This window comes from Canis lupus, chromosome 8 (assembly GCF_003254725.2).
Source record: "Canis lupus dingo isolate Sandy chromosome 8, ASM325472v2, whole genome shotgun sequence".
Taxonomy (NCBI): Eukaryota; Metazoa; Chordata; class Mammalia; order Carnivora; family Canidae; genus Canis; species Canis lupus.
The window spans coordinates 39,056,513-39,200,691 of NC_064250.1; the positions used below are offsets into that span (position 1 = coordinate 39,056,513).

A 144,179-nucleotide genomic window follows, 5' to 3' on the forward strand; every position below is an offset into this window, starting at 1 on the left:
ACATACAGGGGCACCTGGCTGGTTCAGTCAGTAGAGAACCAGGGGACTCTTGATCTCAAGAGTTCAAGAGTCTTGAACTCCTGAGTTCAAGCCCCAGGTTTAGAGTAGAGTTTACTTAAAAAAAAAAAAAAGCTATAAAACATCAATTTACTAGGTAAAAAAAGCAGAAAAAAACCATATAACTAATGAAAATGCAGATAAAACTGCTATTGTGATTTCAGGAAGCAGTGTTAAAGATGAATGTAGTGGTCAGACTGCAAAATTTAGTTGTAATAAGTATGCATTTAGTACATAGTGACCATACATACCTCTTCCTTCTGAAGTTGTAATTTTAGTGTTGTTAAGAACTAACATGTTTGCTTTTTTGCAATCTTGCTTTGCTTGAAGTAAATGTGTGAGGGCGGTCTGAATACAGGAGATCTGGAAAGTTTCTCCCTGTTTTTCTACTTTCACAGTTGTACTGAGACCTGTCTCTAAATCACACTGTATCATCAGTTCTACAAAGAATTTGTATTGCTCTCCAGCCTGCTAATTCCGGATTCCCCTTTCAACAACATAAAAAGTAAAAATTTCCAAGAATAAATCAAAAGATCTGTACTCACAAGTTAAGACAACTTTAGTAGAAACTTTTCGGTTTTATTTTTGTTTCCCTAAAATTTTCTTTTAAAACGTTTCCTAGGGGGATCCCTGGGTGGCGCAGCGGTTTGGCGCCTGCTTTTGGCCCAGGGCACAATCCTGGAGTCCCGCATTGGGCTCCCGGCATGGAGCCTGCTTTTCCCTCTGCCAGTGTGTCTCTGCCTCCGCCTCTGTCTCTCTCTCTCTGTGTCTATCATAAATAAATAAATCTTAAAAAAAAAAAAAAAAAAAAAAGGTTTCCTAGTCCAACATTTTTTTCTTTAACTTCTCTCATAGAAAAAGAGATGGAAATTGTGGTTAAAACCAACACTATCTAACCAATGAGATTAACAAATTAATAGCAAATGTGTTTTTAAAAATGACATACAATGTCTTTTTTATGTGTTTTTAAAAATGACATGGAAATGACATACACAACTAGATAAAAGAAATCTCATTGATTTGATTGTACAGGATTCTGTCAACATTACTTTTTTGGTCACAGATAGCTTTGTGCGTTTCTTACACAAAAACTTTTCTCCAGCTGGCTCACACCAAGTCTGATAATGGGCCATAGGTTACTGGCTTCCTTCAAAAGATGGTCTCCCCCTCACATAGCCTCGGGAAAAGAATCATGACACCTAGAGCTCACCTGTAGAGACTATTTTTTGCTTGTGTCCTTCTCCTTGTGGTGACACCAAACTTCTGCACAGAACTCGCATGTGCCTCACTACACACTGCCCTCATCCACAGACAGAATGTCTTTCCTCCCCTCTTGGCTGGCACACGTGGGCCATCAGTTCCAGGAAGCTTTCACCCACAGGCCCTCCCCTGACTGGATGGTCCCCGGCTTTGTGTTCCCACAGCACTTCTCTCAAATTACGTTTTATCTTTTTACTAGAGTCTTAACCTCATAAAACCTGACCGTCTCATGTGTCTTTTTACGCTCAACATAATAGGTACCTAGTAAAGCTCCTTGAATGAATGCCTCCAGCTTTCCCCCACAACGTGAAGCATCATCGCTGTGTCTGTCACAGCAGTTTTGTTGTGGTTTTCCCTCAGGAGTCCGGACACAGGGGTCTGCTTCTACCCTCCATCAGCCGGTGCCAGACAGTACTCCCGGATCCACTCTCCTCTTCCCCTGAAACATAATAATGGAATGAGTTATATGCTCTTTTTTCATCTGCCTACTCTGAGGGGTTGTGTCTTTCCCTTAGCTCCATTCAGCACAGCTGAGGAGAACCACGTCATTCGGCTGAGCTCGGCCAGGAAACACTACTGGGGTCCTACGCACCCGCGCGCGAGCTCAGGGTGGGGCAGGGTCGTGCGGGGCGGTGAGCCTGGGGGGTTCTCACGGGGCTTCGACCGGCGCGTTTTAATGAACTTCTAGATTTTTCCAGCGGCGAATAAAGTGCTCGAAACGGAAAATAAAAGCAGTGGAGCGAGCAGGGAGACGGAGCCGGGAAGCTTCGAGTGGCAGGCCGGGCGGGGAAATGGAGAGCGGGGTGCAGGAAGCTGAAACCCCGGGAGGGCGACGCGCAGCCGCTCCCGGGTCTCCCGTGTTGCAGGCCGCCCGCGCGGCGCAGGAAAACCGCGCTCCCCGGGGCTCAGCTTTCATCCAGCGCTCACAGCCACAGAGACGCCGCGAAGCACGCCAAGTAAACTCCCAGGAGGCCGACCTCCTGGCCCAGGAACTTCAAAGCCCCCGCCGGGAGGGAGCGGCCCTCACGCGCAGACCACGCCGACTCCCGGTCGCTGCCGTTGGAAGGGCGCGGGAGGAAGAAGAAAAAAAAAAAAAAAAAAAAAAAGCTGGCTCCAGCCCTATTTCCTCGGAGCAGCCAACTCTGCAAGGACTGCCCCGCCCCCGCGTGCTACATTAGCTGGGACACTCGGCTTTGCACCGCCTTTCAGGGTTTAACAGCTCCGCCAGCCGCTCAGGTGGCTCCCCTTCCGCGTCTCCTCCGCGTACCACGCCCAGCCGCCCCTTCCCCGCCCACTTGGGAGGTCCGCGCTGCTCATTGGTTGCGCGCTCTGCCAATCGAGGAGACGTAGACGAATCCCGCCTCAGGAAAGGCAAAGAGCGAGCAAAAGCGCTTACACCTGGCGGAGGGGGCGCGAGCCTAACGCCCGGAAGCTGCCCCGCGGCGCGCGGGGCTGGGCGGTCGGAGGCTCCCCGGGAGACGCGCGGGGGCCCTCATTAGCATAACGGCCGCCCCGCGCCTCGGTGCACCGGCCGGGGTCCCGCCCCTCACCCCACTAGAAGTCTGTTGGGCTGCGGGCGGGTCAGTCCGACCCAGGCAAGCCTGCGGCGGGCGGTCCTGGGAGCGGATTGGCTCCGGGAGTTTCCAGAAGGCGGCAGCGCGGCGGCTTATAAGAGCCGGGAGCCGAGCGGGCCGAGCGGGACTCGGTGTCTGCGCTCGCGGTGTCTGGCGTGAGGCGACCGTTAGTTGACGCCGCAGGTTTTCCGGCCCCAGGGTTGTCGCCTAACGTCGCCTGCCCAGCTCTCAGGATGTCTGCCCGCGGCCCGGCTATCGGCATCGACCTGGGCACCACGTACTCGTGCGTCGGGGTCTTCCAACACGGCAAAGTAGAGATCATCGCCAACGACCAGGGCAACCGCACCACCCCCAGCTACGTGGCCTTCACCGACACGGAGCGCCTCATCGGCGACGCCGCCAAGAACCAGGTGGCCATGAACCCCACCAACACCATCTTCGACGCCAAGAGGCTGATCGGGCGGAAGTTCGAGGACGCCACGGTGCAATCGGACATGAAACACTGGCCGTTCCGGGTGGTGAGCGAGGGAGGGAAACCCAAGGTGCAGGTGGAGTACAAGGGAGAGATGAAGACCTTCTTCCCGGAGGAGATCTCCTCCATGGTCCTCACGAAGATGAAGGAGATCGCCGAAGCCTATCTGGGGGGCAAGGTGCAGAGCGCGGTCATCACGGTCCCGGCTTACTTCAATGACTCGCAGCGCCAGGCCACCAAGGATGCGGGCACCATCACCGGCCTCAACGTGCTGCGCATCATCAACGAGCCGACCGCCGCGGCCATTGCCTACGGCCTGGACAAGAAGGGGTGCGCCGGCGGCGAGAAGAACGTGCTCATCTTTGACCTGGGCGGCGGCACCTTCGACGTGTCCATCCTGACCATCGAGGACGGCATCTTCGAGGTGAAGTCCACAGCCGGCGACACCCACCTGGGCGGCGAGGACTTCGACAACCGCATGGTGAGCCACCTGGCGGAGGAGTTCAAGCGCAAGCACAAGAAGGACATTGGGCCCAACAAGCGCGCAGTGCGGCGACTGCGCACCGCCTGCGAGCGCGCCAAGCGCACCTTGAGCTCGTCGACGCAGGCGAGCATCGAGATCGACTCGCTGTACGAGGGCGTGGACTTCTACACGTCCATCACCCGCGCCCGCTTCGAAGAGCTCAACGCGGACCTCTTCCGCGGAACCCTGGAGCCGGTGGAGAAGGCGCTGCGTGACGCCAAGCTGGACAAGGGCCAGATCCAGGAGATCGTGCTGGTGGGCGGCTCCACCCGCATCCCCAAGATCCAGAAGCTGTTACAGGATTTCTTCAACGGCAAGGAGCTGAACAAGAGCATCAACCCCGACGAGGCGGTGGCCTACGGAGCCGCGGTGCAGGCGGCCATCCTCATCGGGGACAAGTCGGAGAACGTGCAGGACCTGCTGCTGCTCGACGTGACCCCCTTGTCGTTGGGCATTGAGACGGCTGGCGGCGTCATGACCCCACTCATCAAGAGGAACACCACGATCCCGACCAAGCAAACGCAGACCTTCACCACCTACTCAGACAACCAGAGCAGCGTGCTGGTGCAGGTGTACGAGGGCGAGCGGGCCATGACCAAGGACAATAACCTGCTGGGCAAGTTCGACCTGACCGGGATTCCCCCGGCTCCCCGCGGGGTCCCCCAGATCGAGGTCACCTTCGACATCGACGCCAACGGCATCCTCAACGTCACCGCCGCCGACAAGAGCACCGGTAAAGAAAACAAAATTACCATTACCAACGACAAGGGTCGTCTAAGCAAGGACGACATTGACCGGATGGTGCAGGAGGCCGAGCGGTACAAGTCGGAAGATGAAGCCAATCGCGACCGGGTCGCCGCCAAAAACGCGGTGGAGTCCTATACCTACAACATCAAGCAGACGGTGGAAGACGAGAAACTCAGGGGCAAGATTAGCGAGCAGGACAAAAACAAGATCCTCGACAAGTGTCAGGAGGTGATCAACTGGCTCGACCGAAACCAGATGGCAGAGAAAGACGAGTATGAACACAAGCAGAAAGAGCTTGAAAGAGTGTGCAACCCCATCATCAGCAAACTTTACCAAGGCGGCCCTGGCGGCGGCGGCGGCGGTTCTGGAGCCTCCGGGGGACCGACCATCGAGGAAGTGGACTAAGCTTGCACTCGAGTCAGCGTAAACCTCTTTTCCTTTCTCTCTTTTCTTTTGTGTGTGTGTGTTTTTTTTTTTTTTTCTTTTTTTGAAATGCCTTGGTGCCAAGTATGAGATCTGTTGTTGGAAGTCTTTAGCTAGGTGTATGCATATGAAAGGAAGGGTGCAACAACTTAGTTTAATTATAAAAGGTTAGTTCTAAAGTTTGAGTTTAAAACCATTATTTGAGGTTTCTCTTTAATGCATTTTGGGTGTTTGCTGACTTGAGCATTTTTGCGTAGCTTAGTTTGTGCATGGAGGTTTGTTTGAGATGGAAAACCTGAAGTTTGCACGAAAGTTCTGTGGAAGCTTGGTTACAATAAAATATAGAGAAGCTTGAATTGTTTATTTTTATGTACCTCTTTAAAATGAACATTGCAGTGATGTTAAGGACAGGTATACTTTTTGCAAACAAATGCATAAATACAAATTTAAAGTAAAGCTGAAATTTATCTCAAAATTAGTCTTCGAGTTTTCAGTTTTTCCTTCTCACTGTTTTACCCCTCTTGGTCTTTACTAAGATGAAATGTAACTCAGTCTTGTCTAATTCTCAGATGGGATTCCTGCTTTGAATTACTGACAACTTTTAAAGGGACAAGATGAAGGTGGTTCAGCAGTTTAGTGCCTGCCCTTGGCCCAGGGCGTGATCCTGGAGTATCTGGATTGAGTCCCACATCAGGCTCTCTGCATGGAGCCTGCTTCTCCCTCTGCCTGTGTCTCTGCCTCTCTCATGAATAAAATAATAAATAAATAAATAAATAAACAAACAAATCTTTAAAGGGACAAGATCTGGGTCAACTTTCCCCCTCCTTTTAATAAAGAAACCAGACATCTGCCAGTGTACCTAAGGCTTGGTTTAAGTTTTCAAGTGAAAATACACCTGAATATTCCAGTAAAATACAAGCTATATTCTGGGGTTAAGTATAGATTGATTCTTTTCTGTAAACTAACAAAGGTGGGGTAAGAATTGTCTTCTGATAATAGCCTGACATCGTATGAAACAAATTGCTTTTTTTGTGGCATGCGGGTGCCTGAAACAAAAGCTAGCAGGGCAAACTTTAAAGCTACTTAATATTAAGAGTCCAATTTAGTCAAACTTGTTTTAACTTTATTTTTCATGACTTAATTTCTGAGCTTATCCAAATTCCATAAGGACAGGTTTTCAACAGTTGCAATTACTTGGGGGATAGAGGGAGATAATTTTTTTCTTATTTGAGAATCATAATGCTTTTGCAATACTTGCCTTAAATCACTAGAATAGATTTTTTTTTAATTTTCATTTTTTAAATATTTGTTTTAAAGATTGATTAAAAAAGATTTATTTATTTTGGGGGGAGGGGTAGAGGGAGAGAGAAACCCAAGAAGACTGTGTTGAGCACAGAGCCCAATGTGTGGTGTGGGGCTCCCTCTCATCACCCTGAGATATCAGACCTGAGCCGAAAACCAAGGATCAGCTGCTTAACCGACTATGCCACCCAGGCATCCCAGATTTTCTTTTCTAAAAGACAAAACTGAAAGATGGTCCTGTATTTTGTAATATACCACTTGTTCATTTTCCTATAAATCTGATTTAAGATTGTTAAGATAAGAATGTTGCAACTCTGGGATCCACTGTCCTGAGCTTAAGCTTTAAAGTCTGCATCCTTAGGAGAAGGGGGTTCATATTTATAGTGGAATGACACTTCTGTTTTGTTCTGATTTATTCTCTTTAAAGGAAACTTGGGAGAAATTCAGAAAAGCTGATTGGGAAATGCATAATGTAATGTTTTCACCACATACAGACTTTGGAATCTCTTTTAAGTGATGTAGATTTGCTTCATGTTGTTCATAAGATAACAGTGCACTATAGGAGCTATATTTTTAGTAGTGGACCCTTCTGTACCATACCAGGAAGACTAATTTTTTAATAATATAAAAACTAAAGAACAAATTAGCCTAAAAATATTGAGCTTTGTAATGACTCTGGTCATGAGCTGTTTTTTATTTTATTTTTATTTTTTAAGGAGAGTCATTTGGGTGGGTGGGAGTAAGATAAAAAGGCAATTTTGAAATTATTTCAAAATAAACTTAAAAAAAATTTAAGGTCATTTCTCTTTACACTCTGAAAAGCTGAAGATAACTCAGGTTTTTCCATGCTGGTGCCACATTGGTGGAAAGTTTTCAGCAAAGAGGCATTAAGGGGGTTTAACTACACATAGCATTACATAAATACTTGGCAAACTACCTTAGTATTAACAGAATCAGGTGAATACTAGCTTTAGAGTGATGTTTAACATGAATTTTTACTAAGATAATGCTCATTCTAAGTAAACTTTTACTAGTCTTTTATTTGTTGAAAGCATTTATCCCTTGCTCTGACTTCAAAATGCAATGGAATTTTTCTGTAAGTGCAATTTGGTATTAGTATGATTCATTTTAGACCTTTGTTTAGAAGAGATTAGTTTCAAAAGTATCAGAAAAATGACCATCGTATGGCCTGGCCTCTGGTAAGTAACTTGCTGTAACAATATCAATCTATGTAGATACTCCATTTAATATTATTCTGAAAAGTAATTTGTAAGATTCCTCACCCTCTTGAGTGTTTTTAATTTAATTTTGTCTTCTCAAATTTATCTAGATCTGAATATTACGAAGGTAAAGCCACCAAAGTAGCCACTCAATGTTTCCAAGGATCAGTTGAAACTGGTAATCGGATAACTCCTGGGAACTCCTTAGCAGATGTTAGATCAGACATAGTCAAATGACAATGGAAAAAGTACTTGATACTAGGATGAGACTAAATTACAGCCTAAGGAATAATCAGCATCACTTGAACGTGAAAGTAGTGCTATATTAGGGACTAGTGGTCTGGACTAAAGCTAATGTAACATATATAGAATGCTAAGGGATTAAAAAAGAACAATTCTCAGAATGGGCAATTCTTACCTTGAATGTCAATATAGTTGTCCCTGTTTTGAGACAATAAATCTAAACACCTGTCAAAATAAGACCTAACAGATTGTTTCATAGTATTTGAGATGCATGAAATTTCAAAACAAGCTTACTCTAAAATTTTTATGGTATTAGTTTGATGTATATAGTGATAATTCAATAACATTTGTTCATGAGGAGCTATTAATGCAGTTCACATCTTTAAATTTAGCATGCATAATAGGATAGTGTATCACCTGTCAAGGAGACTTCATGAGAATTTCTTTATCCTACAAATTGAATGTAGTTTATAAAAGTTGTGCTGTGAGGCATGTTCCCCTTGCTTTTGAACACTGGAATTGAAGTTTTCAAGAATCTCAAATCCATACATCACAAGTCAACTGCTAAGACAATATATATGTTTAGGTTGAGAAACAACAGGAATATTCAGTTGCTTCTGTGTATGTCTAAATAGGAATGAGAAAACTGCCTTGAAGGGTTATCTGTAAGCATTACAATTAGATATAGAAAAATTAATACATTCCTTAAAGAGAAATTATAGGTTCTTAGAGGTAGCTCTTAGAATACTTTAGGGTATATGCATTCCTGAAATTTAATAGGATGATAATGTTAAAATGTCTTTCCCTTAGAACATATCAAGAAGCCCATTGGCTCTTTACTTTTTCAGTATAGATTGGGTTGTTTGTGAATTGAAGGTTGGGGAAATAAGCAAACAGAAATGAAGTTGATAATTCAAATACTGGCATTGCCATTTTCTTACAAATTCTAAAAGGTAGAATTATAATACTTTGAAAATCTGTTATGACTTTTTCATAGTATAAGCATACATTATATTCAGTTAATGTTTTGGACCTAAACTCTGAGACCAGCAACCTAGTTTTATATTATATGCTCGTAGTTATATGACCCTGAGAAGTTTCTCTTAATTAGAAAAAAAAAAAAATCATGTCTCATAGGACACTTGAAACTGTTAATAGGGCAGCCTGTGTCTCTGCCTCTCTGTGTGTCTCTCATGAATAAATAAAATCTTTTAGAAAAATTGTTAATAATTAGTAGCTTTATCCCTACTTTTTTTTAAGAGAGAGAGAGGCAGAGACACAGGCAGAGGGAGAAGCAGGCTCCACGCAGGGAGTCTGACGTGGGACTCAATCCTGGGTCTCCAGGATCACACCCTGGTCTGTGGAGGCAGACGCCAAACCTCTGAGCCACCCGGGCTGCCCCATCCCTACTTTATAACATCATGAATTTTTTTTAAAGAGAAAATTATATTTATATTTTTGGTTATGAGATTCTGATATTAAAAAAATCTAGTAAAAAATCTTTAATGAATAGGTCACTTTTAAAATAAATAATGAATATTTTACTCCCTTTTTGTTAGGGTCCGATAATACAGAAGCGTAAGATTGCCCCTAGAGAGGTTTCGAAGTTTACCTATAAATATTGTCCCTCTAGCACAGGTGAAATAGCTTGTAACTTTTACATTAGATCATTGTTTTTGGTTCTCAACTCTTTTACCGTAGTTTTGTTCATTAGACAGCCTGAAGTTAAACTATGGTGCAGTATAAAAGATCTTTGGTTTTCTATTAACATTTCTTCACTCACTGGGATAAACTGAGGAAGTTGAAGTGTGGTCTTCCTGACAATGGTGGTAAGATGAATGGATTCTATCCAGAGTTCTTGGTCTTTCTAGGCCTTTGTGGCGTGTCAGGTCATAATTTCTCCCTGTCTTCTCTCCACCCCAAGTTATGTACCTTGTTAGGTGAAAAATTCTTGGTGACTGGGATATTCTTAACTCCTATTCTAAATCAGTCATCTCAAATGTAGTAAGCCAGTCCTGAGGCCACAGGCTCAAAGCCACTGCCAGTGTGTACAGGTGGGTTTCCATATATCTGAACAGCAGTGGGAATATAGTTACTATTTAGGGAGCATCTCTTAACCTAATTAAGCTGTGGAGATAAAGGCAGAATATTTAGGCATTTTCAATCATGTGTTATCTAGCATTGCTGACATCAGTGTTGGAAGGAAAAATATCAGCCAGTCAGTTGCAAGAAGGAATTAGAAGACACAGACAGGATTTGAAAAGTGAAAAGCATGAATGTAAAAATATAATTAATACTGATTGACGCAAAGCAAGTGTCTGCTTTGAGCAACGCTAATTTTGAGTACTTAAGGATGGTGTTTTAGACACATTACTCCTTTAAAAATCTCGTAACCCCTGATTTCGGTATCTTCAAGACGATCAGAGTTGTCTTGCCCTGGGTAACACACCTGGTTATGCAGCAGAACCAAGTTATGAAAACTTCACTTACACATCCTCCCCTACACCTCCACCGGCCGCCTCCCACCCCCATCGACCTAATCTCAACTTGGATTTGAAATTCAGTGCCATTAAAATTTAGGACTAAGGGATCTTCCCTATGAAACTGAGTCTTGTTATTTCAATTAAGAACAAGAAACAGTTCAGTGGTTTACTTCACGGTTGGAAGGACCTAAAAGAATTGACTCCAAGAGAACCCCTGGGCAGCTTTACTATACCTAAGCCCAGAAGCCACCAGAGCACAGGTAGTCGGAAAGCAGAGCCCCGAGCCCGGGGCAAGGGAGCCGGGCGGAGGCGTCTCCCGCACCGGGTGGGCCGCCCCGCTGCCCTCTGGCCGCCCGCGCCGCCCGCCCCGGAAGACGCCCCGCCCCCCGGGCGCCCTCGGGCCGCGGTTGCCCAGCACCGCCAGGCGGTTGCTTGGGCACCGGATTAGGCCGGTCGGTAGCGACCATGCCTCAGGTGCCGGAGTTGTATTCCCGTCGGAAGCGGTGGGACGGGCAGACCGCTTCCCTGCCGGAGGTGCGTGCAGCCTTGGCTGACCCCGACCCCGAGGCCCGGGCTGACCCGCCCCGCCGCCGCCTCCCGGCCCGCCGCTCCCGGGGCGCCCCCCCGCCCGCAGCCCCGCCCGCAGCCCCGGGCGAGCGGCACTCGGGGAGAAGAGGAAAACCCAGGCGAGGGAGGTGTACTCGGCCAAGGTCAGAATTGAATTCCGGTTCCCTACCCAGATATTTGGAAGTTCTGGAAATTCCACCTCAGCACCTCTAATTGATTGGTTGCAAAATAAATAGCCCTCCTGCGCAGGCAGCTGTCCTGCCCCAGGCGCGACCCCGGAAAGGAAGGGCTGGTGGGTTGTTACCGTCGTTGACAAGGTAAGCTTGTTCCTCGCCTACTTCCCCTGGAAGGGAGGCGGTGGCCGGGCGGGCTCCCTGGTTTTGAATGTCTTCACTCCTTTTCTCCGCGGAGGCTGCCCTGAGCCTCAGTTTATTGTGGTCTGAGTCCCAATTCATGAGTAAATTGTTCTGATGAGTCTTGATATAGTGGTGCCGGCTAAGTGAAGTTTCCTTCCTTCCCTTCCTTTTCTTCCTTCCTCCCTCCCTCCCTCTTTTCCCTCTTTTCTACTGAAACTGCACTTGAATACAAAAGGGATAAAATCCTGGCTACGATTAAAACAAAAAACCTCCACAACACTTGAAGATTCTACATCTTTATTGAATAAAGAGCAACAAGTGGGAATTGTTAAAAGTTCATTGTGACATGTGTATTGTAAATTGAATTTTTAATATTGCTGCAATCATTTCATTTACAGCAATTCAATTTGGATTACAATTGGGGATGTGGTACTGGAAAGATGAAACCAGAACTCTTGAATTCAGAAGGTATATTTTATTAAAACTTTATTATAGCTTTTATAAAAATTTCATGTGCTTAGGGTAAAACACACACACACACACACACACACACACACACAAGAGTATAACAAGCAAAATAAATATCTGCTGAAATTCCACGATCTAGAGAAAATCATTTTGGTCAGCAGACTTCCAGACATCACTTTTAATAACATCTATCAGCTGCTTCCTATGTACCAGACACTGTGCTAATCAGTTTGTCAATCCTTTGAAAAAGTTGCGTGCTCATCCAGTTTTACAGATAAAACTGAACTCAAAGGGTGAAGCAATTTAAAGAAAACTAAGACTTTGCCAAATGGCACAGCTCACAGGTGACAAAGATGATTGAAATCTAGATCTGTTTGTCTCAGAGTCCATGTTCTTAACTACTTTATAAAATTGCCTCTTTGAGTTACAAAAATAAAGTTCTACGTTAATGAGACCGTATTATACTTGCTGCACAATAGTCAATTCTCCAAAGTGAAATTATTAAATTAGAAAAATTGATTTTAATCTCCTTTGAGAAAATACTCTATGAAAAAGTGCATAACTCAACAGACAATACTAGCCACTATCTGCTGTGTACCTATTATGTGCCAGACATTTGCATGTTTTTAGATTCTTTTTTTTTTTAAGATTTTATTTATTTATTCATAAGAGACAGAGAGAGAGAGGCAGAGACACAGCCAGAGGGAGAAGCAGAGGCTCTATGCAGGGGGCTCGACGTGGGACTGGATCCCAGATCTCCAGGATCATGCTGCGGGCTGAAGGCGGCGCTAAACCTCTGAGCCACCCCGGCTACCCTGTTTTTAGATTCTTAAACAGCCATGAAAAGTGAGCATTAATACTTTCATTTTATAGATGAAGAAACAAGGCTCAAGAAGGTTAAACAACTGAACCAAAGTCATACAGCCAGTAAGTAGCAAAACTGACATTTTGAACCAGGGTTAGTCTGATGCCAAAACCTTTCCCCACCATATATACATACTGTTTCCCTCCTTTAGACAGTAGGCCCCTCCGTGGCAGGAACTGTCTTACTCATCTTTGTGTCCCTAGGAGTTGTCTACAGAACTTCACAGAGTACACCCTCCCCAAATATTTATTGAGTATTTCAATAAACCAAATCAAAGTACAAGTTAAATACATATTAAAACACCAGAAGGGGGATCCCTTGGGTGGCTCAGCAGTTAAGCATCTGCCTCCTGCTCAGGGCGTGATCCTGGAGTCCCGGGATCGAGTCCCACGTCGGGCTCCCCGCATGGAGCCTGCTTCTCCCTCTGCCTGTCTCTGCGTCTCCCTCTCTCTGTCTCTCCTGAATAAATAAAATCTTTAAAAAAAAAAAAAAAAAAAAAACACCAGAAGGGATCCCTGGGTGGCTCAGCGGTTTAGCACCTGCCTTCCGCCCAGGGCGTGATCCTGGAGTCCCGGGATGGAGTCCCACATCGGGCTCCCTGCATGGAGCCTCTTCTCTCTGCCTGTGTCTCTCATGAATAAATAAATAAAACCTTTTTAAAAATAAATATAAATTAAAAAAAACAAAATGTGGGTATAAATTTCAAGTGTCAACATTTTCTTTTTTCAGTTTATTTATTTATTAAGTGACATTTGGGGTGGGTTACCATTAGATTAATCTAATTCATTGGTATCAATTTCTCACCGACTTTCTTACTCATAAAATATTTATAAACCAGTTTCTTTTGGTTTATTAACAAATTATTCTTTAAAAATGGCATGATTGGGGTGCCTGGGTGTCTCAGTCAGTTAAATGTCTGCCTTTGGCTCTGGTCGTGATCCCAGGGTCCTGGGATCGAGCCACATTGGGTCTCTGCTCAGTAAGGAGTCTGCTTCTCCCTCTCCCTCTGCCTGCCACAATGCTTACTTGTGCTCTCTCACTCCATCAAATAAATAAAATATTTAAAAAAAAAATAGGATAATTGATTTCCACTAATTTTGGAGAATATATGTGTGATGGCATGATTTAAAAGGTAGATTATATGGCATCATTTTGAAAGGCCAGATACAAAAATTAAATCTATAATTCCGTTTATATTTAAGTTTAAAATAACAGGCCAAAAAAAGAACTGTGATGATAGAGGTCAGACTAGTGGTTACTTTGGGACATTAGCAACTGGCAGGGGATGGGGGAAGGTGTCAGAGAACCTTCTGAGGTGCTGGAAATGGTCTAAATATTGATCTGGGTGGTGGTTACATGGGTATGTACATAGTAAAAAATTCATCAAGCTGTCCACTTAAGATTTATGTACTTTGCTACATGTTAAATCATACCAATTTTAAAAAGCAAAAAACCAAACCAAAACAACACACTAACTCCAGACGGTGGAGTACACAAAATAGGAGCAGTTAGGAGACAGAAAATAATACTATGAAGAATAGATGGGTGATGGCATGATAAATCTCAGAGTATCAGGATGACCTTGGGAGTCCAGCTGCTGAGGACAGTACCAAGGAAGAGGAAAGTAGACCTTTGTATGTTTAGGCCAGAGCTAGTGTTTGGAGTTGATGGAAATGCAGGTACTGATTTCTTTTTAGAATTAAGCATATGCCATCACAAAATAAAATGTGAGAAGACTCATGAGCAGCAACAAGCTCTTTTTTTTTTTTCCAGAAATGATTTCAGAGACTTTTGTCACCCCCGTTGCTGGTAATGGTGCAGGGCCAAGGCAGTGGTAGGGGTGGGAGCACCAGAGGCAGAGGGAAGGCCTGTTCAGTCACTGCACTTGCACCTGGTTTTGTTTAGTACACTCTATAAATCTTTGCCAAGCAAACATAATGGGATTGCATCTGTGCTCTAGAAAGCCCCTGCCACAGTAGCATGGAGAGGCAAGATGAGAACAAGGGAGACAAGGGCGCCTGGCTGGCTCAGTTGGCTAAGCGTCTGCCTTGAGGTCAGGTTATGATCTCAGAGCCCTGGGATCAAACCTACACAGGGCTCCCTGCTCATTGGGGACCTTGCTTCTCCCTCTCTCGCTCCCCCTGCTTATGCAGTCTCTCTCTTCAAAAATAAAAAAAATAGAGTACTCTTATCGGTGAGTTTACCTGTGATGGAAAAAAAAAAAAAGACCTAGTAGCCTTTTGGGGATCCAGTCGTAAAGGAAGGTAATTTTTGTTGGTGTGTTTTTTTAAATTTTTTTATTCATGAGAGACAGAGAGAGACAGAGACACAGGCAGAGGGAGAAGCAGGCTCCATGCAGGAAGTCTGATGTGGGACTTGATCCGGGGACTCCAGGATCACGCCCTGGGCCAAAGGCAGGCGCTAAACCGCTGAGCCACCCAGGGATCCCGGTTTTGTTTTTAAGGTAGGAAAATCTTGTTTGTTTTGAGGAAAAAAAGAGATGAAACAGAAGAAAAGGAGTGGGGAGTGGGGTCAAGAGCACAGAAGAGCTTGGAAAAGATAAGAGCACCTTCCCACTGAGTATGGTGGAAGGGAGGTGACAGACAGGAGCACCGGGGAGTTCAAGGGGGTATGGGCAAGGTAGTATCTATGCTGCCCCTTCTTACTGAAAATAAACCAGAACCTTCAGGCTCCTGTTGGAGGGAAGATCTGTTAGTAGCAGTGCTATGACCCTGTTTCCCTGAGATGGCTGTTCTTAGGGCCCATTCATTAGTAACTGTTACCACTGCCACCACGGGGCTGGGCCCAGACTGGAAAACCACATTCAGCCAAGCACTCTGACCCAGTTCCCAAATGGAGCCATTTTCTGAAGCCCAGGGAATGGGGTGGGGGATGGGCAGGGAAGGCTTCCCAGGAGAGGTGATATCCAAGCCAAGACCTGAAGAGGAGTAGGTATTGGCAGGGCAAAGGGAGATGTGGTTGGGGAGGAGGAGAGTGCATTCTAGGTAGAAGGCCCAGCATGTGCAAAGGCCCAGTCCTGAGAGGGCCTGGGACATATTTGAGACTTCAGGTAGTTCAGGAGCCTGGATAAAGGGTTCCAGGCAGGTGTGAGTAGAATTTTCAAACCAGGGTAAGATCATGAAAGGTCTTGCATGCTATACTGAGGAATCTTTTTTTTTTTTTTAAGATTTTATTTATTCATGAGAGACACAGAGAGAGGCAGAGACACAGGCAGAGGCTCTATGCAGGAAGTCTGATGTGGGACTTGATCTGAGGACTCCAGGATCATGCACTGAGCCCAAGGCAGACGCTTAACCGCTGAGCCACCCAGGTGTCTCTATGCTGAGGAATCTGAACTTGAATCAGAGGGCATGGGGGAGCCAATGAAAGGATTTTTAATTTTTTTTTAGTTAAAAAAATTTTTTAAAAGATTTATCTATTTGAGGGATCCCTGGGTGGCGCAGCGGTTTGGCGCCTGCCTTTGGCCCAGGGCGCGATCCTGGAGACCCGGGATCGAGTCCCACATCGGGCTCCCGGTGCATGGAGCCTGCTTCTCCCTCTGCCTGTGTCTCTGCCTCTCTCTCTCTCACTGTGTGCCTATCATAAATAAATTTAAAAAAAATTAAAAAAAAAAAAAAGATTTATCTATTTGAGAGAGTGTTTGTATGAGCAAGGGGGAGGGGCAGAGGCAGACAATCTCAAGCAGACTCCCTGCTGAGCTTGGAGGCTGACTCGGGGCTTGATCCTGGGACTCTGAGATCATGATCTGAACAGAAATCAAGAGTCAGACTCTTAACCAACTGAGCCACCCTGATGCCCCTTCACTGAAAGGTTTTATTTATTTATTTGAAAGATTTTATTTATTCATGAGAGAGACAGAGAAGCAGAGACACAAGCAGAGGGAGAAGCAGCCCTCCATATAGGAGCCCGATGTGTGACTCGGTATTCCGGGATCACGCCTTGAGCTGAAGGCATATGCCCAACCGCTGAGCCACCCAGGCATTCCTGAAAGGTTTTAAGTAGAAGTAAATTAGGATTGGAAGCGTGTCTTAGAAAAATGAGTCTGGCTGCAGGGTGGAAATTAATTTGGAGGAAAACAAGGCTGGAGGTAGGATATCAGTTAAGAAGCAGTTGCAGAAATTCTGTTGGCAGATGATGATGGCTTAAATTAAGAAGGTGCCAATGGGAAGAGAGGAAAGTAGATGAATTCGAGATGTATTTAAGGATTAAATGATTAGTGGGGTGTGAGGGCCACAGGTGATAGAGAAATCAAGGATGACACCATTTTCTGCCTTGGCCACCTGGTGGATGGTGGTGCCCATTTGCTGAGATGGAAGTAGTAGGGAGTACAAGTTAAAGGGGAATGAATTCAGTGTTGGACATACTGAGTTTGAAGTGTCTGTAGGATGCCCAAGCGAAGGTGTTTAGTAGGCATGTGTATCATTTTATGTCTGCGGAAAGAGCTGAACCTTCACTATACAGTTGTCAGTTATCAATGCTCGTGGAGTAGTTGAAATTACTCAGAGGAAGTGAGAAGAGGAACCAGATGGAACCCAGGGAAAGGCTCTCATTTAGGGAACATGTCCAGGGAAAGGAGGTTGAGAAGGAAACTAAAGAAAGAAGAGCCAGCAGTGGGGAAGAAAGTTTGAAGTATTATGAATCCAGGTAATAGTTTTGCAAAGTAACAGTATGATCTCAGAGGCATTCAGTTTTTAACCCATCAGTTTCCAACCCTGGGAATCCCTTCTGGTGTTTTAGTCTTCTTTCACATGGAGTAGGCCACCTTTTACACCCACTAGCAAACAGCTGTTCATAGACTTCTAGGTGTTCTCCAGTTAGAGAATATGATCCCTTTGCTCTTCCCAACCTTGTAGGTCCTGGCATCTTTCCTGAATGAGTGACTTTGGAAATCCCACCCTTCAGAGAAGACCTAGCTCCCTATGTCACAGGCAGATCCTGCCTTACTTTTGCAGATTATACCCTGGGAAGGATAACTGTATCAGAAGATACCCATAACCTCCACACAAGAAATGGATGCACACTAATGGACAGGGACAGGATACTCATTCTTTTTTTTTAATATTTTACTTATTTATTCAAGAGAGGCACACAGAGAGAGGCAGAGACATAGGCAGAGGGAGAAGCAGTTTCCCCAAATGGAGCCTGATGCGGGACTTGATCCCAGACACCGAGATCACTCCCTGAGCCAAAGGCAGACATTCAACCGCTGAGCCACTCAGGCATCCTGGATAGTCATTATTTCTTAATAAATTGTTTGTTTGTTTTTTAAAGATTTTATTTATTTATTCATGAGAGACACACACACAGAAGCAGAGACACTGGCAGAGGAAGAAGCAGGCTCCATGCAGGGAGCTCAATGTGGGACTCGATCCCAAGACCCCAGGATCAGGCCCTGGGCTGAAGGCAACGCTAAACCATTAAGCCACCAGGCTGCCCTCTTAATAGGTTGTTAAGGAAGAGACCTTGATGAGTGTTTTAGAGGAAGACCTGAATTCAAATCCTAGCTCTCCCTCTAACTAGGTGGTTATCATTTGTCAAGTTACTTAGCCTTGCTGATGATCAGTTCCCTCATCCATAAAATGGATTAATAATGCTTTGTGAGGAGTAAATGAGGGTGTTGTGTAATTCATTAGCACACGTGCCCATTTCTTATTTGTTAAAGAGGGAATACCTTTCTTCACAGGCCACCCTGGTTTGGCCTGTGAGGCGGATTTCCCTCTGACACAGTGGTAGCTCTCCTATCCTTTCTTGTTTCAGAAGCCCCTCCTCACAACTGGGAGAGAACCAGCAGCCCACCTGAGTCTTTGCCAAGGTCATTGACTCTCCTACAGACATACAGCTGAGGAAACTATCCCTCCAGAAACCCTGAACTACTCTTGTCTTTCCTCACGGCTTGAGAGAACTCTAATAACCACCAAGGAGCTCTAACTTATGTGGAAGCCAAGAGTGATCCAGCCCTCTGCATTTTAGTGATGGATTCTAGTGGAAACTATGATTCTTTTTGTCATTTATTTCAGGGCAAAGGGAAACGGTATAATTATGTTGTAATACTGTGAATGAACAAAATGTGGTCTGTGAAAGGCCCAGATACTAAATGGGTTGCCAGATGGAGGGGAAGATGGTAGAGACTGCAGGAGGGCACAGAACTAGCTCAGACTGTGGTTTGGGAGCTAGTCAGAATTATGATTCAAAGGACAGCTTCCAGTTATTACTAGTGACACTTTCTAGTGATTTCAAATGCACTGTGAGTGTAGTCTGTCTATAGGGCTAAGCAGGGCACTCACAGGGAGAAAGACTTCTCACCAGTCAAGGTAAAGAATAACTTGACTCATGTGAACCACCACTCAGACAAGTGTGAAGTAGGGAAGGTATGTCTGAAAGAAAATAATGTCTAGAGGCTCAGCAGTAAATGTCAGCCTACTGGCTAAGGACAAGCACTTCGTGTCTCTCATCTTAAATTAGGGCAAGACACTTTGAATTATAGGGATAGGACTGAGAAAAGGATAGGAGACAGTAATTTCATTTGACAGTAACTGAGATTGGGTATATCTATCTACTCTTGTCTTCCAGAGAAGAGAAATCCCGGGAGAACTGGTGACCTGTCATTTCCCTAGCCTGGGGTAGGAAAGTTAACTGCCAATGGCTTTTAAGTGGCCAAAACAATGTGATGATCCAAGGAGAAACATGCAAACAACTTTGTGTTCTTATTTAGGGTGGTTATGTGAAGGAATCTGCACAAGCACCTTGCAAGAAATGGCTTCAGAGAGCCATTAGAAAATGTCTGGGGGGCACCTGAGTGGCTCAGTCGGTTAAGCATCTAACTCAATCTCAGTTCAGGTCTTGGTCTTAGGGTTGTTTGATCCCAGCATTGAGCTACTTAAAATATAAAAAGGTTTTTACTTATTTGAGAGAGAGCATAAGCAGAGGGAATGGCAGAAGGAGAAGGAAAATGGCTGTGCAGGGAGCCTCACATGGGGCTCAATCCCAGGTCCCCAAGATCATGACCTGAGCCAGAGGTAGATGCTTAGATGCTTAACCAACTAAGCCACCCGGGCTTTTTCTTTTTTTTTTTTTTAGGTAGGCTTTTTAAAAGTAGCTTTTCCTTTTCTCTCTGCCATTCCCCCTGCTCGTGCTCTCTCAAATGAATAAATAAATAAAATCTTTTTAAAAAATAAATTTTGGGGGGACGCCTGGGTGGCTCAGTGGTTGAGCATCTGCCTTTGGCTCAGAGCATGATCCCAGAGTCCCAGGATCGAGTCCCATGTCAGGCTCCCTGCATGGAGACTGCTTCTCCCTCTGCCTATGTCTCTGCCTCTCTCTCTCTCGCTCTCTCTCTCTCTCTCTTCTGCCTCATGAATAAATAAATAAAATCTTTAAAAAAGTTTTTAAAAAATAAAATAAATTTTCTTAAGTCTGGATTTGTTTGGGAGATTTGATTATTTTATTAAAGGCTATTTAAATGGTCTGTCAATATAACATATCTACCATATAGTGTTTGTATGGGCCTCTATCAACTTTTTTGTAGGAATGCAAGAAATAATATAGTCTTGTTATTAAAAAAAAAAAAAAACTCAAATAAAATGGAAGTATACAGATTGGAAGCTAGATGTCTTCAACACCATTTCACCTCTCTGCCTCACCTGATCCTCTTTGGTGGTAGCCACCATCAACATTTGGTATTCTGGGATGCCTGGATGGCTCAATGATTGAACATCTGCTTTTGGCTCAGGTCATGATCCCAGAGTCCTAGGATGGAGTCCTGTATTGGGCTCCCCAGAGGGAGCCCGCTTCTCCCTCTGCATCTTCCTCTCTGCCTCTCATGAATAAGTAAATAAAATCTTAAAAAAAAAAATTGGTATTCTTCCATTTTTTTTTCACCCATCCCCTTAGTACTTCAGCATACCCTCCCCACTAAATATCCAGTCCTTGGATATTAGTGATAAGAGTAGCATCAAAAAGGATGAAAAGCTTAGAAATCATCCACTGACCAAGTTGGTGCCAATGGTCTTTAGAAAAAAGAAAAGTAGAAAAATGCAAAGGATCATTCCCTTGCGGTGACATGATATACATGCTTTTAGGAGCTAACCCGTTTTACAACCTGAAAACTGCTGGGAGGTTGGCAAAAACTCTTGGAGGAAGAAAGAACCAAATTGATTAACTTTATTATTCCCATGGGAAAGTATTTCTCTAAAATGATTACTTTGTGAGTAATATCAGTCCCAGAAAATTTTCAAAGAAAGTTGTTTCAAAACTATTGTATCAAAACACACACACACACACACAAAACCCCCACACCTATTAAAATATAAAAAACTGTTGTGTTGACAAGGAGATGAAGAGAGTATACATGATTGACATCCATCTTTAGAGAATGAGTAAAGTCTGGGGAAATGTGCTTCTATTACTATACCCGCACTTAAGCTTAGCAGAGGGGCATGAAGCTGTGGGCAGAGATTAGGCTTCTGGGTTGTGTTATCACTGTGGCATTGGTTCAGACAGAAGAATGAAAATTCTAATCCACAGTGGGTTTCCAAACCAATGTATTTGGTAGACACCCCCCCCCCCCCCCCCCGCCAATTCCCCTAGAAAACGTACTCTCTGAAAAGCAGGAACCACATTCTGCTGGTGTTCAAAATGTTTTTCTTGGTTTTTCTATTAAGCATTTGCTGAAATTCCCAAGAGGCTGTGGATTGACTATAATGGGGACCGTTTTATTTTCACATCAGAGCAATGGATGGCACAGAGTATGGCCTCAGCATGTGTGTGTGTTGCTCAGTCGTTGTCCCTTCTTACTCAGCACTGTTACCACTTAGTAAATGTTTGTATGACCTTAGAACTTAACCTTGAGTTCATTAAAGGGTCCTGAAACCTTCTGAGAGACAGTCAAGGCACTTAGAAGCGTCCACAGCAGTGACAACTGAGATGACAGCTCAGGAGACAGGATTGCTTGGTGGGTACATGCATGGCTCTGTGGTGAGAGATCCTGGACCCCGGTCTTGGCTCTGACACATGCTTAGTGATCTTGGTCATGTTACTTAATCTCTTTCTAAGCTTCAGTTTTCTTGTATGTAAAAAAATGGCCATACTAGTAATATCTTCCCCCTAGAGTTATTGTGATTGAATAAGACTATGCCTAAAAGCACTTGGTGCGTCAGAGATGCTCAATAAATAAAAACATTTTTCCAGGCTTATCATGAACTTTCTGTTTCTTGTGAAGTTACCGAAACATTTTCAGATGGAAATGTTTTGTGTATGGTGATGTTCTGGAGACTGCTGATACATAGAGGCAGAGCATAAAGTCTGAAATGTTCATCTTTTTCTAAATGGTTGTTCCATATGTAAAATATGTGAATTGAGTACCACGGTGCCTTGGAGCCTTCCCAGACTCCACTCATAACATCTTCAAGTCTTAAGATCCCATGAGCCACTGTCCTGCTAGGATCAGCCTTCCCCTGGGGAAAGGTCAAGTTCCTAATTTTTTCATTTGTATTCCAGTTTTACACCTGCAGTAGAACTCAAGGAAAAAGGGAAGAAAGGCAAAGCAATACACTTTGCTGAAACTGATGGTCCAGCTGCAGACAGGTATCTTTTCCAAACTATGGCAGTGCTGCTGACAGCTCCTCTCAGCAGAATGGCTCAACTTTTCACAAACTCTAAGAAAATATCATACCATTATCTGAGGTTGATGTGCAGATACCCATTAAGGAGAGAACATGCACTATTTCTCAATCATGGGAGGCAGTAACGGTAGTCCCTGCAAATGTATCCCTGTGATAATCTGGCTCATAGCAAATGTTCAACATTTTATATGTTTTTTAAAATCTGAAAATGGTAGCTACACCATAGAGTACCTAAGTAGATGATTAGTAGATTATTTAAATGCTCTGTTTTATTTTATTTTATTTTATTTTATTTTATTTTATTTTATTTTATTTTATTTTATTTTTAAATGCTCTGTTTTAGATGGAATTGGTATTTACATTTTATGTCAGGCAGTGTACATTTCTCCTACCCCTAGCATGGTAAATATAATGTTTAATACAAGGCATTCCAAAATTCTCCTACATTAAACAAAACCCATTTTTGGGTTTTGACACTCAGGCTCTCTTTATCGTAAAAGCTTCATGTACCTCAGGATCAATTAAATGCAACTGAAACCTTTCAAAGCTCTACCAGAGACCATTCTATTCCAAAACAGGTTGACAGATAAAAAATTTGCTTCAAGAGATGATAAGTCACCTAAAGCCTTAGGAAAACGAGGTCAGCAGGGCAATGTGACACTACATGATGCTAAATGTGAGTAACTGTTTCGTTATCACATATGCTATCTAGGGTGAGCCTCTGAGGGAGCCCTTTGTCCCTCTCTTCAATTGGCCATCTTCTCTCCTTTCAGTTGTTGCTTTGTTTTTGCTACAAGATACTGAGATGCAGCGGATCTGTTCTTTTACAATATTTATGAGGTATGTAATGCTCCTGAGACATTTTAGATGTTTTATCCTTAATTTGAATTGCAACTGATGAATGATGATAAATATGTTTTTTGGAGATAGGACATGGGGCAGGCTTTATGCAAGCCATCCCCTCAGGACTCAGTCTCAAAGACTGGGATCAAAGACAGGAAGCCAGAAGTCACAGGAGCCCAAAATGAAGTCCTAGGGCAAGGAGTATGGAGAGCACATTGTCAAAGTCCCAGAAAGACCACATTATCTTTGTAAACAGTTAGAGGGTATTGATGAAGTTTTGGAATATAAGTGAGGTTTGGACCTGACGATCAAGAAAGAATTCTTGAAACATTTTGGAATATAGGTGAGGTCTGGAGCTGACAACCAAGAAGTAATTCTTGAGATGTCTTTGGTGCAAAATGGTGGTTTTATTAAAATACAGGGACAGGACCCATAGGCAGGAAGAACTGCTGCCCTGGGCCTGTGAGGGGTGACTGATTATATACCTTGGAGTTGGGAGGGCTTTGAGGATAGTGTACTCTCTAAGGAATTTTGGAAGCAAGGTTCCAGGACCTTGAGGGGGCTAGCTGTTGTTGGGAAAAGATCACTTATTACCATCTAATAAAACCTGAGTCATGAGACCCTTCAGATCTATATCGTAAGATGTATATTGGTGGGTCATGTGCTTGGAGGATGATTGCCAACACCTATCTTGGGGGTTTAGCGATAAAGGGACATTTTTAAAGGAATTTTTATGTTAAAGCAGACTTATAGGCTCCTGGGGGTTGGGCTAAGATTGCCTTCTGCCCTTAGCAAAGTACGAACATCAAGGCAGTTGAGTCCTTAGAGGAATGCCCCTTTGCCTGTTTCAAGGACTTGTCAATGTGCTGCCCCAAGCTCATGCCTTGTCCTTAGCTAGCTCTCTGTTCACCCATCAAGTATATTCATTTACTGAAGATCAGTTTTCTCCATGTTGGAGCCCCAGCAAGTACTAGGTGTATGACTCTACCAGGGCAACTTCTTGCCCTTTCTAAGCTTATTTCCTCGGATAGAAAATTAGAAGTAATCGTGACTCCATACACAGGTGGGTGGAAGGTGCTCCTCATGTTGCCACACTTGTGAGTACTCAGTGAGAACTGGGTACGCAACTATTGGCAGCCCTCCCAAATTCTCTCAGTGTTCAGCAAAGGCTGCTTGTGGCAAACACCTGAAGCTTTATTCCACAGCAGGAGCACACTCAGCCTGACTACAAGGCAAGCTGGAAGCACCAGTGAGTCAGTGTCCCAGAAGCAGCCTTCCATCTGGATTGTGCTAGACAGAGAGTTGGTACAAAAATATCCCAATTTTCACCTGTCGAGATAACTCTGAGAAGCTTTCTGAACTGTCTCCCAGAGTACCCCCCCACCTCAGGACTGAACTATGTTTGTCCACAGGGATAATGAATGAACTTGTTAACGCCCACTTTGTGGGCTTCCTTCTCTTCCCTGTCTAACTTCCCCACCCTGCTACTGATGTTTCCTGTGAACACTTCCCAAGTAAACTACTTATTCTCACATCTTTGTCTCAGAGTCCGTCTCTGGGAGAACCCAACCCAGGACAGGTAGTTATGAACATTATGGGGGGGAAAAACCTACAATGCTTATCTTCATCCAGTTGTCAAGGGATGGTTGAAGAAAGAATGCCAGTTAAGAATTTGCATTTGCTAGATAGGAAGCAGCAAAAATCTTGTGAGGATAGTTAGAAAGCAAAGGCTTCTAGTTTTATTTATTTATTTTTAAAAGGTTTTATTTATTTATTCATGAGAGACACAGAAAGAGAGTGGCAGAGACACAGGCAGAGGGAGAAGTAGGCTCCATGCAAGGAGCCTGATACCGAGCTTGATCCCGGGGCTTTAGGATCACGCCCTGAGCCAAAGGCACATGCTTAACCACTGAGCCATCCAGGTGTCCCAAAGCTTCTAGTTTTAAAACAAATGAGATGGAATTGTGAATCAGTGCAACCTTTTCCTAGAGCAAAGCTATGAAACTCTAATATGCTCTCCGCCATGCCCTACCAACCTCACTCCTAGGAAGTTACTCAGAGATGTGGCCATAAGGATAATTACTGCAGCCATGTCAATAACATTTTTAAGAGACCTACATACTCATCAATAGAGAACTAGTTAAATAAATTATGATATAGAATACCCAGCTTTTAAAAGAATGAGAAAAATCGATATACAGTTTCATATATCGATACATAGTACCATGCTAAGCAGGTAAGTGACAAAACCAAGTTGCAGGGAGGCTGGGTTGGCTCAGTGGTTGAGCATCTGCTCAGGGCGTGATCCTGGGGTCCCGGAATCGAGTCCCACATTGGGCTCCCTACATAGAGCCTGCTACTCCCTCTGCCTGTGTCTCTGCCTCTCCGTGTGTGTGTCTCTCATGAATAAATAAATAAAATCTTAAAAAAAAAAAAGCAATTTGCAAAGACTTGTGTATAGCATTATCTTCCTTGTTACCAAAGAAAATTTTAAGCCATATATTCATGTACATGTCTGTGTGTTGGTGAGGGAGGACCTTCTGGGTAATTGTCTGTACTTTGGAAAGTTTAGAAAAGATTCATTATACTCTTAGCAGTGGCTACCACTTGGAAGTAGAATGGTAGCAAAGGAGTGAGAGGACTTTTTACCTTACATATTTTAAACAATGTAAAATATTATTTGTTTAATGAAAACAAAAATTTAAACTAATTGATAGGCAAAACTATAATTTAGTGTGTGACATCCCAAGAAGTTTGGTCATAAAAATCAGATTTCTTACATCTTCAATAGTACAGTAGATAGAATTTTGAATGGTAAATTAGTTGTGTGATAGACATGATATAATGTGTATTCCTACTTATTCTCGTGTTTGAAATATGAAGTTTTATGTTTGAAATATGTTTATACTGTATGTTTAATGTTGGAAATGTATTTATACTATGTTTTATGTTTGAAATATATACTATATATTAACTAATTAGAATTTAAATAAATATTTGAAAAAAACATGTTAGCATTCCTTTCTTTCTTCTTCTTTTTTTTTTTAAACTCTCCCCACAGGAATAAGAATCTTGACAATTTCCTCATGGCATTATTGTACTATTTATCTCATTACTTGGAAAAAAACTCACTGGAAAAACAACCCAAAAGCTATATGGTGTAAGTAGGATTTTGTAGTGCACTTTAAAATTTTATCATTGACAATATTAAAACTAAGGTAAAGAGATGATGGAAATTTTTTAATTTTTGGAGTATACTAAAACGTTTTACATGGGAGGAGTTCTTCAGTTTTTAAAACTCACTGAATAATTCAAATGATTATTCTAGCAACAAAATATTCCAGATAATGTAGACCAGCACTGCCCAGTAGAAATATGAGAGCCACATATGTAACTTAAAATTTAATATAAAAGTGAAATTAAATTTTTAAGATTTTATTTATTTATTCATGAGAGACAGAGAGAGAGAGACGCAGAGACACAGGCAGAGGGAGAAGCAGGCTCCATGCAGGGAGCCCGATGTGGGACTCGATCTCGAGTCTCCAGGATCAGGCCCTGGGCTGGAGGCGGTGCTAAACTGCTGAACCACCCAGGCTGCCCCTGAAATTAATTTTAATAACATATTTAATGTAATGACTCAAAAATGTCATTGCAACATGTAGTCAAATATTAGAAGATTAGTGATGACATACTTTACTTTTTGTAGTAAGTGTTTGAAATCCGATATCAATATTATACTTACAATATACACCAATTTAGACTAACCACAGTTAGGGCTCAGTAGCCACAGGTGGCTCATGGCTACCATATCTGACAGTGCAGATAGAGATATTGGTTCTGTGCTTTTTATGCTTATGAAATTCTTGCTAGGGCTTTTGTAAGCATCTAATGAAAAAAACTAAGAATGAAAAAATTAATAGATATGACCAAAATGTTATTCCATAACACAGAAGAAAACAAGATTTCTTAGCCTACATAGGAAGAATTTAACTGCTTTAGGCAGAGGTGACTCAGAGCTTTAAAGAGCAAGAATCTGGGAACTTGGGAGGCCAGAGCAGAACAATGCCTCTCAGCCTTGGTGACCTTTTGCAAGCCATGGAACTTTCCAAGTGCCTAGGCTGCCCTCCCTAGTATGTGTGGAGCCAACCCAATGATTTAACTGTTAGGAATGCTGTTCGAGTCATCAATTTGTTGCTATGGGATGTTTTTAAAATGCAAAATCCTTGTGTACAACCAAGCAGTTTGAAAAGCATTTTATGGATAGATTAATGTATCTGGGCAGCAGTTCTGTAAAGAACTAGATAAATAATTCAAACACTGCTGCTCCAGTGAAGCCATCATAATATATCGTATCTGTACTATTTCTGGGCACAGCAGAGCAGCCGGAGATTGTGAAGTGTTGTTTCTATGGTGGCAAGCAAAAGGGCTCAGCCAGCTGGAGGCTCACGAGGTTTAAGGAGTCTTCATCCCCCAAAAGAACTTAGACTTTTGGCAGCACATGAGTTTATATTTTATGTGGCATTTTCTAATTCTGGGGGTTAGTGCTAATTTAGCAGACATTTGTTTCATTTCATAATTTATTGGAATATGTTACAGAGAAAAAAGGTTTCTTAGTTGTTTTTGAAACCCACTAAAGCTTATTAGAGCTCAATGGTATAAGGTGGACTTTCTTAGAAGGAATCAGTTACAGAATAAGAGAATAATCCAAGCCTTAAAATGATTGGTGATTCTAAGATATTTAAAATAATTTTTCACTTTGGGCTTCCAGTAGTCCGCTTACTTATTATAATAGAAATAAATATGGATTATATTGAGATATCTGAACTTAAATAACTTTGAGGAAAAAAATCTATTTTAATCAAACAATTGAGGTGTAACAGGGATAATAGTATCTACTTTACAGTGTTCCCATCCAGATTAGATGAGATAGGGCATATTTATCTTAACCCAGAGGTTGCCACTTGAAAGGAAAGCCTACAACCTGTGAGAGAGAGCTGAGAGGGGTACAGAGGTACCCCTGCTGTGATTTTAGATGATTAAAAGCCCCAATGCCAGATGGAGCCTTACCCCCATTTTACAAATGAAGAAGCTAAGGCTCAGAGAGGTTAAGGAGCTGGCTGGAGGTGACTTGCTTGGTTGGTGGGGGAGCTGAGATGGGAGCCCAGATCTATCTAACTCCCATGCCTACGCCTAAGCCACTGTGCAGCGTGTCCACCCTTACCAATCAGCAAAACTCTATTATACAGAATTTCTCCATTTGTATTTAGGATCTGTACGAAGGTAAAATTATGCAGTTTTAAAACATTATATCAGGAGCGCCTGGGTGGCTCAGTCAGTTAAGTGTCTGCCTTTGGCTCAGGTCATGATCCCAGGGTTCTGGGATCAAGCCCTGAGACTCATTGAGCTCCCTGCTCAGTGGGGAGTCTGCTTCTTCCTCTGTCCCCCCCTCCTACCTCACCCCTCCACTCATTCTCTCTCTCTTGCTATCTCAAATAAATGAATAAAATCTTTTTAAAAATGTCATAGCATAAGTATTTTTCAAGGTATTACAATCTTCATAGATTATAATTTTTAGTGGGGGCATGATTTCCATCAAGCTAATGTGTGTTATTGACTGATTGACTCATCTATTAAGAGGCAGTATAGTACATATGGTGGTTAAGGGTACGGACTTTGGTGCTGGAATAAATCCTATGGAGATTCTTATGTTAATAAATGTTGAGTCCTTAAACAGTACCTGGCTGTATTACCACAGCTGGCATTACTACTTTTCCACCTCCATTTTATATAGTTTTGGGAGTTGCCAGTTTTCCTGATAGACAGATAGGTAATAATTGAATATTATTGAATATTTCATGCATTAGATTTCCCCCTTAATTTTGGATATTTTTTTTAAGAAGGATACATTTCGGGGATCCCTGGGTGGCTCAGCAGTTTAGCGCCTGCCTTCGGCCCAGGGCGTGATCCTGGAGCCCCGGGATCAAGTCCCGCATTGGGCTCCCTCCATGGAGCCTGTGTCTCTCATGAATAAATAAATAAAATATTTTAAAAAATAAAGTACCTACAATAAAAAAATATTTAAAAAAAGGAAGGATACATTTCCAGGAGAGATTATTGGGCTCAAATTTATGGTCAATTTACGGCACTTGAAATTATTATCAGTTTTTTTTTTACCAAAGGATTATGCTTGTTTTATTTATTTATTTTTTAAGATTTTATTTATTTATTCATGAAAGACACAGAGAGAGGTAGAGACACAGGCAGAGGAGAAGAAGGCTCCATGCAGGGAGCCCGACATTGGCCTTGATCCCAGGACTCCAGGATCACACCCTGGGCCAAAGGCAGGCGCCAAACCGCTGAGCCACACCGGGATCCCCTCCCAGGTGATTCTTAAGTATATCTGAGCTTAGGAACTATTGGCTTACAATAGCCAAACTGTGGAAGGAGCCTCGGTGTCCATCGAAAGATGAATGGATAAAGAAGATGTGGTCTATGTATACAATGGAATATTACTCAGCCATTAGAAACAACAAATACCCACCATTTGCTTCAACGTGGATGGAACTGGAGGGTATTATGCTGAGTGAAGTAAGTCAATCCGAGAAGGACATTATATGTTCTCATTCATATGGGGAATATAAATAATAGTGAAAGGGAATATAAGGGAAGGGAGAAGAAATGTGTGGGAAATATCAGAAAGGGAGACAGAACATAAAGACTCCTAACTCTGGGAAATGAACTAGGGGTGGTGGAAGGGGAGGAGGGTGGGGGGGTGGGGGTGAATGGGTGACGGGCACTGACGGGGGCACTTGACGGGATGAGCACTGAGTGTTATTCTGTATATTGGTAAATTGAACACCAATAAAAAATAAATTTATTTTTTTAAAAAAAGGAACTATTGGCCTAAAAATTTCAAGGCATTTTTTTATTATTTTGTTTTCAATAGCAAAAGAGACATATTAGCTATTGGCAGCTCTGGTAAAGTAGGAGTGAAGGGTAAGAGAGGGTGGCAGCTGCTGAAGGAAACAGGGAGGTAGGCATAGTGATGGCCATTGGGGTGCAGGTAGGTGTAGGTGTTTGGATTATATGAAATATGGGCATTTAAAGTTGGAACTCACCTTATTCCAGAAACTCATCTTATTTCAGTGACTCACAAGCCTTCTCACCACATGTGATAACAATTTGTGCTTTGAAATATCTCTATTATCCTTAAACCCCTTCCTCCACAACATATCCTCATGTGGTCTGTCTAGTGGTTAACATCAAAAAGGGCAGTAATTTGTCCCTGTTGTTTAAGAGTGCATTTCATTGGGTTTAAATCTTTTTGAAAATTAAAAGGCAGATAAAAAGCCAGTGACACTTCACTTTTCAATAGCAATCACTGAAATGTATTGTTAACAATATTGTTTCCTACTATATTGTACTGCAAAAACTCTAAAATTAGGCTCCAGATACACTGTAACCTATGAAAAGGCTGTCTTTTGGAAAGTTTATTTGCAATTCAATTGGAACTTGGGCAGTGTTTGCACAGGGAAGCAAGGTTATTATAATTGATGCCAGACACGCCGCCGGGTGGCTCCAGGTGGCTCCATCGGTTTAAGCATAGACTTTGGCTCAGGTTGTGATCCCAGGTTCCTGGGATTGAGACTTGCATCAGGCTCCATGCTTAGCAAAGAGACGGCTTCTCCCTCTCCCTCTGCCTGCTGCTCCCCCTGCTTGTGCGCTCTCTGTGTGTCAAATAAATATCTTAAAAAAAAAAAAGATATCAAAGTTACGAGAGTCGTGGCCCACACATGCTTGTCAGCAAACACAGAACTGAGAATAAAGAAGCATTGAGTAGTTCAAACATTGAGCCTTCAAACTTAGTAGTAATATCAGAAATTTAGGGGAAGCTGAAGGGGAAGTCTCCATAGCTCTTTTAACAGAACAGCAGGAAAATGGGCTGCTAGGTACCTCAGAAACCAGTATAGGTAATTTGTTAGTTGAGTTGTTCTATATAAATTAGGGCTGCCTATATGTAAAATGAAGGATACATACTCTAAAGAATATTAAAAAGTGGAAATTCACCATAAACTTGAGATGCTGATTACAATAACTATCAAAGGGCTTGGAGACCCTCCCTCTGCCATAGCTCAAATCAAATAAACAGAAGGATAAGTGAGATGTGTTGACTCACTTGCATTTTTTTCAAAATAGTTTACATTTCTGACTTTTTGCTAATAAATACTGACATTTGCCCAAATTAATCCAAATGATCACTTTCTTTTCAGGGGCCTTGTAGAGAAAAAAGAGATGGAATTGGTTATAAATAAGTTAGAAGCAGCACAGAAATACTTAGCACAGAAGTACTGCATCCTTGTCCTGGGCTTGGCTATGCCTGATAAGCATCATATGTGCTGTGGAAAGTAAGTGCACACTTATTATTTCATGAGATCTTCACTTGTTTATTTTTCATATCCTTAAGATCCTTAAATTTGAATTTTGGTGCCCTTGTGAAAGTTTTCTTTTTTGTTGTACAGAATCAATGGACTCACGTGAGACTCTGCCTCAAACACATGTGTCTTGTTTGAGAAAGCCAAGTTTGGGAAGAATCCCAGAATCCACATTGCTTAGGTTTAAAAGACTCTTCTCTAAGGGTATATTGGCTCAGTGGAATCTTGCTCTCAACCTGGAAGTCTTCCTGCTGTGGACCAGGGTGCCGTGGCTACTGCAGACAGGAGGCCTGGTGATGAGCAGTGGTGAAGGGGACATTGGGTGTGTCCCCTGCCCTTCTGCCTCTCATTTTGCAGCAACAATAGCTGTGGGTACATGCTAGTAAGGTGGGGGTTATATGATGACATTGTTTATGGGGAGATAATCTTTCCCTTAGAATCACAGTTTAGGGGCAGCCCCGGTGGTGCAGCGGTTTAGTGCCGCCTGCAGCCCGGGCTCTGATCCTGGAGGCCGGTAATCGAGTCCCGCATCCGGCTCACCGCATGGAGCCTGCTTTTCCCTCTGCCTGTGTCTCTGCCTCTCTTTCGCTCTCTCTGAATAAATAAATAAATAAATCTTAAAAAAAAAAAAAAAAAAAAGAATCACAGTTTAGGGCAGCCCCAGTGGCTCAGCCGTTCAGCGACGCCTTCAGCCCAGGGCCTGATCCTGGAGACCCTGAATCGAGTCCGCATCTGGCTCCCCGCATGGAGCCTGCTTTTCCCTCTGCCTGTGTCTCTGCCTCTCCCTCTCTGTGTGTCTCTCATGAATAAGTAAATAAAATCTTAAAAAAAATAAAGAATGACAGTTTATATATTACTATAATTTAAATGTAAGTGTCTCATAGGGCATCTGGCTGGCTCAGTAGAGCACCCACCTCTTGATCTCTGGGTTGTGAGTCTGAGTTCCACATTTGGTGTAGAGATTACTTAAAATCTTTTTTTTTAATTGTCTTATCACAGGACAATTTTTTAAAATTGTTTTATCACAGTAGGCTCAGGAGCCACACCATGGCCAGAACTCTTATTTTTAACTTTATAGGAAAAAAACAGAATTCACGGTTTCTATCCACATTCCCCACATTTTCAAAATACAGGTATTTCTGTATTCTTTATGTTCTATATTTTCTTTGTACTTTATTCTGTTATTCTGTTTTCATAATTTAACCTACCACTTTGAATAGCAACTATAGTTATTCTATTGTGTAATATACTAGTTTGCTTCACCATCCCTTCTGTGCATGCTTATGTGGTTTCAGTTTTTCTGCTTCATTATATTTCTGCATTGGATATCTTTATATAAATTACTCTATTTGGGCTGCTTACTTATGGCTTATTACCCAAATATATTTACTTAGAAGGCATCAGTAGTTTTCTAGCTCTTGTTACATATTGCCAGATTATTCTCCAAAAAGGTTAAAACATTTTGTATCACATCAGCAGTAAGCATACCTAGCTCTATTAGTTTAATATTTTTGATAGCTTAAAACCTAAAAAAAAAAAGCTTAAAGCTATTTTATTTGATTTTGAATATTTTTCATGTCTGTGGGGTCTGTGCTCTTTTTCTGTATAAAATAATTTATTGCTTGTTTTTTATATTAATATTATGAATTATTAAAGTTAATTACTGCCTCTTCTGGTTTTAACCATTATCAGAAAGTGAGTATTTATATAATTTATGTTTCATATAGCAAGACTTGGCCATTTTTTTTCTAGTTTTTTGCTTTTGTTTTGATGCTTATGTTTTTGCATATTATGAAAATGTTAAAAATCTATATTTGAACATTTCTACTTTGTTTCTGATGCTATTCAATAGTCATACAAGTTCATCATCAGCTTTACAGTTTCCTCTTCAATGACTGGTAAAATAGCTTTTTCTCAGGGGCACCTAGGTGACTTAATTGGTTAAGTGTACTAATCTTGATTTCAGCTCATGTCATGATCTCAGGATTATGAGATCAAGTTCTGTGTTGGGCTCCTAGCTGGGTGTGGAGCCTGCTTGGGATTCTCTCTCCCCTGCTCTGCTCTTCCCCGCCCTTAAAAAAATTACTTTTTCTCAATATTACTCTAATTTATTCTGGCTTCAAAGTGTCACTTCAAATTGAGAAAACTAGAATTTGAGGTTTGTATGAGCTCTGGCTGCCATAACAAATTACCAGAGACTGAATGGCTTAAACAGCAGAAATTTGTTTTCTCATAGTTCTGAAGCCTGGAAGTGAGAGATCAGGAGGCCAGCATTGTTGAGTTCTGGTGAGGGCTCTCTTCCTGGCTTGCAGACAGCTGCCTTCTCCCTGGGTCCCTCCATGATGGAAAGAGAAAGCCTTAGTCTTTCTTTCTGTTTTGTTTTTGTTTTTAAGATTTTATTTATTTATTTGAGGGAGAACCAAAGCAAGAGAGATCAGAGAGGAGAGGGAGAAACACATTTGCTGGTGAGTGGAGAGCCCCATGTGGGGCTCAATCCCAGGACTTTGAGATCATGACCTGAGCCAAAGGCAGAGGCTTAACCAAATCATCCAGGTGCCCCTCTCTGTTCCTAAAAGGACACTAATCCCATCATGGTGGCTCCACCCTCATGACCTCATCTGAACCTAATTACCTCCTAAAGGCCCCACCTTAAAATGTTACAACCATGATAGTTGTTAAGGCCTCAACATATGAATTTGGGATGGCTGGGGGGAGGGCCACAAACCTTCTATCCACAACAAGGTCAAAAAACCCTACTCTAAAACAAACAAAACCCGAAAAACACCTACTCTAATAATCATTTTGAATAATCAATATGAATAATCATATTGGCAATATCTAATGTTTAATCTTTTTTTTAAAAGATTTTATTTATTCATGAGAGACACAGGGAGAGAGAGAGAGACCGGCACAGAGACAGGCAGAGGGAGAAGCAGGCTCCATTCCATACAGGGAGCCTGACTCGATCCCAGGTTGCCAGGACCACATCCTGGGCTGAAGGCCGCACTAAACCGCTGAGCCACCCGGGCTACCCTAATGTTTAATCTTTAAAGATTTTTATTTTTAGGTAATCTCTGCACCCAATATGAGGCTTGAATTCACGACCCTGAGATTAAGAGTTGTATGTTTTATGAACTGAGCCAGCCAGGTGCCCCTTAATGTTTAAAAGCACATGTGCAGAGGTGCCTCATGATCTCAGGGTCTGTGGGATCCAGCTACCTTGGGCTCAGCAGGGAGTCTGCTGGAGATTCTTTCCCTTTCTACCTCTTGCTCGTGCACACTCTGTTACTCTCTCTCTCTCTCTCTCTCTCAAATAAATAAATCTTTTAAAAATTAAAAAAATTGGAGGATCCCTGGGTGGCTCAGCGGTTTGGTGTCTGCCTTTGGCCCAGGGCATCATCCTGGAGTCCCGGGATCGAGTCCCATATCAGGCTCCCAGCACGGAGCCTGCTTCTCCCTCTGCCTGTGTCTCTGCCTCTCTCTCTCTCTCTCTCTCATAAATAAATAAAATCTTTTAAAAAATTAAAATTAAAAAATTAAAATTAAAAAAAATAAAAGCACATGTGCAGTGCAGACTAATTTTGAGATTAAAAATACCCAAACTAGGGATGCCTGAGTGGCTCAGTGGTTGAGCATCTGCGTTTGGCTCAGGGTATGATCCCGGAGTCCTGGGATAGAGTCCCATATGAGTCTCCCTGCATAGAGCCTGCTTCTCGCTCTGCCTATGTCTCTGCCTCTCTCTCTCTCTGTGTCTTTCATGAATAAATAAAATCTTTTTAAAAAATACCCAAACTATAAATAATTGTCTCATAACTAAAAATTTTTATTGTGGGATCCCTGGGCGGCGCAGCGGTTTAGCGCCTGCCTTTGGCCCAGGGCGCGATTCTGGAGACTCGGGATCGAATCCCACGTCGGGCTCCCGGTGCATGGAGCCTGCTTCTCCCTCTGCCTGTGTCTCTGCCTCTCTCTCTCTCTCTCTCTCTCTGTGTGACTATCATAAATAAATAAAAAAATTAAAAAAAATTTTTTATTGTATCTTTTAGTTCTCTGGATATAGACCCTCACATTATTATACTTTTATTTTTTATTTTTTTTAAAGATTTTATTTATTTATTCATGAGAGACACACAGAGAGAGAGAGAGAGGCAGAGACACAGGCAGAGGGAGCAGGCTCCATGCAAGGAGCCCAACGTGGGACTCGATTCCGGGTCCCCAGGATCGCACCCTGGGCTGCAGGCAGCGCTAAACCGCTGCACCACCGGGGCTGCCCACATTATTATACTTTTAATGGAAAATTTTTATTACAATGTAATTTTTATACAAATTTTTAAAGAACTCTGTTTGAAAGATACTGACTGCTTCAGTTTAGCACTGGCTCATCTCCAAGAGGTGCTGGTCTTTTTTGCTGTTGTATGCAACATCACAAGCTTTTCTCCTGCCTATTGGAAAATAGTTTGGAAAAGAATGGGTTTAGAGCTCACCACCCACCATTCACATAACAAATTCCATTCAGGTCAAAAAAGCCAAACAAAGGATATCAAGGAAAACAGATTACAGCATGTTTTGCCAATAAAAGTTGTTAATTGGCCATGGGTGTTGATTATGTTCTTGAATGGAGTTTATATTGTTCTTTTGGCTATTTTTATCTAGAAGATGAGGACAGTTTTGCCAGTTATGTGATTACCTGATTCTAACATATCATTATTTTACTTAATGTGAGTAAGCTAATGTCCTTATGAGAACATTCTTGTGTATTTTCTGACTTTTCTTTCTAATATATGTATGCTTAATATTGGACTAGGACACCTTATGTTATTTGTCTCTAGATTTAAATTAGAGATTTCAGAAGACCCAGCAATTTGGGGGCTGTTAATTTAGTGCTTTCATGTTTCTTGAGAAGTAGGAGGACATGCCTTTCTATTCTAAATACATCTGTAAAATCCTAATATTGTAAAGCTTTGGCACAATTTTGATGAACGCGTTCAAGTTAAAGATCTCTGTGTTTTCCAAAATAGATAAGAAACCCCCTTGATGGCACTCGCCATTGAATTAGATCTATTTTTTGGTTACAGCCAATTCAGGCTCCACCCCCACCTCTACTCTAGGATTTCTACCCTCTTCTTTGCTCTCAATGCTAGCTGTCACCTGATGGGGACCAGAAAAGCTGGCATGGGGATGACCATACAGAGAAAAGGATCTCTTTGAAGCTCAGATTTATAAATCATCCTTAAACCCCATTTCCCACTCCCACCCTCCCAGTCCCAATCAATGATACCTCTTTCCCTGCCCCCAAACACTTTCCTTTGATAGTCTCTTCCTTTGTGCAGAGTAGGCCTTGACCTTCATTTAAACCTGATTTAAGGGCAGCCCGGGTGGCTCAGCAGTTTAGCGCTGCCTTCAGCCCAGGGCCTGACCCTGGAGACCAGGGATTGAGTCCCATGTGCTGCTCCCTGCATGGAGCCTGCTTCTCCCTCTGCCTGTGTCTCTGCCTCTCTCTCTCTCTCTCTCTCTCTCTCTCTCTGTGTCTCTCATGAATAAATAAAATAAAATCTTAAAAACAAAAAACTGATTTACGGAACACTACCTTTTTTCCCTCAGGAGCAGGACCCTATGGGCCTGGCCCTAGGCATTTTCTCCCCCCAGGAATGACTAAAATATGATACACTTTCTTTGTATTGATTTAGAGCTAAGATCTAATGTAGCAAGAAGGAATAAGAAAGCATTGCAACAGGCCACCAAAAATCTCTGGGTTTACCACCAGACTGGCTTTCCCCCCTTTTCTTTAGAGTTTGCCCTCACAAGTGAAATGTACAGCATTTTTGCTGACTAGCATGGTAGCCACTTGCCACATGTGGCTATTGAGCACTTGGAATGTAGCTGGCTCATATTTAAATGTGCTATAAATGTAAAATATAGACTATACAAACAAGCTTACAAATGAATAAAATATGTCACTAATCATTCTAAAATATTGATTACATATTAAAATGATAATATTTCAGGGTTTGGATGCAATAAATATTAAAATTAATTTTGCCAGTTTCTTTTTACTGTGGCTATCAGAAATTTTTAAATTACGTTTGCATTAAATTTCTATTGGATTTTGCTATTATAAAGCCTGTTTCAATTTGTGGAGGATATGGAGTGTTTAAATTTGTTATTTATGCTCTGTAAAATTTTAAATTTATAATCAGTTAATAATTATGATGTACTTAACTTAAAAATTATACAATAAATTTAAAAAGAAGACAAATGACCCAGAATTCACCAAGAGATGAATTTAAACTAGGAGTTAAACTAGGAGTTTCCCAAATGTGCTCATTCTCTGCCTCCATTTCCTGGACTTATTTCAGGTTCACATGTGCAGCTAAGTCAGAATGGTAAGAAGAAATCCACTACATTTTGTACTTGATTTCTGTGGGATAGGATCCATCAATTTGCTTTGGACTTTTAGGGGAGAAAGAAGTCCCAGTTTTATAGCAACTTGAGGGGGAGGGGAAGAGGTTCATGGTAGCTTCTCTTCTAATGTTTAAAAAGAGAAGAAGAGGGGCACCTAACTGGCTCAGTCAGAAGAGCATGCAACTCTTGATCTCAAGGTCATGAGTTGAAGCCCCATGTTAGGTGTAGAGATTACTTAGGAGAGAGAGAGGAGTGCCCCGGTGGCTTAGTCGGTTAAGCATCTGACTCTTGATTTCGGCTCAGATCATAATGTCAGGATCGTGAGATCAAGCCCCACATGGGGCTTTGCACTGGGCATGGAGCTTGCTTAAGATTCTTTCTCCCCTTCTCCCTCTGCTCACCCATACCCCTGTGCATTTGCTCACTCCCTGTCTCTAAAAAAAGAGAGAGAGGGCAGCCCCTGTGGCACAGCGGTTTAGCGCCTCCTGCAGCCTGGGGTGTGATCCTGGAGACCCAGGATCGAGTCCCACGTTGGGCTTCCTGTATGGAGCCTGCTTCTCCCTCTGCCTGTGTCTCTGCCCCTCTCTCTCTGTCTCTTTGAATAAATAAAATCTTAAAAGATAAATAAATAAATAAAAATAAAGAGAAAGAAAAGAAGAAGAGGAGAAAGTGTGTGTTTCGTGCACACTTTGTCATTTCAAAACCTCACTAAGATGGTGGTAGTTTGGGTTGTACAAACATATGTGCCGCTCTAAATCTCCCAGAAGGCAGACTGACTTGATATTCCAAAAACTGAGGTTTTTTTTTTTTTTTTTTTTTAAGATTTTATTTATTTATTCATGAGAGACACAGAGAGAGAGAGAGGCAGAGGGAGAAGCAGGCTCCATGCAGGGAGCCCAATGTGGGACTCGATCTGGGTCTCCAGGATCATGCCCTGGGCTGAAGGCAGTGCTAAACCACTGAGCCACCTGGGCTGCCCAAAAACTTAGCTTAGTTGGTTTTTGCTTCAGTTTGGTGGGTCTGCCTGGTGTCTGGTGTCAGCTGGCAGATGCCGTGGAAGGGTGGAAATGCCATATAAGTACTCCCATCAGGTGGATCCTTCAGGTGGCACAGAAGGATGCTGAGGCTTGTCTTGAAAGCCTCTGCTGGGCTCCGTAGTTTAATGTTTCCAAGTCTGCAAAATAATCTAAAGGAAAATCTGATTTCCTTAGCATTCAGGTGTCAGGGACAAATGTGGAGATCTGACAGGCCCGAGTTTTAGTACAGACTCTGTTCCTAATTAAAGGTGTCTTTGGACTTCAGTCTCAGCTGTAAAGTTGACTACATCATAGAGATCTTATGAGGACTAAAATGATAATGTAAAGGGCTTAGCATAGAACTTGGCATTATAGTCTGTACTTAGTAAATGTGCACTGTAATTATTGCCTGCCTTCTTTATTGAAGACTTGCACATGAGAAAACCAGTGTATGAATAAAGAGGCTGCAAGAGGGGAGGAATCTGCCCCGGTAAAAGTTTAACTAATGCTTCAGTGTTTCCTCCAAATAGAGGGCTAGTTTGGGCCCACATGGATCATGAAGTCCCTTTGAGTAGGCTGGAGGTCCTGAGGGGTTTGGGTCATCTTCCCCAGACCACTGCAGTTCAGGATTGTTCATGAAAGCCTGATATAGCAAGGCCAATCCTGGGAGACTGCTACTCGGAGGAAGTCCCAGGCAAAACCAGAAGCAAATTCAGAATCAGTCTCGGAGTGCCTGGGTCTAGCTTTGGCCCCCTTGAGTGATCAAGTGATTGCAGGTGCACAGCCCTCTCCATCAGTTCTCAAGTCCTCCACAGGCCATGCTTGCTCTCTTTGGGCTGGGAATCAGAATTAGAATGGCTTGTGTTGGGGAGGGAGGCCAAGTTTAGTAAGCATGCCCGTGCTGATACAGTAACCTTAACACTGAATTCATGTTGCAAGGACTCCTGAGCAGATGCCTGCCTTTAAGTGACAAGGCTCAGTATATATACCGCATCTAAAAGGAAGAGCACACTACTGTCTCCAGTCAACTGAAGATTTTATTTAAAGATGTTTTTGATCTTTTTAAGATGTGTATTCTTTGTCTTTCTCTCCATTTTAGACTTCTTAGCTCTCTGTTTTCCTACCCCGTGTTACTTCTTTACCACCTTTCCATTCCCCTTCTTCCCCAATACTCACATCACCAAAAACATTCATAAGAATACATTTCCTGCTAACTTGTGTATCCTGAATTTATTAACTTTTGACCAAACACTCTAGGAGTTTTGATCTGGATAACCTAAGAAGCTGAAGAAAAAGATATTGGGACTCATCACTGTCTTTTGATAGCATTTATGTGGCCAAATAGCCGTGGAGCCACAGGCAATGATCCTGCCAAAAGGCCTTTTAAAGATAGAGGGTTGTGTAGATCACTGAAAGGTTGAAGTTGCCTTCAACCTATAGCTGTGAATTTATTATATTGCAGGGAGAAAATCTCAGATACACAAAAAGACTGGAAATTCTTTGAGGTAAGTCACTTACATTTTGGGGCTTTTTCTCTTTCATATGAAACATGAAGTAGGGGGCACCTGGGTGGTCAGTGATTGAGTATCTGCCTTTGGCTCAGGTCATGATCCCAGGGTCCTGGAATCAAGTTCTGCATCAGGCTCTCCACAAGGAGCCTGCTTCTCCCTCTGCCTATGTCTCTGCCTCTCTCTGTGTCTCTCATGAATAAATAAATAAGATCTTTAAAAAAAATGAAGTATAGGGATCCCTGGGTGGCGCAGCGGTTTGGCACCTGCCTTTGGCCCAGGGCGCGATCCTGGAGACCCGGGATCGAGTCCCACATCGGGCTCCCCGTGCATGGAGCCTGCTTCTCCCTCTGCCTGTGTCTCTGCCTCTCTCTCTCGCTCTCTGATGACTATCATAAATAAATAAATTAAAAAAAAAATGAAGTATACCAATAACCAATATCCATTTGTCAGGCACTTATTTTTATTGAATATCTTTTCTTAAAAAGGATGCTAACAAGCTATATGCCATATAGTAAACTTCTGGTCTTACCTTCCTCCTGCAAAGGTGACTACATGTGTAATTTCCCACAGCTTTTCAGGAATGTGGAGAAATGGGGTCATCTGGGTTTGGGTCTGCTTAGCGGTGTTACAGAGATAGGTGGGAGCTTTTACTCCCATAGCTGGGTCGTGACTGTTGTCTGTTTTCTGTTGTAGTCCTTTTATACTTTCTGTACGTATGTAGCTTGGATTGTCTTCCGACGTCAACACTTCACAGAGATTGAGGAAGAAATAGGGAGGCTCTTTCGTACCAATTTGTTCAACATTCCTCGGAGGAAGCGTGAGGATGAAGAATCAGGAGGGGAAAAGAAACGCATGACTCTTGTACAATTCAGGTATGACCTTTTGACTTTCCAAAGCTCAAGGACATTTTTGAAAACAGGATGATGTAACCTAAATAACCTCTCCCCACCCCAGGAGAATGATGGCAAAACGCCCAGCGATTAAAAAAGCCATTCACATGCGCTCTCCAGTCATGTCTACTCTGCTGCCATCTCTCAGAGAAAAAGCTCAGGATATCTTTGAGAAAAAGAATCATCAAGTAGGCATCAAATTCCCAGCCCAGATGCAAGAGCACATGGAAAGTCTGGACTCTGTGCCTATGCCAACGTAAGTGGCCCAAGGAGAGAGAAAGGAGAACCTCAAGTCATGTCCTAGGTTGGGCCAGGTGGGCCAGGGGCTCAGACACCGTGCTCTGTCCAAAAAGTTGAACAAAGATGAAAGCTTTCTTCTTACCCACCCCCTCTCCTCCCCACTGTTTCCTTTCCCAAGCAGTTCTTGGTATACCCATCTAGACTAGAAAACATTGCTAGACAAATATGCTAGACTTCAAATAGTTCTAATTTGGAGGAGGGAGTTGCCGACTTTATAAGGCTGAGGTTTCTTCATTAGAAGAACCATCTCTGGGAAATGTGGGAAGGGCTAGTACAAAATCTTACTGTGGGCTGAGTTTCTGGACCAAAGCTACACACACACATAAGTACAACTATACACCTTTTTCTTTGGCCTCACTGCTTCAGCTCTACCAATAATTCTTTTCACAGAGTTGGCATCCTGGGGGAGCCTCGATGTCTGTTCAACCCCCATACCCTTCTTCCTCTTGATCTGGAAGAAAACATGAAATCAGATGGGAGACATTCTTCCCTGATCGAAAAAAATAACATGAAAATCCAAGATACACTGAACTTACACTGAACACTATCCTCTCAAACAACATTCTCTAAATAATCGGGTACCTTCCATTTCTGTAATTAAGTTCCTATATTTGAAGTAAACTACTTTGACTTAATCACTTTATATAGGACTAATATTTATTATTGTTAAACTTTTTAAGTTGTTCAAATTATTTTGTTAAAAGTGGAATAGTAGACAAGGAATCCCAGAAAGCTCTTGAAAAGCTCATTTTCCTGTATTGACTAGTTTGTTTTGTTATTATATATTTACTTCCTTGGCTTCTATGTGACTGTTTAGAGTAATGTATTAGAATATTTAGCCAATATTCTAGTGGACTAGTGAAGAAACATCCTGTGTATTTGTTTCTAAGCTCATTTTTACTATATGAGAGAGTATCTTTGGTACATTTGAAAACTAAATTTTATAAAAAGGGAAACTAAAATGTTTTAAAAATGAAACTTCCTGGGGTGAGCCCTGGGTGGCTCAGCGGTTTGGCGCCTGCCTTTGGCCTAGGGTGCGATCCTGGAGTCCCGGGATCAAGTCCTGCGTCGGGCTCCCTGCATGGAGCCTGCTTCTCCCTCTGCCTGTATCTCTCTCTCTCTCTCTCTGTCTATCATGAATAAATAAATAAAATCTTGAGAAACATAAGAGATTGAGATAAATAAAATACGCACCTGCTTACAAGACAATATTGAATGTGTTGGAGGCCATAAAAGGGGTAAAAACCAAGTGCCTTAAGAGGACAGAGCAAAAGAGCAATCACTTCTAGGGGGACCAGGGGCACTTTAACTTGAATTTTGCTTTGCTGGGATTGGTTGGCACTAAAGGGGGACTTCCAGTCAGAGGGAGAACATGTGCAAAGGCCCAGAGATGAAAAAATGTGCCCTATGACTGAGTAAAGGCAGGAGCATGGTGCCTGCAAAGGGAACGGTGGAGGAGCAGGCTGGAAAGGACAGCTCAATGTCCAGCTAGGGAGGGAGTTGGATGTTATTTGGCAGGTGGTGATGATTAAGAATCATTGAGGAAGGGTGCCTGGGTGGTTCAGTTGGTTAAGTGTCTGCCTTTCAGCTCAGGTCATGATCTCAGGGTCCTGGGATTGAGTCTCACATTGGGCACCCTGCTCAGTGGAGACTCTGCTTCTCCCTCTCCCTCTGCCCCTCAGCTCACTTGTGCACACGCTCTCTCAAATAAAATCTTAAAAAAAAAAAAAAAAGAATCACTAAGGAAACCACTCCACTACGTGGAATACAGAGCTGCTGATTATATATTGTCATTATTTTTTTTTTATTTTTATTTTTTTATTTATGATAGTCACAGAGAGAGAGAGAGAGGCAGAGACACAGGCAGAGGGAGAAGCAGGCTCCATGCACCGGGAGCCCGACGGATTCGATCCCGGGTCTCCAGGATCGCGCCCTGGGCCAAAGACAGGCGCTAAACCGCTGCGCCACCCAGGGATCCCATATTGTCATTATTTTAAAAGAGTTTAACCAGCTAAAGCAACTGGACTGAATTAACTTTTCTGTGGTCACAGATTTATCCTCAGGTTTCAAAATCCTCGTTTTAGCCTTTAGCTAAAAACTCATTCATTTCAGAGAGAAAACTGGACACTCCCCAGATTTAACAACAGAAGTAGAGGAATACCAGCTCCAGCCTATTGATAATGTGGGGCAGCCTCTGTTAAACATACTCTCCATCTTCACGCTGTCATCCTTTACCATCCAAGTCAATTCCTATAACAACCTCCATTAAAACTGCAAAGTTATGGGGCGCCTGGTTGGCTCAGTTGGTTAAGCATTTGACTCTTGATTTCGGTTCAGGTCATGATCTCAGGATTGTGGGGTCCAGCCCCACATCAGGCTCTTCACTCAGCAGGGAGTCTACTGGAGATTCTCTCTCTCCCTCTGCTCCTCCCCCTGCACATGCTGTCTCCTTCTCCCTCTCTCTAAAATAAATAAATCTTAAAAAACAAAAAACAAAAAACAAAACCCTGCAAAGTTCTTATCAAAATCATGGACCATGAGCTAACCTTTGTTGGACTTTTAACTTATTAGAGAATTTGGTTATAATGCATCTGTCACAAAAATTTCTATCTAGAATATGTTGACATGGTTTTAGCTTTTATTTTTTGATATTTTAAAATAAAGGTTGAGAATTACAAGACTTTTGTAACTACTAAGGCACTGGGCTTTTCTCTACCTCCTTTGTGAACAGTGAGGCTTTGGTTTACTTCATTTACTAATTCCTTCATTTGTTTATTCACTTTTTCATTCCATAATTAGTATATCCGCACTGTGTGCTGGGCACTGTGTTTGGTGCTAGGAATTCAGTGTAGAAAAAACACAACCAGCTCTGATTTGGAAGTGACAAGTCTTAGGGAGAGACAGACAGGAAACAAATACCTAGATAATGAGCTAATTGCAGTGGTGACGAATGCTGCATAAGAAGAGAATGCCAAGAGAGTGCAACTAGAGACTTGCTGGGATGTACAGGATAGGCAGGTAAAGAAGAGTTTATCCCTAAGGAAGTGACATTTAAATCTGAGACTTGAGGGGTGCCTGACTGGCTTAGTATTTAGAGCCTGTGACTCTTGATCTCATGGTTGTGACTTCGAGCCCCACATTGGTTGTAATGATTACTTTAAAAAATAAAATCCTAGGGACGCCTGGGTGGCTCAGTGGTTGAGCATCTGCCTTTGGCTCAGGTTGTGATCCTGGGGTCCTGGGATCAAGTCCCGCATCAGGCTCCCTGCGGGGAGCCTGCTTCTCCCTCTGCCTATGTATGTCTCTGCCTCTCTCTCTCTGTGTCTTTCATGAATAAATAAACAAAAATCTTTTTAAAAATTTAAAAAAGGGATGCCTTGGTGGCTCAGTGGTTGAGCGTCTGCCTTTGGCTCAGGGCGGGGTCCAGGGATTGAGTCCCACATTGGGCTCCCAGTATGGAGCCTGCTTCTCCCTCTGCCTGTGTCTCCACCTCTCTCTCTCTATGTGTGTGTCTCTCATGAATAAATAAATAAAATCTTAAATCTTAAAAGAAATTTTAAAAATAGTGGTGCCTAGGTGGCTACGTCAATTAAGCATCTGACTCTTGATCTCTGCTCAGGTCTTGATCTCAGGGTTTTGAGTTCCAAGCTTCACATTGGGTTCCATGCCAGGCATGGAGCTACTTAAAAATGAATGAATGAATAAGTAAATCTGAGACTTGACACATGGGATTAAAGTGGCAGGAAGTGATAAGGGGAATGCTCCTAACTATTAGTTATCTATTTCTGTGAAACACCTTATCTCCAAACAGTGACTTAAAACAGTAACATTTATTATCTCACAGTTTCTGTGGGTCAGGCATGTGGGTGCAGCTTAGCTTGAATCTTCCAACTCCTGGTCTCTCAAAAAGTTTCAACCAGTGTGTCAACCAGGGCTGAAGTCATCTGAAGGCTCAACTGGAGTTTGATCTGCTTCCAGTATGACTCATAAGCCTGTGCTATATGAGCCTGTGCCTCAGTAGCTGATAATATATCAGTAGGCTTCATCAGAGTGAACAAGTAAGAAAGGAAGAGAAAGTGTGCAAGACAGAAGTTAGTCATTTACCTAGTATTGGAACTTCCATTCCATCAGTCTGCTGTATTCTGTCCTTTAGAAGCAAGTCACAAGGTTCAATGGGAGGAGACTATACAGGGTCATGAATATGAAGTGAGGATCACTGGGGGCCATCTTAAAAGTCAGCCTGCCACACTGGCTATGAAAGTCTTGAGGCTGGAAGCAAAGCCTTTTCAAGTTGCTGAGATAAAGCTTTTGTGGGTATAGAGAGAAAAGATAGAAGAATGAGAAGTGGCAAGAGAATAGGCACAAGCTTATCGTGGAAGGTTCTGTAAGTGTACTAAGGATACACTTAAGAACAATGAGGGTTGTTGCAATGTATTATGTGGTTTATGGCTTGCACAAAGGCATCAGTCAAAGGGATGGATGGGGGCTGAAATCCAAATACACATCCTTACTTGCCACTAGCTCTTTCCAGAGAGAGTCTCTTCTAGTAATTTACAAAGCAACAGACTTAAATGATACCCTTTGATGTTTTTTAAGCAGGTGCATTGTTAAAGCTTATCAAAGATTTTTTGTTTTTGTTTTTGGGTTGGTGTGTGTGTGTGTGTGTGTGTGTGTGTGTGTGTTTAATATTTGGCAATTAAGTGAATGAAAAGACAAGCTACCAATTAGGAGAAAATATTTGCAAAACTATCTGACAGAGGATTTGAATGCAAAATATACAAAAAACTCTTAAAAATCAACAATAAGAAAACAATCCAATTTAAAAATGGGCAAAAACTTTTCATAAGAAGATATCTTACCAAAGAAAATATACACACAAAAAAGCATATGAAGAGATGTTCACAATCATTAGGGAAGACAAATTTAAAAAGTTATGAGATGTCACTACAATGCCTATTAGCCATGGCTAAAGTCCAAAAACCTGAATACCAAATGCTGGTGAGGTTGTAGAGCAATGGAACTCTTTTTTTTTTTTTTTTTTTTTTAATTTATTTTTTATTGGTGTTCAATTTACTAACATACAGAATAACACCCAGTGCCCGTCACCCATTCACTCCCACCCCCCGCCCTCCTCCCCTTCTACCACCCCTAGTTCGTTTCCCAGAGTTAGCAGTCTTTACGTTCTGTCTCCCTTTCTGATATTTCCCACACATTTCTTCTCCCTTCCCTTATATTCCCTTTCACTATTATTTATATTCCCCAAATGAATGAGAACATATAATGTTTGTCCTTCTCCGACTGACTTACTTCACTCAGCATAATACCCTCCAGTTCCATCCACGTTGAAGCAAATGGTGGGTATTTGTCATTTCTAATAGCTGAGTAATATTCCATTGTATACATAAACCACATCTTCTTTATCCATTCATCTTTCGTTGGACACCGAGGCTCCTTCCACAGTTTGGCTATCGTGGCCATTGCTGCTATAAACATCGGGGTGCAGGTGTCCCGGCGTTTCATTGCATTTGTATCTTTGGGGTAAATCCCCAACAGTGCAATTGCTGGGTCGTAGGGAGGAACTCTTATTCACTGCTGGGGTAATAAAAATGATGCAGCCACCCTTAAAAGATGATTCAGAAATTTCTTTCTCTATGCTTCTTTTAAGTTTCTTAAAATTCATATGAAAGTGTAAGAGATCCAGATAAGCAAAACAATTTTGCAAAAGAACAAAGTTGGAAGACTAACACATTCTGATTTCAAAATTTAACTCAAAGGGATAATAGACCTAAATGTAGGGACACCTGGGTGGCTCAGTGGTTGAACGTCCACCTTTGGCCCAGAGCATGATCCTGGGATCCGGGATCGTGTCCCACATGGGGCTCCTTGCTCCTGCTCCTCTCTCTGCCTGTGTCTCTGCCTCTCTCTCTGTGTCTCTCATAAATAAATAAATGAATAAAATCTTTAAAAAAATAGACCTAAATGTAAGAGCTAAAACTAGAAAAGTTTTAGAAGAAAATGTTGGAGTAAATTTTGATGATCTTGGGTTAGACATTGGTTTCTTAAGTATGAATGACACCGAAAACATAAGCAACCAAAATAATTGATAAATTGGATTTCATCAAAATTAATAACTTTTGTACTTCAAAGGACATTATCAAGAAAATAAGGATGATGGTTGTTTAACTCTGAATATACTAAAGACAATTACATTTTACACTTTAATGATGAACTGTATGGCATAGTTATATCTCAGTAAAGCTGTTATAAGTGAAAACAATCCACAGAATGGGAAAAAATATTTGCAAATTGTGTATGTGATAAAGGTCTGGTATTCAGAATATATAATGAATTCTTACAACTCCACAATAAAAAATAAATACTCTAATTTTATTTTATTTTTTATTAAGTTTTTATTTTAATCACCTGGTGGTGCTTATCATGAGACATGCACTCCTTAATCTCTGTCACTATTTCACCCATCTTGCCACCTGCCTCCTCTCTGGTAACCATCAGTTTGTTCTCTAGAGTTGAGTCTGTTTCTTGATTTTTCTCTTTTTATTCCCCCTTTACTCGTTTGTTTCTTAAATTCCACACATGAATGAAATCATGTGATACTTGTCTTTCTCTGACCGACCATTCAGTTAGCATTATACTCTCTAGATCTATCCATGTCATTGTAAATAGCAAGATTCCATTCCTTTTTTATGACTGAATAATATTCCAATGTGTGTGTGTGTATACATCTTCTTTATCCATTCATCAATTAATGGACACTTGAGCTGGTTCCATATCTTGGCTACTATAACTAATGCTGCTATAAGTATGGAGGCTCATATGTCCCTTTGAATTTGTGTTTTTGTATTTATACCCAGTAGTGTAATTGCTAATAGTTCTATTTTTAATTTTTTGAGGAATTCCATACTTCTTCAGCCACCCACAGGGTTTGCACCACTTTGCATTCCCAACAACAGTGTAATAGGGTTCCTTTTTCTCCACATCCTAGCCAACACCTATTGTTTCTTGTGTCATTGATTTTAGCCACTTTGACAAATGTGAGATGGATCTCATTGTAATTTTGAATAGCATTTCCCTGATGGTAAGTGATGTTGAGCATCCTTTCATGTGTCTTGTGGCCATCTGTATGTCTTCTTAAGAGAAATGTCTGTTCATGTCTCCTGCCTATTTTTGAATTGGATTAATTGTTTTTTGGGTAATAAATTGTACAAGTTCTTTATATATTTTGGATACTGATGCTTTATTGTATATGTCATTTGCAAATATCTTTTCCCATTCTGTAAGTTGCCTTTTAATTCTATTGATTATTTCCTTTACTGTGTAGATTTTTATTTTTATTTTTTAAGACTCTATTTATTTATTTGATAGAGAAAGAGAGTGTGTGTGTGAGCCGAGGTGGTGGTGGGAGGGAGCTGGTGCAGAGGGAGAAGCAGACTCCCTGCTGAGCAAGGAGCTTGTTGGCTCATGACCTGAGCCAAGGGCAGATGCTTAACTGACTGAGCCACCCAGGTGCCCCAAAGATTTTTATTTTGATGTAGTCCCAATAGTTTATTTTTGCTTTTTTTCCCTCGTCTCAGAAAATATATCTAGAAAAAAGTTGCTATGGCTGATGTCAGAAAAAATCTCCCTATGTTCTCTTCTAAAACTTTTATGGTCTCAGTTCTCATATTTAGATCTTTAATCTATTTTGAGTTTACTTTTGTGTATGGTGTAAGAAAGTGGTCCAGTTTCATATTTTTTGCATGTTGCTGTCTAGTTTTCCCAATACCATTTGTTGAAGAGACGGTCTTTTTGCCATTGGATATTTCATTCCTCCTTTGTCAAAGATTAATTGGCCATATAATTGCAGGCTTATTTCTGGGTTTTCTGTTCTATTGATCTATATGTCTATTTTTGTGCCAGTACCATAATACTGTTTTGATCACTACAGCTTTGTAATATAACTGGAAGTCCAGAATTGTGGTGCCCCAGCTTTGCTTTTCTTTTTCGAGATTGCTTTGGCTCTTTGATGTTTTTTGTGGTTCCATACAAATTTTAAGATTGTTTATTCTAACTCTGTGAAAAATGTTGCTGGTATTTTCATAGGCATTGCATTAAGTCTGTAGGTTGCTCTGGGTAGTATAGACATTTTCACAATATTTGTTCCTCTGATCCATGAGCATGGAATGTCTTTCTGTTTCTTTGTCTCTTCTGCAGTTTCTTTCATGAATGTTTTATAGTCTTCCAAGTATAGGTCTTTCACCTCTTTGGTTAGGTTTATTCCTAGGTATTTTATTATTTTTGGCATTGTTTTCTGAATTTCTCTTTCTGCTGCTCCATTATTGGTATATAGAAATGCAACAGATTTCTGTAGATTAATTTTATATCCTGAAACTTTACTAAATTCATTTATCAATTCTAGCAGTTTTTTGGTGGAGTCTTCCGGGTTTTCTATATATAGTATCATGTCATCTGCAAACAGTGAAAGTTTTATTTCTCCTTGCTGATTTTGATGCCATTTACTTCATTTTGTTGTCTGACTACTGTAGCTAGGGCCATCCAGTACTATGTTAAATGAAAGTGATGAGAGTGGACATCCTTTTCTTCTTCCTGACCTTAGGGAAAAAGTTCTCAGTTTTTCCCCATTGAGGATGATGTTAGTTGTGGATTTTCATATATGGCCTTCATTATGTTGAAGTATGTTCCCTCTAAACCTACTTTGTTGAGGATTTTTATCATGAATGGATATTGTACTTTGTCAAATGCTTTTTCTGCATCTATTGAAATGATCATACGGTTTTTATTCTTTAGTATTCATGTGATATATCATAGGATTGATTTATGAATATTAAGCCACCTTTGCAACCCAGGAATAACTATGACTTGATCATGGTGAATGACTTTTTAAATGTATTGTTGGATTTGGTTTGCTAGTATTTTGTTGAGGATTTATGCATCTATGTTCATCAGGAGGGATATTGGCCTGCAGTTCTTTCTTTCTTTCTTTCTTTCTTTCTTTCTTTCTTTCTTTCTTTCTTTCTTTCTTTCTTTCTTTCTTTCTTTCTATTTTTGTGGTGTCTTTATCTGGTTTTGATGTCAGGGTAATGCTAGCCTCATAGAATTTGGAAGTTATTCTTCTTTTTCTATTTTTTTTGGAATAGTTTGAGAAAAATAGGTATTACACTCTAAATGTCTGGTAGAATTTGCCTGTGGAGTCATCTGGTCCTGGACTTTTGTTTGTTGGGAGTTTGTTGATTACTATTTCAATTTCTTTGCTGGTAATCAGTCTGTTCTTCCTGTTTCAGTTTTGATACGTTATATATTTCTTTTTTTTTTTTTTTTAGATTTTATTTATTTATTCATGAGAGACAGAGAGAGAGAGGCAGAGGGAGAAGCAGGCTCCATGCAGGGAGCCCAATGTTCTGGGTCTCCAGGATCACGCCCTGGGCCAAAGGCAGCACTAAGTCACTGAACCACCCGGGCTGCCCATGTTATATATTTCTAAGGATTTATCCATTTCTTCTAGATTGTCCAATTTGTTGGCATATAGTTTTTCGTAATATTCTCTTATAATTATTTGTATGTCTATGGTGTTTCTTGTTTTTTCTCTTAGTCATGATTTTATTTATTTGAGTTTTTTTTTCTTCATAAGTCTGGCTAGAGGTTTATCAATTTTATTGATTTTTTTTCAAAGAACCAGCTCCTGGTTTCATTGATCTGTTTTATTGTTTTTCTAGTTTCTGTATCATTTATTTCTGCCCTAATCTTTATTACTTCCTTCATTCTGATGGTTTTAAGTTTTCTTTGTTGTTCTTTTTCTAGCTCCTTTAGGCGTAAGGTTAGGGTTTGCTTTTTTTAAAAATTAAGATTTTATTTATTTACTTGACAGAGAGCACACAAGCAGGGAGAGCAGCAGAGGGAGAGAGAGAAGCCAACTCCCTCCTGATCAGGGAGCCCCATGTAGGACTCAATCCCAGGACCCTGGGACATGACCTGAACTGAAGGCAGATGCTTAACAAACTGAGCCATCCAGGCACCCCAGTTCAGTTGTTTATTTAAGGGTTTTTTTGCTTCTTGCAGTAGGTATGTATGGCGTAAATATCACTCTTAGAATTGCTTTTGCTCTATCCCATAGGTTTTGAACCATTGTGTTTTCATTTTCATTTGTTTCCGTGTAGTTTTTAATTTCTTCTTTTATTTCCTATTTTGCTCATTCATTATTTAGTAGCATGTTATTTAACCTCTATGTATTTGTGGTCTTTCCAGATTTTTTCTTGTCGTTGACTCCTAGGTTCATAGTGTCATAGTCAGAAAAGATGCATGGTATGACCACAATCTTTTTGAATTTGTTAAGGCTTATTTCGTGGCCTAAAATGTGATCTGTTCTGGAGAATGTTTCATGTGCACTTGAAAGAATATGTATTCTGCTGTTTTAGGATGGAATGTTCTGAATATGTCTGTTAAATCCATCTGGTCCCCCTTGTCACTCAAAGCTATTGTTTCCTTGTTGATTTTCTGTTTAGATAATCCGTCCATTGATATAAGTGGGGTGTTAAAGTCTCCTACTAATATAGTATTACTATCATTTTAGGTCCTTTATGTTCATTTTTATTTCTTTTTAAGATTATTTATTTATTTATTTGAGAGAGAGTGTGAGATAGAGAGCGTGAAGTAGGGGGAGGGGCAGAGAGAGAGAGAGAAGCAGACTTCCCACGGAGCATGGAGGCTGATGCAGAGCTTGATCCCAGGACCCTGAGATCATGACCTGATTCAAAGGCAGACACTTAACCAACAGAGCCACCCAGGCATCCCTGTTTTCAACTGTTTCATGTATTTGGGTGCTCCCATGTTAGGTGAATAAATATTTATAATTGTTTTATCTTCCTGTTGGAATGTCCCCTTTATTATTTTTTTTAAATTTTTATTTATTTATGATAGTCACACACACAGAGAGAGAGAGGCAGAGACATAGGCAGAGGGAGAAGCAGGCTCCATGCACCGGGAGCCCGACATGGGATTCGATCCCGGGTCTCCAGGATCGTGCCCTGGTCCAAAGGCAGGCACCAAACCACTGTGCCACCCAGGGATCCCCTGTCCCCTTTATTATTATATAGTATCCTTCTTTGTCTCTTCTTACAGTGTTTGTTTTAAAATCTGTTTTGGGGACACCTGGGTGACTCATTGAGTTAAGCATCTGACTATTGATTTTGGCTCAGATCATGATCTCAGGGTTCTGAGACTGAGCCCTGCCTTGGGCTCCATCCTGGGAAGTCTGCTTGGATTCTCTCTCTCTCCCTCTCAAGTATATAAATCAATCTTTAAAAAAATAGTCTATTTTGTCTTGTATAAATATTGGTACTTTAGCTTTCTTTTGACATACTTGCATGATAAATGTTTCTTTATCCCCTCATTTTCAATCTGCAGGTATCTTTAGGAGTAAAATGAGTCTCTCATAGACAATAAATAGATGGGTCTTGTTTTCTTTTCTTTTTTTTTTAATCTGTTCTGTTACCCTGTGTCTTTTGATTGGAGCATTTAGTCCATTTAATTCAAAGTAATTATTGATAGATATGTATTTATTGCCATTTTATTACTTCTTATGTTTTCTGATCCTTTCTCTTTTTTTTTTTTTAAGATTTTATTTGTTTATTCATGAGAGACACAGAGAGAGAGAAAGGCAGAGACACAGGCAGAGGGAGAAGCAGGCTCCATGCAGGGAGCCTGACAGGGGACTCGATCCTGGGTCTCCAGGATCACACCCTGGGCTGAAGGCAGCACTAAACTGCTGAGCCACCAGGGCTGCCCTCTCTGATCCTTTCTTGCCTTTCTCTCTTTCATGGTTTGCTGATTTTCTTTAGTGATCTATTTGGATTTCTTTCTCTTTATTCTTTGCATATTTATTCTTGGTTTTTGATTTGTGGTTACCATTAGGTTTGTGTTTGACATCTTCTGCATATAGCAACCTATATTAAGTTGATGGTCACTTAAGTTTGAACCCATTCTTTACTCCTCTTCCCATATTTTAGGTAATGATCTCATATTTCACATCTTTTAGTTTGTGAGTTCCTTGACTGATTTTTTTTACAGAAATATTCATTTTTACTGCTTTTGTGTTTCTTACCTTTGTATTGTCATTTTGGGTCTTTCCTTTCCACTCAGAGCCCCCTTTAATATTTCTGGCAGGTCTGGTTTAGTAGTCATGAATTCCTTTGGCTTTTGTTTGTCTGAGAAACTATTTATCTCTTCTATTCTAAATGATAGCCTTGTTGGATAGAGTATTGGCTGCTGGTTTTTCCCATTCATCACTTTTAATATATCATGCCTCCTTTCTGGCTTAGCGAGTTTCTGCTGAAAACTCTGCTCATAGCCTAATGAGGTTTCTTTTGTATAAAGCTATCTTCTTGGGTGGCTCAGTGGCAGGGCGTGATCCTGGGTCCAGGGATTGAGTCCCATATCAGACAGGAGAAGCCTGATTCTCCTTCTGTCTATGCCACTGACTCTCTCTCTGTGTCTTTCATGAATAAATAAATAAAATCTTTAAAAAAATAAAACTATCTTCTTTTGTCTTGCTGCTTTTAACATTTTTTCTTCATCAGTATATTTTGTCATTTTAATTACAGTATGTCTTAGTGTAAATCTTCCTTTGTTGGTTCCTTGGAAGTTGTGCTTTCTGGATCCAGCTATCTGTTTCCTTCCCCAAATTTGGGAAGTTTTCAATTGTTATTTCTTCAAATAAATTCTCTGCCCTGGGATCCCTAGGTGGCGCAGCGGTTTGGCGCCTGCCTTTGGCTCAGGGCGCGGTCCTGGAGACCCGGGATCGAATCCCACATTGGGCTCCCGGTGCATGGAGCCTGCTTCTCCCTCTGCCTGTGTCTCTGCCTCTCTCTCTCTCTCACTGTGTGCCTATCATAAATAAATAAAAGTTTTAAAAAAATTTAAAAAAAAATAAATTCTCTGCCCTCATTTCTTTCTTTTCTTCTTCTGGGACTTCTGTAATATGAATGTTATTACATATGATAGAGTCACTGGGTCTCCTGAGTCTATTCTCTTGTTTTGCATAATTCTTTTCTTGGTCTTTTGTTCAGCTTGATTACTTTCCATTACTCTGTCTTCTGGGTCATTGACTCATTCTTCTGCTTCATCCAGCCTGCTGTTCATTCCATCAAGCATGTTTCTCAAATAATCAAAGTTTTATTTCTTTTTAAGATTTTATTTACTATCTTAAAATCACACCATGAGCCAAAGGCAGATGTTCAACCACTTAGCCACCCAGGCATCCCTCAAATAATCAAACTTTTAAATGGGCAAAGAATTTGAACAGATATTATTCCAAGGAAGATATAAAATTGGCCATAAGCACATGAAAAAATGCTCAACATCATTAGTTATCACAGAAATGGAAATCAAAACCACTATAAAATACTATTTCATTCCCACTAGGATAGCTATGAACAAAGGACAGACAAGAATAAGTGTTGATGAGGATGCAGAGTAATCAATCTTCACAACATTGCTGCTGGGAATGTAAAATGATGTAGCCATTTTGGAAAAAAGTTTGTCAGTTCCTCAAAAAGTTAAGTATAAAATTATCCTAGAACCTAGCAATTACACTTTTAGACATATACCCAAGAGAACTGAAAACATATGTTTACACAAACACTTGTACACAAATGTTCATGGAAACATTAGTAATAGATAAAAAATGGAACAATTCAAATGTCCAGCAATTGAATAGATAAACAAAATTGGTATATCCATACAATGGAATATTATGTAGCAATAAAAAGAATGAAGTACTAATTCATGCTACAATGTGAATAAAGCCTAGAAATATTATGCTAAATGAAAGAGAAGCCAGACACAAAAGGCCTCATATCCTATAATTAACAATAGTATGAAATGTCCAGAATAGGGAAATCCATAAAGATGACGTAGATCTTTAGTGATCTATTTGGTGGTTACCAGAAGCTGAGAGGAAGAGGGAGTGGGGTGTGACTGCTAACAGGTACAGAACTTGCTTTTGGGGTGATAAAAATGTGCATTAGATAGTGCTAATGGTTACACATTGTGAATATACTATCACTGAATTGTAGCCAAGTTATGGAAGAGCCCAGATGTCCATCAACAGATGAATAGATAAAGAAGATGCAAAAAAAAAAAAAAAGAAGATGCAGTGTGTGTGTATATACATATATATACATACATACATATATACACACACATTATATATACACATACATATATATATACACACACACACACACGCATGCACACAATGGAATACTACTCAGCCATCAAAAATGAAATCTTGCCATTTGCAATGACATGGATGGAACTAGAGGGTATTATGCTAAGAGAAATAAGTCAACCAGGGAAAGACAATTATTATATGATCTCACTGGTATGTGGAATTTAAGAAACCAAACAGATGAACATAGGGGACTAGAGGAAAAATAAGACAAAATCAGAGAGACAGACAAACCATAAGAGACTCTAAGCTAGGAAACAAACTGAGGGTTGCTGGAGGGGAGGAGAATGGGGGACAGGGTAACTGGGTGATGGACATTAAAGAGGGCATGTGATGTAATGAGCACTGAGTGTTATATAAGACTGATGAATCACTGACCTCTACATCTGAGACTAATAATACATTGTATGTTAATTAATTGCATTTAAATTTTAAAATTTTAAAACCAGAATTCTAAAAAAAAAAAAAAAAAAAAAGGAAATTTTTGAGAAACTGCCACACGACAATGTAGTATCCTGGAAAAGATCCTGAAATAGAAAAAGGACATTAGGAAAAGATTAAGGAAATCTTAATAAAGTATGGATTATAGCTAATAGTAATGTTTCAGTATTGGCTTATTAATTGTGGCAAATGTACCATACAAATATAAAATGTTGATAATAGGGGAAACTGGGTGTAAGGTATATGGGAATTCTCTATATTATCCTTACAGTTTTTATGTAAATTTAAAATTGTCCTAAAATAAAAAGTTGATTAAAAAAAATGTTCAGCAGATACTTCTGTAGTATTCTGATATGTGGACATAGAGATGGACAACACGCAGTCCTTTATGCAAGTTGCTCTCTGGACATAAGGGAAGAATAAGAATGAACACAGGTTTAAAAAGGAGACTAGATGTCAGAAATCAAGAAAAACAATGCAGGGGTGCCTTAGGTGTCTGCCTTCAGCTCAGGCCATGATCTAGGGTCCTGGGATCAAGCCCCTAGTCAGGCTCCCTGCTCAGCAGGGAGTCTGCTTCTCCCTCTGCTTCTCCTCCTGCTTGTGCTCTCCCACACACACACTCTCTCTCTCAAATAAATAAATAAATAAATAAATAAATAAATAAATAAATCTTAAAAAAATAAAATGCAATGGGGCTTAAGAGAGAGAGCCTATCAGCTTGAGGGAGTGAGAGGTGGGCACAGAGATGGCTCTTGAACATGGAAGGAGTCTGAATAGGCAGAGATGGGGTGAAGCATACCAGGGCATGCTTCTAGGGATTCTCACAGGATTCAGACCAGGAAACTGGGGCCATGAGGCCTTGTGCAGTTGAGCTGGACCATGGTGTTGGTTTGCCAAGAAATAGTAATGACTTTTGTAGACAGTAAAGAAGGGTTTATTTAAAAAAAAAAAAAAAAAGATTATATTTGATTTATTTGAGAGAGAGTGAGAGCGAGAGAAAGCACAGAGGGAAAAGCAGACTCACCACTGAGCGGGGAGCCCAATGCAGGCCTCCAGGACCCCAGGATCATGACCTGAGCCAAAAGCAGCCGCTTAACCGATTGAGCTGCGCAGGTGCCCCTAGAAGGGGTCTTATTGCTTACCCTTCTGCTGGTGACTGGAGAACTCTTCTGTTTGGTCTTTGTTTTAAGGCTGTCTGCTCCAGGGTCCTAGAGCATTGGAGCCATCACTGTTGTAGGATTCAGCTTGCCCAACCCCATCATCCTATTTCAGACTTGGTAGATGGCATTCTGAGTCCCAGCTAATTTTTATACCAAGAAAGAAAAATAAATTTGACTCCTCCCACCTCTGAACACGTTTCAGGTTGCAGAAAGCAGGCGGTGTCAGGGACCTGAGAACACAGGGTGAACTGGCCCCTGTTGTATTTGCAGATCATCTCCAGAGCAGTCTGTGTCTGGCAGGGGGCTCCTAAAATTGTTCTCTGTCTCTGGTTTTGGGCACTCTCTAGGGGGTGATGCCTGAGGCAGTCTAGGTGAGCCATGCCAAGAGACTTGGTGTCCAAGGCCAATCCCTCTGCATCTTGGCCTCCCTCCTCCTCATATGGAACGATTTGTTCTCATTTCCTTTACCTCTGCCTTTAGCTTAGCTGCCCAAGCAGAGCAAAAGGAGACTGCCCTTGGCCTCTACCCTGCAAAGTCCCACCCCACTGAAACCTGGCACAGGAGTGGCCACCCAAGCCTAGGACCTTGCCAGGGGTCACCTCTCCTACCCTCACTGGCCAGTGTCAGAATGTTGGAGCTATTTAGAATCAAAGTTTTTTTTTTTTTTTTTTTTTTTTTTTTTAGAATCAAAGTTTTAAGTCTCTTCGTGGATGCCCCATATCAACCTATACTTCTTAGAAATACTTTTTAATGACATCATCCCTCTTCCCCCTAATTTATATAAGAAAACCTTATTTGGTGTAAAAAACAACCCTTAAAAAACACAAAGAGGGGCACCTGGGTGGCACACTGGTTAACCACCTGCTTTCAACTCAGGTCATGATCCCGGGGTCCTGGGATTGAGTCCCGCATCGGGCTACCTGTATAGCAGGAAGTCTGCTTCTCCTTCTCCCACTGCCCCTGCTCCTGCTTTACCTCTATCTATCTCTCAAAAAATAAAATAAAATGAAATCTTAAAATTCTGCCTGAGAAGTAGGAATTTGATTTTTCTTTAAACATCTTAGCTTACATGTACTTTCTATTTTTTTAACAATAGATTAAAAATATAGTGTTCCCAATTTCTTTTTTTTTTAATAAAGATTTTATTTATTTATTCATGATAGTCACAGAGAGAGAGAGAGAGGCAGAGACACAGGCAGAGGGAGAAGCGGGCTCCATGCACCGGGAGCCCGACGTGGGATTCGATCCCGAGTCTCCAGGATCGCGCCCTGGGCCAAAGGCAGGCGCCAAACCGCTGCGCCACCCAGGGATCCCTGTTCCCAATTTCTTGCATAGTGCTGACATCTAGCACCACACCATCTGGCAGCACACAGGGACCTCAATGTTTATAAGCAAAAGATGTGAGTAGGTAATTAGCCACAAAAGGAGAAACACAGATGGCCAGCATGGTACTTATTCTCATTACTAACTGGAAGTACGGATCAGAACATACAATTCCAGGGATGCCTGGGTGGCTCAGTCAGTTAAGTGGCTGCCTTCATCAGGTCACAATCTCAGGGTCCTGAGCTCGAGCCCTACGTTGGGCTCACTGTTCAGCAGGGAGTGTGCTTCTCCCTCTGCCCCTTCCTCCTCCTTGTGTGCACTCACTTTCTCTCTCTCAAATAAATAAATAAAATCTTTAAAAAAACCCACACATACGATTCTATGTTCAACTATTAAATTGGCAAAATTCTAAGAAGTGACAATGTCTAGTGTTGGTAAGTGGATGGAGAAGTAGGCATTCTCATACACTGAGAGGGAAATATACTAGGATGTGAGCCTTTTGGAAGTCAACTTGGCAGTAATGTATTACTTTTTGAACATGTTTATGTTTTCGTGTATTCATTTAGAGCTGATTCAAATATCTGGCTCCTTCACATCAGCCTGTGATGGTGTAGTCCATTATGGACTTAAAACTTACTGAGGGCTGTAACTGTATCATTTTATCCAACTCTTTGACCAGATAGAGACTTCAGAAGTGCTTTGGAGGGTGATTATGGAAATGATAAAACAATTTATCATCCTGCATTTATAAGCAGTCACCAGTCATTGACTGAGAGCCCACCCAGTGGTCAGTGCCTTGCTAGGTCCATGAGGGACTCAAGAAGAAAAAGGTGGGGTCCCTGTTCTCAGAGTTGAGCTAGAGTCAGGACAAAGCTCCATTACAGAATAGGGAAGTGTGCAGCTAAGCTCAATGGTGAAATGGAAGCTTAAGGGCTCAGCAATCAGCCTGCTCATAATCATCCGTGCAGAAGTAGCGAGGACTCCGGAGAGGAGGAGCCCACGTCTCATTTCCACTGCTTGCTCTATCCTCCTCCTGCACCCATGCTTTAATGAACACTTATCACTTAGTACAGCTGGTGCATCTGAGCATGCCTTGTCTCCCTGTCAGGTAGTGAACTCTTTGAATGTGCACCCTAGGGCAGCCCAGATAGTTGATGAGGGAAAATTTCCCCATGTAGAAATAGCCCGGATGATCAATGCAGAAGGAATGAGAGTTAGAATCTTGCCATCTTTCCAAACCTTAATAGAATAATGGGTGTAGGCATTGATTGCTGGTGGCAGCTAACATCATAAAGGACATCTAGTTATTAGATGCCCCCAATGGGAATATGAAGTACCACCTATGAAATGTTTCAGCCAAAAAACCCAGACCAAAATAGAAACCAAAACCCAAATCAGATTGTGCCTCTAAATCTAACATTTGGGGGCATCTGCCTGGGTGGCTCAGTGGTTGAACTTTAGCTCAGATCATGATCCCGGGGTCCTGGGATCAAGTCCCACATCAGTCTCCCCATGGGGAGCCTGCTTCTCCTTCTGCCTGTCTCTACCTCTCTATGTCTCTCATGAATAAATAAATCTTTAAAAAAATAAATTTGACATTTGATTTCTGGAGGAAATCACGTTAAATAATACTGCAAGAATTCAATCAGAAACATTCAAAATGGGGGGAGCTCTTCAGAAAAACTTACCTTATTCTTCAACAAGTTACAAAGGAGAGATGGGAGGGAAGAGGAACCTCTAGGTGAAAAAAGAGACTTAAAAGGCATATCAGCCAAACATAATATGGCGACCCTGCTTGGATTCTGATTTAAACAAACCAATTATTTTTATATGTGTGATATAATCAGGGAAATTTACTAGTAAGGGAGATACTTGGCATTATTGGTAAATCTGTCAGGTGTAATAATGTTATTGTGATTTTGTAAGCCCTCCATCAAGTCACCACCCCACTTTTTAGAGGCATAAACTTCAATATTTACGGAAGGAAAGAAAAACAAACAAAAAAGGCTGGTGGTAGAAAGGGAGATGAAAAAAATGAGTAGGTATGAATTCTCCCAAACCAGCAGATGTGATTGCAGGTTGACTGAGGAGTGTTCCATCCTCTTTCCCAGCCTTTCCCTTTGCAACAAGCTCAGACTAAAGCAGGCTGTGAGAATGTTAAACAAACAAAATATACCCTCAAGGAAAAGAAAATGGTAACAAGATGCAGTAAATCCATTAAGTGCAGATAACCGGAATCCACTTCAGACTGAGCCAGTGGCACAGTCAGGCCTCCTGTGGATGTGCCCTGGGCTCAGAGCACATTTCCTGCTTCAGGGATTGTGTTCTTTTGTGTGGCTTCTCTGAGCCTACTGACTGGATAAATATGTTGGTTCCTACCCAAACTCTGTTACTTAACTGGGGAATAATTACCTCCTTCTCCACATGCACGCTATTCCCTTCACACACATCCCTTATCATGCCATTATAATCACACACTGATGCAGATGTAAAAGGCACAAATGGAGCATTTGCTTGAGGACTCAAGAGTCTTGTGTCATTGCACACAAAGAATAAAGTGAGGAGGAGCCTGAACTGTCATCATAGAACTCACACTGGAACATGTACCCATTAAAGAACAATTGGGTGGATTTTTACAGCTAGAATTTTTTCCCCATTAGTTCTCAAAGCAAACCAGGAAGAATGGTAGTTACAGTTGCTGGGTTTTCAAGCCAGAACCCTAAGATACAGAGCTGTTGTTACCAGTCTAGAATTGTAAGTTTGTCTTATGAAATCATTAGTTTATTAATTCACAAACAAATACTTACTGTGTACCTGCTGTGTTAGCTTCTGAGAATACTCTCATTACAAGGCAGACATGGTTTGTGCCCTCCACATGGCTGGAGCTTCTCCTGGCAGAGGGCAGAATAAAAGGGAGTTAGCAGGGACCAGATGGTTTGTGCTTTGTAGGATGTAGCATGAAGTTTGTATTTTATCTAATTGGATGGGAATCTGATGGAGGGTTTTAGGCAAAGGAGTGACATGATCCAATTTATATTTGAAAAGATTGTACTGGGTGGTGTGTGGAAGATGGACTGGCTTGGGGGGTCGGGGAGTGGAGGCTGGAGGCTGGAGGTCAATTAGAGGTTAAGAGCCCAGGACAGGAAAGGTGGTGAGTTGGAGTAGGAATGGATTCTGGATAAGGTAGAGTTGTCAGGATTTGCCAACAGATGGGCTGTTGGGGATGAGAAAAAAGAAAGCAAGGAAACCTCTAAACTTTTTGGCCTGAGCATTTGGATGTTTGGTATTTCCATAAGGGAGAGTGGATGAAGAACAGGTTGAGGGAGAAATTTCCAATTCTATTTTGGATGGTTAAGTTTGAGATGTCAATCTGTCATTCCTGTGGAAATGAGGTGGCCTTTGGTTAGAGAGATCTGGAATTCTGGGGAGAGATCTGAGGCAGAAATACAGATTTGGGGGTAAAGATAGAGAAGACAAAGAGCCGGCCATAGGGCACTCTACATGGAAGAGGGGACAAGAGGAGCAAACAAATGTGGCAAATACCTTACATGCTCCAACTTGACTTCAGAATGTGCCACTAGCCAGTGAGGTAAGAAGAAAAACATGAGAGGATGAGGTCATGGCAGACAAGAGAAAAAGTCTGCCATGATGTAGAAAGTGGGCAGTGGGGTAAAAAATGCTGCAGAGAGAACCAGTAAGACAGAAACAGAGAGGTGTCTGTTGGATTTGGGAACATAGAGGTCAACTGTGCAGGATCCAAGTGTGGAGCCCCCATGATGTGGTCTGAGTAGAGAAAGTCTGGTGAGAAAGTGGAGACCAAGACTCTGGCCAATGCACAATGGTTTGCTGTGAAGGGGGAGAAAGAAATGGTGCAATAGCTAGAGGAAGACATCAGGTCAAGGCAGGAGGTGGAGTTTTAGTATTGAGTTGTTTGGGTTTTGGAATTTTAGAAATAAGAAATAATAGAACCATTCTGTATGCTCCGTTTGTATGATCATCTACTCCGTTTAGGTACAAGACCAGCCATGAAAGTTGTATCATTTTTTTTTCCCATAGGATTCCTTAACCATGTTATGAGTCCTCAAGGATTGAAAGTAACAGCATCTGAGCCCTGAGCCAGCCTTTCCTCTGTAGATTTTATTTTGTGCCCCGGCTTGTATTTTTAAGATTAAGTTTGGGGTGCTTGAGTGGCACAGTCTGTTAAGTGTCCAACTCTTGGTTTCAGCTCAGGCTGTGATCTCAGGGTCATGAGAAGGGGCCCCCTGTGGGCTCCACACTAAGTGTGGATTCTCTTCCCTCTCCCTCTGCCCCTTATACCCTGTGCTCTCTCTCTCTCTCTCTCTCTCAAATTAATAAATAAATCTTTTTTTTAAAGTACTAAGTTCATTGCTCTTTTAGAATTGACTCCCAAGGGAAAGACTGCCTCTCTTAAAAATTTACTATGATTATTTTCATGAGAAAACAAGAATATTTGACCCATCATGGTTTCCTCTTCTTCTTTTGCTACAAGAAATCAAAGAAATAAATGTCATGCTTAATCATGAGAATTCAGAGTTTTGGTTTTGCAGATTTACATTTTCTATTTTTACATATTTGTGTTGATTATACCTTTCCTTTTCTTTTTTAATTAATTTTTTTAAATCTGGAAGTAATGGCAAATTCATATGTAGTTGTAAGAAATTATACAGAGAGATCCTGTTAATTTTTTTTAAAGATTTTATTTATTTATTCATGAGAGACACACAGAGAGAGAGGCAGAGACACAGGCAGAGGTAGAAGCATGCAGGTATCCTGACATGGGACTCGATCTCTGGTCTCCAGGATCAGGCCCTGGACTGAAGGTGGCGCTAAACCGCTGAGCCACCCGGGCTGCCCCAATCAATAATTTATTCCTTTTTATTGATGAGTAGTATTCTGAGATGTAGATGTAACATAGTTTATTTTTTAAAAAAAGATTTTATTTATTTTAGAGAGAGAAAGAGAACAGAGGGTAGAAGCAAAGGGAGAGAGACAAACAGACTCTGCTGAGCACAAAGCCTGACACAGGGCTCCGTCTCACAACCCTAAGATCATGACCTGAGACAAAATCCAGTCAGATGATTAACCAACTGAGCCACCCAGGTGCCCCACACTTTGTTTAATTCATCCTTTGAAGGATATCTGGGTCATTTCCAGTTTGGAGGCCATTACCAATAACGCTGCTATAAACATTCATGTACAGATTTTTGTGTGAACATCTGTTTGCATTTCTCTGAGCTTATATCTTTTATAGTGAATTGTAGTAGGTCTTTTCTGTGGATGAATGGTACATAATCATCAAAAAACAAAGATGATCTACTTTCTTCTTTGTCTTGTGATTGTTATTAGCATGCTATTACCCCTCATCTTCACAGCTTCCCAGTCTCTGAATACTCTTGTGGCCTGGAAAAAAGCAGATGAAATTTAGAAGAGTTACATAGTTTGTTTGCAGGTCAAGTGGAACCTGAATTCTGGTATATGTTCTCAACTCTTGGCTTTTACACAAAAACCACTACAATTTTTAAGATGTAGTTTATTATTATTATTATTTTTTTTTTTGCTCTTCTCTCCCAGATCCTGGACTATAGTAACCATGTTTTTTTCAAGTTGCTTGCTTAGGAAAGGCTCAGAGATGTGGTTGGGCATTCTCTCAAGTGGGTAGGCAATCAAAACAAAAGTTCTAACAGAAATGGAAGTACAGTTGACCCCAAGACCTACTTCAATCTTGACATAACACTTGAAAATAGGGATCCCTGGGTGGCGCAGCGGTTTGGCGCCTGCCTTTGGCCCAGGGCGCGATCCTGGAGACCCGGGATCGAATCCCACGTCGGGCTCCCGGTGCATGGAGCCTGCTTCTCCCTCTGCCTGTGTCTCTGCCTCTCTCTCTCTCTCTCTCTCTATCTCTCTCTGTGACTATCATAAATAAATTTAAAAAAAAAAACACTTGAAAATAAGATAATCACTTCATGAAACCATGGTAAACGAACCTCTGCTAGAAAGAACGCTCAATTCAGAGAAGGAGACAGAATGACTCCACCATGAAACCCAAGCCATACATCTCTGTGGAAGCCACATTTTCCATCAATGGAGGAATAAAGGATGGGAAAGTGTGTGTACCTGTTCATTTTCAAGGATCTAAAGTGACACATATAACCACAACACTTTGAAACTTGAAGTCAACCACAAGAAAAAATCGGGAAAGACCACAAATACATGCTAGTTAAAGAATATCCTTGAAGAATGAATGGGTTAACCAGGAAATTAAAGAAGAAATTTTAAAAAATACATGGAAGCAAATAAAAATGAAAACAAGCAGTCTAAAACCTTTGGGATGCAGCAAAGGTGGTCCTAAGAGGAAAGGATATTGCAATACAGGCCTACCTCAAGAAGCAAGAAAAGTCTCAAATACATAGCTTAACCTACGCCTAAACAAGCTAGAAAAGGAACAGCAAATAAAGCCTAAAGCCAGCAGAAGAAGGGAAATAATAAACATTAGAGCAGAAGTAAATGATACAGAAACAAACAAATACAAAAACCCCAGTGGAACAAATAAATAAAACTAGGAGCTGGTTCTTTGAAAGAATTAATAAAATTGATAAACTCCTAGCAGACTTATCAAAAAGAAAAGAGAGAGGACTCAAATAAATAAAATCATGAATGAAAGAGAAAAGATCATATCCAACACCACAGAAATACAAACAATTATAAGAGAGAATTATGGAAAATTGTATGCCAACTAACTGGGCAATCTGGAAGAAATGGACAGATTCCTAGAAACATACATTACCAAACTGAAACAGGAAGAAATAGAAAATTTGGACAGACCCGAAACCAGCAAGGAAATTGAATCAGTAATTAAAATCTCCCAACAAACGAAAGTCCAGGGCCAGAAGGCTTCCCAGCTGAATTCTACCGGACATTTAAAGAAGAGTTAATATCTACTCTTCTCAAACTGTTCCAAAAAGTAGAAATAGAAGGAAAACTTTCAAACTCATTCTACGAGGCCAGGATTACCTTGATTTCAAAACCAGACCCCACTAAAAAGGAGAAATAACAGGTCGATATCCCTGATGAATATAGATGCAAAAATTCTCAAGAAGATACTAGCAAATCTAATCCAACAGTACATTAAAAGAATTATTCTCTGGACGCCAGGGTGGCTCAGTGGTTGAGTGTCTGCCTTTGGCTCAGGTCGTGATCCCAGGGTCCTGGGATCAAGTCCCACATCAGGCTCCTTGCAAGAAGCCTGCCTCTCCCTCTGCCTATGTCTCTGCTTCTCTCTCCGTGTCTCTCATGAATAAACAAATAAAATCTTTAAAAAAAATAAAAGATAAAATAATTATTCTCCATAATAAAATGGTACTTATTCCTGAGCTGCAGAGGTGTTTCAATATTGGCAAATCAATCAATGTGATACACAGTATTGATAAAAGAAAAGATGAGAACAATATATTCTTCTTAATAGATGCAGAGAAAGCATTTGACAAAATAAAGCACCTATTCTTGATGAAAACCCTCAACAAAGTATGTATAGATGGAACATACCTCAACATCATAAAGGCCATATATGAAACACCCACAGCTAATATCATCTTCAATGGGGAACAACCGAGAGCTTCTCCTTTATGGCCAAGAAAAAGACAGAGGTGTCCACTCTCACCATTACTATTTAACATAGTATCGGAAGTCAGCCTCAGCAATCAGACAACAACAACAAAAAAATAAAAGGCATCCAAATCAGCAAGGAAGAAGTCAAACTTTCACAACTTATAGACAACATGATACTCTATGTAGAATACCCAAAAGACTCCACAAAAAAAAAAAATATGCTAGAACTAATACATGAATTCAGCAAAGTTACAAGATATAAAATTAATGTACAGAAATCTGTTGCATTTCTACATACCAACAATGAAGCAGCAAAAAAATAAATCAAGGAATTGATCCCATTTACAATTGCTTCAAAAAATATACGATACCTAGTAATAAACCTAACCAAAGAGGTAAAAGATCTGTATTCTGAAAACTATAGAACATTTATGAAAAAAATTGAAGAGAACACAAAGAATTGAAGAGGACACAAAAACATTCCATGCTCATGGTTTGGAAGAATAAACATTGTAAAAACGTCTACACTACCCAAAGCAATCTACACATTTAATGTAATCCCTATCAAAATGCCACCAGCATTTTTCACGGAGCTAGGACAAGTAATTCTAAAATTTCTATTGAACCACAAAAGACCCTGAATAGCCAAAGCAATGCTGAAAAAGAAAAATCAAATCTAGAAACATCACAATCCCAGACTTCAAACTGTATTACAATGCTGTGATCATCAAGACAGTATGGTACTGGCACAAAAACTGACACACAGATCAATGGAACAGAATAGAGAACCCAGAAGTGGACCTACAACTCTCTGGTCAACTAATCTTTGACAAAGCAGGAAAGAATATTTGGTGGAAAAAGACAGTCTCTTCAACAAATGATGTTGGAAAAACTGGACAGCAACATGCAGAAGAATGAAACTGGACCACTTTTTTACACCATACACAAAAGTAAATTCAAAATGGGTGAAACACCTCAATGTGAGACAGGAATCTATCAAAATCCCAGAGGACAACACATGTAGAAACCTCTTTGACCTCAGCTGTAGCAATTTCTTATTAGACGTGTTGCCAGAGGCAAGGGAAACAGAAGCCAAAATGATCTATTAGGACTTCATCAAGATAGAAATCTGCACAGCAAAGGAAACAATCAACAAAACTAAAATGCCATCTGTGGAATGGGAGAAGATATTTGCAAATAACATATCTGATAAAAGGCTAGTATCCAAAATCTATAAAGAATTTATCAAACTCTACACCCAAAAAACAAATAATCCAGTTGAGAAATGGGCAGAAGATATGAATAGATGTTCAACATCACTTATCACCAGTGAAATACACATCAAAACTACAATGAGATATCATCTCACGCCTGTCAGAATGGCTAAAATTAACAACACGGGAAACAAGTATTGGTGAGGATATGGAGAATTGTTGTTGGGAATGCAAACTGGTGCAGCTACTCTGGAAAAAGTATGGAGGTTCCTCAAAAAGTTAAAAATAGAATTACCCCATGATCCAGCAATTGTATTGCTAAGTATTTACCCAACGGATATAAAAATACAGATTTGAAAAAAAATATTTGCACCCCAATATTTATACCAGCATTAGCAACAGTAGCTGTGTACCCTTTCGAATCTAAATAATCATGAGATGATGTACCAAGTGCTCTTCCAAAGTTTGCAAGCGGCAGGGATGACAGCAACAGCCTCCAGTGAAGAGGGGTGGCAGCGGCAGGGGGCATGTTGGACTGGTTCAGCAGTGTGGCCTTGCCTGTGGTTGTGGCTAGTCTACTTCGCCTTTATTCTTGTCTGTTTTCCAAGCTTTCCTGATAATTCTACCCAATAAGCTCCCAGTAAATTATCTGTCTGTGTAAGTCAACCAGTGTTGATGGATAGGCCACTAGTCTCAGATTCTCAGGAAAACTTCCAGAATTGTTTTAAGTATGTAAATGCAGGACTAAGCCTCATCTGGTGTAGACATGTTGAAATACTTCCATGAGAGTCGGTAGACACTGCCTCTACCCCCATGGGATCCCAGACTCCCTGATTTCCTCCTCTCATACCCTGTCCCCTATAATCATCTCAAGGGGTTACACTAGGCCCAGGTGCTCTGTGGCATTCTTTCTGATTGACAGGTGCCTCTGGTGAAGCGCCTAATTGTATATAGTATACACATATAAGTGGATGTCTGTATGCATGTGTACATATATATTCATGATAAGTTCATCTCATTGGGAACTTACTATGCATTCTGTGTGCCTAATGTGAGATTTTTCCATATCACATGTAGTTTTTTAGCATATGTAGTCCTCCCTTTTCAAATGGCTATTTGGTGTTCCATTGCATGGATTTAACCATAAATAATTTAATTAATTTGGGGAGGTTTCAAAAGATAGAGATGCCCTACCTCCATTTCTTAACACCCAACTCCAGATGAAGATTCAGGAAGTCTAGGGAGGGGCTGACCATATGAAAGTTCCCAACTTTCCAGGTGGTTCTGATTATCAGCCGGGTCTGGGATTCTTTAGCATAGGCAATGCATCAGTTCACCCTACAAATATGAGAGAACACGAGAAGCCATGAAACTTCCTTTTATAAAAAAAAAAAAAAAAAATTGTCTGTCTTTTCCTTTCTAGGACACAAGATATAAAATAAACAATATAAAAATTTGTGTTTAAAGACTTCCAATTCTTTAGTTCATAGTTGCCCTGGCTTGCTACCAGATTGTAAATTTGCTCTGCTTAGCAATAACTAAAAGGAATGCCAGTCTAGAAGCAAGATGAGGGGCAGAGCCCTCTCAGTAAGTTCCAGATATCCAGGCCAAGCTTTTGCTTCCAAAGAACATTGCTGTCCCTCCTGTATTTAGAATAAATTCAACTTGGATTGTCCTCCAGGAACTGAGTAGTGGCCAAACACCAGTATTTCTTCAGATTTGGTAATGAGCTTTGATTGTTTCTTCATAAGTCAGCATAACGCTGAGATAATCATTGCAGTTCTTGGAAAAGATTAAATGTGAACTCAGTTCAACACTCCCAGACTATCTGGAAACCAAAAAAGTATATTTATGGGAAAAGAGGCTTATATAAATACTTTCTTCAGTGACCCACATGATAGAGTTGAGAATAAGTATCTTGCTTTTGGTGGATGATACCAAATTAGGTGGAGTTGCCAACATCCCAACAGTGAGAACTCAACTCAATATGACCCTTTTAGACTGGCCTTGACAAATTTTTAAAAAATGATCCACATCACAAATACAAGACGAAAAATGGCTCACAGCCCTATAGTAAAAAAAATAAAATGTTACAAAGTTTTCAAAGTTAGCAACTGTGTCACAACTACAAACACAGTTAACTACTGTGTCACAACTATAGTTTGCAAGAAGGAAACTATTGGGAAAACAAAAGAACATGATGCTGGAATGTTAATGAGGAAACGATAAGCAAAACTCCTGAATACTTTCCCACATATGGCCTTGGTTAGGCCTTAGCTAGACAATGCTCCTATCCAGTTAGGATCTTCATAATTTGGGAAGAATTATCTAAAAGAAATCAAGTGTGCCCTAAAAAACATGGGTGACTAACATGGCAGAGGGTGGGGGTGAGGGGGAAATCTCTGGGAGAAATTTTAAACTAAATGGAATTATTTAAACAAATCAGAAATAAAACTCAGACACAGCCTAAAAATTCTCTTCTGATATTCATGGTGTGATTATAAAGAGACTGTTGAATATATTTTTCTCTCTCCTACAGAGGATACAACTGGAGGTCAAGAGGTAAATATGTAATAATTCAGATTAAGCTAGATCTCTTGATGGGTCTGCTCAAAGCCGATTAGTGTGCTGGTGTGTAATACCTGGAATGTACAGAGCATGGACTTGAGCCACACTGCCCAGGGTTCAGACCTCAGCTCCACCACTTACTCCCTGTGAGGCTTTGGGTAGGTTACTTCCTTTCATGCTGCTTCAGTTTTCCATATGAGAAATGGGGAGGTCTATAGTGTCTGCCTCATAACGTTGTAGGGAGGATAGTATGAAGTGTTGTATGCAAAGCCCTGAAAAGAATGTGAGTATTGGCTATTGATGGTAAAACTTCCAGAACAGGCTCCAGGAGGTGATTCTTGAGTCTATTCCTAAGCATTTAGAAGACTATATCGGGACACCTGGGTGGCTCAGTTGGTTGGGCATCTGCCTGGCTCAGGTCATGATCTCTGGGTCCTGGGATTGAGCCCTCCTGTGTCAGGCTCCCTGCTCAGCAGGAAGTCTGCTTCTCCCCTCTCCCTTTGCCCCTCCCTCCACTCATTTTCTCTCTTTCTCTTTTTTAGAGATTTTGTTTATTTATTCGTGAGAGACACAAAGAGAGAGAGAGAGACAGAGAGAGAGAGAGGCAGAGACACAGGCAGAGGGAGAAGCAGGCCCCATGCAGAGAGCCCAATGTGGGACTCAATCCTGGGATTCCAGGATCATGCTCTGAACCAAAGGCAGACGCTAAACCGCTGAGCCACCCAGGGATCCCTTCTCTCTCTCTCTTTCAAATAAGTAAATAAAAGTCTTTAAAATAAATAAAATACTATCTCAAACTAATGATTAAATCTGTAGTGCTAATTCAACTCTGTGAAGAGCACATGGTGTCTACACTAAACATGTCATACAATATTTTAGTCATAATTTCAAAATTGCCTCATTCTATCACATTCTTTTCTTAAAGATTTAATTAATTTATTTGAGAGAGAGAGATTGAGACAGTGGGAGTGAGGGGAGGGGCAGAGGGAGAAAGAATCCCAAACTGACTCCATGCTGAGTGCAGAGCCTGATGTAGGACTCAAGATTCCATGACTCTGAGATCATGACCTGAGCCGAAATCAAGAGTCAGACATCAGTCACTTAGGCACCCCTCTGTCACATTCTTATAACACAAAATTATAAATCTTGTGTACTCAGCTGAGTCTGCCTTATGCACAATATACATATTCAATCACATATTCAATCAGAATTGCAAGCCTGGACATACTTATGAGAATATTTGCTCCTTAGCCTTTGATATTGCAGAGAAATAATCAAATAATCTTCATAACAAATCATGAAATATATTCCTCCCTGAATTTTGTGTCAGTGAGCTGGTTCAATTCAATTAAAATAAATTCCATTTAGTTAAATAGGCATTATTAGGGACCTGTGCTAGGTCCTTAGAAAGACTAATAACACTTGTCCCCTTAGCCTTTAGAGACTGCATGGTCTACCAAGAAAAGGAAGAAACAAAAATAGTACATTTTATTTTATTTTTAAAGGATTTATTTATTTATTTGAGAGAGAGAGAGAGATAGCAAGAGAGAGCACAAGCAGGGAGGAGAGGGAGAAGCAGGCTCCCCACTGCATTGGGAGCCCAACTTGGGGCTCTGTCTTGCATCCCTGGGATCATGACTCAAGCTGAAGACAGACACTTAACCGACTGAGCCACCCAGGTGCCCCCTAAATAGTTCATTTTCATGGTACATTTCAGGTGCCAGCTGCCAGCTGCCATGGAAGCATAGAGCCTGACTGATGATTATAGCCTGGGAATCACCAAGGGTCACAGAAGCCCAGACACTGAAGTGAACTTTGAAGAAAGTGGAGGTGAGAGCATTTCTTGAGGTGAAGCTGAAAGGAGATCTAGGAGTGACGGCTCCTGTCAGGCCCAGGGACTGGCACTCAGTATGTAGAGTGAGGAGCACAGTGGTGTGGAGAAGAGGAGGCATGCTGAGAGGAGAGAAACTGTTGACTCCAGGGATTGACAGCATTGAGTGATGCTTCCTGCCTCTGCTAGAGCCCTAGCCTGCCCTGGAGTCTATCAGTGACCAATGGTGGGAATGGATGAGGTGGCCTCTCCCAGTTCCTCTCCTGCCCTCTGTGTTGGGGAGAAATTCATGTAACTTGTAGGGACTCCATCTTCCAAGTAGAGAAAAAAAATCCACATTTCATCAATGTGGTTTTAGGAAAGAATGCACCTCTTTATATATCAGGAAGAGTTGAACAAGCACTAGATTTAGAGTTATGTTTTAGGCCTGGGTTCAAATCCCAGCTCTGAGGGCACCTGACTGGCTTAGTCAGTAGAGCATGTGACTATTGATCTCAGGGTTGTGAGTTTGAGCCACATGTCTTTTTTTTTTTTAAAAAAGGAAGCATTCATTCAGCTTATTTCTATACTCCAAATTGGTACAAGTATGGTGGGAATATTCAAGAAGCCCCCTGCCCATGTCATTACGAAGTTTTCCATGACAGGACCGATAGGGAGAAATAGTAAGAAGAGAGGATGGGGTGTCCCTGCAGATCCAGGCCAAGAGTAGGTTAGGGGGCCTCTTTCAGATAGCAGGGTTGTTTTTTCACTGATGTTTTCCTAAATAATAAGAAGCCAGCACTGTTATAAATCAGTCCCTCCTAGGGTTACAAGGAGGGTGGCCTGGGTGCCACTACCAGGCCAGTCCCCACCCAGCAAGCTCAGATCTTGAGGAGACAAGGCTGCATATATGTTCCTAAGCACCAGCTCGTCTCTGGACATGGCCAATGTGGCCCAGCACCACTAACAGGAAGTCTTTATTTTCAAGGCCGGGCAGGGAAGAGGCAGCTGGACAAGAAGTGTTCAGTGCTTTGCTATGGTACGAGGTCAAGTCTTTTTTCAAAGCAAATGACAGATCATCCTTTGTCTATCCATAGCTAAGTGACACCCGAGGTCCCAGAAGGAATAGTTGGTGCCCATCATGAGATGCCAGGCCCTCATCACATGCTTGTGTCAGGCTCTAAAATGAGAGGCGATGAGCTGGCCCTGCGGTCCTGCCCCTGACCCCTGGCCAACGACTCTACTTTCACCCTGTACTCTGCTTTGGTGTCTGGTTTCACAGATGCCAAATAAAAACCTCATTGATTCAGCATTTGGGATCACTGGAGCTGAACAAATAGAAGTTTTCCTTTGCAATACCTTTAGTGAAGGGTTTGATTAAATGAACAAGGTAAAAAGTTGTTAGAGAAAAGGGGGATTTAACCCAATTACAATAATAAATGTATTAAAAAGACTTTCAGTAGGGTTGTATTAGCCCTTGTTGGCAGATGGGTTTCATAGTTTGATCCATCTCCATTTGGTTGGCATGATGCTATATTTGAGTTTATTTAAAACAGTGCTATGCTTGGGGCACCTTGGTGGTACAGTCAGTTAAGCATCCGACTCTTGGTTTCAGCTCAGGTCATGATCCCAGGGTCATGATCTCAGGGTCGTGAGATCAAGCCCCACATTGGGCTCCATGCTCAGCATGGAGTCTGCTTAAGATTCTCACTCCCTCTTCCTCTGCCCCTCCCCCCCCACTGCACCCATACTTTTCCTCTCTCTTTGATGTAAATAAAAAATAAATCTTAAAAACAAAACAGAGCTGTGGTTGACTAGCAATATCTGCTCTGGGCTCATGAAAGATGATCAGAGGTGGTAGTAAATAGGCCAGGTATTTGATTCCTTGATAGTGTTCAAACTTCCTTTAGAAACAGAGCTATGAAAAAAAAAAAAAAAAGAAAAAGAAAAAAGAAACAGAGCTATGTGAAGAAAACAAATAAAATGAAGGAAAGTAACACTAATTATTTGTTATGTTCTAGACCTATGCTAGATACTGTAATTAATTTTTTCATTTGATTCTCATTGTGCTCTGAAAAGTAGTAATGATTATTTAGATTTTACAAGTTGATAGATGCCTGGCTGGCCAGTCAGAACATTGTGACTCTTTTTTTTTTTTTTAAGATTTTATTTATTTATTCATGATAGACACACAGAGAGAGGCAGAGACACAGGCAGAGGGAGAAGCAGGCTCTTCGAGGGGAGCCTGATGCGCAAAACAATCCCTGGACCCTGGGGTCACGCCCTGAGCCAAAGGCAGACATTCAACCACTGAACCACCCAGGTGTCCCAAACATTGTGATTCTTGATCTCAGGGTCATGAGTTTGAGCCCCATGTTGGGTGTAGAGATTACTTAAATAAGTAAAACTGAAAAAAAATAAAGCAAAAACAAAAAAACCCAAACCAACAAATGGGGAAGTTGAATCTTATAGATATTGAGTTGACAAAGGTCATATGGGCCTGAGAAACTAGGTTACAAATGAAGGTTTGGTTAACTCCAAAGTCCACACTCTTTTAGTTAAATAAAAAGGACCTCTAGTTAACAATACATTAAAAAAAAAAAACCAATACATTGAAAGGTTTCAGTATGTATGAAAACACTTTCATGTATTTTTAAAAAGATTTTTAAATGTATTTATTTTAGAGAGAGAGAATAGGAAGAGGGTCAGAGGGAGAGGGAGAGAGAGAATCTAAAGCAGACTTCTTGCTGAGTGTGGAGTCCATTCGGGTCTCCATTCCCATGGCTGGGAGATCATGACCTGAGCTGAAATCAAGAGTCACCTCCTTAACCAAATGAGTTGCCCAGGTACCCCTGTCTGGAAACACTTTCAATTTAAAATATTTAAGTGGAGGGGTCACCTGGCTGGCTCAGTTGGTAGCATGTGACTTTTGATCTTGGGGTAGTGAGTTTGAGCCCCACATTGGGGGTAGAATTTACTTAAAAATAAATAAATATAAAATTTAAGTGGAAGTAAAATGGAATAATAAAAAAATACCAAATAAATTCAAAAGAAGACAGGAAAAGAGAAAAAAAGAAACAAAGGAAAGATGTGACAAATGGAAAACAGCTAGCAATGAGATATTTAAATCCAACATATGGATAACTACATTAAATGTAAATAGTCTAAACCACCTCTAATAAAAGGGAGAGATTATCGAATTGAACAAAAAGGCTAGACCCAGCTGTATGCTACCCATAAGAAACACACTTGAAATATAAAGACACAAATAAATTGAAAGTAGAAAGATAGAGAAGGATATGTCATGCTAACAGTAAATCAAAAGAAAGCTCAAATGGACTTGGAAAACAAGGCATATCACCATCAATAAAGAGGTTAATTATATAATGATAAGAGAACAATTTTATCAAGAAGATATAATCATTTTGGATGCCTGAGTAGCTCAGTGGTTGAGTGTCTGCCTTTGGCTCTGGGTGTGATCCTGGAGACCCGGGATTGAGTCCCACATTGGGCTCCCTCCATGGAGCCTGCCTCTCCCTCTGCCTGTGTCTCTGCCTCTCTCTCTCTCTCTCTGTGTGTCTCTCATGAATAAATAAATAAAATCTTAAAAAAATATATAATAATTCTAAATATATATGTACCAAATAACAAAGCTTCAAAATATCTGAGTAAAAACTGATAGAGCTGGAAGAATAAATGGAGAAGTTCATAATTGTAGTTAGAGATTTCAACACTCTTCTCTCAGTAACAAGATGGAGCAAGTAGATAAAGCAGATGGTAGAAGACTAAGGAGAGAGAAGACCTGAACAGCACTATTAACCAACGTGACCTAATTAACATTTATAGGACATTCCACCTGACAGTAGATACCCAGTCTTCTCAAGTACACACAAATTGTGCCCCACTATACCCTGGACCATAAAACAAACCTTAGCAAATTTAAAAGAATTGAAATCAAAGTATGTTTTCTAACCACAATGGAATTAAATTAAAAGTCAATAAAAGAAAGATATCTGGAAAATCCTTTAATATCTAGAACCAACACACTTTTACATATTCCATGGGTCAAAGAAGAAATCACAAGGGAAATTAGAAAATATTTTGAATTGAATGAAATAGTCTAAAGTGCTGACATTTCACAAAGTCCACCTTGTCTGAATTAGTATGATTTGCCTGCAGGTTTTAAGGCAATGTGCCATTGGGACAATTTTATTAAAATACAGGAGCGAGGACACCATGATCTCATCAGTCTTTAAAATGAGAAGCAGATGGGTAATGTCTATAGAATGCCTTCCCCTCTTTTTGTATTCCTGGCTCTGCCCTGATTTCAGATCACAAATGAACACATTCCCCAATGGAATTTGACTCCAGACACCAGACTAGTGTTGTTTCTTTCTGAGGGAGCATCTTGCTCATGATACAATCATTGTGCAGTGACCAAGAGGCCAAACGCCCTCTCCCCAAAAAGCAAGAGTCAGCAGTCTTACTGGCACTGAGTTTAAACACCTTTAAATGACAGCACCAAGCATGTGTCCTGCCCTGTTGCAACCTTCTGAAGAGAACCAGAGGCCTGTGTGAAGTTCACTCCTTCATCAGAGGAGCTGATGAACAGGGTTTAGACAAGAAGAAAAACCAACTGAGATATGGGGATAATATGTAGATTACATGTCACTAATAGTAATCATAACATGCCCAAACTGCTTACTCTGTCTCAGGCATTATCTCTTTAAACCTTACAGCAACCCCATGAGGTAGGTCCGTTCTGCAGCAGAGAGACTGAGGCACAGCGTGTTAATAAATTCTTAAGGTCCCACAACCAGCAAGTGACAGAGCTGGGATTCTGTCCAGCCTGTTGGCTTGAGTAGCTGAGTGGCTCCAGAGGCCTCATACTGAAGTACACAGTCTTAGTCTCCATGGGGAGCCCTGAGGGAGGCCTGAGAAGCAAATGGGAAAAAGGATGCTGGAGGCGTGTCAGTGCTCATACAGAGGAACCAACAGAGACCCAGAGAGGTCAGATACTTACCCATGGTTGTTAGGCTATTGATGGCAGATCTCACACTAGGACTCAACCCTGCTAATCCCCAGGCCAGTACACTTTGCTCTACACAATGCTGTCTCCTCGCCAAGGTGTCCCAGGAGAATCACTCCTCTTTCTTACCTCCTGGCATATATACTTTCCAAAGTACCAGTGTGACCAACTGTAGATGCAGGTGTGACTATAATGAACAGAGCAGTGGTAGTATTACCAGGCACCGTTCTGAGAGCTGCTTGGTGTCAGGGAGAGGGAGAAGACTGGGAATGACTGGACTATGTGGGCCCATGTAATATGGGTCTGGTCAGAGAGCCTCAGGTCACACATGTGAGCTGTGTGGTCTCAAGCAAGTTACTTCACCTCTCTGAGCCTCTATTTCCTTGTCCACAAAATTGGGGTAATAATACTCATTGGGTTAACCTCATGGGTTCACTGTGAGTATTAACTATTAGGGCTAATGCACATAAAGCACCCAATCCAGTGTCTGGCACATAAGTGCCAAGGCAACTTTGGCACACAATTGCTAAGTGTTGCTTCTTGAATTGTCTGCTTAGGAGTTGCCTGAGCATATGGTCCTTTAACTATGACCTATAGATGAAAAAAAAAAAAAAAGTTGTTTTTCTCTTCCTTTCTTTACCATCTTGAGAGTGGTGATTTCTACCTGTGTGTTTTCCTCAGGTGCTCACCAGCCTGGGGCTTTGAGACATTGGCCTGTCAAGACCTGTTCTCACAGTCCAACTCAGAGCTTCTCTTTGCTTTTAACACATACCACCCAGCTTTTAGAAAGTTCCTTCCTGGATCCAGAGAGGGTGTGTCTAGCAGTGCATTCTTTCCAAAGCCCAGAAATGGGAGGATTCTATGAGAATGCTTTGTAGAATACATATATTTGGCAGAAGGGCATGAGGGTGGCTGAAAGAAAGAGCCTGTTGTTTTGCTTCCTAGTTTTGTATATTCAGTCTTTTCTGTAGAGGATTAGGGCTCCATTTGAAATTTTTATTTTTTATTTTCTTTTAAATTATTATTTATTTTAGGGAGAAAGTGAGAGTATGAGTGAGACGGGCAGAAGGATAGGGAGAGAGAATCTCAAGCAGAGTCTGGACTGAGTGCAGAGTCCTATGCAGAGCTCAATCCCATGATCTTCAGATCATGACCTGAGCTGAAATAAAAAATCAGATGCTCAACCGACTGACTTACACAGACACCCCTCCATTTGAGATTTTTAGAGATAGCATCTCTAGAGTCTACCCTGAGATCTGTAGGGGGTTATTTTCAAGGTTTGGACCCCTTCCATTGGAAGCACCCAAAGCTGCCCATTGGACAGACTAAAATAGTAGAATTTCTTCTCCTTGCCAAAACGTCAGAAATGAGCTCTTGCTAATAGGTAACAAGAGTCTTTAAAAAAGGTTTTTTTCTCCACTATGATTCTTTTTAATTTCTTGGAATGAAGATAACTTTTTTAAAAGTTGACCTTATTTTGAGATGTGGTTTAGCCATCTCAAAGTAGTAAAATTATAGACAGCTTTGTTCCTTTTGCTTATTTGTACTTTTCTAATTTTTCTACCATAAGAAAGAATTACTTAGGTAATTTATTCTGAGGAAATCACCCCTTACTCTGACAAAGATGTCAGCATTATTTACGGAGAACACTACAACCTAACAGTTCATCAATAGGGAATCACTTATCTGAAGTATGATTCACCCATACAGTGATATACAATACAACCACAGGGTGACATTTACAAAGAATATTTAATATTATGGGTAATGCTCACAATAGAATGTTAAATTTAAAAAATAGTATATGTAATGACACAATCGAATGGCTAAAATAAAAAAGACTGACTATACAAAGTGTTCATGAGTGTGTGGAAGAACCAGAACAATCATACACTACTGTGGAACTATAAGACAGTACCAATACTTTGAAAAAGTTACTTTTTAAAATATAAATTTAATATATAAATTTAAAATACATAAATTTGGTAGTGCCTGGGTGGCTCAGTCAGTTAAGCTTCTGCCTTGGGCTCATTATCCCGATGTCCTGAGATCCAGCCCTGCGTTGGGCTCCCTGCTCGATGGTAAGTCTGCTTTTTTCCCTCTGTGCTTTCTCTCACTCCCAAACAAATAAATAAAATCTTTTAGGGGCACCTAAGTGGCTCAGGTCATGATCCTGGGGTCCTAGGATCGAGTCCCACATCAGGCTCTCTGCAGGGAGCCTGCTTCTTCCTCTGCCTATGTCTCTGCCTCTCTCTGTGTCTCTCATGAATAAATAAATAAAATCTTTTTAAATAAATAAATAAAATCTTTAAAAAATTAATTTTAAAAATAAAATAAATACATTTAAACATATACCTACTTTCTGATCTAATAACTTTATTCCTAGATATTTATTCAAGAGAAATGAAGACATATGTCCACAGGAAGACATGTACATAGCAGCTCTATTCACAGTAGCCCCAAATTGGAAACAATCCAAATGTCTACCAGCAGGTGAATGGGTAAACTGTGGTGTTTATGTTCCACTCCATACAATGGAATACTACTCTGTAATCAAGAGGAATGAACTGCTTATACCTGCAACAATGTGGGCGAAACTCGAAAACACTAGGCTGAATGAAAGAAGTCAACATAAAAGAATACATAGGTATGATTTAATTTATATGAACACTAGAAGAACAAATCTAATCTATGGTGACAGATAGTTGATTGGGAGTCTCCTAGAGCTGTGGACTGAGATCACTAATGGAAAAATGACCCAGAGAACTTTTTGGGGTAATGGAAATATTCTGTATCTTGATTGTTAGTAGTGGCTCTAGGAATGTGTGAAGAAATATTCATTGTTGGTATTTGCAATATGACTAAATAAAAGATATTATGTATCTGTGTGTGTGTGTGTGTGTGTGTGTGTGTATGCCAGATATAACACCATAGGATCTCAATTTTAAAAAGAAAAAGGGGGGCAGATAAAGAATACCGGAAGCATATTTCTAGAAACGTAGTGGTGGTTAACTCTAATTTGTGCAATTACAAGAGATTAAAAGATTATTTTAATAATTTTCTGGGTTTCACCTAGATTTTGTCCTATGAACAAATATTCATATAAATGTTAGCAAATACAATCTAAAAATAATTGTTGAGACTATTATTTAAATTATTTTTTTTACATCCTTAAAGATATTCAATCAATTATATCTCAGTACAGCTAGTAAAAAATTCAAAGACTTTTTGGTGACACATGTCTGTAGAGAACTAAAAAAGAGACAGCAGGCATGTGTTCTTCAGCTCACGAGCTATCTTTACCAAGTCGTGAACTGCATACCAGCCATACCATGTGAGAAAGTAGCTCCTATAATGCTGAGCAACACATCTCAGTATGGGTGTCTCCTAAAAACTTAGAGGATTTATGTGAGGTAAGCAGATTTTGCACAAAGTTCCCACTGAGATCATTGAGTTCTCACTATGGCTCTATTCCACCATCCTCGGGGAGGTGGAATTAATGAAACTTCTGGATTGGTCCTTTGGAGACTTTGACTTGAAAGGGGCTCTGTGGGTGATCCTCACCCCAAGGCCTGTGCCACCCAGTCAAGTGGGCATAAAGGGGCAGAGACCCTGGAGTGTTTCTCCATGGGGTGCAAACCCTGGAACCGACTCCTTTGAGGAGGGATACTCCCAGAGCTGTCATCCCCAATGGCCATTTCCCTCCTTTGAGCCTCTCTCCCCTCCAAAATTGTGAGAACCACAGCTTCTTCCTCCTGGGTACACCCCACTCCCATAGCTCCTGTATGTGAACGTACTACTTTTTCTAGATTAGGTCATTTTTATTTAGTTGATTTGGTGGCGTGAAGGGAAAGTAGCCATCTCCCCTAAGGGAGGGTGCTAATGTCAGGGCTAAGGGAGAGAGTGGACACCATGACTCTAAACTTCTCACAGGGTCAGAAATCCCTGGATGCTTCTGTGCAGTTCTTGGGAAAGATTATGAAGTTGGTCAAACTGTTGGCTGGCCCAGGTCAGAGAAGGTGCTTCCTGCCTCTCTTCTTACCTTTGGTGCCTCTTCACCCAGGAGATCCATTTTCTCCCAGGCTGGTTCCACCACCAGAATATGTTCCATGGCTTAGCTTCTGTTCATAAAGAACTAGCTGTTCTGGCTGAAATCTGGCCCGTCTGCTCAAACGATCTTCACAGTGGCTCTCTCTGGTTTCTAGACCATGCTCTTTGGCCTTATTCTAACTTTGCCACACTGAGGAAAGAGCTGAGAAAACTTGGCATCACTGTGCCTTGTAGACTTGCCACCCACCACAGGAAGTGGATGTAGCACTGGGAAACCAGGCTGGCCCTGCCCACAACACGTAATTACTGGGTTTGATATTTGGATGGTCCAAGCCAGTGCCAGGTCTCTTGTACTTGTAGGAATCAGGACATAATCCCCCATCCTTTCTTCCAAAACAAACCCAAGGAGACTTTATTCTCTGCACTGATTTCCTTTGATGAGGTTTTGCAGGGCCTGATGGATGACTCTTTTCCCTCACCTTGGCCTCTAATTACCGCCCACACTTGCTTCCATCTGTTGTGGTTTCTGAGCTAGGAATGGAAGTGTACTTGGATGTTTTATCATCACTTTGGAACACAGGCCTAGAAAAGCACAGGGTTCCCTGTAATTTCCACTCCTTTGGATTTCTATTCAGCCTTGGTTTTTGCTGAAACAGCACACGAGGCAAAGGATAGACGAGGTATGGGCACCTTCCCAAAGTGCCAGCTACCTCCCTGTCTTATCAAAAGTGAAATCAAATGATACAGCAAGTTTCCATCTTTAATCCGCCATCAATCAGCAGGGAGGTATGCACCTACACACCCTGGCAGGAAGCCAGAGGGCAAAGGAGGTTCCCAGAGGTAGCGGCATGCCCTCTGCCCTCAGGGAGTTCACCATGGAGACTATGCACTCGAGCATGCTCCCCACGCAGACCCAGGTGGCCAAAAATGAGCAGGTCCAGTTCTCGAGCCAGGAGAGGACACAGGGGCAAGCTGTGATTGAATGTGTTGCATATATAGCAACAGCTCTACATGCTCAGAGCAACTGAAGGTCACTGTGGACTAGACAGTTCTGGGAAGGTGACTTAGAAGAGAATATTTAAACTGAATCATAGGGGCACCTGGGTGGTTCAGTGGTTAAGCGTCTGCCTTTGGCTCAGGTCATGATCCCAGGGTCCTGGGATCCCTGCAGGGTGCCTGCTTCTCCCTCTGCCTGTGTCTCTCTGCCTTTCTCTCTGTGTCATTAATAAATAAATAAAATCTTAAAAAAAATTTTTTTTAAATAAACTGAATCTTAAAAATCAAGGAAGAATTATTTCAGTGGAAAGGGAGGGAAGAAAATAAAGGTGCTGCATGCTGCATAAGGGGGTGAACCAGCACTTCCAGGCACCTGTGCTGTGACAACCCCCCCTTTACTTAGACTTCCTTCCAGACTTCCTTCAAATGGTTTAACAGAATAAGAGAATCCTCTTAGGCTGCAGGCCTACCCCTAAATCAAGAGATGATCTGACCCTTGAAGATGAAGAAGCCTCTAAATTCCAGCATCCCCATGTCCACCCAAGTAACCCAGCATGTGCCTATACAGTCACCGAAGTAAAAACAGCTAGTTGCAGAGGCTTCAGGGGTGTGTGGGAGAGGGTGTTAGACCTGGGGACACACCACTAAGGGCTGGGGCGGGGAGGGAGGAGTGTGGGAGAGCTATTAGGGCTGTTGCAGAACCCTGAAGGTCAGATGGCCAAACAGCTCTGTTTGTCTCTGAGGGTGGCCAGAGGGGCAGCTGGAAGGAAAGAATCCGGAGTTGATCTGACCCACCCTCCAGAGGCATTGAGCCTTCCTAATCTAACAAGATTTCCCTTGAGGTCAGAGACTATATACCTGGCCTCCCTCTCACAGCTTCAAGGGATCTTAAAGTCAAAAACCTGCTCATGAAAGGAAAATATCAGGAAGGACTTGTGTGGTGAGCTCTGCAACCTTGAGTCCCTGGTCGGTAGGAGAGCCTCTGAAGCGTGTCCCTGCCAGTGACCTCTGGTGTCGCAGTGGCTGCCAACCCGGAGCCAGCTCTTGCCTCAGCACCTGGCTGAGCCTGCACTCCTGGCAGCACTTTGTCTTCTTGATCCCGGTGCTCACAGCAGCCCAGGCAAGACCTTGGTGTCCTGGACCTGCCCAGGCCCTTCCCCTGTCACTACAAGGGGTGTTGGGGGGTGAACCCTGAGGAGGAGGACAGGAGGGCTGCTGTACCGGAGGTGGGGGCCCTGGGGCTGTTAGCCAGCCTGGGAGCTGGGAGTATGTTGGTTTGAGTGAGGGAGTAATTTTTTTTTGATACCCATGTGTTTATTCGTCAGGGTTGGAACTAACTCTAAGAGGGCACGTCTGTACTGTTCACCACAATGTTCCTAGCAAGAGGCATCAGGACGGTACTGCCAGGAGGGGGTCCCCACAAAGCATCTGTGAGGCCGGGGGGCGGGGATATAAGCACCCCCGGGGCAGGAGGTTCTGTTTTGTTTACTGCTGTATCCCCCTCCCCGGCCCCGCCCCGCTTGCTGTATAGTAGACACTAAACATATACTTGTTTGTTGAATTAACTAAGTGTCTAAAAATCACCAGATCAAGGCTGGAAGCCCTTTTTGAAGATTGTCATCTGGGGACAGCTGGGGTGGAAATTTTGCAGAGCCCCAATTTGAGATCCATCCATCTGTTTATTGAATACCTACTATATGCACCACACAGTGATTGATGTTTGAGGTACAGGCATGAATTGGGTATGATCTCTGTCTCCAGAAGGTTCACAGGAGATTTGAAACAAATTAATGGAAAAAAAAAATTGTGCTGCTGGAACTAGGTGGAATGAGGAAGTCAGCAGAGGTGGATGGTTGAAGGTCCCGGCCTCCCAGAGATGGTTTTACAAGTTTCTCCCGGCCTAAATTGTTTGACCCCTAAGGGGGGGATGATAACCACTTCTGTTTGCAATAGGGGTTGTTACGGGAATTCGGGAGCCAGAGCGTGAAGCTCCGCAGTGCACCCCGCCCGCGAGGAGGACGCGCCCACAAACGGCTTCTCACAGGAGGGACCCACAAGGGGACTTTCGGGATGAGGGCATGTTGGCCAGGTGGGCTCAGAAGAGGGTGGGTCCGGTGGGCTGATGGCCCGGACGGTACACAGCCCCTCCAGCCCAGCGGATGAGAGGCCCCAGCAGGCCGTGGAGGGGGTGCTTCATAGAGAAATTGCCCTGACCTCTGCCCCCCTCCCCTCAGCACACAACCCACATCAACAGGAATGTGCATTTCACATTACAATTTCAAATTTCCGAGGAATTTCTGTGGTGTCATCTATGCATTTAGGGCCTTCTAAGGCAGGATCACCAGGATGTGCTTCAGCTCTAACCCCAAGCACACAGAAGATAACCCACACAGTTCAGTTGGGGTGACCACTTGTGACTTGCCAGTCGGCAGGAAGGAGGTACCCTCCTAACGCTGCCTTGGTGCAAGGGTCTGTTCAAAGCACTCTACCTCTATTAGCTTGTTTAACCTTCACAACAAGCCAGTGAGAAAGGTGCTATTATTTGCCCCATTTTTCGTTAAATTGAGAAAACAGAGGCACAGAGAGATTATGTAATTTGCCTGGAGCCACACAGCTGAAAAATTGTGGAGGCAGGCTTCAAACCCAGGCAGTCTGGTCCAGAGTTGGAGCTCTTGCCACTACTCTGCGTTACAAACATAAGAAGGAGAACGCCTGGGTGGCTCAGTGGTTGAGCATCTGCCTTTGGATCTGGTTGTGATCCCAGGGTCCTGGGATCGAGTTCCACACTACTTTCTCACTGTGCCTATTTCTCCACCTTTCTCTGTGTGTCTCTCATGAATAAATAAATTAAAAAAAACAAACATAGGAAGGGGAAGAGAATCACAATCTTTACTATTTAGAGGTGAAAAAAAAACACTTTAGCCTCCATACAGCTAAACCTTTTCAGTTCTAGGGTTTTAGAGGCTGAAAATCTGAAAGTGTCTGGACGCTCTACCCAGAAAAACACATGGTTGCAAATGTGATTGGGGGGGGGTTCCGGGGGGGTCTCCTAAAACCTATCCAAACACCCCTTATAGGCCTGTGTACTTGGGGTTAGTGAGTTCAAGATTTCCTATTTGGCCTGGAGCTGGGGGTAGTGTGGGGTGCGGGTAGGGGGACGGTGCTGCAGAGACCAAGCAGAAGGCTGACTCAGGCCTCCACCACTGCTTGTCACCCAGCTTAGTACTCGGGAGATGAAAACATTCATTGCAAACTCTGAATCATCTGGTGCTATTTCTTTACATATTTCTGCAAGAAAACAAGGCTTTATTTGGAATGATTTGCCAACATATTATAAATCAAGAGACATACAACACAGGCTTAAAGGAGCTACAGAAACTTACAAAGCCTAGGAACTGTAAAAATAAACTATTTCCAATGTTCCCATAGCAAAGCATGTAAACTCAACTCCAGGGAAAAGAACAAATGAAATCAACCTACTTTTCAAGAGGTTACAAATCTAGCTAATATAATGCACAGTTTTTCTTCTTTAAAAACTGAATCAAGGTCGGGGTATCTGGATGGCTCAGTTGGTCAAGTGTCTGCCTTCAGCTCAGGTCATGATCTCGGGATCCTGGGACTGAGCCCCACATCTGGTTCCCTGATCAGTGAGGAGCCTGCTTCTCCCTCTGCCCCTACTTTTCCCCCTGCTTGTGCTGTCAAGTAGATAAATAAAAAATTAAAAAACCAAAACCAAAACTGAATCAAGGTGATGCATCACCAGGATTAAGAAGTAAAAAAAAAAAAAAAAAAAAAAATTGGAAAATCCAGCAATGAAAAGCAGCAGCTTTTCTCTCACCACCTTGAATCCCAGACCCTAACGGTAACTAATTTACACGTTCTGTTTTTACTGCTTCTCAGAGCTACCTCTTCTCTCTACAAAACATGCTCGACTTCTATTGTTTCTGCTGTCATAGCAAGGATTTAGATGACATCACCACTTCCAGGATACCCACCTCCAATTTATTTATTTTTTTAAAAATTTTATTTATTTGAAAAAAAATTATTTATTTCAGAGAGCGAGCTAGGGAGAGAGAAAAGGAGCAGAGGGAAAAGCAGAGGGAGAGGGAGAAGCAGGCTCCCTGTGAGCAGGGAGCCTCTCCCTATGTCTCTGTGTCTCTCTGTCCCACAACATGGGACATTGGTTAGCATTGTAACTTTGAAAAATATATACTTAAATCTCTTTCTCTTGCTCTATCAACTTTCGACAATCTCTTTTCCTGCTTTACAGATGAGGAGATGGGAGGCTTAGAAAGATCATTGCTTGCCCAAGGCCACACTGTCATCGGTGGTAAGTAGGAGATTTGGTTACAAGCCCAGTTCAGCCCCACCAGGCCCAGCTATCACGGCTGTGGTCCCAGAAACACTGCTTGGCACCTATCACTGAAGTGGAGTCACCTGCTATTTTTATACCTGTTACTCTGTAAAGAGAGCTGCCTTCCCAAAGACTCAGCTCTGCTAGTAGTAAAAATACCATGTGGGCCAGTGGAAGGGGAGTGTTTACAGAGTGGATTGCAGAGTGCTGTGGTTCAGTCCTAGAGGTCAGGGCCCATCTGCGTTCCCTCATTCTCTTGCGGGGAAGCAGGACTAGATGCAGGGTATTTTATAGCTATAGGGATGGGTGGGTAGAAGCCCGCTGAGAGGTTCCCTGTTCAGCTTTGTGAATATTCACAAGCCACCCAGTGGAAAAGAGAGCAAAAGGACTGAGGTGAGTAGCTACTTTGTTAGTGTCCACCCCAAATCTGGGAATCAATGGGTATCTATCTCCCTCTGTGGAACTGTGGAAGACTGGATTCATTTTCATTGCTCCTTGATGGTTTAAATCCCAATCAGATCAAAGCACACCTGAAAATAGTTGTTTCTCAAGCTTTTTTCAGTTTATCTACTACTTTCTGAGAACAAAGAGGCCCATGTGAGCATCTCTGCAATAGCATGCTGGTAAAAACCTAACAACTGGCTCTCTTGGAAGGGGCTGGTGGTGCTGATAATGTAGCACTTGCCAGTTTGCATGATGTAAATACTCCCATCATAGTTGATATCAAGCTATCAGCATGATTTCACTGAACATGGACCTGGCAAGAGATGCACAGCAGCAATTCATTATAAAGTATTTCCACCACACAAAGGAAATATATATAAATAACCTCAAAAGCACAGATAACAGTAAACCAGAGTGAAATAATTAGGAAATGATGATTTCTGAGCACAGGTATACCTTGGAGATACTGCAGGTTTGGTTTCAGACCACGGAAATAAAAGGAGTATTGCGAGACAGTGAGTCAAATGATTTTTTTGGTTTTCAGAGCATGTAAGAGTTACACTATGCTATAGTCTAGTAAGTATGTAACAGCATTGTGTGTGGAAAAAAAAACAAGGTACATACATACCTTAATTTATTTTTAAGATTTATTTATTCACTCATTCATTCATGAGAGACACAGAGACATAGGCAGAGGGAGAAGCAGGCTCCCTGTGGGGAGCCAGATACAGGACTTGACCCCAGGACCCCGAGATCACGACTTGAGCCAAAGGCAGATGCTCAACCACTGAGCCACCCAGGTGCCCCATACATACCTTAATTTAAAAAGGCTTTATTGGGCAGCCCCGGTGGCGCAGTGGTTTAGCGCCGCCTGCAGCCCGGGGTGTGATCCTGGAGACCCGGAATCGAGTCCCACATCGGGCTCTCTGCATGGAGCCTGCTTCTCCCTCTGCCTGTGTCTCTGCCTCTCTCTCGCTCTCTCTGAATGAATAAATAAATAAATCTTTAAAAAAAAAAATAAAAAGGCTTTATTGCTGGGGCACCTGGGTGGCTCAGTTAATTGTCTGCCTTCAGTTCAGGTCAGGATCCTGGGGTCCTGGGATTGAGCCCCACATCAGACTTCCTACTCAAGGGGGAACCTGCTTCTCCCTCCCCCACTCCCCTTCCTTGTGCTTGCTCTCTCTTTCTCTGTCACATAAATAAAATATTAAAAATACTAAAAAGACTTTATTGCTAAAAAGTGCTCATCCTCATCTGAGCTTCCAGTGAATTCTACTGATTACAAGTCACCATAACAAATATAGTAATAATGAAAAAGTTTGAAATATTGCAAGAATTACTAAAATGTGACACAGAGGCATGAAGTGAACAAATGCTGCTGGGAAAAATGGTGCTGACAGACTTGTTCAATGCAGGGTTGCCACAAACCTGCAACTGGTAAAAGATGTAGCATATCTGAAGCTCAATCAAATGAGGTATGCCTGTATTTACTCCCTTTTGAAAAATATACAATTTATTTCACTGTAAGTTTTTGTCACTTGGTTTTTAATAATGACTATATTTAACAACTGGCTCCTAAAATTCCTGAAAATATGACAGCCATTTTGCACAAACAGCTCCAGCCTGCCATTGTTCCCAAACAACTTGGGAAGCTGCTAGCTGGGCCAAAGTAAGGAGTGAGGAGGCTGGGATCTAGTATAAGACTATAATATCTAAGTGACTATCCTAGAAACTGTAAAATATCCAGAAGGCCAGGCTCTGGTGGCACAAAGATAGAGGAACAGAGGAGGCCAAAATGTATGAGAGATTGGGTAGAGCCAGGATGCAATCTTATTCAGTACAGTCAGATGTGCAGAAACAACATTCTTTGTGATCATTCTTAAATTCCTCTATGGCCTCTGTTTCCTTTGGGGGCAGAGACTTCCACTTGTCTATGAAATTCCCTATGAAAGGGAATTCAAAAGATTTCATTTTCTTTTAGTTTGGAATAATCTCTCCAGGCTCTCTTAGCAACCCCCCCTCTCTTTTAGGTTTATTTATTTATTTGAGAGAGAGAGAGAGAGAGAGCAGGAGGGGCAGAGAGAGAGGGAGAGAGCGTTCCAAGCCGACTGTAGATTGAGTGCAGAGCCAGATGCAGGGGCTCTGTCTCATGATCCTGAGATCATGACCTGAATGGAAACCAAGAGTCAGACGTTCAACCGACTGAGCCACCCAGGCACCTCTCTCTCTCGACAGTAGATCTAGTCTTTCAGATTTCTCCCCATGCATCTTATGCCTTTAGCAAAAATGGTGTATTAATTTGCTAACACAGACTGGGTGCCTGAAAGAACAGAAATTGATTGTCTCACAGTTCTGGAGGCTGGAACCCAAGGTCAAGAGGTCGTGGGGTTAGTTCTGTCTCCCAAGTTTCCTAATTTATATAAGGATATAAGTAATGAAGTAGGGGCTCATCCTATTCATTATGACCTCATCTTAACTAATTATATTGGCAATAATCCAATTTCCAAATAAGGCCACATTCTGAAGTACTAGGGGTATGATACAGTGGTGCTGTGATTTATAGTAAGAAGTATATATTTGGCCTTTGTCCTATTTCTGGCACAGAACTCCTAAAACTCTGGGAATTTCCCGAGTAATGAGAGCAATAAATGTGTCCTCCATTGTATTAATGAGGTTAACTTTCGGACCACACCTAAGGATGGGGGCTGGTTGCCTGCGGAGCCAACCATGTGATTAGAGGACTGGAAATTTCAGTCTGCAACCTTCCCACCCGCATCTCTGGTGAATGGAGAGGAGCTAGAGATTGAGTCAACTGCCAATGGTCAGTGATTAAATCCTTCCTGCCTATGTAATGAAGCCTCGGTAAAAACCCAAAAGCATGGTGTTCAGAGAGCTTTCGGGCTGGTGAGACTCAAGGACAGTGGCATGCTCAGAGAGGGCACGGAAGCTCTGTGCTTTTTGCTCACACCTCACCCGATGCATGTTTTCCATAAATAAAATGTTTCCCTGAGTTCTGTAAGCTCCTCTAGCAAATTAATTGAATCCAAAGAGGGGTCTTGGGACCCTCCAATCAGAAGCACAGGTGATGACTGACCCTACAATCAGCATTTGAAGTAAAGGAGGGAAGGCAGTCTCCCTACAGCTTGTAGTTAAAGTCAACATGTAGAACTCTAAGCAGTACTTTGTTTTGTTTTGTTTTTTAAGATTTTATTTATTATTTATTCATGGCAGACAGAGAGAGAGAGAGAGAGAGAGGCAGAGACACAGGCAGAGGGAGAAGCAGGCTCCATGCAGGGAGCCTGACGCAGGACTCGATTCCGGGTCTCCAGGATCAGGCCCCAGGCTGAAGGCAACACTAAACTGCTGAGACACCAGGCTGCCCTTCCCTGTGATTTAGGACATGGGTGGACAGCAAGGCTTTTCCTAGTTCCTTGTGTTTTTCTCGTATGTCCTAGATCTTCACATGTGCACTTTGAAGCTGGATTTCATTTTTTCTTTAAAACTGAAGAGCCAGGGCAGCCTGGGTGGCTCAGCGGTTTAGCACCACCTTCAGCCCAGCACATGATCCTGGAGACCCGGGATCGAGTCCCACATCGGGCTCCCTGCATGGAGCCTGCTTCTCCCTCTGCCTGTGTCTCTGCCTCTCTCTCTCTCTCTCTGTGTCTCTCATGAATAAATAAAGAAAATCTTTTAAAAAACAAACCAACGTGGGACTTGATCCGGGTCTCCAGGATCAGGCCCTGGACTGAAGACAGTGCTAAACTGCTGGGCCACCGGGACTGCCCAGCAATACATTTTTTTGAATATGTATATCATATATGTTTAGAATTTTATATCTTTAATACTGTACTAATGTATTATGTGCCTTACAAAACATGTAACCCCAAATAGGCATTTTAAAGGATAAGATAAAAATGAAAATAGAAGTGCTAATATTTTTTTCTTGCACCAGTGTGTTGTCTTGGCACAGCCCACTTTGGAGGCTGCTGTTCACTACTGTTGTCTTGCAAGGGATTAAAAAAACAAAAAAAAAAAAGAATTTGGCAGCCAAAGCTGAGCAATGACCGGGTTGTTCTCTTTGGCATCTCCTTTTCCCTGAAGCATGGAAACCTGTTGATTAAATGGGTGGAGAACCACAGAGCACCATGATTTAATCGGAAAGAAAACACACCAGTTTAATATATATTCAGAAGTATCATCCCCATTACATGGGAACCATGCCATGGGCTGGCCCTGATCACCAAGGCCTGAGAGCAAAACAAGCTGCCTCTGTGGGGCACACAACATTCCCTTTGTCATCACTTGAAGACGGATGGGTTAATGCTTGTTGTCCCCTATGCTTTCTGGAGCTACAGGATAGCTAGGGTATCTATCAGCATGAGAAGCATGTGGGCACAAAAGTCTGTGTGTGTGTGTATATATATATATATATATATATATATATATATATATATACACATTGTGATGGGGGTGGGAGCCAGCGGGAACTGGATATGGAGGAAGGCAAGGAATGCTAAGTTCTGAGTGCTGGGAATTTTAAAAGATATTATTTTTTCGTGAGAGACACACAGAAAGAGACAGAGACATAGGCAGAGGGAGAAGCAGGCTCCCTGTGGGGACCTTGATGCCAGACTCCAACCCATGACCCTAGGATCATGACCTGAGCCAGTGGCAGACACTCAACCACTGAGCCACCCAGGCGTTCCTGTCCTGGTAATTTAAAAGGATGTAGAATCAGTGCTTAGCTGTGGTGACCGTGTGTCCCAGAGGCCAACCAGATCTACCTTTTGAATAGTGTCTTGCGGGACACCTGGGTGGCTCAGCAGTTAAGCATCTGCCTTGGGATCAGGGCATGATCCTGGAGTCCCAGTATCAAGTCCCACATCGGGCCAGAAATGGCCAAAAGTGAAGAAGCAATAACCAGGAGTTTATATGGCAAAAGTTCTGAGTGTTCCCAGACAGAAAAAATAACCTCTTCTAGGCTTTTCTGACACCTTAGGACACATCTTGCCAATGGATGCACAAATTAAATTGGGATAAAGCCCAGATGCTCACAGATACAGTTCAAAGCTGTGGTGGCTTGAGATTGAGAGGCTGAGCATGATGGGGTGTCTCACTGCAAAACAAATGCTGATTGTTATTTTTGCTTTTTGTTGTAAAAGCAAAAATAATCTTCAGATTTCTTTCAGTTAGCGAAAACAGATACTAATGTCAGTATTTTATAAAAGTGAAGTAACAGAAAACAGATTTTCAAAAGTGAGGGAAACCTGTGTGAGAATTCTGTGCTCTTATTGTGATAAAGACCTTCAATAAATATCATGGGGACATTTGGAGATTTCCAGTAGCTTGTCATCTCTCCATGATTTGTGATGTTGGTTTACTCTGGCATAACTATAAGTGCGGTCAAGTAAAAAGGGCAGGAAATTCTGGAATCTGGGCTTGCATTCTGGTTTGACTCCTGGCTAGTGCCTATAAGTTTGGGGACCTTCGGCAAGTGAACTTTGTGAAGCCCTGGTTCCTGTTTATAAAACTATCCATCTCTAAACAAAATGATGTATACAAAGCGTCTGTTGCACCACATGGCACACAGCGGGCATTTAACAGTCCTGATCAAAGTTAGCTGATAACAGCTAAAGGCTAGACTTATTAAAGGTTTCCCCCCAAATTTCCTAGCACCTCCTGCCTGCCTCAGGCCCGTCCCTCCAACCAAAACCCTCAAGTGTTATAGTGGCCTGTTTTAAAAACAAAATTTCTAGAAATTTTACCTTTCTCTGTCTCTCTGATTGATTGATTGATTGATTGATTGATTTATAGATTTTATTTACCATTTATTCATGGCAGACACAGAGAGAGAGAGAGGCAGAGACACAGGCAGAGGGAGAAGCAGGCTCCACGCAGGGAGCCCGATGTGGGACTGGATCCCGGGTCTCCAGGATCAGGCCCTGGGCTGAAGGCGGCGCTGAACTGCTGAGCCACCCGGGCTGCCCTCTTTTTTTTTTAATATATATTTTTAAATTTTAAGTCCAAGCTAACTCCCAACATGAGGCTCGAACTCATGACCCCAAGATCAAGAGTCGCCTGTCCTGCCAACGGAGCCAGCCAGGCACCCCAATGTTTGGCTTTCTGATTAACTTTTATATTCATACAGTTTGTACATGTAAAAATGTTTTACATCATCCTTGGGGAAATCACCAGAGAGTTTCTTAACATGTTTACGTGTCCTGTCAGATCACCAATTCCCCTGCAGCAGCCTGTCCCCACTTCCGCCGTGGTTTGATGCCTCCCCCCACCAAGTGTACATTTTCAGTAGGAAGCTCAGGAAAACCTGGCCATTCTCAAAATCAAAAGAAGTATATTTTCAGTAGTGAGGCTTCAGCCGTGTGACAGATGGTAGAAGGAAATATTTATATGAAGGCTGTGGGAGGGAGAGGAGATGCTTCTTGCTGTTGAACTTGCAGTAGCTGCCAGCTGGACACGCAGCACAAACCTGGCAAAAACCTCCATCAGCTCTGAAATGTCTTCCTCACAGCAAAAGGCCTCCCACCTTTAGTTCCTCCTTGGCCACCAGGGTTTTTCTCAGACGGTCTCCCTCACAATCTCCCCCCTTGGAGGTGTCTTTGGTTCTCCCAGGAGGTGGATGAGGGGCTGGCTCGGCGGGTCGCAGAGCAGGTCATTACAGAAGTGGGGCGGCACTCGGGTGGTGGCCTGGCGGGACAGGTGGGTGAAGTTGAGGATCGGAAATCGTTGGAAACACAACAGATCCCTGGGGAGCATCACAGCGAGGGCCTTGGGCAGCCAAGGACAGCTGGTGACATGAGAACGGAAGGCAGGTTCTCTTCTACCGTTTTCACCAAAGCCTACTCCTGCTTATTTTTACCAAAATGTTTCAAACATAAACTGTTAAAAAAAAAAAAAAAAAAAAAGTAAGGGGGGAAGCCAGGGTGGCTCAGCAGTTTAGCGCCTGCCTTCAGCCCAGGGCGTGATCCTGGAGACCAGGGATCGAGTCCCACATCAGGCTTCCTGCATGGAGCCTGCTTCTCCTGCCTGTGTCTCTGCCTCTCTCTCTCTGTCTCATGAATAAATAAATAAAATCTTAAAAAAAAAAAAAGTGTGACACAGGCGGGTGGAATGGTCTTTCTGCCCCCCAAAATTTGTCTTCAGGTCCCTTTCCCAGGCTCTCAGGGCAGACCCTGGTGGGCTCCGCCGGTGTGGAAAACACTGCCACCTGCTGGGCCTTTTGAGAATGTCAGCTGACCCTGTCCGTCAAGACTCGTCTCCACTTTCCCAGGGCCCTGGGTGTCAGCACCTGCTCCGCTGTGTTGGTTCTCCTGAAAAACAAAACAAAACAAACACCCAACACACATACACACCAAGAATTCTGACCAGAGTGTGTCCAGGAGAACTAGAGTTGACACAGCGGAGGAGAAAGGCTATAAGGATTTTTTTTCTTGGGCCCTTAGAACCACTTTGTCTTTGGCACCTCTATCCCCTATTTCTGGCCTTTGAATTTTTTTTTTAAAGATTTTATTTATTTATTCATGAGAGACACGGAGAGAGAGGCAGAGACACAGGCAGAGGGAGAAGCAGGCTCCATGCAAGTTGCCCAACGTGGGACTTGATCCCGGGACTCCAGGATCACGCCCTGGGCCAAAGGCAGGCGCCAAACCGCTGAGCCACCCAGGGATCCCCTGGCCTTTGAATTTTAATTTAAGCCGTTGATTGAAGCTCAGATGTGATTTATTTGTGTGTTTTTAAATATTTTATTTATTTACTTGAGAGAGAGCAAGAGCATGAGCAGGGGCAGAGGGAAAAGCAGACTCCCCCATGAACAGGGAGCCTGATGCGGGGCTCCATCCCAGGACCTCAGGATCATGACCTGAGCGGAAAGCAGATACTTAACAGACTGAACCCCCCAGGCACTCTCGGATGTGATTTAACAGCATATGGGGGAAAAAAACTTTAGGAATATATTGAAACAAAACAAAAAATGCTAAAGGCTGTCTAAGGGAAAAGCCCTTGCATGCAGGGGCTGCGGTAGGAGTGGAGCGGGGGCTGTGAGAGCTGCTGAGAGCTTCTGTTAGGAAACTCTTAGCCAAACATCTGCTAAGGAGAAAGAGAGAGAGAGAAAGAGAGAGGGAGAGAGGGAGAAAGGAAGAGCAGAGGAGGAGAGAAAGAGGGAAGCAGAGAAGTGAGAACAAAGTTCTGTGGAGCTAGGAAATGACCTCTTGAATCATTCTTTCTTCCACAGATGCTTTCTCTGTGTTAGACATGGGGTGAAATGGAAAGCAGAGTCAAATGACACTCCTCTGGAAGGGAAACTCAGGGCTTGTGACTGCTCCTTGGAGTTCAAAGCCTTGTAGCATTGTACCTGAGCCCCTGACTTTGATGGGCTTCATCAAACATCCTCCTGGCATATGTGACAGTGGACAGAACTCCGCTCATATTCAAGTTTCTCCTTTGTTCACAGCAGTACAATCTGTACAAAACATGCAGTGGAAATGTGCACGTGTCCCCAACTGCTATTTAGGGGGAGCTATCGTGTTTTGGAGCATCCCAATTTCAGAATCCTTTAACCTAAACATTGTCAGATGTGTACTCAAGAACAAATGAAATTATGTTCTGTGTAAAATATAAAATAAGAGCATATCCGATCACCACAGAAGCAGTTAACTGTGTCTTACATTCATTGTGGACAGATTCAAGACACCCCTCCCCTCAAATTCAACCAGTTAGGACTCAGCCATGTCCAGCCCCAGCCATCAGAGTTCAGTGACTGATTGTGGGCTTAGCCATTGCCATTTTATAAGCAAAGTAGCTTAATTGAGAAAGCAAATCATTTGTGTCAGGTAACAGTAATTAAACAAAACATGAGATTACAACATTATGAGAGTGAAAATATTGAATCAGGTCATTCAAAGACAAAGCAACTTGCTGATGTGTGACTTCAGCGTCACATAGTTATAATAAAAATGAGGAATGGAGTGGGTCATATTGTCTGCAAGTTCATTAGGAGGTATGTGGTGTGTGCTTTATTTCTATGCCAATGTAAAACTCTATAGTTTTACAGACATAAGCACAGTCTGGATGATCTTTATGTCCACTGTAGAGCAGGATTCCACTAGGCAATTTCAAGGTGATATTTTGCATGTGTTTTATGATCACCGTGGGGCCATGTGATTATCCAAGTAACAGAGTGTAGTTATAATGCAGTCTTTTTTCCAACTAGGGCATTCTGAAGGACTCCTCAAGTTATAAATTAGCTAAACACTGTCTTAAGATGGAGAACTTTAGAGTTCTTTGTGGTATAGTGAAGTGACAGGGTAAATCCATGAATGTTAAAATCGCAAGGTAATGTATGGAGGAATCCACTGTGTTCCCTAGAATTACTTTCTTTTTCATCCCGGGCACTGCCTTACCCTTCGGTGTGGCCATATAACTGGCTTTTGGCCAATAAACTGCAAGTGAGAAAGGCCAAAATAGATAAGCAATGGGTCAATATCACTGAATAGTCAGTATACAAAAGTCAGTTGTATTTCTTTTTTTTTTTTTTTAAGATTTTATTTATTCATGACAGACGCAGAGAGAGAGAGAGAGAGAGGGGCAGAGACACAGGCAGAGGGAGAAGCAGGCTCTATGCAGAGAGCCCAACGTGGGACTCGATCCCGGGTCTCCAGGATCACGCCCTGGGCCGAAGGCAGCACTAAACTGCTGAGCCACCTGGGCTGCCCTAAAAGTCAGTTGTATTTCTTTATACTAGCAACAGACAATTTGAATGTGAAATGTCAAAAAAACAGTTCTATTATCAATAATACCAAAAACACCACCTGAGAATAAATGTAACAAAAGATGTACAAGACCTATGTACAGTAAACTACAAAACATTACCAAAAGAAATTCAAGAAAGGAGAAAAACAAGAAGAGGAGTTACATACCATGTTCATGGATTTAAAAAAATCTGTGCAGCTATTAACTCTCCCCAAGTTATCTGTAGATCCAATTCAATCCCAAGCAAAATCTCCACAAACTAATAAGCAAATTATGAACTATTCAAATGGGAAAACCTTAACTCCTACATCATACTAAACACAAAAGTAAATTACGGCTAACTGATGGACCTAAATGTGAAAGGTAAAAAATAAAGCTTCCAAAAGATAACAAAGGGACCACAGAATAATATCTTCATGATCTTGGGAAAAGCAAAGATGTCTTTAACTGGACACAAAATATTACCCATAAAAGGAAAGATCAATATTCCATATCTCGTTAAAATTTTAAAATTTTGTTTATAAAAAAAAAGGGAGCAAAAACTGCAAGCCACAGAGTATGAGAATATAATTGCAATTCATAAAGTGACAAAAAATTCATATCCTGAATAAGAAAAAGACTACCGAAAAGAAAAGTAGGCCAAAGACTTGCATGAAAAATTCTCAAAAGAGAACACTGAAGTGGCCAATGAGCCTATTAAAACTTGCTCAAATAATATTAGTCATTAGAAAAATGCAAATTAGGGATGCCTGGGTGGCTCAGAGGTTGAGTCTGCCTTTGGCTCAGGGAGTGATCCTGGAGTCCCTGGATGGAGTCCCACATCAGGCTCCCTGTGTGGAGCCTGCTTCTCCCTCTGCCTGTGTCTCTGCCTCCGTGTGTGTGTATGTCTCTCATGAATAAATAAATAAAATCTTTAAAAAAAGAAAAATGTAAATTAAAACCACGATGAGAAAATCAATCAATCAATCCATGTGGGGATACCACTGCCCTCACACCAGAATGACTAAATGAGAAAGAGGACAACGCCAAATGTTTGCAGGGAAATGGAGCCACTGAAAGTCTCATGCAATGCTGGTGGACATATACCTTTGCGTAACCACTTTGGAAAAGTATTTGGCAACATCCACTGAAATTTTACGTATGCATGGTCTCCAACTCAACATTTCTGCCTCTAGGTGCATACCCAACAGAAATATATTGATAAATGCACCTAAAGATACACTCATCATAGATTTGTTGATAATAATTCCACACTTAAAACAGTGCAAATGCCCATCAGCAGTAGAGTGGATAAATTGTGGTGTATTCATGTAATAGCATATTATACAGCAGCAAAAGAGAATGAACTACTGTTTCAAGGCACAATATGGCTGAATCACAGACACACTATTGTACAAAAGAAGTGAGTGTACCTTGCCTATGTTCTCTTTCCTCATCTGCCAATTAAATAACAAGGATTCCAAAGATCTCTAAGAGGGTGGAGCTGTAAAACAGAGCTTACGGAATCACAAATGATCGTGTGAATGCTTAGCTGGCCAGGAACACCCACTTTGTATTGAGTGACATGAATGAACATAACTTTTTGTGTTAAGTCATTGAGAATTGGGGGTTAATCTGTTTCAGCAGCCAGCATTACTTATCTTTGGTAGTAGGTAGTGCACTTTGGAACTAAATGGCAACAGGTGATACCACCAGAATGTGCCCAGGAAGCTCATAAGATAGAGAGGCCACCAGGAGCTAGAGTTGTCAGGAAAGACCTCTTCCCCTTTACAGATGGAGGGTGGGAATTGGGTAAGTCAAGGGAGAAATCCTTCCAGATAGGGGCAGAGGCTTGGGGGCTGATGCTGATAGAGGGTGGATGGAGAGCATCCCCATCCTGCAGGCAGAAGCTGGCTAGGGGCAGCTTTTGCAGATGTCCCTGTCATCCACTGAAGGATCTTGGAAGAGAAGGGTCAGTGGCTATTCTTTCCTCAGTGGATCTATGACCCATGGTTTGAAAGGACATATTCAGCCTACACATTCAGGGCAGTTTCAAGTGAGATGTATATAATTCCTTTCCTCTGACAACATGCCCCATTGTCTTCTGTTTCATAATCATCTACTTTTAAGAGAATTTATGGAGCCTGATGAATAGCTAAACATTTCTTTCTTTGAACTCCCAGATGTTCCGACCGGATTCCAACTTCAAGTCAGTGTTCCCACCCCTGCATCAGAGCTATCTGGTAATGTTCTAATCCTCCCTGGGACATTCCTATTTCCTGCTGAGAAATAAGAAAACAACAATGCTTCCCAAAGGGTGGTAGGCCTCAGCCCTCAGGCCTGGAATCTCCATTTTAGGAAAAGTTTCCAAGGGTGTAAGCACTGAAAGGAAATGGGCCTGTGAGTCTTCTGGGAAAGAATATGAGAACCCACCATCAGGATTCTGCGCATTCCTCAGCAGTATGGGGCTGTCTAGGAAGTTCGTTTTGATTAAAAAATATATTGAAGTGAAAATGTGTGTGTGAGTGGGTGTGTGAAACAAATCTGAGAAAAAGGCAAAAGTAAGGGAAGTGGGGGAGATAAGGAGAGAGGTCAAAGGCAAATAGTTTTCTTCTTTGCCAAAAGACCTCTACTTCATTTTTTTATTATGGAAATATCCAAACATACACAAAAAAAGAAATAGTGTAATGAACCACTATGTACCTGTCATCTGACTTCAACAGTATCAACATTTGTCAATCTTTTTCACTTGTCTGCTCTTCTCCTTTTTTTTTTTTTTTTTTTTGCAGTACAGCTGAAATTGGCAAACTGTGACCCTTGGCCAAATCTGACTTGTCTCCTGTTTATGAAAATAAAGTTTTATTGGAACACAGCCTCACCTATTCATGCATGCATTATCTGTACTTGTTTTCCCATCACAGCAAGGCTGAGTAGTTGTGGCTGAGATCATGTGGCCTGGGAAGTCTAAAATATTGCTATTGAACTTTTTACAGAAAAAATTTGCCAACCTTCACACTGGAGTATTTTGAAACAAATCCTAGACATCATATCATTTCATCTGTAAATGCTTCAATATGAGTATCTAAAAATAAGAGCCTTATTAAAGCTATATTAATAATAGAATCATTGTATCTAAAAAGTTAATACCTCAATTTCATCTAATACCTGATTTATGTTTAAAATTCCTTTATTATCAGGGTGCCTAGGTAGCTCAGTTGATGAAGTGGCTACCTTCAGCTCAGGTCATGATCCCCAGGTTCTGGGATTGAGCCTCTCATCAAGCTTCCTGCTTCAGTGGGGAGTCTGCTTCTCCCTCTCTTCCCTGCTCATGCTCTCTCCCTATCTTTCTCTCTCTCTCAAATAAATAAATTAATTAATAAACAAACAAATAAATAAATAAAATCTTGAAAAAATTATTTTATTATCTTGAAAATGTGTTTTTACAATTGGCTTTTTCAAATGATGATCTAAATAAGGTTCTCACGCTGCACTTGGTTAATATGTCTCTTAAGTATCTCTTAATACATTTTCATTTCTTTCTTGCCATTCTTCATCCCACCTTCTTTTAATTACATTTATTTGTTGAAGAAACCAGGTCATTTGTCCTATGGATTCCCTACATTCTGAATATGGTCGTTTCATCCTTGCTGTATCATTGAGCATGATCAGAGTGCATTTTTGTGTCTGTGTCTGGCTATATGTGAGGTGACGTGGGCAACTTCCATTGCCTTTGCACAGGTGGTATGCAGAGAGATGTGGAATGAGAAATCAGTCTAATCAGATCTGGTTCTACCCCTCTGGGATGTAGAGGAGAGTGTCAATTATAGTTACATTTAGGGCTCTTGTAACATAAGCCAGACCTGGGAAGGAATCAAGTGTTCCTTAACTTTGTTGGAGCTAATGTTGCACAAGTGGTGAGAATAAAACCATATTAATGTGAGGAACATCAATAGTTACTAAAAGTAAGAAGCACAATGATATCCAGAGCAATACGTCATTTCTAAAAATTAAAAGTACAAAATAAATTAAAACAACCCTACCTGCTTGACAAGGACCCAGGCCTCTTTCAGGACCCATGGCGCAGCCTAGAGTGGGTGCCTATGGGAAGGAGGCAGGACTGGGAGAGACCACTGACTAGGAAGAAGAGAGAGCAAGCAAGAGAGGAGTGGGGAGTGTACTGACACTTGGTGGTGGGGTGCCCTGAACTGCAGAAAATGAATAATTCAGCTCTGCACCAAACAAACAAACAAACAAACCCCAAGGGACTCTTTTCCTTACCGGAGATTAGACTGTAAGGTTGCCAAGAAAAGCCAATGCTCATTTTGGAGTGACTTGCCAGGTTTTTTGTGAAAAGTGGTGAGTGCTCTGTCATCCCTCTGGCTGGTGAGGAGACTGGACTAATGTGGAATCCTTCACTGTAGGGCCATCCTGTTCCTCTAGGGTTGTAATGGCTCAGCAGAGTGGCCTTTGCTAGCAGGTGGCAAGGTCCCAGAAGGAAACTTCTGCAATGGGCAGGGGCACAGCCTCCTGTGGGAGAGATAAGAAGCCCTGGACCAGGGGACACAGAAAGGCAGCTGCATATAAAGAGGGGAATTTGGAGTACATAGAAAGAAGTTTAGAGAAAGTAACCCCACAGGACAACCTCCTGTTGAGGGCCTAGGTCTGCAAATGGTCTGGGTTGAGTTGTGTCCCTCCTCCCAAAAAGAGATAGATGGAGACCTAACCCCCAGGACCTCAGAATATGACCTTATTTGGAGATAGGGACTTTACAAAGGTAATCAAGTTAATATCAGGTCATTAGTAGAGCTCTAATCCCGTATGATTGGTATCCTTATAATATGGAGAGATTTGAGACATGAACACAAGGAGAACATGAGGTGAAATCGTAGTTATGCTGCCAGAGGCCAAACATCTAGGACAGAGGCCTGGAACATCCTTCCCTAGAGGTTTCAAGAGAGCATGGCACTGCTGACACCCTGAGTTTGGACTTCTAGCCTCCAGAACTGGTACACAGTACATTTCTGTTGTTCTAAGCCACTCAGTCTGTGGTACTTTTGTTATCACGGTTCTAGGAAGTTAATACAGCAACACTTTCCTTTGTGTTTTTTTTGAGGGTGTGAACAGCTCTGTATAGTTAGAACCTTTGCCAAGCCCGTGGTTTCCTGCTCTTCGAAGAACTGCCTGACCATCTGCAGAGGATAGATGTGCCCCCTTGGCAGACTGAGGAAGAAGGGCAAGGCAGTTTACAAGCAGAGAATGCATCAGACACTCTGCCAGGATACTAGTGAAATGCTACATCCTATGAGGATGGGTTAGTTTCTAGACCAATCATAAAGGATTATTGGCAGTAGCAAGAAGGACCCATGGACTGTCAGCAGAGGATATTCCTCTGGTCCCAAAAAGAGCAATTGTCTGATTACTCACCTCAAAGTTACAAGGGTCAGGAGATAGGAAGGAGAGAGGCTGCTATACTTGCATTATGTAAAGGTATAGCACCTGGACCCCTACGTGTCTTACCCTAAAATTGTCACAGCTGGACTTACAAAGCTGGAGAATAGGCAAGAGCTTATAAGTCTGTGCATTTTTTTAATTATTATTTGTTATGTAGGAGTGACTTTTGGCAAGTAAAGGCAACTCAAAGGACAGCATTCAGGGAAGTTTAGAAGGAACATGATAAAGAAGGTGCAAAAGTCATGACCTCTCACCCTTGAACTAGAGTCTGAGGAAGGAGAGCATTGAATGAGTCAAAGACAGTGGTACAGTCAAAGAAAGCAGTCCCTCAGGAAAAATGGGGCGGGGGGGGAGAAAAAAAAAAAAGAAAGCGGTCCCTCAGCCAGGGACCATGACCTTGAATGGCTGGGATCACTGGGTCCACTGCTGAAGGTCAGATTAGAATGCCTAGGCAGGTCTGGAAACTGAAGGACAGTGAGAAGTTGTTGTTTTGATCTGCCATCATCCTTTCTCCTCCCTCCTCACTTCTTGGAGGGTAAGAGCATGCCTCCTTCCTTTGGGGAGCTCCGTGGGATCCTCCTGGTAGGGCTGCCTCTCACAGTCCCCTGCCTTCCCCTCTCTATAGCCCAAGAGGTGCACATGAGACCCAAGCCCAGTCAATCAGAGCCATTCCCTAGGAGTTATGTTTTCTAAAGCAGGGAATTCTTTTCTTCCTTAGAGTTCCCAGACTGGCGTGATGTAAGCCTAGAGCGCCTGCAGCCATGTTGAGTCTGGCCCAGAAACAAAGTCTGGGACAACACAGCATAGTGAGAATCCTGATAACAACATATAGGTCCCTCGCTCTGTCTCTGCCCAACATATGGACACATCTGAGACCTAAGGAAAGAGAGGACTGTGAGTAAAAACAAATTATTTCCATAAACTCTCTATAAAACTGTAGGGTGAGGGGAGCACATTGCAGAGAGAAGCATCTTTCGGCCACATTGTCACAGAACAGCTCCTCATTTGGGTCCAGTGAGTTCCTGAGAAGCAACACATGGAAGGTATGGGCAATGTCTGGTGGGAGACTTTGGTGCTTGGCCAGGGGTACTGGTTGCTGGTGGCAACATGGTGCTGGCAGAAACCATTAGCAATGCCTATGAGAGATAGCAAACTGCACCCAGGGAGATTCATAAACACACATGAAATGTTCCCTCTCCTCCTAATTCACAAGCATACTTTTCATTTTTCTAGAAAGGTAAGGGGATGGTTAATTTTCAGAAGATCTTATGTTGGGCAGCCCTGGTGGCGCAGCGGTTTAGCACTGCCTGCAGCCCAGGGCGTGATCCTGGAGACCCTGGATCAAGTCCCACGTCGGGCTCTCTGCATGGAGCCTGCTTCTCCCTCTGCCTGTGTCTCTGCCTCTCATTCTCTCTCTGTGTCTCTCTGAATAAATAAATAAAATCTTAAAAAAAAAAAAAGAAAATGTAAATATTAAAAAAAAAAAAAAAGAAGAAGAAGATCTTATGTCTCGCTTCAGCAGAAGATGCAAGAGTGGTGAGATCCAAGCATTATTCTTGCTGTCCTCTTTTCTATTTATGTGTTCAGGTGGTTGGGAAACTCAGGTGTCTTTGGGTACCTCAGTAAAGGTAGGCCAACTCATAGCCAGTGTTTAGCTGTACGATAACTTACCCCAAAATCTAGAGATTTAAAAATAACAGTAATATTTTATCATCTCACATAGGTCAGGTATTTCAGAGTGGCTTAGTTGAGTGGTTCTGTTGGGGATCACTCATGAGGTTGCAGCAAGCGATTGCCCAGGGATATAGGATCCATTTCAGTGAGACTTAGGATCCACTTCTAAGAAGGCTCACTCATATGGCTGGCAAATTAAATAGGCTATTTGGAGGGGGACCTTGGTTCTCCCACATGGACTTGACCATAGGACTGCTTGAGTATCCTCACAAGATGGCAGATGACTTCCCTGAGAACAAGTGATCCAATAGAATGAGATAGAAGCTGTGGTGTCTTTTAGGATATAGCTTCAGGTGTTCTACTCTTTCCTTTCTGCAGTAACCTATTGTTACACAGTTTATCCCTATTCGGTGTGGGAGGGGACCACACAAGGGCATGAATATCAGCAGGCAAGACTCACTGGGCCCTCTTGGAAACTGACTACTACACCCAGTCTCAGCATGGAACTATATTCAAAAGAGGCACCATCCAAAAGCACATTTTCATCTACAATTTGCTAAATGCCTCCATCCACTATTTCATCAACATGATTGAGCACTTACCATGTTGTTGGCACCATACTAGACACTTAGGACATAAATGTGACATGACCGAAAAATGTTGACATGTCATTCTTCCCAGCCTACCCTCTTCCTCCACCTTCGATGCCCCACTCAAGAGTGTCTGACTGTCTACTTGGTTCCTGAGCTTCAAGAGGGGAGAGCTGAGAATTGAGAGAGTTTTGCTTGATCTACATAACTGAGGTGGGGGTGACAGGAGAGATATAAAGATTTGAGTAAGTTGGAAGATGGGAGATTTTGGAGAGTAGCTGCTGTGATAAGTGTGATTTTGGGGATGTAGACACATGAAGAGGAACTTTAGAACTTCTCCTGGGCACTTGCAATGTAATTCCTTCTACCTCACCTCTTCTAGAAACTTCCATCAAGATTCTTGTGCTTTTGGATGTGAACTTTGGATCCCGGGATCACGACCTGAGCGAAAGGCAGACGCTCAACCACTGAGCCACCCAGGTGCCCCAGGATCTGTGCTTTTATTTATCATTATGTCCCCAAAGCCTGGCAATGCCTGGCTTGTGTAGGCAAGAGTTTTGTTGATAATTTATTAAAGTGCCAGACACTTCTCCAAGGTCAACATACATATAAACTCACTTAATGGGATCCCTGGGTGGCGCAGCGGTTTGGCGCCTGCCTTTGGCCCAGGGCGCGATCCTGGAGACCCGGGATCGAATCCCGCATCGGGCTCCCGGTGCATGGAGCCTGCTTCTCCCTCTGCCTGTGTCTCTGCCTCTCTCTCTCTCTCTGTGACTATCATAAATAAATAAATAAAAATAAAAAAAAATAAACTCACTTAATTCTTGTAGTAACCTAATGAGGTGGGTTTTATTACTATCATTCCCATTTTTCAGATGAAAAAATAAGGTGCAAGGAAAGTAAGTAGATTGCAGGAAGGCACAAAACAAGAGCTAGGATTTGGACCAGGGCAATCTTGTGCTAAAGTCTGTGACCACCCTCTCTACCACATCTATGGGTTTGAGGAATTGAATTAAAGTTAAATGAGGAATCTGTTAGACTTATTCCAGGGAAAGTCTGTAAACTTATATAAGACACGTCTAGAAAAACACTGAGGAAGTCCTGAAACCACCAGTGTGCTTTAAGGTGACTCACGGAGGGAAGAGAGGAATTTGCAATGCTTCTGAGGGCAATTGTTTTAGTGAAAGATGAAATATGTCCCAAAAAATCAATAAATACACAAAGGATTTTTTAGGGCAGTGAAAGTGCTCTGTATGACACTATAATGATGGATATGTGTCGTTATACATTTGTCTAAACCCATAGAGTGCACAGCAACAAGAGTGAAACCTAATGTAAACTACAGGCTTTGGGTGATTATGATGCGTCAGTGTAGGTTGGTCACTTGTAACAAAGGGTCACTCTTGTGGGTGATATTAATAATGGGGGAGGTTGTGCCTGTGTAGAGGTGGGAGTAACTGGAAATCTCTATACCTTCCTCTTGATTTTGCTGTGACCTAAAACTGTTTTTAAAGTTTTAAAAAATTACCAGCAGAAAAAGAAATCAGTAAGCACAAATAAAGCCAAGCAGCTGTGTTCACATTAGCATCGAAATGGAAACCCAGCTGGAGTAGGAGCCTTACGGATCTGTCCAGTTCCACACCCCCTCCCTTTCCCACCTGCTGGGACCCAGGGCTAGGGCACTGTTTGGCTGATCCTGGGTCCATCACAAGGTATAGCTCTGGTCATCACAAAGCTCTGGTGCATTGGATTTGTGTTCAGTCTCATCTGGATATTAGTGTTTGAGTGAAATTTTAAAAATCACCATGGAAACCAGGAAGCAACACTGCTATTGAGGAACCAGCTAATGGAAAGTTTTATAAAATAAGTAACACAGCTTATGCTTCAGCAATGGGATTTGTGGCATCTCTCCCGTGGTGCACAGTTAATGCCCACCTTGTTTAGTACCACATGATAGTCATTTTAGCTTTCAGAATTTTGCAACTGTATAATTTTTGGAGAAGTTTACAAAAGAATGAGAACATACTAATTTCCCATATAAGTAAAGAATTTGCAGAGCTGGAGCAAAGGAAAGCGGGGTTATGGAAATGAGAAGCCGCACAGCACGAGGGAGGATCTAGGCTGGCATCCGGACCCATGGCTTTGAATTTCAGTTCTGCTATTTGCACTCTTCGCCTTTCCCCAGGGCACTTAACCTCTCTGCGTCTTACTTTCCTCATCTGGCAGCTGAGAGGGTTGCCCTCGATGGTCTTTAAGGACCCACCCAGGCCTAGGTCTGAATCCAGAAGACACGGAGGTGTGGTTAAGGCTACGTGGCCTACTTCTACATGGCTCATGTGCGCAGTGGAGCCCATGTGAAGTGTTCCGTTTGGAGAGGCCGCTCCGCCGCTGCGGGGCAGGCAGCCGGATCATCTGCAAAGGAAACAGCCTTTGGAATGTGGCAGCCCGGCCCAGGAGGGGAAAAGACAGGAGCCAGTGTCTGAGGGGCAGATCCGCCCTGCCCAAGCACTAACCAGTCTTCCTTTTCTTTTTTTTTTTATTTTAAGATTTTTTTTTTTTATTTGAGAGAGAGAGAGAGGAAGTGAGAGAGAGAGAGAGAGAGAGCAAGCACACACAGGAGCAAGGAGAGTGGCAGAGGGAGAGGAAGAAGCAGACTTCCCACTGAGCAGGGAGCTGGATGTGGGGCTCGATCCCAGGACCCTGAGATCATGACCTGAGCTGAAGGCAGACGCTTAACTGACTGAGCCACCCAGGGCCCCCACAAAGCATTTTTTAAAGAGTGAGTTGCATTTTGTGCTTCTGTTAAAAACTTGATTTTTTTGTATGTAAATGGGCTCTCCATAGAGTGAGAAAATGGAAAGAGGTAGCTGCTGGATAACGAAATCTGACTGGAAATCATAATGACCGAAACGTGTACGCTAGTGTTTGTGTGGGTTTGGGAAGATGTGAGAACATGGATTTTAGAAAGAGGCAGAGAAAGTCAAAGGCAAAGAGAAAGCCAAAGACCTAGTGCAGGGAGCAATTTTTCACTCAGCAGGTCTCCAGACTCCTCAGATGACACTACTTTCAGTTTGCTCCTGACTCAGCAGCCATGACTGAGTAAGAATTTGTCTCTAATCCTTGCCCCAGAGAAGTTTGGTCAATATTTTCCAGAGTTTTTCTGCTCCTGTCATCCATGATAGGTTTTCAAATAGGCACATTCCTTCAACAGACTCCAGAGAGAACTGGGAGTGACTTCGTGTCTCTGCTTAGCACTACTGTGGCTTATGTAACCTCTGTGACTTAATTCCCCCAGTTCACACTCACTACTGCCTTTCCATAGCAGTGACTCCTTCATTGTGCCTAGTGCCGGACAGCTTGCAGAACCGTCTGGTAGACTGTGCCCCCCGAATGTCAGCTCTGTGGGGACTGTTCTGTGTTCTGCTGAATTCCCAGCCCAGGAACAGTGATGCCACATAGGAGACACACAATCAATGTTGCCTGAATATATGACCGGGCGTGTCTTATTTAGTCCTCTGGGCAATGCTGTGAGCTGCTTTTTCTCCTCATTTCACAGATGAGAAACCTGAGTCTCAGCAAGTCTGAGGAATTGACCCAAAGATCTGGGATTGTTAGCACAGGTGATTTGGCTACGAGTCTACTGACTAAGAGGTACGTCAAAATAAACTTACTTTTTATTTTTTTCCCTTTGTTTTGTTTCCATTCAAGTGGGTTTTTATTTAAGACGTAGAGGTCATAGGTTTTATATCCTTAGGCTTGGTGTATATTAGTTTAAGCTGACTTTTTAAACACCTAGGCAGGAACATGAAGCAAATACTTTGAGCCTTTGTGAGGATGCTGTTGTCTCCTCTTGTTCTCCTGTCCTGCTCATTTTTTTCTTGCCTCATGTTTCCCTTCCCTGTCCTGAAGCAGCTTCGTGTTTTCTTTAGCTGCCATCCAGCTCTTTGCTCTTCCAGCTGTTTGGGAATGCCCCTGTGGGGTCTTTCCCTCCTCTCCAAGTAGCTGTGAAAGAACTTCCTACCAAAGTTCTCTCCCCAGGATGAGTTCTGATAAACACAGTCTGTTCTGTCCTAACACCTTTCAGCAATCTCGTTCCCCTTCTAGACCCTGTCTGGCCTCTGATCGGCTGGTCCCCCTCTTCCTCAAAAGAGGATTTGTTGAGCTGGGGGTGGAGGCGAAAATTCTAGGCTCTCACTGTCTTTCTTCTCAGCATGTAACCCCAAGTCCTTGGTTAAAAGCCCCTCTGTGTTTATCAGTAATGGGACAACTTGATGTCATGTGCCTCCTAATATGATACCCTTGAAAAGAGCACAGCACCATTTTTGCGGTATTCTCACCCCAAATATATAAATCATGAAGAAGCATCAGACAAACTCAAATTGAGGGGCATGACATAATGTAATTGGCCTGTACTCTTCAAACATGTCAAGGTCATGAAAGATGAGGAATGTCTGAGGAACTGTTCTAGGTTGGAATAGACTCAGGAACATGACAATGAATGCAAGTGGGATCCCAGTTTGGATGCTGGACTTGTAAGTGACGTAATTAGGACAATCAGTGAAATTTGAATGGGACCTGTGGATCACATGGTATCATTGAATCAGTGTCAATTTCCTGATGGTCATGGCTGTATGGTGGTTATGTAGGAGCTTGTCTTGTAGTTGGAGAATACACGGTCAGGTATTAAGTGGGGAACAGTCTCTCTCTGCCTTTGAATGCAGGATAACAGCAAAGTGGGTAAGAGGACAGGCTTTGAAATGCAACCTATCTGACTTGCATTGCAGGCCAAGTCTGTGTCCTCATCTATAAAGTGGAGCAAATCCTGTACCTACTTCAGAAGATATTTTAAGAATTCAATAAGATCGTGTTTGTAAATGGTTTAGCCTGGTGCCTGGCACACAGCAAGCTCTCCATAAATTCTCACTATCTTTATTGCCTGCACGTGTTTCACGTGGATGAACAACTTTTATTGTACTGAACACTGGCTTTCCAGCTTTGTGCCTGGGACCTTCCCTGGCTCCCTCCTGCTGCTCTGCTTTGAGAACATGTCACCGTCATCATGGGCATTGTTGTCTTTGGGACCAGCCACTAGTCAGAATTATTTTCTTTGGCCTGAATTCAGATTCCCCAAGTTAAGCATTGAAGTCTGAAGGAAAGCTCCGACATTCCAGCTTGGTTCACAATCTGGGCTTCCTGTGCTTGTGGCGGCCTGCTGAGGCTAGCTTCTATCTCTTCCTGAACAGTCTGGGGCTTGATTGAAATTCCCCTAGGCCTCCAAAGGGCATGACTCTGGATCCCAAGGTGAACCATCTAAATGTCCTTGTTTCAGAAGATCTGGAAAGCAGCTAGTTACTCCTGGCCAGCAGCTTCTTCCTCAAATCTGGCCATCAGTTTCCCTTGAATGTGGGCAGGCCCAGATTGGCGGTGCATGTGGGAAGCCAGACCCCTGAGGGGCTGGGTGTGTACTCGCTGAGACAGGCAGTAGCATCTTTCCAGACCAGATATTACAGAGTGTGTGGTTTGGGCCTTACTTTGTCTTATCACCTAAAGCACCTGTTCAGGTAATCACCAAGGGCAGGTGTGTTCCTAGATTAGGTAGGGTGTGCTCACTTTTCATAGGTTTGATAGCAAAGGCTTTATTAAATTTTAATCTTCAGGACCCCTGGGTGGCTCAGTGGTTGCCTTTGGCTCAGCTTGTGATCCCGGGGTCCTGGGATTGAGTACTGCATCGGGCTCCCTACAGGGAGCCTGCTTCTCTCTCTGCTTGTGTCTCTGCCTCTCTCTCTGTGTCTCTCATGAATAAATAAATAAAATCTTTTAAAAAAATAAATTTCAATCTTCATCCTCTTTAGGGACCCTATCTTTCTTTCTTTGAGCAAGAGAGAGCGAGTAGGGAGGGGCAGAGGGAGAGGGAGAGAGAAAATCTTAAGCAGGGTCCATGATCAGTGGGGAGCCAAGATGGGGCTTGATCTCATGACCCTGAGATCATGACCTGAGCCGAAATCAAGAGTCTGACAACCGACTGAGCACCCCAGGTGCCCCTGGACCCTATCTTTCAAGTATCAAATCATTTAGATAAAAAAACTTTTGAACTAAGTCTTGAAGCAAAATTTTTTCATCACTTATTATCTCAAGGCTTCTATTGATTAGTAATTCAGAGCAAACACAGTGAGGATGGCTAATATCTGCTCTATGATGTCTGGGGCTTCAGATTGCAGTTGTTGATGAAGGCTGGGGGCTGGAGTTGTTCAAAGGCTTTTTTACTCAGATGGCTGGTTATTTATTTATTTTTTAAAAAGATTTTATTTATTTATGATAGATAGAGAAAGAGAGAGAGAGAGGCAGAGACACAGGCAGAGGGAGAAGCAGGCTCCATGCACCGGGAGCCCGATGTGGGATTCGATCCCGGGTCTCCAGGATCGCGCCCTGGGCCAAAGGCAGGCGCCAAACCGCTGAGCCACCCAGGGATCCCCAAGATGGCTGGTTATTGAGGCTGGTTGCCAGCAAGGCACCTATTGTCAAGAATATCCACACTTGGTTTCTCCATGTTGCCTGGGCTTCCTCACAATATAGTGGCTTTTTTCCAAGTACTCAAAGGAAAAGAGAGAGCAAGGTGAGGGCTTTATTGCCTTTTATGACCTAGTATATTAGAGTTCTTAAGAGAAACAGAACCAGTAAGATATATATACAAGTCCAAATTTCTAATTCTAAAATGCAAGTTCAAAATCTGCAAAATGGGCCAGCAGGCTGGAGACTCAAAGAGCCATTGCTGCAATTCAAGTTCAAAGCCCATTGGTTGCAGAATTTCCCCTTTCCTGGGGGACATCAGCCTTTTGCTCTATTTGAGTCTTCACCAGATTGGATGAGGCTCACCTACATTATGAAGAGCAATCTCCTTTACTCAAAGTCTACAGTCCTAAATATTATCTCATCCAAAAACACTTTCACAGAAACATCAAGAATAATGCTTGACCAGATATCTGGGCACTGTGGTCCAGCCAAATTGACATGCAAAATTAACCATCATACCTAGTTTCAGACATCCCACACAGCATTACTTCTACCACATTCATTGGCCAAGTGCAAGGGGAAGGAAGTATTCCATCCCCTCATCCACTGCACCCCCCACCCTGCTCCAAGCTCAGTAGAAGAATATTAAGTTCATGTCAGAAGAGCATGTGGAATGGGGCATACATTGGTGTGGCATCTTTGGCTGCCACCAACAGAGTTGCTGTAGGTAGTGTGATTTTCCAAAATGGCGAATACTGTAAAATTCTACACAAAAGAAAGTGCATGGTAATTGCATTCCTGGGAGGGGGGTGGGCAGTTAAACTGGGCATATAAAAGTAGGCAAAAATACACTGCATTTATGTGTAAGATGGACTTAGGTTTCAAGACTCAAAGTGTTATAAGTAGGTGGTTTTGCCTCTAGAAATGTCTCATGGAACATTCAAACATCGTGTGGGATATAAGTTGATTCCTGCAGAACTTTCCAGCACATTGCAGGAGGACATTCAGTCTCCCTGATTTCTCCCTACAAAAAGCCAATAGTGCTCTTCCCAGCATTGAGACAACCAAGAAAAGCCTCCACAAATTTCTAAAACACCTCCTGGAGCGTAAGTAGCTCCCTTATTGAGAACCAGTGCTGTGAAGGAAGGGGACAGTGAAATTCCAAAGATTTCTCTGAGGGGAAAGTCTGGGTAGAATAGAAATGAACCAACCTGTGTTAAAACAGAGGATGGAAAGCAAAAAGCCCTATTCATGGGATGGGTGGGACCTGTGTGTGTGTGTGTGTGTGTGTGGCAGGGGGCTATCCAGCCCATCCCAGAGAGCCCCAGTGGAGGCCCCACCCTGCTCCTTTAGGGACCCAGCACCAGCCAGGATCGGGGAAGAGCCCTTTCTCATGTGTCCACTGTCATCAGCATGAAGGGCCCCCAGGGTTGTAGGGCATTTCCCCTGCTGAGGGTGAAGCATAGGAAAAAGAAACAGAAGGGCCGTAGTGGTGTTCTCGTTCAGATCCCTGCATCCCAGCAGTTGGACCTCTGTTTGTTTAGGGATGAAGGAAAAATCTTGGGTCTTACTGGGACTATCTGATAAAAACTGGAAATTTCAAAGTGGCCTCATTTAAAAAAAAAAAATTAGGCTTCATTCAGGAACCTCTATGTCAGACCTAACACGTCCTTTAAATTCCTACCACTGTGCCTTTGCACCCATCATCTGCCCTGCGGGGATGCCATCTCCCCTGCTGGAAATCTGCATGTCGCCTGTCCCACCAGCTTCACGAAGCCTGGGGTTCCCAGCCTAACCCAAAGGGAACTCTCTTCCTCCCCCTCATGACCATGTCTTTTATGGCTCCGACACTTCTCGGATTCCTATGTACCATGTGTATCTTATCTTAAGCTCTTCTCTCTCACCACATACTCTTTTTTTTTTTTTAAGATTTTATTTTATTTATTTATGAGAGACACAGAGAGAGGCAGAGATATAGGCAGAGGGAGAAGCAGGCACCCCACGGGAAGTCTGATGCTGGATTCGATCCCAGGACCCTGAGATCACGCCCTGAGCCGAAGGCAGACACTCAACCACTGAGCCACCCAGGCGCCCCACACCACATACTCTCTTAAAGACAGTGACTGATATGGATGCTTATGTTGTTTTGTATCTTCCCATAGCACCGAGCCCAGGATCTTGATCAAAGTACAAATAGTTTGGGTGAATTCAACAGGAATAAAGCTTGGTAGATTCTGCTGCCACTTGAAATATGGCAACTATGACCTCCTGAAGTCAAAGCAAACTTTCACATCACTGGAAATACAATGCTGACATTTTCAGGGCTTCCCTTCTTCTTGTGAGAGGCTGGATAATTAACTGCTACTTTAAACAAGAGGGCATTGATGTTGTTTAAGTGAATGTTGGGCATAGCTGCCAGCAAGGGAAAAGCTGCAGGGGTCTGAGTCGGGAAGGCAGAGCGCAGGTGCCTAACGCGGTCCATCCTCCTTGGCCTGAGGGAGGCACGGCCCCGAGCCCCTCTGGAGGAGGAGGAAGTCAGAGTGAGAGTTCCTTCAGCTTCTTGAAGGGAGATGTCGAGAATTATCATCCTCAAACTTTGTAACCTGGGGACACCTGGGTGGCTCAGCGGTTGGGCGTCTGCCTTCAGCTCAGGGTGTGGTCCTGGAAACCCAGGATCGAGTCCCGCATAGGGCTCCCTGCGCGGAGCCTGCTTCTCCCTCTGCCTGTGTCTCTGCCTCTCTCTCTCTCTCTCTCTCTGTCTCTCATGAATAAATAAATAAATAAAACCTTAAAAAAAACAACAACCCAAAAAACAAAAAAAAAACAACTTTGTAACCTGTTCGCTGCTTACATTTCCAAGTCTGAATAGCTTCATAAATCACTTCAGAGGCTCCTGGAGCAACTGTGTAGAGTTTCTCTGCCCCCAGATGGTGAGAACTTTCAGGAATCCACTGAGTTACAAGAACTTCATTTTGGTTTTTTAGGAGAAGTTTGGGGTTTTTATGTTTGTTTGTTTTGTTTTGGTATCACAGGCCCTGGATTTGATAGTTCAAGAGTGTCTGTATTCTTGTCCTGTGACTTTTTTCAATCCTCAGGTGAGGCCTCCCTGCATTATAATCTCACAGGAGCCTGAACTTCCCTCTGAGCATTTGTACAATTGTGCTAAAAAACAATCTATTTAAAAAAATTTTTTTAAATATTTTATTTATTTATTTGGCAGAGAGAGAGAGAGCACCAGTAGGCAGAGTGGCAGGCAGAGGGAGAGGGAGAATCAAGCTCGCCAATGAGAAGAGAGCCCCATGCAGGACCCGGGGGTCATGACCTGAGTCGAAGGCAGACACTCAACCACTGAGCCATGCAGGTGCCCCAACAATCTATTTTTAATTATCTGTTTAATGCCTCCTTCTCTTGCTGAACTGTATGCTCCATAGGGACAGGTGGCTAGGTGCTGTTGGTTCCTGACATAGCAGCATAGTGGGGCTCGGTTAATATGTACTGAGTGGGCGAATAGTCTGGCAATTCCTCGAGCAGTTAAACATAGAGTTGCCGTATAACCCAGCAATTCCACTCCTAGCTGTACACCCAAGAGAACTGAAAACATAGGTCCACATACACACTTGTACAGGACTGTTCATAACAACATTATTCATAATAGCCAAAAAATGGAAACAACCCAAATGTCCATCAACTCATGCATGTGTGAATAAAAAGTGGTGTATCCATACAACAGAATGTGTTTCAGCAACACAGTACACATTGCAACATGGGTATAACATGGAGCCTTGCAAACACTGGGCTACGTGAAAGAAACCAGACACAAAAGGCTGCAGAAAGTATGATTTCACTTTAGAAACGTGCAGAATAGGTAAATCATAAAGACTCCCGGTAGATCGTGATTGCTAGGGGCTGGGGGAAGAGGTAAGGGAGAGTGACTTATGAAGTTTCTTTTTTTTTTTTTTTTAATTTTTATTTATTTACTTATGATAGTCACAGAGAGAGAGAGAGAGGCAGAGACACAGGCAGAGGGAGAAGCAGGCTCCATGCATCGGGAGCCTGATATGGGATTTGATCCCGGGTCTCCAGGATCGCGCCCTGGGCCAAAGGCAGGCGCCAAACCGCTGCGCCACCCAGGGATCCCCTACTTATGAAGTTTCATGTCATGACGGAAATGCTCTGGAATTAGAAAGCAATGATCGTATAATGGAGAAAATATACTAAAAAACACTGAGTTGTGAACTGTAAGTGGTAAATTTTATGTTCTGTGAATTATGTCTCAAATTTTAAAGATACTACCTTAAAAAGCATTTATATATGTGTTTATTGAGTGAACGATTCATCCCTGAGAAAGATGCAAACTCAGGGCACTCTGGTTCACCTCTAGGACTTTCTAGATGTTCCTGTTAGCCATAGTGTGTGTGAAAAGTGGGCTCTGAAAGCTGAGCTGCTGGCACTCTGTGTGAGAAAAGGGCGTGGCTGTGATTCATATGAGATTGTGTGTTGGCTGCCAGCACTCTTGCTGGATGTGGTCCATCACTGACATTTTTATCAACTTCAAGAAAGGAAGTTTGGAGAGGGAGGCTTTCACCCTATTTCCTTGGGACTGATTTCTTAGGCATGTCAGATTAACAAAAACATCCTAGATATGGAGGCCAACTACATCATCTTAATCAGACAGGGACAGGTGGCAAATACTCAAGTTAGAATTTTGATGTATTTTACTGTAGGCTTTGGTAGTTTACATAAGAGGTGGGGGAAAACAAAACAGTTAGTGCTATCTGGGGCCAGGCTTTAGAGTTGTTATGAATCCAGAAAAATGAGCAATGTCTGTGGTTCAAACCCTGGTGTGGACAGTGGGACATACACTCCCTGTGAGAATATACTTAGGGGCCTTCATCAGTTTGGCTGAACAAAAAGCATTTGGGGGGTTTGTCCTTGCAGAGGTAGAGGTCAGTGATTCATCAATCTTATATAACACCCATCTCACATGCCATCCTTAATGTCCATCACCCAGTTACTCCATCCCCCCATCCCCTTCCCCTCTAGTGACCCTCAGTTTGTTTCCTGTGATTGTCTCTTATGGTTTGTCTTCCTCTGATTTCATCTTGTTTTATTTTTTCCTCTTTTCCCTTATGATCCTCTGTTTTGTCTCTTTTTTTTAATTTTTTTATTTATGATAGTCACACAGAGAGAGAGAGAGAGAGAGGCAGAGACACAGGCAGAGGGACAAGCAGGCTCCATGCACCGGGAGCCCGACGTGGGATTCGATCCCGGGTCTCCAGGATCGCGCCCTGGGCCAAAGGCAGGCGCCAAACCGCTGCAGCCACCCAGGGATCCCCTGTTTTGTCTCTTAAATTTCACAAATGAATGCGATCATATGATAATTGTCTTTCTCTGAGAGACTTATTTCACTCAGTATAATATCCTCTAGTTCCATCCATGTTGTTGCAAATGGCAAGATTTCTTTCTTTCTTTTTTTGATGGCTGAGTTGTATTCCATTATACACTATATATATATATATATAGTATAGTATAGTATATATATATATATACTATACTATATATAGTATACTATATAGTATACTATACTATATAGTAGTATATTGGCATATATATACACATACATATATATACCATACCTTCTTTGTCCATTCATCTGTCGATGAACATCTGGGCTCTTTCCACAGTTTGGCTATTGTAGAGTTTACTTTAAAAATAAATAAATAGGGGATCCCTGGGTGGTGCAGCGGTTTAGCGCCTCTCTAGGTCTTGCTTGTTGGGCTGGCTCCTGCAGAGCACCTCAGTGAGGCCTTGGCCTGCTCTGGGCCCCTCATGCATCTCTTTTCCTGCAGCCTCAAACCCAGATGGGCTACCATCCAAGGACTTGGCACTGTGGCATGTAGTGGCCCCATGAGACCAAGGACCCACTAAAGACTCACCTTGAGAAATATGGGGAGGAAGGCTTGGCTTCATTGGAACACCTTTAAACATGAGCAAGGGAACAGTGGCATTTCAGATCATTACAGAGGTCAAGTTGGAGTTCCCTGAAGGAGACACTTGGGTGCTAAATGTCTGTGTGGAGTACTGATTGTGAACTGCCTTGCTATTTCCCAGTTGTGTCAGTCAGGGAACATTCCAGAATCCCCATTATGTACCAGATATAATAAAACCACTTTTCATAGCATCGTCTCATTTCATTTTCACACAACCCAATGAGATAGGTACTATTCTAATGCCCATATTACAGTTGAGTAAACCAAGTATGGAATGGCTAACTTGCCCAAAATCACATCGCTAATGAGTTGCAGAGCTAGGATCTGAAGACTGGTCAATCTGATTCCAGAAGCCTTATTTTTGGGTTTCTAGAGAACTTTCCTTTTCCAAATCAACTTTACTTTCCCCAGCATCTTTGTGTGAACATGCAAAAGTCCCGCTTTGCATGGCACATGGAGTGAAAAGAAGGATCCTACAGTGTGGCTGTGAATGCAAACAACAGGGGCATGCAAAGCTCTGGACCCCAGCTGCTCCTAGAAGAGCTGTGAGCAGTGTGGCAGGATGTGGGTCTCTACCCTTGTGGAGACCAACCTCCTAAGCAGGTGACCCAAGGCTTCCCTGTAGCCTCTTGCCAGGGGGTTGAGGTCTGGACAGAGACAGAAAGAGACTCAGGGATCTTGGAGCAGGAAGGAAACTTGATGGGTGTTCACCCCCTCATTTACAGACAGGGAAACTGATGTTTGGGAGATTAAGTAAAGCACACCCTGTCTGCAAGCACAACTTGGGTCTCCTGGCTTCCATATCAGTCACAAAATGGGTTATTTTCTAAATTAGGAAGCCAAGGCTCTGAGAGGTGATGTAATTGACTGAAGGCAGAGACCCTACTCAACCCCCTTGGCATCTGCCCCATGCTGAAGTCATAATGGGCTGTAGATGGGAGGCGCTCTTCCAACTCTTGTAAGATGAGTGAATCATATGCATCTGTGTTTCCCAAAAACTTGCCTGAGCATAAGAATCATCTGGGGGCCGGTATTAAAAATGAATGCTCCAGTCTTACTGCAGGTCCCGCCCTTGATATAGTGTTCTCACTCCCGGTCCAGAAAATCCCCAACCGGTTATCACCAACTTTTCATAAACTAAAGGGTGTTCGTTTTAGATTTGTTTCTTGCAGGCCTGAACCTGTTGGGATTTGGAGCACACTTTTTAAACACTGCCTGCCTGTCTCTATTCTCAGTAATGTAGGTTGTGTCCTCTAGGGGGCAGAAACGAGCTACTTGTTCTTTCTTCGGGGCTGAGCTTTCAGACTTCCCAGAAACTTAAGAGAAAATAAATACCCGAAGGTAGTTGAAAGGGGGCAGATCGTACACATGCTTTTCTCACTAGGTTGAAATGTCCTCTAAGAGACACGATACTGGTGAGAACCTAGGCTCTGAATTCAAGCAGACCCAAATTTTCTGATCAAATGTACAGCATGGGAACTATAGTTCACAGTACCGGACTGTATTTTTGAAATTTGCTAAGAGAATAAATCTTAGGGACGCCTGGCTGGTTCAGCAGTTGAGCATCTGGCTTTGGCTCAGGTTGTGATCCCGGGGTCCTGGGATCGAGTCCTTGCAGGAAACCTGCTTCTCCCTCTGCCCATGTCTCTGCCTCTCTCTCTCTCTCTGTGTCTCTCGTGAATAAATAAATAAAATCTTAAAAAAAAAAAAAAAGAATAGATCTTAAGTGACACACATACAAAAGGTAACTATGCGAGGTAATGAATGCATTAGCTAACCATATTGTGGTAATCATTTCACAATATCTGTGTGAATCAAATCATCACATTGTATACCTTAACTGTTCACACTATTATTTGTCAGTTTTGTCCCAATAGAGCTGGGGGCGGGAGGAGAAAAAACAACAGCAGCAAAACACAAAATATCTTCTCAGTCATCTGTTGTCCTTGTGACCCCAGCAGGCTATTTAGATTCATCAAGCCTCAGGTTCTTGTTCTGTAAAATGGAAATAATAATACTACTTGCTTAACAGGATCGTTTCAAGCCTTTTATCTCAATTGCTAAAAAACAAAAAGTTTACTGTTATTATCATTTCAACGGTTACTGCTGCTTTCTGAATGGCATATGATTGTGAAGTCTAGCAGGAAGGCAGACTTTCTTCAATAGTTGGCTGAAGCTTTCTAAAGAGGCATTTGGCCCATTCTCCTCCAGGCTCTATCCTACAATGACATTTCACATCCTGGAAACCAATAATGTGAACAACACAGAGTCCACATTGGACAGAAGGAAACGTGTTGACTTCCTTAATAAAATCAAAATCCGCTTCCTCCGAGGTTGGCTCTGGCTGCCAGGAGATTCTCCCCATGGGAAGGATGGTGGGATCTCTTGGCTCTGTCTCCCAATTTTTGCCTTACCCTGGAAATTTCTCCCTAATCTCAAGGGGTGCCCCCATGGATAAGGAAAGCTGCAACCCTTCCCCACCACTGTGGGAATTTCACCTCCACCCCCACCAGCCTTGGAGGAGCTGGGTTCGATTTCACTGAGGGTGTCAATAAGTTTCTTTAGCCTGAGACTTGGTGATTCTCTTCTTTTTAGCTTCATCTGGAATAGCTTGAGATTTCAGGATCCTTGGTTCCTATCTGGAAAGACTAATAATGCCCATAGCAGCTGTCCTCTTTTGAGCCATTCTTATGTGCCAAGTGCATATGGAGTCTCTCATTCCATCTCCACTGCTGCCCAGTGGGTTAGTTCTGGTGACCACCCTCATTTTGCACGTGGAGAAACCGAGGCACCAGGAGGTTGGGTACCTTGCTCCAAGGCCCAAGGGTAGTCTGTGAAGGAGCTTAGGACTAGGACCTGGCACTTTGACTTCAGAGCTTGGGTTCCAGATCACTTGGCCTTGAAGGAAATTGAATGAACACGGAACCTGCCTTCCTACCCCTTCTGTTCCCTGGAGCAGTATTAATACCAGTTTTAGCAAAAGGCTTGGCTATAGCCTGGACTCCCTCTGACTGCCTCCGAGTCAGGTGAAGGGGTCAGTGACATCAGGGAGGAATTGTCACACAAGGAAAGAGCCAGCCTCCCACAGCACACTCTATTCTGACACTTTCTCTTTTCCATATGCCTCTGCCCTCGTCTTCCTCCCTGCTCAAGACCCAGGAGGATGCTCAGTTCCCTGGGCATGACCCTTTGCAAAGGCTTGTGGCAGAGGAAGAAGGGGTGTATAGCTCCTGTGAGGCACAATCAGCTTGCAAATGTCTGGCACAGGAGAAAAGAGGAACACCTTTGAAGTCTTCTCATCAGACACATTGGGTCTGACCCCTAAGCACAGATGCCCTGTCCTCTTGCCTACCCTACCCCCTCCTTATTTCTTCATCACTGTGAAGGCAACACTCAACAGGGCATGTAAAGACACTGTCTCTGCTCTGGAGACTCAGAATCTGTCACCATCACTCTGGGGTGAGAAGGAAATTGCGCTGTTGAGGTTTCTTGCTTCTTCCTCACTGAGAAAAACCCCACTGTCAACAAACCCAAACCAATGAGCCAAATGGTGCTCGGAGGCTCCTGGGCAACAAGCTATACATGTGTGTCAGTAAAGGTCATGAGGTAGCCCAGGCCCAGAAAGCAAGGTGACAGAGGACAGAGGACAAGGAGAGGAGGAAGGCTGAGAAGAGGGATGCTTGAAGGTCAGAGAGTTGAGGTCAGAGTGTGTGGATTCCCCAGGTACCCAGGGTTCAGGGCAGTAGGAGTGGAGTGAGGGAGGAGTTTTGGGAACTGTGAGGAGGCACCTGAAGAGAGGCATCTGGGTCCCACGAGGCAAAGAACACCAAACCACCTTTAAAAGAGTAGCAAACGGGCAGCCCAGGTGGCGCAGCGGTTTGGCGCCGCCTGCAGCCTGGGGTGTGATCCTGGAGACCCAGGATCGAGTCCCACATCGGGCTCCCTGCATGGAGCCTACTTCTCTGAAGTCTGTGTCTCTGCCCCTCTCTCTGTGTGTCTATGAATAAATAAATATAATCTTAAAAAAATAAAATAAAAGAGTAGCAAACCTTCCTAGGATGAACCAAGAGGTCTAGATGGTAAATACCCAGACCCGAGACCCCTAGGGGGCTGGGGTTTGCACAAAGCATCCAGTGGTGGGTGGGGAAGCTGCAGACACAGCTGCTGGTCTGGGTTTGTCCATATAAAGCAGTTGGCAGAGAAGACAGAGTGGAAGAAGAGGAGGAAGCAGAGGTAGACACTGTTTAAAAGTTTAGGACAAAAGGCTACATAGTGTGCGGTTCCATTTATACAGCATTCTGGAAAAGGCAGGATTATGAGACAGAAAACAGATCAGTGGTTGCCAGAGGCTAAGGGTGGGAGGGCCTGATTGTGCAAAGGCTACAAGAGACTTTTGGGGGGTGATGGAACTGTTCTGGATGTTAATTGAAGTGATGATTATACAACTATACATTTGTCAAAACTCCTTGTATGTACACTTTGAAAGGATGGATTTTACTGTGTATAAATTATGCCTCATAAATCTGACTTAAAAACAAACTGAGGAGGTGTCAAAATTACACACTTAAGAAAAAGAAAAATTTAGCCTCTTTATTTTTTAGAACACACGTAAACTTCACAAATTCTCCTTTCCATTAATATTATGTGGGAGAATTTAAACTTGGCAACTAAAAGAAAACTAGCCTCTTCTACTTTATTTTAAAAAGTATTTTATTTACTTATTTATAAGAGAGAGTAAGCAAGCAGAGGGAAGGGAGCGAGAGAATCTCCAGCAGAGATTCAGAGCCCGATATGGGGCTTGATCTCATAACCCTGAGATCTTGATCTGAGCCAAAATCAAGAATTGGATGCTCAGCTGACTGAGCCATCCAGGTGCCCTGCATCTTTCTCTTTAAAATAGTTTTAGGGATCCCTGGGTGGCGCAGCTGTTTGGCGCCTGCCTTTGGCCCAGGGCGCGATCCTGGAGACCCGGGATCGAATCCCACGTCGGGCTCCTGGTGCATGGGGCCTGCTTCTCCCTCTGCTTATGTCTCTGCCTCTCTCTCTCTCTCTCTCTCTCTCTCTCTCTCTGTGACTATCATAAATAAATAAAAATTAAAAAAAAAACTTTAAAAATAGTTTTATTGTGAGCACTGGGGTGGCTCAGTGGCTGAGCATCTGCCGTTGGCACAGGTCATGATCTCAGGGTCCTGAGATGGAGCCCTACAACTCCCCATCGTGACCCCTCTGGGACAGGCTCCCTGCTCAGCGGGAGTCTGCTTCTCCCTCTCCCCTTGCTCCTCCTCCCTGTTCATGCACGCTTTCTCAAATAAATAAATAAAATCTTAAAAATAAGATAATGTAGTTTTATTAAAGTAGTTCAGCCCCTTTTGGATACATATACAGTCCAGTCCTGCCAGCACTGTTACCTGCTCTCTAGGTGTACCCCTGCTCCTCTACCCTTGGGATAGATCTGGGGCAATGGCAGAGGGAAGCTGGTTTGCTGCTCTGGATGCTGGACCTGGTGCTGTCGTCTGGTCCTCAGTGGCTTCTGCCAAGCCGTCCTTCACCCACCCGGTCTACTGGCATCCATGGTGAGGCCCTGGCTGGTGGGGTCTGTCTGACAGTTCACTTGGTTTATTGGTCCTGTCTCAGCTCTGCTGGTTCGGTCCATACAAATCTACACCTGTTCCATGCCTCTGCATGTTTTCCTTTTCCCAAAGCAGGTCCACAGGCTCTCAACTCTCAATGCCTGTCTACATTCCTTAGGGGATCTAGAAACTTCTGGGCCTCACTCAAGCCAAAGGGAATTAGCTTGGGGCAGGGTGGCGGGAGGCCATCTAAAGATTCTCTTAGACTAAACATACCATGCAGTTGTCTCTACTTTGCCCCAGTCACCCTAGATAGACATAGGGACACATGGCAAGGGTGACTCCCCCAGGGCTCCATTAAAGGAGCAAGGCATAAGTTGTTTTTGTTTCTAGCATACTCTCAACCTCTGGGGAGGTTTCTACTCTTTTTCCACACTGCCATCAAGGTTTGACATGAGTGGGAGAGCATGGACTTCTGGTCTCCCATCCCCTCCCTCTCTCCCTCCACATACCAAAAGGGTTTGTACTACTTTATGTTTTTCAGAGACTTCTTTTTCATCATATCTTCCTCCTTTCTTGTCCTTTGGATTTTATTCAAGATGGTATCCACCTTTCTCTTCCCTTAGGACATTAAGTCCCATGGTGCAGTGAGAAAATATAGCTCAATGATAATGAAATTGCCTTGAAAACTGTTTCAAAAATAGTTTCTCCACTACTATAGGGTCTTAGGAAGGAGGCAGCCATCTCCAAGGGGGTGTTTTTGCTGGCCTCTTAAGGAACTGTCTTTAAAATGATACAAGTTTTCTAAAAATGTGGAATTCTCATCCAGTTAGGTATATGGCACATTCATCACCATCTTTGAGACTCCTAGACTACTGGCTTCACACCCAGTGTATTGCTATGTGTTCTTTTTCCTTAAACTGGAAGAAATTTTGTCTCTGTCCTATCTCCCATCCCCACTGCTACTTCCTTAGGTTTTCTCACCTGGATTGTTGGAACAGTTTTCTGATGGATCTTTCTACCCCCAGACTTGTTACCTGCTTTCCCTTTTTTTTTTTTTAATTTTTATTTATGATAGTCACAGAGAGAGAGAGAGAGAGAGAGAGAGAGAGGTAGAGACACAGGCAGAGGGAGAAGCAGGCTCCATGCACCGGGAGCCCGATGTGGGACTCGATCCCGGGTCTCCAGGATCACGCCCTGGGCCAAAGGCAGGCGCCAAACCGCTGCACCACCCAGGGATCCCAATTACCTGCTTTCCTCTACCCATCATTGCCACTGGCATGATCTTCCCAAACATATGTCAGATGGTGTTGTTCCTTCAGCTAAGGCCTTTCAGTTGGGTCCCCATGCCTCTATGATGGGCAGAGGCCCAGCACTCAAGATTCATCTCCTTTTCTTGTGAACAAAATCTCTACTCTGCCCACATCAAATCACTTGCGGTGGATGGGCTGTGTTGTGCTGGTCCCTACTTCTGTGTCTCTGCACCTGCTGCTCCCTCTGGTTGGAATGTCCCTCCTTACCTTCTTACCATGCAACATTCAACTCAAAGATCTCCTTCGCTTGAATCCTTACTTGTCCCTCCAAGCAGGACTCTATGGTTTGAGTCATTGTGATACCAACCTCCCTCTGTTAGGACACTTACCACAAAGGGTTGTATCATAGTGCTAGGCTGTGAACTCTTTGGGGCCAGTGATGGGCTGTAGTAATCTCTGTTTCCCCAGCATGTAACACATCGCTTGGTCCAAGTCAGTGGAATGAATGAATGAATGAATGACAATGAGTATCAGCCATAGAATGGGAAGAGGTCCCTAGGTTCAATGTTCGCATTTTTCAGAGAAACTCTTGACCTCGGGGTTGTGAGTTCAAGCCTCATGTTGGGTGTAGAGATTACTTAAAAATAAAATCTTTTTTTATGTTTATTTTTCTTAGTAATCTCTACACACAACATGGGGTTTGGACTCTTGACCGTAAGATCCAAAGTTACATGTTCCGACAGAGCCAACCAGATGCCCCAAAATAAAACCTTAAACATACACACACACACACACACACACACACACACACTTACACACAACTGAGTCTGGTCTTTTGACTCCAGTATTGAGTTCTTTCTCCTCTCTACAGGGTCTCTAGACACAGGACCGGAGCATGGTGGGGGTCAGGTGGTAGGCAGGGGTCAGTGAGAAGACACCAGAGACAAAATAACTCAAAGCCTGGTATAACTTATTCTCAAGCAGGAAAATGGGTCAACTTCACAAAGGGTTTTGTAAAACCCTCTCACCTGTGCAATTGGAGTGATGTACACAATGTCAGCATGAGCAGCTGGCATCTGAAGTTACAATAACAATGTTGTGGAAGAAATTTAAATAGAAGCCTCGCTTGTTCACTGCTGATTTGTTTGAGGCCCTGCCAATGTAGCTAGCCTGATTATGCTACCATCACCACAGAGATTTTATTGCTTTATTTCTTTAAAAACAAAATTTGTATTTTATGATTTTAAAAAAGCAGCCATACATACTAAGACCTCACCTTGTTTATTTCTGGGAACTCAGTATAGGATGACAGGAAGAGCTCTGGGGACACAGACTGATACTGAATCTTGGATCGGTGGCTTACTTGCAGCGTGATTTAGGGCAAGTCACTTAACTACTCTGCACCTCAGCTTTTATGTTTATAAAAGTAGAGGTCCTGCTGGTGCTCCCTGTGGTTGTCATGGGGGTGAGAAGAAGGCACTAGGGAAGCCTGGTCCTGGAGCCATAGTGCCCTGGCTTGAATTTTGGCTTTTGCCTTGCAAGGCATGTGACTTCAGACATGTTGCTTATCATCTCTGGCACTCAGTTTCCTCTCTTTGGTAGTGAGTATATGTGGCACTCAGATGGTGCCCAGTTAGTGAAAATGCTGAACCCAGTGCAGGCATGTAATATGTGATGATTCCCTTTCTTCTTCCCTCCCGGAGGGAGCTGTTTGTACATCCATCTGATGGATGCCCCTCAACCCATCCTGTATCAGTTTGTGATCAACCTGGAAAAACCAGGACACCTGGTTGGCTCAGAGGTTGAGTGTCTGCCTTTGGCTCAGAGCATGATCCTGGAGCCTTGGGATTGAGTCCCACATCGGGCTCCCCATGGGAAGGCTTCTCCCTCTGCCTGTGTCTCTGCCTCTCTCTATCTCTCATGAATAAATAAATAAAACTTTAAAAAATAAAATAAAAATAGAACTGGAGAAACCAAGACTTCTCTGTTGAGCCAGTGACATGTAGCTTTTTTGTTGGTGTCTGGAGTCATACAGGTTGACACCACCACCCCCAGCCCTGGAGGTAGAGCTTGCTCTCTCCCCACCTTCTGGTTTGCTTAGCAGGGATAACAGGTACAAGCCCAGTCCAGGTCTAGCCCTTGCTTCCAGAATCTAGGACGGTGTGGCCTCCTATCTGTCTTGACTCAGGGTGCTTTGTTCGGTCCTGTGGCCTGGGCCCTGGCTCCTGAAACCTCTCTGAAGCTTGTTTGGACCTGTTGTTTCTTGGGTTTATTAGTCTCAGCTCGCCTGCTAGCCTCTCAACTCTGCATGCCAATCCCAGTCGTAGGCTCCGCCTTCTCCGTTTGGACACACCCCAGGCCCTGAGAGGGAAGGCCAGCCCCAACCCCCTGCTGCAACCCTGGAGCTTGTGAAGGGAGGTGGGTGGGCCAGGGGCCAGAGCTGCTGCCCTTGAGAAGTTGAAAACAAAGACAGTTGAGATCTCCAGGTCCTGCTTCTGTGTCTCTTGGAAGCTCCTTTGCCTAGTGGCAGTTCCAGGCCCAGGATTCCAGAAATAGAAGACATGTTAGAGCTCCTCTAGGCCTGCTCGTGCCTCATTGGAACAAGAGGCCGCATTACGGCATCCCAGACAGGTGGTCTTCCAGGCCCTGTGTGAATGTGCTCTGTAACAGGGAGCTCACTACCTTTCCACCCTGGCCATGCTATTGCTGAGCCCCTCTGCCAGCTGAAAATGTGGCGTCTGGAATTTTGACCCAGTGCTCCTAGTCCCTTTCCCGTGTGATGGTCGGTTTGAGCAATTATCCTATGTACTCCACCCTCCCACCACTCCCCATTTCTCAGTCTAAACACCCTCATGGTTCCTCACATAACACAATTTCCAGACCCTTCCCCATTCTGCCCATGATCACTGGGCTTCCCTCATGTCCACAGAAAAACAGCTGTAACAATAATAGCAGATCCAATAAATATTTAGGGACCTGTTGTGTGGTGGGCATCTCAGCAAGTGCGGTAAGGGGGGGCAGGGGAGTGCACAGGCATCACACCTAGTCTCTGTCCTCAGGGAGCTGACTGTAGAGGTAAGAAGGAGACAGCTTACCCTCACATTTGGAGGCCAATGGGGGGCCACCTGCCATATACCTAATTTTAAAAGTTTAATAAGGGGGCACCTGGTGGCTCAGCAGTTGAGCATCTGCCTTTGACTCAGGTCATGATCCTGGAGTCCTGGGATCGAGTCCTATATCGGGCTCCCTACGAGAAGCCTGCTTCTCCCTCTGCCTGTGTCTCTGCCTCTCTCTGTGTGTCTTTCATGAATAAACAAAATCTTTTTAAAATAATAAAAAAATAAAACTTTAATGGGGAATGTGATAGCTAAAGGATATGAAGTTTCATTTTGAGGTGAGAAAGTGTTCAAAAATGATTGCAGTGAAGGTTGTACACATCTGTGAACATACTAAAAACCACTGAATTCTAGACTTCAAATGGATGAGTGCTATGTGTATATGAATTATATCTCAACAAAGCTGTTTAAAATGTTCAAAGTTTAACAGTTAAGGAAAGTATAGTCTATCTTCCTCTCATGAAAGTATGCCTTCAGAATAATCTGGAAAGCCAAGTTTGAAGTGAGGCATTCTCAGAGTCCCTGGAATTCTGCACAGGAGAATGGAAGCAGAGGGAAAGTCTGGTCCTCCCCACTGCCCTCTCCATCTTCCCATGCCCAACTCTGACCTGTACCTCGAGAGATCCAAGCATGCCAGTAGACTCTGGTTCTTGAGTTCCAGAGCCTTCCATAGCACCCCTGCCACTTGGCCACCCTTATGAGTAGGGTGGTGGGGTCTGCTCTTGGGGAGTCGGGTCTGCTCTTGGGGAGTCAGATCCAAGGAAGACATTGATCATCACAGGCTTGAGTGGGCTTGTGACCTTTGAACCAGGGAATTCTGGAGCATGGTCCAGAGCAGTGATCTCCAATAGAACATTCTATGTATTGGAGATGCTCCGTATCTGCACTGTCCTATATGGTAGTCACTATTCTCAGGTGGCAAATAAGCCCTTGAGATGTGGCTAGTGTACCTGAGGAACTGAATTTTTAATTAAAAATTTTTAGTTAAGCAACACTTAAATCCAAATTTCACATGTAGCTTGGGGCTACCATATTAGGTAGCATGGGTCTGGAAAGTGGCCGGGTGGGAGTGGCTCTGAATGGTCGTGTCCTGTTGACTCTGTTGACTTCATCCCATGGAGGAAGGGGAGCAGCCTGGAGGAGGATCAGAGCGGAGCTCTCAGGGCTCAGGAAGATACTGAAGAGGGAAATGAGATTTGTTCTCAAAAGGAAACTGCCATATGAGGCTGTATATTCCTAGCCAGTGGAGCTCTCTGGATCTCTGAGGAGAGAGAGGCAGATGGCTGTGGGCTGGGGGAGGGTGGGTGACTTGAGGGTACCCCCAGACAGGTCCTCCTGAGATCTTTGCACGGACCTGTTTCACAGAAGAGGCCTGCTTTGGTAGTTCAGGCCTGCTAGTACTGTGGGTCTTGGCAGAGAGAGAAGGCTCTGTTATTTTTTCTGCTGAGGCCATGTGAACGGGGCAGGCCGTGTGCATAGTTTCCATGGCATAATCTGACTATAAAGCCCTGTGTGTCTGTGGGGGAGGGATGAGGAAAGGCCCTCAGCCCAGCCTCAGTCAGGACTGGGCATGGGCCCAGGAGGCACATTCCCTCCCGATTCCTGCGGGGTCCTGAGCCGTGATGCGGGGAGGGCTGTGCCTGGCTGGCCTGAGCCTTTGGAAGCTCCTTTGGTTGCTGACTGGGGTGAGGGTGTTGGCTCTTCCAGACGCCTAGAGATGAGGTAGAGGAAAGATAATCTCCCAAGAACTGGGCTGAGTTGAGACTCAGGCAGACCACAGGATGTGGATTCACTGGGAGGCAAAGTGGAGGCAGGCAAAGGAGAGCCTCCTTGTCTGCACTTGGCTACCAGCTCCCACCTGCAAAACAGAAGCTCCCTGCAGGCTGGTGAGGGTCCAGCCCCACAGGCGAATTTGCTTTGAGCCATGCTAGGCAGGTTCACTGAGCACCTTTCTCTACTGGAGAAAGGAGACCTTGTGAGAGGTACCCTGCTAGTTGCAGAGAGCTGGAATTTCTCAGACGGAAGTCAGGGGTGCAGAGCATGGGGTGACAACATTTATTAAATGACTATTAGGTACCAGGCTTTTTAAAAGGATTTTATTTATTTGAGAGAGAGAGAAAGAGAGAGAGAGAGAGAGAGAGATAGCAAGTGGAGGATCCAGGACCCTGGGATCATGACCTGAGTTGAAGGCAGATGCTCAAGCCACTGAACCATGCAGGCGCCCCAGGTACCAGGCTTTGTCCTAAGCATTTTGCATTTCTGATTTCTCATGGAACAATACAGATGAATAATAATCGTAATATCTACTAATTCTTGGGTGCCTACCAAGGTAACAGACATCCATTTATTTATTCCTCACAAACCCCCTGTCTATGGGATGAAGGAAACTATTGCCTCATCGGTAATTTTGCTTTGCCCTATGTCACTTAGCCAGGAAATGTTCCATTTGGGATTTGAACCCAGACTCTCTGACCCCCACACCCCCTGCTCTTCACCATCAATTTTCCCAACAGAATTTCTGAATGTATGTTTTGTGAGACACCAACCTGGGGCCTTTGAAATGGTCCCTAGGCTCTGAATTATCCAGTTTGTCCCAAAGCTCCTACTCCCCTTCTCTACCCTGGCTCCCTGGGGTCTTGAAGCTTGGAGTCTCAAAGGCACCCTGTCCTGGGAGAGCAGCTGCCCCTTTGCCTGTTCTGGGTTTGTTGTGACGTGCAGGAGGGCAGCCCCAGGCCACAGAGTTTGCCCAAGACAATCTTGCCTTTCTGAGGGGTGCATCTCAGGCTGCAGCCGCTGGACACAATGCCCTCTGTCTCCACCAGGGCAGAAAGGCTCATTATTGCGGTCGGGTGACTCGGGCTCTGCCGGGGTGATGTCTGTGGTCCGCACATCCCCCACCCCATACCTCCCCACTCCAGCCAGTGCAATAGCCAGAGGCTGGGTAGGGAGGGGATGAGGAGCACTCAGGGCCTGAGAGTCCCTTCCTCTGGAGGCTCCTGCCTTGCCTGTGTTGTCAGACTTGTCCCCTCATGCCCCATCCCCTCCGGTAGACCCTTCCCTGGACCCATATCTCACACTTCCAAGTCTTTGAGTGCTCAAATTTAGATTATTCTGGAAAGCACATACCACTGTGCTTGGATGGAGCCTGGTACAACAGGCTCTCCCCAAATGTGACTTTCTCTTCTGTTTTCCTTTTCTGGCTTCTCATGTTTGGAATTTATGCAAGTTGGAGATAATTTTGTCATCAGGAATTTTGACAGAGACCCTGAAAAACAAGTGTGTTCTTAATAGCAATAACAGCCCTGGCTGGTGCCAGGCACGGGGCCAAGGCCAAACCCTCACGACAGCCCTGGGTGGGCTGTGCTCTTTCCTGTTCCACATTAAGAGAAAGAAACGAAGGCTCAGAGGACTTGAGTGTTTTTTGTTGTTGTTGTTGTTGTTGTTTGTTTTTAGGACTTGAGTGTTTTGACCAAAGTGGCAAAACTTATAAATGGTACAGGTGGGAGCCAAACTCAGTTCTGACTGAGTTTAAGTACATGTGTTTGGCCTTTGTGTTATTACACCGGTCTTAGCTTCCCAGGGCTACTGTAACAAAGTACCCAAAACTAGGTGGCCTAGAACAACAGACATTTATTGTCTCATGGTTCTGGAGGCTAGAAGTCTGAGATCAAGATGTTGATAGGGTTGGTTCCTTTTGAGGGCTCTAAGGGAGAATCTGTTTCATGCCTCTTGCCTAGCTTCTGGTAGTTTGCTGGCAATCTTTAGTGCTCCTTGGCTTGTAGACACATCATCCTGTGTCTGCCAAACCTTCACGTGGTGTTCTCCCTGAGTGCATGTCTGTCTCTGTATCCAAATCTCCCCTGATTGTTAGCATATCAGTTGTGTTGGATTAGAGCCCATCCTAATGACCTTATTTTAATGTGATCATCTGCAAAGACCTTATTTCCAAATAAAGTCACATCCAATGGGACTAGGGGTTAGGACTTCAACGTCTTCTGAGGATCATAATTCTACCCATAGTGGTGCCCTGCCCTGCTCAGTTCCCTGGTGACCCAGGCTTTTTTATGACCATTGAAAGGAGGTGATGTTTCCGTCAGCTCCGAGGGCAGGAAAATCTCTTGTCAGGACCCCCTTTCACTTGCTCACACGGTGTACACACACACACACACACACACACACACACACACACACACACATTCAGTGGCAGCAATAGTCAGGACAGAGGGGACAGAGGCTGTCCTGCCACATTAACATCTGGACCTGATGGAGTTGGTGCCACATCTGGCCAAGGAGAGGCATGGAGGGTGCCAGGTGCTCTGGCAAGATGGAGAGGAAACAGCTGGCAGAGCAGACACTCAGCCCTCTGAGCACAGCAGTTTGCACACAGCCACACCAAACTGGTTCCTAAAATATCCCCCTTTTCCCCGTCAATCCTTCTACCCTTCCCAGGCTCATTCCCCTTTGCCACCCCCCACCTTGGCCTCATGCCCTCCCCGCAGTCTGATTAGGGTGAAGGCAGGGGGCCTGTCTCTGTAGCTCTAGCATTTGGTGCAGGAGTGAGTTTATGGGGCATGGAGGGCAGAGGGAGGCAGTTTGCCAGCTGCGACGTGGACTCTTCCATCTGTATCTCCCAGCTACACCCAAGTTATTCCGCTTCCTTGTGACCATCCCTGCTAGGTGTCGTCCTGTTAGGTGGGGCCAGGGACGCAGAATGTTGAGGTAAGGATGGTGCTTCTCTGGGTCCCTGGCTTGAGGGGTGCAGTGGATTGGTAGTGCTCCTGTAACCCTCTGGCTGGTTGCTATGGGGCCTTCTCTTCCAACCACTCCCCTCAGCTCCACCCAGGCCTGCCCCAGCCCACACCCCCACCCTACCCACTCCCCCATAGGCTCCTGTTCAATTTTCTGTCCTCTCAATTTCCTGCCAACCTCACTGACTGGTTTCCCCCATGTCAGGCCTCCCGGACCTCAGCCTAATCACTCACACACATGTTCACAGCACCCCCTACACACGAGTCACACACAGTCACATGCTCATACACTCACATGGCTTGCATGCTCACACATATGCATACATGCCCACACATACCAATCATACTCTCTTATACAACACACTCATACACACACACACATACACACACACACAGACTCATATAATCTCCCAGAACCTTACTGCTTAGGACTGCCTTGGCTAAGCAGAGCCTTCCTTGAGTTGGCTCCATAGAGGGCTTATAAATGGGCCCCCTGGGAGAATGAAAACAGCACCCATTGCTGGGAGAATGAAAACAGGCAGGAAGCAGCTGGGCCCTGAGATGGAAGCACAGGGGACTAGAAGCCTGCTGACTTTCCTATTAAATCCCAGGTCCACTATTTTATGTCCGTGGGAACTGAGATTCTTGCTTTATTTTTCCAAGTCTCAATTTTCTTATTTGGAAAATGGGGATTATGCTCTGCATTTCACAGAGTTGAGCTAAAACTAAAAGATGCATTTGGAAGATAATAGCCTGGCATAAAAGAGGCATTTGTTATTTTTTTATTCAAAACCTTAATTGCATTTACAATTAAAAATAAGTAATAGTGCCATGCTTTAAAATTCAAAAGGCAGGAAAAGGTATACAGTGAAGTTTCCCTTCCGCCCTGCCCCCAAGCCGCCTGGCTTCCTTTCCCCCAACCAGTGTTACCAGATTCTTATGTTTCTTTCCAGAAAGACTTTTATATAATAAGTAACTATATATGCATATATTATTGTTCTTCCTTTTTTTTTCCACAAATGGTGTATACTATACATACTGTTTCTGTGCCTTTTCATACTCAACATCTCTCCGGGAGAATGTTTCATGTCAGTATATAAAGGGCTTTCTCACTGTTTTATGGCTGCACTGAATTCCACCATACGGAGGTACCATCATTTATTTAACCACTTCCCGGGATGCCTGGGTGGCTCAGTGGTTGGGCATCTGCCTTTGGCTCAGGGCGTGATCCTAGGGTTACGGGATCAAGTCCCACATGGGTCTCCCTGCATGGAGCCTGCTTCTCCCTCTGCATGTGTCTCTGACTCTCTCTTTCTGTGTCTTTCATGAATAAATAAATAAAATCTTAAAAAAAAAAAACACTTCCCAATGGATGAGACATTTAGGTGGTTTCCAGTCTTTTGGTATTTCAAACAAGGCTGCGGCCAAAAATCTTGAACAGACATCATTTCCTACAGGTCTGAGGCTATCCATTCATACTGTAAATACCATTAAACGGACACCAAAAGCCATCTGTCCTGGCACTGGGTCACTCCTCCTCTTACATAGGCCACTTCCAGCTGCAAGCAGTCTGATCAGCAGCCCTACACCTGTGCCCCAAACCAACCCTCAACCAACTCCAAAGACCCTGGCTTTGGCTAAAGAGGCAATCCTTTCCTTTCAAGTTTTAGCATTTCTATTGGATTCAATCCAGAGGCAGTGAGCTAACACTGCCTGGATGTGGAACGAAGTGAAAAAGAAGTTATGGGTCTGCTGAGGAGAAGGGCATTTGCAAACCAAAGAGCATAGTGCTCATGCATTTGCCTGTAGCTTCAGTCCGTCAGCACGTAGCCACTGGACACGCACACAACCGGCCACTCGCCAGGTTGGCTGGGGATGACAAGACAAGTGGAGACAAGTCCCGGCAGGCCCTGCCCTCAGGGAGCTTGTGGTGGAGACAAATACAAAGCAAATAATTCACACACCAGCTGTGACAGAAAAACAGGGAGTGGAAAGAGCATTGCTCAGCTTAGGCCATCCCAGAATTCTGAGACAGGTAAGGGCACCCCTTGACTACTTTTCTAAAGCCCTTTCAAGTTTTCCCTGGAACCACCCCTGAGCCTCTGCCTTCTTTCCTGGTTATCTTTCTATCCATCCCTTCCTTTCCCTCTCTGGCTCTGGGCAGGTGGAGGCCTGTGGACTGGGTTGAGAGGTCGATGCGGCCATCCAGATATACAGCTGGAGCCACTCTAGGGCCTCAGGCTTTTCCACTGCCACCTGACATCAGCCTCCTAGGCGGGGGAGAGTGGCCTTGGGTCACTGGTGAGAGTGGGGGCTATAAATTGAGGAAAGCTGTTACTCTCTCCTGTTTCCAGGAGGGCTGGCTCAGGCCACAGCAACTACTTGGGGCTGTCCTTATCAGAGCCCAAGCAGGCTCGCCTTTCCTGACACACAGGAAAGCGGCTATCTGATGAAACTGGATTGCACTGAAGTGCCAGCCACTTAATGTGGTAACCCTCCCAGAAATATTTGCATATTAAATGACACCACAGGTGAGGCCTTTGCTTAATGCAAAGGAGTGAATTGCTAATAATACAGGCCATAAAGGCTGGCTGGTGGGAAAACTTTATTTGGATGGGGACCTTCCCATATTGGCAACAGTTTACTTTGTTTAGGATGGTATACTCTATAATGTCTGCCCTGCTTTTATTGTGAGGAATCTGTAAAAATGAAAGATTTGCTTCTGAACCCTCATCTATACTGAACATCTTCCTAACCAATTGTTCTCCACGCCTTTTCAAAAGCCATCTCCAAGGGTGCCTTAGGCGGCTCAGTGGGTTGAGCATCTGTCTTCAGCTCAGGCCATGATCCTGGGATCCTGGGATCAAGACCTGCATCTGCATCAGGCTCCCTGCTCGGTGGGGAGCCTGCTTCGCCCTTTCCCTCTTCCTGCCACTCTACTTACTTGTGCTTGGTCTCTCTCTGTCAAATAAATGAGTAAAATATATTTTTTAAAGATTTTATTTATTTATTAATGACAGACACACACACACACACACACAGAGGCAGAGACACAGGCAGAGGGAGAAGCAGGCTCCATGCAGGGAACCTGATGCAGGACTCAATCCTGGGACTGGATCCTGGACTCTGGGATCACACCCTAAGCCAAAGGCAGATGCTCAATCCCTGAGCCACCCAGGTGTCCCATGAATAAAATCTTAAAAAAAAAAAAAAAAGAGAAAAGAAAAGAAAAAGGTCATCTCCATTGTTGACAGCAGACCCATGGAATGGGAAGTGTAGCCTTGCCACAATGAGAGAACTACACCCACAAGGTCATAATTATGTAAGCATGGTGGGTTAGTTTTCAACTTCTAGTATCAATCTACTGTGAAAGAGAAAGATGGACTTCAGTGCTATCAACCATAACAATATAAATGTAGAAATACAGCTGGCGGAAGTTGGGGGTGAAGGGGACAACTCTGGAAAGACAGGAAATGAACTCATTTAACTGAGCAAGGAGAGTATGGAACATGGACCCAATCAGAAATCCAGTGAGCTTTAAGTGCATTGTTTACAATTACAAAGATAACTGATAGAATAACTGACAATGACTAAACACCAGAGGACTGGAGATGAAGGTGGGGTTTGGGTTGGGAGGTAAATCCTCATGTTTCTAAGGCGGGAGTCACAGATAGCTGAAGTTGATAGATAAAAGTTTTGCAGCAAACTACTTAGTGTTAGGTTGATGACCATCTAAAAGCAGAAAAGTCTAAAACTGGCTGTCTCTGGAAAGGAGGACCAGAGTGGGGCAGGGAGCTCTTGCTTTTTTCTATAAGCCCTGTTAGATCACATTTCGATTATGCGCAGGTTTTACTTTCACAAAACTTACGAGAAAAATCTTCTCAATTTTCCATATTTTCCATGATGGACATGTAGGACAATGATAATGTATAATAATACATGAAAAGCTTAACTTATTAGTAATTTATTTCAAAAATCTTAATTGTGTGAAAAACACATGACCAAAATTTATCATCTTAACCACTGTGATGTGTACAATTCATCAGTGTTAACCATATTGACACTGTTGTGGAACAAATCTCTAGAACTTTTCATCTTGTAGAATTAACTCTGTACCCTTTGAACAACTCCCCATTTCTCCTGCCCCACAGCCCCTGGCAACCACCATGCTACTTTCTGTTTCTACAAATTTGACTTTAGATACCTAGTGTAAGTGGAATCATGCAATATTTGTCTCATTTCACTTAGCATTAATGTCCTCAAGGTCCATCCATGTTGTAAGCATGTAACATGATTTCCTTCTTTTTTAAGGTCGAATAGTATTCCATTGTGTAGAAAGACCATGTTTTCTTTATCCATTTTTCTATGTGGATGAACATTTGAGTTACTTCAACCTCTTGGATATTGCAGATAATGTTGCAATGAGCATGCATGCAACCTTAACTTATTTTTTAAAAAGGACCCCCCAAATAGATGTGGGAACTATGGTCAGAGAAAGCCCAGAATTTGTTTAAGTCCCTCCTGGGCCAGAACAAGCCTAGGGACTGCCTGCCTTCACCCTCCTGACAGCTGGGAAGTTGGTCAAGGCCTGACCTCTTGGGATGGTCTACAAGTTGGAGGAAGTGTGAGATAAAGTCGTGGAATAGCATGGAAAGTGCACAGAATGGATCCAACTTGACATAAGCCTGGCACATAGTCTACTTTGTCATCCATCTGCCTCTGCGGGTGCTCTTGCAGCCCTGCTCAAATCTATCCAATGCCTTGGCCTGGCTTCTAGTAGTGTGTGCAGCTGCAATCTGAGTTCAATGGGAAGACAAGTCTCCACTTGATTAACTGGCTGCCTTTCCTACAAGTTCACTTTTTTCCTTTGGTCTTGGGCCTGTGCCTTGGTGTTAATTTGCAGGGCTAGTTTAGGTCTCTCCTGGGCTGTCAGGACCCCTTTCCCTAGTCCCTGACCATCTTGATAGCACAAATCCCTTTCTAGGCTGGAGGCTGTGGGTGGGGCCGGCTGTTCTCTCTGCTGGCTAGCTTGGATGGTTTCCCACTGTGCTAGGTGACAGATTGTTCTTGGACAGGAAATTATTTAAGTTCAGCTTTTCCTCTGATGATCTGGGAGGCTTTCAGTCAACACATGTGCAACTGAGATCCCTTAGGGATCTGGCCATTAATGGGGTCCTTAGGCATAGCGTGAGATACTTTCCACAGTGAGGGAAGAGGAGTGGGATATGGGGTCTCCCATACTGTGGAGGGAGGGTGTTCCCTCTGGGGGTAGTGTGGAAGTGATTTCCTTCCTCACTGGACTGGCTTTGGAGCCACCTGGTAGCCTCAGATGACCTTTTGTGAGGTTCTTTTCAGAGGCAGTGGCTCTCGGAGGGAGAGGCTGGGGGATAGTTGCCAGAGTTCAGGCAACTGATGTCTGTGTCTAGGAAGGAGGTTGACACCAGGGTCTTCTTCATTTCCCAGTTCTGTACCATCTGCCTTTCCTGACGTAGATCGTTGATTGGGATGTTCCATTCCAATTTATCCTGCCTTTTTCCCTTCCAAGCCCTGGAGGGTCACGGAGGAAGGATGTTCTCTAAGACTTAGCATCTAATACATAACCACTAGCCACATGTGGCCATTGAAATGTAAATTCATTTCAATTAAATAAAATTGAAAATTCAGTTTCTCAGTTGCACTAGCTAGACTGTAAGTGCTCAGTAGCCATATGTGGCTCCCATAATGGACACTGAAGATAGAGAACATTTGCATCAACACTGAAAGGTCTTTTGGACAGACTGCCCTAAGCCTCCTCTCTTTTCCTCCCCACAATTCTGATCTGGAGTGACTGATAGCTGTTGTTGCCTTACACTGGGGCCCCCAGAGCATGCTGCCTACTGAGAATTCAAAAGCAGAGAATGAGCAGGGTGGAAATGTCTTTAGTCTCCACTCAATAGTGAGTCCAGGGCAGCCTTAGGCTCTGAAATCTTGCTCTTCCTGAGTATGACACCTACTGGGTCCTTGCTCTTCCTAGTATGACACCTACAGTCCTGAAACTACCACCCAAGCCCTTTAAGTGATGTCTGGCCTGCAGCAAGGATTCTGTTCTGCTCACCACCAAATCCATTTCACGAATTTTCCATGGTGTAAAAGTAGGCCAGCCTAACCGGGTCTTCTGAGCTAGATCCCACTCCTAAGACACCTACATCCCTTTGGATGTGTACCCGGTTACTAACTCTGTTGCGGGTATCCTGTGATAGGTAGCTGTTGTCCCTACACAAGCCCTCTTAGCAATTAACCATTTGTTTCCCTAAGAAATGAATCTGGCTATTAGGACTGGGAATAATTGAGAAATGTGTCTATCTGGGAAGTCCATAAAAGGGAATGGGGTTTTCCAGAATAATGCAACACAGTCTTGCCTTCTTCCCCAGGCCATCCCTGTGTTATTTTTTTAGTTTTTTGGGTCCACCCCACAGCACAGGTGTTCCCCACAGGACAGTTAACTTTGGGATTCTTGTCAGTGAACCTCTTTTATCTCCATTGTCAGGGATGCTGACAAGGGACTTATGAAGAGGAAGCAGGAGGGAAACTTCTACTCTTTCCACTGGTGTTGATAAGTTCAGAGAATATGAATCTTAGGTGACTGGCAGTCATTTTCCCTGCTTCATTGTGAGAGCCAACATTTAAGGTGGTTCTTAGTACAGTATAAAATGGGAAAGAAAACAGAGCCCTGAGATATTAGAGCTCCTAGAGGCAGCTGTGCCTTAACACTCTTGTCAACTAATGGACCTCCATACCTGGATTTTCCCATCTAAGAGACAAAGCCCTTTCTGCTTAAGTTAGTTTTATGTTGAGTGTCTGTCACTTGCAACCCAAAGAACTCTAACTAATAGAGTCATTAGATCTGAATATTTGGAAAGAGGAAACCTCTGTTTGATGATCATGTTCAGGTCTTTGCCAAGACACTTGAAAAGAATGACTAGATTAGAACACCAGTGAACCAGAGATAGCTCACACATATATTAGCATCACACACAGACCAATCTTTTTTTTTTTTTAAGATTTTATTTATTTATTCATGAGATTCATGAGATACACAGAGAGAGGGAGAGAGAGGCAGAGACACAGGCAGAGGGAGAAGCAGGCTCCATGCAGGGAGCCTGACGCAGGACTCGATCCCTGGACTCTAGGACCACCTGCCGGGCCAAAGGCAGATGCTAAACCGCTGAGCCACCCAGGGATCCCCCAAGAAGTCTTTCTTGACCACTCTAGCCTGTAGCCTACAGTAAGCTCTCTGCTCTCTGGCTTTTTGTACCAATTGGAATGATCAAAAATTGCAAACTGTCTTATACCATGTCTGCTTTCACTGTCTAGAATGGCATTTAGAGATTTTACTGTTATATGTTTACAGTTTGTCACCCTCTTCTACCTGGTTGAGGTCAGAGATGGGGTCCGATGCTTTTGTGTGCTTGACAGGAGCCAGTATAATGGCTGGCACATGCTAGAACTGCAATGAATGTCTGTGGGTTAGAAATTTGTGGAAACTAGTGTGAGAGCTATAGGAGTCAGGTCTGTGTCCTGTTATCCTCAGTGGGGAAATAAGTACTCCACTTAAATGCCCAGGGGGTGGGGGTTTGTGTGTTGCATTCCCCTAGTGAGCTATGTGGTTTACCAAAAAATTCTTTTTCACTTCAGGGGGGTGAGGATGGAGGGAGAGGAGGAGCACAAGAAGGAAATGGAGAGGAAGTGAGAATGTAGATCTTTGCTTGATGGCTGAGACCTCCCAGCGATGGGTCCCTAAGTCACATGGGCTAGTGGAGACTAGAAGTGACTCTGTGCCTCAGACTTCCCTCAATTTCTCTGTCATGAGAGGGGAGAGCAGACAAGGAGGGTGGGCGTAGGTGGGGACAGGCACAGAGAATCAACTCCTCTCTGGAAGTGCCTTCAGAACTGGCTCAGGTGGGGTGCCTGGGTGGCTCTGTTGGTTAAGTGTCTGCCTTCGGCTCAGGTCATGATTCCAGGGTCCTGGGAGCCTGCCTCTTCTTATCCTTCCCCTCCCCTCTGCTTGTGCTCTCTCTCTCTCACTCTCTCTCTCAAATAAAATCTTAAAAAAAAAAAAAAAAAGAACTGGGTCAGGGGCTACATGGGAGAAACTAGCATCCTCACTCCAGTCAGTCTTCATTTTGGATCCATTGTAATGCAGCAAGAGATTATATTTTCCACTTGACTTGGGTTTGAATTTGGCTATTTGCCACACATCATACCCCAACACTTGAGGCCCAGGATTTGTCAATATTAAAGCCATTATAATGATTTGAAGGATACTCACCCACACTGGGAAGGGCAATCCACTTTACTCAGTCGAGTCATTCAAATCCTAGCCTCTTCCAGAAACTCTTGTAGTCACACCCAGAAATAACGTTTAACCAGATGTCTGGGCATCATATGATCCAGTCAAATTGACATAAAGCATTAACTATCACAAACCCTAATATTTATTAAGCATGTACTATAACCCAGGCATGGTTTTACTAAGTACTTTACTGATATTTCTTAGATGTATGAAAACTACATAAAGAAAAAAAATACTTATTCCAGGTGACTTCTAGTCTCTTCCAGTTGTAAGATTCTTTGACTTGATATGGGATTAGAGAAGCTAGGGTGTTGAGGTGGTGCTTGGGAACCTGATACTTAGAAGCAGAAGTACAAAGAGAGTTATAAGCTACCTCTTTCTGTGGACTAGGAACTGTGTGTTCCTTACAAACATTTTCTCACTTATTCCTGAAGAACACCCTGTGTGATAGGTATCACTCCTCATCCTATTTTCAGATGAGGAAACTGAGGTACTGTGAGATTCATGGCTTGACTTAACAGCAAGTGTTCAGTTCTGTTGATTCCAAAGCTTGTGCTCTTAAGTTGCAGAGGGACTGCAAAGCCCTCCACATCTGATCTGGATGCCTGAGAAGTTGCCTTTGCATCAGGTCACGGGATGGAGGTGAGCTAGGGGAGGGAGGGGTAGAAGGAGTGTTGTCATAGGAACAGCAAGTTCCACCATGAGGACGGGTAGCAGGCAGGGCAGGCTGGGGATGAGGAAGGTTCTAGAGGCAGTTCTGCAGGAGTCTCTGAGCCCAGCAGGAAGCCGACTCCCTACGCCCTTCAGCAGCACTTGGTAAGCCTCAGCTTTGCTCCCTGTCTCTCCCTGGGCAGGCAGAACAGGATGTTCTTGGAATTCTCGCAACCAGACTATTCCTAGGGAACCGGTGGCAGAGCCATGGTTAGGGCTACAGACTGTGCTTGCCAGGCCAATGTCCTGCTTTACCTTTTATGGCCGGCTAGCTTGAGATGTCACAAGTCTTTAGAGATTTTTGCTTTTTTCTCCTTCTCCTCTTCTTTATGACCCTGAACACATTCCTCCTTTTCTCCCCATCACTTGATTTACCAGCCCCTTCAACAAGTCTGTAACTCACTTGTGAGCCTGGTAGGCTTTCCAGTCAGTCATGAGGCAATTCACAGCAGTTTGAGCAGAACACGGACGGGACATTTCTTGGGTTTAATTTATTTAAGTTGCTTCCATCTGCTGGAGTCTAGTGGCTCCTTGGGAACAGGGTGAGGTTTCTTGGTGGCAGGTTGCCAGTTAAGAGCACAAATTCGGACTGCAGAGGGGCCTGGGAACATGTCCTGGGTCTGTTGTGAAGTGCACATAACCTGGGGCATGTGATTTGACCTCTCTAAGCCATGATGTTCTCACCTGTAAAATGGGAGAGAACTATTACTTGCCTTAAAGGACTGTTTGGAGGATGGAATGAGAACACTCGTGGAATACTTAGCACTGCTCCTGGCACAGTGCTATCCCCATAATCTTCCCAGCAGGTTGAGGACAACCACAGGCCTGAGATAAGGATTGGATTATGGAGCCAGACCTATCTCCCTAGTCAAGCTTGGAGGGGAAGAGAAAAGAGAGCTTGTACCTGAATGATCCAGTTTGAGATTCCTTAAGATGATGGAATCCAAGATTTTCAATCCTCTAAGGCAATCTTCTAAGACTGAGAAGTAGGCAGTCATGTAGCAGGAGAGTGAAGAAAAGAGTGGGCCAGGGTGACTGCCACAAAGCACCACCCGTGAAGGGAGGCGAGGTTTCCGTGGGAGTGCCTGGCAGCCAAGGATAGGATAGAAGGGCTCCGTGAGCCTGCTCACTGTTCGGGTGGAGGAAAAGTTATTCCTTGTCCACCTGGGTCAGTTCCTCATTTCTCCTGGAGGAGATGCTGGTGACTTAGGAAAATGGATTGGGTCCCAAGTGCCCTAATCTAGTTCTAACCAACTCATGTTTCCTTTGGGAAACAGAAACCAAAGAAAGAGTAGGCTAATCTGGGCCCCATTGGTTTCTTGGAACAACTGCTCTGTACTCTTTGAGCAAGATATTCTTGGGGAAGCCAGGGCTGAGTCTACCTATTATAGACCTTGGTCTAGGAGAAAAACATCAACAACCAAAATTACAGCTGGGAAGAACTGCCTCCATCTGCAAGTAACTGGGCAATTACCTCCTAATTAAGCTCTTATTCGTTTGTTTTCTGAGCGTTTCAGTATAGTACTCAGTAGGTGCACCCCACCCCGCTTGTCACCAAGGTGTTGAAGATTAAGCATTTCACATGAATCGAGGTGGAACTCTTTCATCCGATTTGTTCCAACATGATGAGGTCTTAAAGCTGTACCCTTTCATCTTTGGAGCACTGGGTTTGCAGGGTTTCTATTTTGAGTCCTGTGCCTCAGGGGAGGAAGAGGAAGCACCAGGAGAGGAAAAGACAAAAGACAGAACTCAGACCACCGTTTTCTCAAGTGTGGTCTAATGGGTCTCTCTTGCATCTGAATCATTTACTATTAAAATGCAGATTCTTGGGGATCAGCTTCAGGCCTGAGTTAGAAACTTCCCAGGTGCTTCTTAGGAATACTGAGGTCTGAAAATCTCAGAGGCAGAAACTCTTGGAGCACCTGGGTGGCTCAGTGGTTGAATGTCTGCCTTTGGCTCAGGTCCTGATCCCATATCAGGCTCCCTGTGGGGAGCCTGCTTCTCCCTTTGCCTATGTCTCTGCTGCTCTGTCTCTCATAAAGAAATAAATAAAACCTTTAAAAAAAGCAGAAAGTCGGGATCCCTGGGTGGCGCAGCGGTTTGGCGCCTGCCTTTGGCCCAGGGCGTGATCCTGGAGACCTGGGATCGAATCCCACGTCAGGCTCTCCGTGCATGGAGCCTGTTTCTCCCTCTGCCTGTGTCTCTGCCTCTCTCTCTCTGTGTGTGACTATCATAAATAAATAAATAACAACAAAAAAGCAGAAAGTCTTATGGAATATTAACAACATAGATAAAGGAAGTGTACAGACAACTCACCACACCATTCCAGCCAATAGTTTCTGAACCCACCCCAGAAAATCTTTCACTTTAGCATTAAGCTGGGGAAAGCCTGGCTGTTCCATGTTTGTACTTCATCTATCTACAGGCGGTGCTGCAAATAGAAAAACGTCTGGCCGAAAAGCCAGAAGTCCAAGAAGGGTCAGTGCATTAACCAATCCCTAGACCACGAAAGGCTGATGTCCGTCTGGTCTCAGGTGTTGTAAATGCTGACTTACAGCCCCTTTATCTGCCGATAACGAAGGTGAACGTAAGTGGATCTCCAGACATGGTTCACACGCGGCTCCCAGGTTCTTGAAAAACCACAAGTGATTGGCAAATGTTTCTATTGCAGACACAAAGTCAAACAAACAGCTCATTTCCTTCAAGAGCTCCTCACAGCAGGGGCTGGGAGTCAGAAGGTAGTAAGGAGCGAGGGGAGGCTTCCTCTCCCTTCCCCCACACCTTCTTCCCCTTTTTGGTGTCAGATTTTTTCTGACACTGGAGTTTAGACTGGCGGAAAGAAGCAATTGATAAAGAACTTCAGGAAGGGGATTTCTATTCTCCCCACCCTCCCAACCCCCAGGCCTTTGCCCTCTCATCAGGGTTACAGACCTTTCATTTTATTCATTTCAGGAAGCTTGGGGCCACAAGGCTCTGAATCACAGTCTTGTAAGGCGCAGAACTTCATTCAGTGTGCTCTGGGGAAATGCAGAGCGGGGGGCCTGCCCACCAAAGATTTTTTTTTTAATTTATTCATGAGAGACACATGCAGAGAGAGGCAGAGACACAGGCAGAGGGAGAAGCAGGCTCCATGCAGGGAGCCCGACATGGGACTCGATCTAAGGACCCCAGGATCACTCCCTGAGCCGAAGACAGGTGCTCAACTGCTGAGCCACCCAGGAGTCCCCCTACCAAAGATTCTGATGGGATTCTGATAGATTCTGATTACAGGCAGCCTGGTAACTCTGGAACAGGTGGTAGTAGTTCACACTTAAAAAAAAAAACAGCTTTATTGATTATATTGCACATGCCACACAGTTCACCCACTTAAAATATACAATTCAGTGTTTGTTTTCTGTATAATCACTATTTTTGTTGCAGGGTTCTTTTCTCATGGAGTTGAAGAATGAATCTAGAGGACACAAAAGAGTGAAGTGAAAGTTTATTAAGTGAAGGTGAGAAGAGGAAGGAAAGAAAAAAACTCGAAGGGGGTCCCGAATGGGTTACCACTGAGGGCTTTTATGGCTGTCTTTTATAGAAAACTGACCAGGGAACATTAATCTCCTTGACGTCACCACTGATAGCACCATGATTACTTCTCC

General features: G+C 43.2%; 2 protein-coding genes and 1 long non-coding RNA gene across 3 annotated transcripts; 2 read left to right on the forward strand and 1 right to left on the reverse strand.

Annotated features, from left to right (window-relative positions):
- Positions 1–605: 605 nt before the first annotated feature.
- LOC125755582 (uncharacterized) lies at positions 606–1,903 on the reverse strand. Its single transcript, XR_007412377.1, has 2 exons — positions 1,579–1,903; positions 606–845 (listed from the first exon to the last, which is right to left on the reverse strand). It is a non-coding gene; the product is annotated as an uncharacterized LOC125755582 (long non-coding RNA).
- A 767-nt stretch (positions 1,904–2,670) lies between these two features.
- HSPA2 (heat shock protein family A (Hsp70) member 2) lies at positions 2,671–5,531 on the forward strand. The gene has a single exon (XM_025443579.3). It carries the CDS (start codon positions 3,125–3,127, stop codon positions 5,036–5,038), a length of 1,914 nt encoding a protein of 637 aa, XP_025299364.1. The 5' UTR covers positions 2,671–3,124; the 3' UTR covers positions 5,039–5,531.
- A 5,011-nt stretch (positions 5,532–10,542) lies between these two features.
- Positions 10,543–79,861, forward strand: PPP1R36 (protein phosphatase 1 regulatory subunit 36). Its single transcript, XM_025444025.2, has 11 exons — positions 10,543–10,838; positions 11,626–11,695; positions 22,077–22,163; positions 22,780–22,877; positions 22,975–23,041; positions 26,106–26,204; positions 31,315–31,449; positions 40,354–40,396; positions 41,096–41,274; positions 41,357–41,548; positions 79,392–79,861. Exons 2-11 carry the CDS (start codon positions 11,652–11,654, stop codon positions 79,708–79,710), a joined length of 1,263 nt encoding a protein of 420 aa, XP_025299810.2. The 5' UTR covers positions 10,543–10,838; positions 11,626–11,651; the 3' UTR covers positions 79,711–79,861.
- The last annotated feature ends 64,318 nt before the right edge of the window (positions 79,862–144,179 follow it).

Bases quoted from the DNA above. Each gene is read 5' to 3' on its own strand.
- HSPA2 (XM_025443579.3), top strand. From the start codon at position 3,125: ATGTCTGCCCGCGGCCCGGCTATCGGCATCGACCTGGGCACCACGTAC.
- PPP1R36 (XM_025444025.2), top strand. From the start codon at position 11,652: ATGTGGTACTGGAAAGATGAAACCAGAACTCTTGAATTCAGAAG. The intron at 26,205-31,314 runs GTAAGTAGGATT...CTTTCTTTTCAG, and splicing joins CAACCCAAAAGCTATATGGT to GGGCCTTGTAGAGAAAAAAG. The intron at 31,450-40,353 runs GTAAGTGCACAC...ATTATATTGCAG, and splicing joins CATCATATGTGCTGTGGAAA to GGAGAAAATCTCAGATACAC.